Here is a 144179-nt window from a genome sequence, read left to right on the forward strand (position 1 = left end):
TGATTTAAGGTATTAATCTCATTTACAACTTATACATTTTAATACATATTATTGAGGATTTAGTTGCAGTATATTTTATACTGTTTCAGAATTAAAGAGGTTTTTATCATTAGATATAAACGCATAATCTGACAAATTCAGTTAACACAAACTGTAAAATATTCTAAGATATAATTGCTAGACTACTCTCTCGATTGTATTAAACAGTATCTTTCAGTGGGGATTTTTTGAAATTATTTTTATCTTAGATTAGATAACACTGTGCAATGTATACATAATGTCCCAGACAGAACTTTACAGACTGTCATTTAGACCCTTTCTCCATCCCTCCTAAACACATATTCTTACACAGAAAATGCTTTTGCTTTAAATCATTCATGGTGCAATTAAATCTTTATTAGTTAGTTAGTTCAGTTGCTCAGTCATATGCGACTCTTTGTGACCCTATGAATCGCAGAACACCAGGCCTCCCTGTCCATCACCAACTCCTGGAGTTCACTCAGACTCAAGTCCATCGAATCAGTGATGCCATCCAGCCGTCTCATCCTCGGTCGTCCCCTTCTCCTCCTGCCCCCAATCCCTCCCAGCATCAGAGTCTTTTCCAATGAGTCAGCTCTTCGCATGAGGTGGCCAAAGTACTGGAGTTTCAGGTTTAGCACCTATTGTATTTCTTTAAGATCACACAAAAGTTGTCATTTCTACATTTTTGAAGATTAAATCTTAAGGGAAATCAGAAAGGAATATCATATTTCTTGTAAATTTAAGTTTCTTTGAATTCATGTAATTCCAAGGGATTCTGATTTGCGTTTTTGCATAAGTTTAGGGGGTGACCTAATATCTAAAAATGGAACACTGAATATGCTTCTGCCCCAACATTCCCATTTGAACACTGGAAAATTATACCAGTCATAATAGTGAGTTTATCTATTCATTTTATAGATAATGATAGTGATCTCTTACAGGTTATTACAAAATACTGAGTATAGCCTCTGTGCTCTATAGTAGGTCCTTGCTGGATATCTATCTTATATATAGTAATGCATATAGTAGTCCCAAACACCTAATTTATCCCCCCCCCTGCTTCCCCTTTGGTAACCATATGTTTGTTTTATATGTCTGTTTATATTTCTGTTTTATATATAAGTTCATTTGTATCTATTAATATTTTTGATTTATATCTTACATATAAGCAATATAATATGATATTTGTCTTTTTCTGTCTAGCTAGCTTTGCTTAATATAGTAATCTCTAGGTCCATCTATGTTGCTGCCACTGACATTATTTCATTCTTTTATACGGATGAGTAATATTCCATTATTGTGTTAATGAATTGTTAATAAAATAAGAACACATAATTCTTAAACACTGTTGTTATTAATCTTTTGTTCCTTGGAGCCACTAGGAAATAATTTTTACTATGCAACATCTGAGAGGAAGAGTTTGACAAATTAGCTTTTTTGCTGCTAATATGTCACTATGCTCTGAAGCCATGTCCCTCCTCTATATTGACAGCAATGCAGCTTGCAAACTTTCAGACCATCTGAACAGTCTTCATTTGTTTTGAGGAAACAGGGCAAGATATGAAAGCAACCTGGATGGAATCCGAATGGGCTAGTGACCATTGGTGTTTCTCAGAAAGTGAAAATATTGGGTTTGAACTTGGTACAGTATCGGTTCTACACGCTGTGTATTATATGATAGTAATGCATATGTTACCTTTAATAATTGTGTTGCTCAGTGTGTTTGTTATACACAGGACCTTCTTTCTCAGGTATAAAGACAATGCAACAGTTATTTTCTCTCCTATGTGATAAATGGCCTGCATTCCTCTTTAACTAATATTGCTGCTGCTTTCCCACTGTCTCTACAAGGATGACCTGGGAAATCATTTGCATTTATAATGATTTGTGAAATCTTAGTGATAACCTCTGTATTTCTTGCCCTTACATTTTTTTTCCTCCACAAATAACTCATAGTCAATATATATTCTTCTATATTCTCATTAATGCTGCATATTTTATTCCTATAATTATATATATATATATATATAATTAATTAATGTGGATTCTCTTTTGGGTTATTAGAATCACAGAATGGCTGTAGAAAAAAAAATGGCCAAGCATTTAAAATCAAGCAGAATTGGTATCTCTCACATTAGCTGTCTGTGAAAATATTTTCCTCTGCCAGCACAGTGAATACCATGGCAAAGCACCTATTTTGTTCCCAGCACCTCACTTGTTCTGTGATGGTACTCTCCTCATTTGCATTTTAAGGGGTTATCTTAATACCTACTCCATATTCCAAGTTTACATTCTATAACACTTTATTTTGGGTAATCAGTTCAGTTCAGTTTAATTCAGTCACTCAGTCGCGTCCAACTCTTCGCGACCCCATGAACTGCAGCACGCCAGGCCTCCCTGTCCATCACCAACTCCCAGAGTTCACCCAAATCCATGTCCATTGAGTCAGTGATGCCATCCAACCATCTCATCCTCTGTCATCCCCTTCTCCTCCTGCACTCAATTTTTCCCAGCATCAGGATCTTTTCCAATGAGTCAGCGCATCAGGTGGCCAAAATATTGGAGTTTCAGCTTCAATATCAGTCCTTCCAATGAACACCCAAGACTGATCTCCTTTAGGATGGACTGGTTGGATCTCCTTGCAGTCCAAGGGACTCTCAAGAGTCTTCTCCAACACCACAGTTCAAAAGCATCAATCCTGCGCTCAGCTTTCTTCACAGTCCAACTCTCACATCCATACGTGACCACTGGAAAAACCATAGCCTTGACTAGACGGACCTTTGTTGGCAAAGTAATGTCTCTGCTTTTTAATATGCTGTCTGGGTTGGTCATCCCATATGTTAATGAAGGACCTCTTTTACTTATTCAGGTCCTGAACTAGCAGAGTCCTATTTTATTATGATAATCAGATTTTCATTCCTCTCAAAATTAAACAGATAACTAATTCCTTTTTTATAATTTTGAAGATATGCTATCTGAAAATATTTGGTTGCAGCAATGCAATTCTAAGAAATGGAAATTATTTTAAACTACTCTGTGTTCCACGTATGCTGAATACCTTCAATTTAGTGTTACAGAATCATTCCAAATGGATAGAACAGTGGACTCTAGATTGATCTCCAAGAATGGTTTTCAGAAAAAAAGCTATTGAATTGGCCCAATTGGCCCGACCAGAGTTCCTACTTTTTTCACAAAGAGGTAGGTGAAAATTGGTTATATTTGAAGTTCTTGATTCAAGAACAAACTACAAGTGCTGCCATCCAGGAATCAGGAAATTGTTGTTGCTATGGCTGCAGATACCTTTCAGTAGTCACAAAGCTAAGGTCTAGTCACCAGAATGCTGATGCAGAAAATCAGTGTCCACAACCTCACTTTTCAGAACCAAACTAAAGCAACAGTAAGATGACTTTTTCATTTCCACCCTCCAAATTTTGAACAATTGCAATGAATTTCAGATTAATTTTCACAAATTAATTTTCACTTAAAAACATGGTTGCAAAAAAAAAAAAAAGACAAACAAAAAAACCAAGCACCTGCAAATATTATGTTAGCTATTTAGGTTCTGATATAGAAAAGACACACTAGAAAAAGATTAAAGCAGCAGATGCTGATGAGCAGTTTACCATTTCCACTCCCACATCAGTTAAATTAAAAAGGCCAACTAAATGTGAGACACAGACAATGGGGAAGAAAAGCCTTTCTGTTTTCTATATTTCAGAACATCAAGTCAAAGAGTAAATACAATTATACTCTGTAGCAGTAGTAGTTGGAAGTGCGCAAGAGTAATAGATATATTCATACACAATGCCACAGAATAAGATGCAGTAAGTCAAACCAAGAGAAGACATCTTATTAGCCATCTCAGCACCAATGAGACAATGAAGCAATTCCTTACAATTCTGACACAAAATGACTTTGAAGCTATACCATTCAGCATCTATTTCCACCTGTTTATATACTGAAGAGTTTAGCAAATTAATTTATGTTACCTGAAAATGCTTATGAAATTGGATTCAATTAGACACTGTCTTGGTTGAACTAAAAAGAAACAGAAATCCTTATATACTAACATGCAATCGTCAGCCTTGTGGGTATCAGAAAGCAATTATGAATGAGGGCAAGTTCAGAATTAGTGTCTGTTTTCCAATTATGCACGTGGACATGGTAGTGACAGCAGGTCCTAGGGCTTGGCTCCTATGATTCAGAGGTCCCAGCGCGATCATATATTATTCAGGGTAGTGTTCTGAGTGTGGTGTGAGTTACAAGACCCTAACAGGTTACTTCTCTGTAATGCAAGAAGGTATTCTTAGAAGCAGTCCAAGAACCTGACTTCTCATGGCTTCAGTAAGTTTTTAAGAATTAAACTCTCTTTATTAACTCTTTTTCAAATTAAAATGGCATCATTTTCCTAACAACGAAACTGGAAGCAGCAGTCCTCAGGGATGTTCCTTGAATAGATTTATCTACATATTTATTTTAAATGTGTGTCATGTATTTGTTTGGAGATGTAGAATGCAAGTTACAAGATTTACAACTCTGAGAAAAACTATAAATTTAAAAACAAACTTTTGTTAATCCTCAATGTTTTATTATGTTACATTAACATTCTCTTGAATCAGTGTTTTGAAAACACACTATGAGAAAGGCAACATTAGGCTGTTTATTTTATGGAAAAAGCACTTAAGGGATTCGTGAACATCCGTCAGAATAAATCATGTGTTCCTTTCATTTAAACTTTTGAAATTGAATTTTATTGACAAATAGGTTGTTTGAATAATAAAATACCACTACCTGATTTAAATATTTACTTTGCTGCAGATTCATCCTATTAAATCTTTATTGGTTTCTAACTATCAAGAAATTAGGATAGAGTTAATATCTGACCTGAGGAAACAATATGCTCACACAAAATGAAATAAAATATTAATAAATTGAAATTAGAAACAGAAATTCAAGTCTTAGAAAATTGTCTCTCAATTCCACTGAGAAAAATTAACTCATAAGGAAATCAAAAGTCCTATTATGAAAGAATATTTAAAAATATTTTTTATAGCCAATAGGAGTCCTCCTCAAGGTCCAACAGTGTATTTATCCTCTATTATTGCTTTGGAAAGTTAAATAGTAAGAGGTGTTCTTTAGGGATATTTTATATACACTTATCATATCAAGCAATAATGGTGCCTCAGATACATATGGTTTTACTTTTATATTTTTATTTCATTAAAATCATATATTATAGTTTTATTTATGCTAACAATAAATCAAATCCCTTATGATTATACAGTGGAAGTGAGAAATAGATTTAAGGGACTAGGTCTGATAGACAGAGTGCCTGATGAACTATGGACGGAGGTTCGTGACATTGTACAGGAGACAGGGATCAAGACCATCCCCATGGAAAAGGAATCCAAAAAAGCAAAATGGCTATCTGAGGAGGCCTTACAAATAGCTTTGAAAAGAAGAGAGGTGAAAAGCAAAGGAGAAAAGGAAAGATATAAGCATCTGAATGCAGAGTTCCAAAGAATAGTAGGAGAGATAAGAAAGACTTCCTCAGCGAACAATGCAAAGAAATAGAGAAAAATAACAGAATGGGAAAGACTAGAGATCTCTTCAAGAAAATCAAAGATATCAAGGGAACATTTCATGCAAAGATGGGCTCGATAAAGGACAGAAATGGTATGGACCTAATAGCACCAGAAGATATTAAGAAGTGGCAAAAATACACAGAAGAACTGTACGAAAAAGATCTTCATGACCCAGATAATCACGAGAGTGTGATCACTCACATAGAGCCAGATGTCCTGGAATGTGAAATCAAGCGGGCCTTAGAAAGCACCACTACGAACAAAGCTAGTGGAGGTGATGGAATTCCAGTTGAGCTATTCAAGTCATGAAAGATGATGCTGTGAAAGTGCTGCACTCAATATGCCAGCAAATTTGGAAAACTCAGCAGTGGCCACAGGACTGAAAAAGGTCAGTTTTCATTCCAATCCCAAAGAAAGACAATGCCAAAGAATGCTCAAACTACCACATAATTGCACTCATCTCACATGCTAGTGAAGTAATGCTCAAAATTCTCTAAGCCAGGCTTCAACAGTGTGTGAACTGTGAACTTCCTGATGTTCAAGCTGGTCTTAGAAAAGGCAGAGGAACCAGAGATCAAACTGCCAACATCCGCTGGATCATGGATAAATGAAGAGAGTTCCAGAAAAACATCCATTTCTGCTTTATTGACTATGCCAAAGCCTTTGACTGTGTGGATCACAATAAACTGTGGAAAATTCTGAAAGAGATGGGAATACCAGACCACCTGACCTGCCTCTTGAGAAATCTGTATGCAAGTCAGGAAGCAACAGTTAGAACTGGACATGGAACAAGAGACTGGTTCCAAATAGGAAAAGGTGTACGTCAGGGCTGTATATTTTCACCCTGCTTATTTAACTTATCTGCAGAGTACATCATGAGAAACACTGGACTGGAAGAAACACAAGCTGGAATCAAGATTGCCAGGAGAAATATCAATAACCTCAGATATGCAGATGACACCACCCTTATGGCAGAAAGTGAAGAGGAGCTAAAAAGCCTCTTGATGAAAGTGAAAGAGGACAATGACAAAGTTGGCTTAAAGGTCAACATTCAGAAAATGAAGATCATGGCATCTGGTCCCATCACTTCATGGCAAATAGATGGGGAAACAGTGGAAACGGTGTCACGCTTTATTGTTTTGGGCTCCAAAATCACTGCAGATGGTGATTGCAGCCATGAAATTAAAAGATGCTTACTCCTTGGAAGGAAAGTTATGACCAACCTAGACAGCATATTCAAAAGCAGAGACATTACTTTGCCAACAAAGGTCCGTCTAGTCAAGGCTATGGTTTTTCCTGTGGTCATGTATGGATGTGAGAGTTGGACTGTGAAGAAAGCCAAGCACCAAAGAATTGATGCTTTTGAACTGTGGTGTTGGAGAAGCCTCTTGAGAGTCCCTTGGACTGCAAGGAGATCCAACCAGTCCATCCTAAAGGAGATCAGTCCTGGGTGTTCATTGGAAGGACTGATGCTGAAGCTGAAATTCCAATACTTTGGCCACCTCATGCAAAGAGTTGACTCATCGGAAAAGACTCTGGCGCTGGGAGTGATTGGGGACAGGAGGGAAAGGGGACGTCAGAGGATGAGATGGCTGGATGGCATCACCAACTCAATGGACATGAGTTTGTGTGAACTCTGGGAACTGATGATGGACAGGGAGGCCTGGTGTGTTGCCATTCATGGGGTTGCAAAGCGTCAGACACCTCTGAGCGACTGAACTGAACTGAACTGAATATATCAAAGGAAAATGAAATATAAATGAGAAAATAAGCTATTTCCAAACTTTTATTGTTTTGTGTTTATGGGACAATTTATAGATATGTCTCCTGTGGTGGATTAAGAATGACTACAAATTAGTTTATATTTCTCATATCAGAATGTGAATCTATGACCTTGCACTTTGAATCTGTGTGTTTATGGTGCTTTTTTTGACCAATGGCATTCATGAAATTGCAGAGTCATGTCTAACTCTTTGCAACCACATGGGCTGCATCCTGCCAGGCTCCTCTGTTCATGGGTTTTCCAGGTAGGAATACTGGAGTGGGTTGCCATGCCCTCCTCCAGGGGATCTGCCCAGCCCAGGCATCAAACCCAGGTCTCCTGCATGGCTGGTGGATTCTTTACCAACTGAGCCATTAGGGAAGCACTTTTGACCAATGGAATATGGCAAAAGTGATTCTATTTTCTATCCCAAGTCTTAGGAGGTTTTACCTATTCTCTGTTATATCACTAACTTGTCAGCCATGTGAGTAATCCATACTGCAGTATACTTTCCAAGCCCTTTGCATTATCTATCTATCTATCTATGTATCTATCTATCTATCTATCTATCTATATATGTCAAATTACCATTGTGCTTTTCTCAAACTGTATACACAGAATAGTACCTCACCCTTCATTGTTGTTTATTTGCTAAGTCATGTCTGACTCTTTGTCACCCCATATACTGTAGCACATCAAGCTTCCCTTTCCTTTACTATCTCCCAGAGTTAGCTCAAACTCATGTCCATTGAGTTGGTGATGCTATTCAATCATCTCATCCTCTGTTGCCTTCTTCTCTTACCCTCAATCTTTCCCAGAATCAGAGTCTTTTCCAGTGAATTGACTCTTCACATCAGGTGGCCAAAGAATCAGAGCTTCAGTATCAGTTCTTCTAATGAATATTCAAGATTGATTTCCTTTAGGATTGACTGCTTTGTTCTCTTTGCAGTCTAAGGGACAACACCACAATTCAAAAGCATCAGTTCTTCGGCCTTCAGTCTATTCTAACATCTGTTGTTGTGATGGTTGCACAACTCTGAGGATAAATTAAATATCCTCTAATTTCCATTTTTGAATAAATTGGAATATTATTCAAACATGAGGAAAAAGGAAATCTTGCCCTTTATGACTATATGTTTGGACCCTGAGGGATCTTGAAATTAGAAGAAGACAAATACTGCATGGTATCACTTATATGTGGAATCTAAAAAAACCCAAACTCGTAGAAACAGAGTAGAATAGTGGTTATCAGGGACTGAAAATGGGGTGTAAGGAGAGATTTTAGTCAATGGATACAAACTTCCACTGATAAAACAGATAATTTCTGGGGATGTGATATACAGCAAGGTGATTATAGTTGATGATACTGTTATATAATTGAAAGTTGCTAAGAGAGTAGATGTTAAATGTTATTAGCATACATAAAATATATTATGTGAGGTGATGGAGGTTTAGCTAATGGTATGTAGGTAATAGTTTTGCAAAATATGTGTATCAAATCAATATGTATACACATTAGGCATACACACTATATTATATGTCAAATATATATCAATAAAGCTGGGAAAAAAACAATGGTCTCGAAACAGTTTTCAGGAACACATCTGAGATCATTAATCAAACACACAGTTCAATCCAAACATTGATATTACGGGAGAATCAGTTACTCAGACAATATATAAAAGCATACTATGTCAAAGGCAGTAGAAAAAGCAAATACATGGATTAGAAAGAGAGAGTAAACAGTAAGCTCATTTGAGATGTGGAGCCTGGAGAAGTTCTCTGGAGTGCAGGAGAGTAGTCCCTGGCCATGTTTGATGGGATGCTATCTGGTAAGCCTAATGTAACCTCATTAACATTAACATGCTCCTTGGGAGTGGGAGAAAACTTTAGTAATATTAACTCTGGCTCTCTATGATGAGCCAAGTCTTTGTGGATTCTGAAGTCAATTTTACTTTAGGAGTCTTTTCTTGACAGGAAGAATATTGAAATTTTGAATGCAAAATGAAGTATAGACTGATCTTCCCCTGGCAGTGAAACATATTGTGCAGAGATATTTTCTATATTAATTGTTGTATCAAAGAAAATGATTTGCAAGAGCCTGACCATTTACTTGCTATTTAGAGAGGCCATGGGAAATTGATCATTACTCTTTATGTGTCTGTCAGATTATCTTAGAAATTATTATTTCTTTACTGTGTATGTGCTCAGTCATGTCCAACACTTTGTGACCTCATGGACTGTAGCCTACTAGGCTCTTCTGTCCATGGAATTTTCCAGGAAAGATTACTGGAGTGGGTTGCCATTTCCTACTCCAGGGGATCTTCCAGACCCAGGGATCAGACCTGCATCTCTTGTGTCTCTTGCATTGGCAGGTGGATTCTTTACCCCTAGTACCACCTGGGAAGCCCCATTTCTTTACTAGAGAACATTATTTGTATAACATTTCTCCAGTGTCTTTTAATCAATGTATATTATCATTGGGGCTGAATTTTTATGGTTGCTGTAATATTGAGGCCTTACAATACTCTAAATTATAAAATGGACCCTGTTAATTTTCACAAATAGTTTAAGAGAGCAGAACTTATTCTTAAAAAAAAAATGATGGAACCCATCTTGCAACCAGAGAAATTGGCTGTTCTGAGAACTAAAAGCACTGAAGTAAGTCTCTTATGCCCATATTTTAAGATTTTATCAAAAGAATTCACAAAAGATAAAATGAAAGAAAAAGAGGTAATTTTTAGGTAGCTTTGGGCTTTAAATGCAATCAAAGTAATTGTTGTAATGTGAAGACCAAGTGGGGCTTCCCAGGTGGCTCAGTGACAAAGAATTCACCTGTCAAACAAGAGACATGGGTTGACCCCTAGGTCGGAAAGAAACCTGAAGAAGGAAATGATAACCCACTCCAGTATTCTTGCCTGGGAAATCCCATGGACAGAGGAGCCTGGTCGGCTACGGTCCATGTGGTTATAAGAGTTGGACACAACTTAGCAATTACACAGCAGCAGCAGCAGCAAGACCATGTATTTTGTCTTATACTAGGAACTGTTTGTCTTATGCTAGGAACTGTTGCATTATACTAGGAACTGCTGTGTACTAGCAGTAGCAGCAAGACCATGTATTTTGTCTTATACTAGGAACTGTTGCATTGAGTATTATAACAATAATTATGCAAATTCACTAAGAAACAGCGAGCCTCTTCTTTATTGAGCACCTATCCTATAACAGGTACTTTTCCAGGGATTGCAGAAAAGAAAAATGAAAAGAAAATAGTCCTTTGTTTATGGAATTAATAAGCGGAGACAAACAATAAATAAACTCAGCATCTACTAAAGTCAATGGCTATATTTGCATTTCAGAAAAAGACAAAGCAGGAGAGAAGAGCAGAGGGATGTGCAGAAGAATAGTATATGAGTTACATTTTCAACAATGTGGACAGAAACAGTTTAATTGAGAACATATAATTTTCACAAGACTGGAAGAAGAGGGACTTAGTCTTGCAGACATTGAGAAAGGGATTCTTACTGCAGAGAGCAAGAATCGAGGTTCAAGTTTATCACAGTTCTAGTCTTGGTAAATCTTATCTTTAACTAGATGCTTTGTAAATGGCAAGAGCTGAACTTGCTCTCCCTCTTTAGGAGTTGTAATTGTTTCTTGTATACATTTTCTAAACTTCTTGAGGTCAGTGATATTTTAATTTCCCTGTCTTCAGCACCTTTCCATTTGGTATGGGTCCTATATAATTGCTGAATGTGTTGATATCTCAGCAGTTCCAATAACTGGAGGTCCTTGCTTTTCCATGTATTATCTCCTTTCAGTATGCTCAGAATTGTGAACTTGTATACTATAAATTGGTTTCCACCTATCCCTGATTATCCTATGTTGCTGAGTTAGTCATTAACACTTACACTTGAGGCTTAACATTTATAATATCTGTAAGTATATTAGGTGTTATACTAATTAGATATTTTTTACATTATTTAAATATTATCATACTTGGACAGTATATCCTGTCCTTATCCTGGTTTAAATTATTCCAAATTTATCACAAATAAAAAATCTTCTCAAATATGTTTCCCTGTGTATCATGTGTGTTTTACATTGATAAATTTCTATAAAGTTGAACTATCAAGCCGTCCTTCATATAATATCAGTTAGCAGTAAAAATTTTAGTTAATCTTCCTAAACTCTAGGCTTTAGAGTTTCCCTGTTCAGAGTAATATGTTTGATGTTTTCCTTGTATATAAGATAAGATCCAGAGTTCTGTATGAATTGAATACATAGTATTTAGGAAAACTTAAAAATGAATAGCTAAAAGAACAAAAATGACCATCACAATAAATAAACTTCTTTATAGAAATTTGAATAATAAGCTGTCTCATGAGCAGTGTTTCCTATCTCTAAAGTAAAAACTCAGAGAAATAAAACTTACCTCTGTCATTCCAACTATTTATTAAGGAGATTTCTGATGGAAGCTTGATAAGAACATCTTCCATAGAGATCTTTCTTAAATTTCCATTACTACTTCAAGTTATAAAAATGGAGCTCACATGAAAGTTTACTAAAGAATCATTAGGAAAAAGCCTCATTAGAATGGATACATATTCAGTGAGAGATGAGAGAAAGTGTACAATACAGAGAAGAGAGAAAGAGGGTGCTAATTAGTAAAAATATGAATGAAACTACTGTGATGGATAAACTAAGATTGTTTTCAGAAAGTAGTCAATAGTCTGTTTTTGTACACAATATTATGTATTCTCAGAATTAAGTCAGGAGTAGTAGAGACCACACGCAGGACAGATAGTTCTGGAACTAGGGTTTACAATTATTCTTGTAGAAGCTAGGAAACTGGGTTAGTTATTTTATTATAAATAGGAATTATATTGTTAGTAGTTATCTCTGGTTGAGGACTGCTTCTATAAGAAACTGATTTCTGAATTAATTATGTATTATATATTTCAATTTTATAACACATATGAGCTAAACATTATCTTCATTTTACAAATGTGATAAATGTGTTTGTGTGAATAAAGACTACTTTTCTCTCCTTTAACATATTCTTTGATGTTGATTTACTATTAGAAAACTACATTATTTAAAGTAAATGTACTGTTAAAGAAAATGGTAAATATTCATTTTGGAGTAATATAATAATTATATAATTAAATATATGTAAAAAACCACAAAGAATATGAGAAATAAATAGAATTAACTTTGTAAAGTTTTTGCATTGTATGTGAAGTGGATTAATATGAAATGTGAAAGAGTTAGACACGACTGAGCAACTGAACTGAACTGATATGTGTGCATATTATAATACATAAGTTAAACAAATACATCTACTGATGTACTAAAAAACAGAATGTCACCAGTATCTTCGTATATCCATATGAATATACAACCAGGACCCAGGAGAAAGGAGCTGTGACCCCACAAGAGATTGGCCCAGACTTGAGTGTCCAGGAGTCTCCAGGGAGACATCTGGCAGTGGCCTACTGCAAGCTGGGGGCACTGAGTACAACAGTGCCTGCACAGGATCTTTAAGAGATGGGAATACCAGACCACATGACCTGCCTCTTGAGGAATCTGTATGCAGGTCAGGAAGCAACAGTTAGAACTGGACATAGAACAACAGACTGGTTCCAAATAGGAAAAGGAGTACGTCAAGGCTGTATATTGTCACCCTGCTTATTTAACTTATATGCAGAGTACATCATGAGAAACACTGGGCTGGATGAAGCACAAATTGGAATCAAGATTGCTGGGAGAAATATCAATAACCTCAGATATGCAGATGACACCACCCTTATGGCAGAAAGCAAAGAACTAAAGAGTCTCTTGATGAAAGTGAAAGAGGAGAGTGAAAAAATTGGCTTAAAACTCAACATTCAGAAAACTAAGATCATGGTATCTGGTCCCATCACTTCATGGCAAATAGAAGGGGAAGCAATAGAAACAGTGTCAGACTTTATTTTATGGGGCTCCAAAATCAATGCAGATGGTGATTGCAGCCATGAAATTAAAAGATGCTTGCTCCTTGAAAGAAAAGTTATGACCAACCTAGACAGCATATTAAAAAGAAGAGACATTACTTTGCCAACAAAGGTATATCTAATCAAAGCTATGGTTTTTCCAGTGGTCATGTATAGATGTGAGAGTTGGACTATAAAGAAAGCTGAGTGCAGAAGGATTGATGCTTTTGAACTGTGGTGTTGAAGAAGACTCTTGAAAGCCCCTTGGACTGCAAGGAGATCCAACCAGTCCATCCTAAAGGAGATCAATCTTGAGTGATCATTGGAAGGACTGATGCTCAAGCTGAAGCTCCAATTCTTTGGCCACGTGATGTCAAGAACTGACTCATTGGAAGAGAACCTAATGCTCAGAAAGATCGAAGGTGGGAGGAGAAGGAAACAGCCGAGAATGAGATGATTTGATGGCATCACCAACTTGATGGGCATGAGTTTGAGTAAGCTCTGGGACCTGGTGATAGGCAGGGAAGCCTTTTTGCTGCAGTCCTTGAGATCACAAAGAGTTGGACAGGACTGAGTGACTGAACTGAACTGAATGCTTGGTACAAATATTTATGTTATCTCAGTTTATGTGTTTTTCTGTGTCATGTGATCATGTGTTGTGTGTTTTGTCATGTAGGTGCATTTGTATGGTATATTCTATATTTTATATTTTATAAAATTTATATTTTATATAGAATATAAAATTTTATATTTTATAAAATTTATATTTTATATAGAATATAAAATTCTATATTTTATATTTATATTCTTATGCTTTCTGAAAATCAAGTATTGCAATTCATCATGCTAACATGTACATTATATCCCATAAATATGAAAGTAAATATGGTGTTTTATAATGAGATATATTTACAAAATTGTGTTTCTTGAAGCAAGAATAGCTCATGAGATTTTCATAAGCATTATGTTTAGTAAACGTATTAAAAAACAATTACATGAACAGACTACACTCAAAATGCCTTCTTATATAATCTGGATATTTTTCTCATTTTCATTCTATTGCTGCTCTTAACTTTCAGCCAAAGATGATACCTTTGCTTAATGATAAGTAATTTGATCTGGCCTACCGAAACTATTTTTTATCTTTTCTTTAAAAATAACACGAATATTTTTTTTTTCTGAAGGGAAAGTCTCTTTCTAATTGAACCTGTGACCTTATTTTTCTCATTAGCAAGATGACAATTCTATTCTCAGTATTTTTACTATAGTAGTAAATATATTTTTATTTAGCCAATATACCAAATATTTATTTTTACTGTGTAAGAAAACTTGATATGAGTGCTACTATCTTAACAATTTTCAAATGCACAGTACAGAATTTTTAACTATAGACACCATATTGTACAGCAGATCTCTAAAATTTATTCATCTTGCATAACTAAAACTTTGTATCTCTATAATTTCTTATTTAATTTGTGCATACCAGCTGGAAAGGGCTCCTCTTAGTAATAGTTCCATGTTCCTCTGTCTTTAATCTTTGTAAATCAGTAAATCTTTACTTCTTAAAAGTAGTTCAAAACGCTCTACATGGAATAACTGAAACCTAGGGTGATGTTCACATGCTGACTTTAAATAAAGACCAAGACAATCTTGTGAATGTCACAAATTGCATAGAGTCTGAGATTTTTATGCTGTGTACTAGCCCAGTCATCTTCATGAAGGAAAACGGAAGTCACAGCCTCCTAATCAGAAACCAAGGACTTTAAGGCTCATTGTATACTAAACTGCATAAGCTTTGTTATTATACCAGTTTCCCTGGATCCCAAGACTCTGGGCCAGGGATGGGGATAAGGGGTCCAGAAGGGCCAAGGTCAGAGTGCTGTGCATGCACTTGTTTTACATCATAATTGAGGAATCCCAAGCTAAGGAATCCCCATGTTTTATGATGGACTGCAAACCTTCATAACACTTGCAACAGAGGGAAGTGTTGTCTTTACCATACTGGATAATAAACAGTTCTCTTTGCACCAGTGGAAACACTGTTTATACATTTATGAGTATTTACAATACAGACATTCTTCAAAAGGACAAAAAGATAATCTGGAACAAAATGGTGGTTAATGCCTTGCTTTCATGACATGAAGAAACACAGGAAACCAAAGAACTTTTTCCCAACAGTGTACATATTTTCTATCACAGCATGTTTTACACTGTAGTGTAATTGACTGTTCACTTGTCTTTCTTCTTAATACCAATGGCAGTGTGTTCCTTTATTGATTTTGAATCCTGAGCCTCTAGAACAGAGTTTTTAAAATCAATCATTACTACATTAATATATGTAATTTTATCTAGTAAAATTAAAATGTGGAATAAGCATACAGTAATTTTAGAATTCTAGTGGTAAATTAGCCTGGCTCTCTTTGCCGAGAGCTGGTTCTGTTCTGAACTTTGTTCTGAAGGTAAAACTACACACACACAAAAAAAATTTAGCTTGTTATACTGAAAGTTGTGAATATGAGAAAACTTGGATTTAGAAGCAGGAAAAGGTCATGTAGTCCTGAGAACATGTAAGAACTGTACATCCTGTGGCTTTTTTAGTTCTGAAGAAAGTGTTTTTTTCACAAAAGGTATTAATAGCTAGTTGAGTGTACTGCACTCTAATGGCAAGGAGAGACCAATTCATTTCCTGTGTTTCAAAAATAAGCGAGAGCCTACAAGTACTGCAAATACCTAAACCATACATACCCTCTCAGCTCTGGGAAGGAACAGAGCTCTTGTCTGACCTTAACCTATCTTTAAAGGTTTGTCTTCCACTAATCACCAAACTGGACTGCATGCATTACAAATGTAATATCCTACTTCCTTGGCCTGACTAAGGTCCTCTCTTCTCTCAACAAACCATCCTTTTAGCCTCCAACAGGCTACATACCGCTAAAGGCTTAGGAAGTGGTGATTTTTCTGAGTTCTAATTTCTCTAGAATTGTATATGAGCCCCTCTTGTGGAATAAATCATTCTTGTTTTGAATGATCAATATTTGTCTGTGTGACATATTCTTATATCGATATTATATAATAAGTTGCATATAGTAATATTTAAAAATGCATGGTGACATTTTCAGTACAGCTGTGTCCTACTCCAATGTATATTATTTCTTCCACCTAAAATCACATTAGAAATAAGTGTTCGACTGAAAGTTAACATTAAAAAATCTTTAACCCACTTGAAACATATTTAAAAAAATTTTTTAGTATATTAAATACCAGAATTTCTGGAAGCTAAATGATAAACACTGTAAATATAAATGGTGCTAATTTAGCTAAATTATTCTATAAACTTTTTGTCAATCCATTTAAAAGTAATATTTTTCTTTCTTAGCATTGCAGGTAGATTATTATTTATAAAATAATAATTATTTAAGAATTGTCACTGTACAGAAGACAGGAATCAAGGCCACCCCCCTTGAAGAAAAAGAAATGCAAAAAAGCAAAATGGCTGTCTGAGGAAGCCTTACAAATAGCTGGGAAAGAAGGGATGCAAAAAGCAAAGAAGAGAAGGAAAGATATACCTATTTGAATGCAGAGTTCCAAAGAATAGCAAGGAGAGATAAGAAAGCCTTCCTCAGCGATCAGTGCAAAGAAATAGAGGAAAACAACAGAATGAGAAAGACTAGAGATCTTCTCAAGAAAATGAGAGATACCAAGCAAACATTTCATGCAAAGATGGGCTCGATAAAGGACAGAAATGGTATGGACCTAACAGAACCAGAAGATATTAAGAAGAGGTGGCAAGAATACACGGAAGAACTGTACAAAAAAGATCTTAAAAACCCAGATAATCACGATTGCGTGATCACTCACTTAGAGCCAGACATCCTGGAATGTGAAGTCAAGTGGGCCTTTGGAAGCATGACTATGAACAAAGCTAGTGGAGGTGATGGAATTCCAGTTGAGCTATTTCAAATCGTGAAAGACGATGCTGTGAAAGTGCTGCACTCAATATGCCAGCAAATTTGGAAAACTCGGCAGTGGCTACAGGCCAGGTAAAGGTCAGTTTTCATTCCAATCCCAAAGAAAGGCGATGTCAAAAATGCTCAAACTACCACACAATTGCAGTCATCTCGCACACTAGTAAAGTAAAGCTTAAAATTCTCCAAGCCAGGCTTCAGCAATACATGAACCATGAACTTCCAGATGTTCAAGCTGGTTTTAGGAAAGGGAGAGGAATCAGAGATCAAATTGCCAACATCTGCTGGATCATGGAAAAAGCAAGAGAGTTCCAGAAAAACATCCATTTCTGCTTTATTGATTATGCCAAAGCCTTTGATTGTGTGGATCACAATAAACTGTGGAAAATTCTGAAAGAGATGGGATTACCAGAACACCTGACCTGCCTCTTGAGAAACCTATATGCAGGTCAGGAAGCAACAGTTAGAACTGGACATGGAACAACAGACTGGTTCCAAATAGGAAAAGGAGTACGTCAAGGCTGTATACTGTCACCCTGCTTATTTAACTTATATGCAGAGAACATAATGAGACACGCTGGGCCGGAGGAAGCACTAGCTGGAATCAAGATTGCCAGGAGAAATACCAATAACCTCAGATATGCAGATAACACCAATAATATTAATACTAACAAGTTAATGGGCCACAAATAAACTTTTGAAAGTGATGGATAAGTTTATAGCATAAGTTGTGGTGTTGATTTTTCAACTGTATATTATATCTAAACTCATCAAGCTGTATATATGAAATACGGACTGCTCTATATGTCATCATACCACAATAGTTTTTTTTAATGAATAAAATATAAAGGGTTTAATAGTATAAACATAAATTTCAAGAAGATCTATAAATCATGATTTTGGTTTCAGGGCAGTAATATATCCTAGTCCTAAGCCCAACAGGAGAGCTGGATGGCTCTTTGACTGTGGTGCTGTGTATCAGGAAGTGAAAAGTGATGTCGATCAATTGTGTCTGACTCTTTGTGACCCCATGGACTGTAGCCTGCCAAGCTCTTCTGTCCATGGGATTTTCCATGGAAGAATACTGGAGTGGGTTGCCATTTCCTTCTCCAGGGGATCTTCCCGACCCAGAGATCAAACCTGGGTCTCCTTCATTGCAGACAGATGCTTTACCATCTGAGCCACCAGGGAAACATTCATATCTGTGATGGAGCAACTGCTACAAGAGCAATATTCTCAGGAATCAACTAGCTTAGTCATTACATCCAAGGATTAGCAATAATATGTTTTATCCAGAGTCTTATGCCTCAACTTTAGGTTACCTCCTTATTCCCTGTCCTGGTGTCCTGGGAGAAAACCGAGATATATTGCTATGTGTTAATAAGCATGAAAGTTCTTCAAGCTTTCAGTGGCATTGATTTCATGTTCACTGCTGCTGCTGCTGCTAAGTCACTTCAGTCGTGTCTGACTCTTTGCGACCCAATGGACGGCAGCCTACCAGGCTCCTCCATCCATGGGATTTTCCAGGCAAGAGTACTGGAGTGGGTTGCCATTGCCTTCTCCATTCATGTTCTCTAACCCAATATAAATACCCAGTTAAGCTTCTAACATTCCCAGGATTCTTACTTTGGTTCCACATGGCAGTGCTCAGAGCTCCTGCCTCAGACCACTCCCTGAGGAGTTAGAAAGATGTGCAAAATACATCTGACCAGGGCTGGAATCGGGGCTGCATAAATTATGTTATGGCTTAAAGAGAATGTTAACATTTATGGGTGAAAGAGAATTGCAAAATTAGTCCTGTTGTTCTTTAAGTCAGGGACCTCAAACTGAAATGCAGGCAACAAACAAGGCAGATGGCAAAAATTAGTTCAGCAGGTAATTCTGCTTCTAAAGGAGGCAGAATCCTGGTAACTGAACAGTACAAGCCAGATGTAACCAGAAGAAATCAGGTTTACAGTTGCAAGATGGCTTTTTGTTTACTTGCTTGCTTTCTTCTGCTTGTTGAGATGCTTGAACTTGAGCCTCACCAATCAAAAAATGTTAACAGTAATTAACAATTCTCTCATGTTTATTAGGAGAGTGCTTATAAAACTTCAGTGAACATGTAAATTACCTAAGAATTTTGTTAAAATGCAGATTTTGATTCAGTGGATCTAGTGTGGTACTTAAAATTCTTTATTTCTAGCAAGTTCCAACATGATACTAGTGGACTACGCTTTGAGTAGTAAGGTACTAGTTCATCTAGAATTAACAAAACTATATAATAAGCTTTCAGTTTTAAAATGTAAACTGAAAAATGACTAAAGGAGTGTTTATTTGTTTGAAGATAAAAACCAAGAAGGAGACTGTTTCCTAGTAACTTGGCTAAGTAAGTTTAATCTTATTGAATATCTATTTATAAAGCATATAGTTGTAATATAGCAATGTAATTTTTTCTGATATGTCAATATCATTTTATGGTCAATATTCATATTTAGGTTTACATGGATTTTGGGAAACACACATATTGCTCAATACATGACTGGATGGTTGTTAAAAATACTCTTGATATGATATAAGTAAACCACAAAACCCTGAGTAATGTATTAAATTGGAGTGTATTTCAAATCACTAATCACACAAGTAATTGTTGATGAGGGAGGGAGTATTATTTCTACTACTCAAATATCTTATTTCCCAAGAGAGTTATTTGTAAGATATTTGAGCTTGGAAGGAAGCAATGAGACCATGGTCATTAAAATTCCTTGTTGCAAATAAAAATGGCTTGTGAGTACAGCACATTCTTTTTACATTTAACTCACATCCATGCTCCAGAGGCTCTTATATAATGTAATTTGGGAGTCTCGGCTGTCCTATTTAGGATGTCCACTGTTCAATTTTGTAAATCAGTGAGTTTTCTTAAATGGTGATTGCAATACTCTAGGTTAACATATGACTACAAAGTGATCATTTCTGCATTTTTTCATTTCTAAAATGAACCACTGGCCTCTATTTTTATAATTCTTAAACCTCCCTTACAGATTGTTCCATTGCTCTATGATTAGGCAAAGTTCAGAAATAAATGTTTTCTGCCTGAGTGACTACTGTTTAATTATACTTTAATGGCGCATTCCTTTCTTAGGAGATATATTCATTGCTAAATCCTCTATCTAACTTTCAGCTCTTAGGAAATTAACACCAAAGTATAAGTAGATAATGATTGTATGGAGTCCTAAGAGCTATTCCTTGGAAATAGGATTTCTTTGAAGATTAGAAAGCTTTCAATAGCCACAGGATTAAATCTTAGTGCTTGTCATCATTTTAGATGTTATGCCTAAAATGAGGTAAGGATATCAGAAAAAAGAATTAATCAAAGTAGGGATACATATTTAAGACCAAAAAGTGTTTGCTTTGAGAAAACTTGTCGCAAGAATTCTCCATTTGTGCCATTGTATTTCACTTGTGCCTTATTAAATGAAAATATATTTTAAAAATCACATAAGAATGAGATTAACATACCTATAATGTTTACATTTATTAAATTTAATGTATTATATATATATGTACATTATATAGGTTATTTACATTCATCTCAATCATAGGATAAAGATATATTACAGGGTAACAATAATATTAGATGGCATCTAGTACAAGATATGGAGAAGACAATGGCACCCCACTCCAGTACTCTTGCCTGGAAAATCCCATGGGTGGAGGAGCCTGGCAGGCTGCAGTCCATGGAGGTGCTAAGAGTTGGACACGACTGAGCGACTTCACTTTCACTTTTCACTTTCGTGCATTGGAGAAGGAAGTGGCAACCCACTCCAGTGTTCTTGCCTGGAGAATCCCAGGGACGGGGGAGCCTGGTGGGCTGCGGTCTGTGAGGTCGCACAGAGTTGGACACAACTGAAGCGACTTAGCAGCAGCAGCGGCAGCAGTACAAGATATATGTATTATTTAATTTTACAAGAGTGCAAAGTCAAATTTATGGCTTTACTTGCTGCATGATGAAAGCCTTTGAGGTATTTATGAGGAACAAAAAGTTTAAATATAAATACAGATGGCAGTGTGAAAATATGTAGCATTTATTTTGCAATTAACAACATTTATATTGCTTAAAATTGGCTCTAAGCAAGTCACCCAACATTTAATGTCTCAGTGTTTCAGTCTGAAAATAATAATAGGAGGCATCATTCCTTTGGATTGTTTAGAGAATTGAATAATGATACACAAAAAGAAACTTGCACCATATGTCATGAATTACTTATTGCCTCACATCAGTTTATTGAAGATTTTGTGACGCTAAAGTTTAATTCTACTCACTTGATTACTTTTCATGATGTCAAACAAAACTCCAAAGGTCACGATCCATGAGGTTACGCAATTACTTTCCCTTATTTTGTTCAGGAAACACAAAATTTGAATACAAAGAAATGTTCAAGTAAATCTGAAAATTCCCCTCTGCCTACCTTTTTTCAAAAGGTGGTAATTAAGGGTTCAGAAGTACAGTGGCATGGAGGAAGGATAAAAGTGGGACATGTAGAAGGCAACTTTTTTTGCTCAATTTCATTTTCAAAGATTCAAATCTTTCCAATTCTTTATCATGTTTTGTACCAACAGGTTAACACGTTTTACACTCCTGCAGAGAGTAGGAGGGATGGAGAATATATACCATTGTTTATTCCTCCAAATCCTCCCTCTGGGTCTAGCTCTTTAGTTCAGACTATCCTTTGACCCATGGTCAGTATACTGCCAATACAGTCTTCTGTACCTGACTCCCACCGTTTTTCTATAACTGCTCTCTTGCCTTGCTTTTCTGGACCTACCCATCATAATAATGTTCTATATGCCATAGTTCATTCGTTTCAAATACTTTGTGAATAGTACTTACATGCAATCCCTCTACAATAATAAAAACCAATAATATGATTAGTTTTTATGTTTGAGTTCCTGATTGATAGTAAACATTGGAGGTGGTAAATGCTATGGGAAAAAAAATATTGAAAAAATAAAGCTAATGTAGAGTACTGAGGCCAGGTTTCAAATTAAATTAGTAATTGAGATAAGTCTCATTGATAAAATGGTTTATAAGCAAAAATGTGAGGAACATGATGGAGTTAGTTATTTGGTTATTTTATGAAAGACTGTTTGGGGCAGAGTAAACACTTAGTGAAAGGGACCTGGTTAAAAGTTTAACTACCAGAGAAATCAGTAGTGTTTGGAGCAAGAATATAAGGTGAAAAGTGGAAGGCTATGAAGTCAGGGTGGTGTTAGAAAGTCAGGTTATTTATAACTATCTATCCTAATTTTACAATTTTGGTTTTTATTATGGAGAAAATTAGAGATGTATAGAATTTTGAGCTAATGAATAACATGAACTGGCTTTTGTATTTAAACGATCACTCTGACATTTTTGTTATGAACTTGCTGTTGGCTCATAACAATATTAAAGTAAAAGTGTGGTGATTCATTGGGAAGCTTAGTTCAGACTAATATCTTAAGCTAAATATGTATTTAAAGTATAGCCAATGGTATTTCCTGATAAGTTAAATATGAATGTGGTGGGTGGTTTAATCACTAAGTTGTGTCTGACTCCTGTGACCCCATGGACTGTAGCCCCCTGGGCCCCTCTGCTCATGAGATTTTCCAGACAAGAATACTGCAATGGGTTGTGATTTCCTTCTCCAGGGGATATTCCCAACCTAGGGAACAAAGCTCCTGTCTCCTGCAAGTGGATTCTTTACTGCTGAGCCACCAGGGAAGCCCTAGATATGAATGAGAATTTATTAAAAAATAAAGATTATTTCACTAAGATCCTGGGCAATTTCAGGTCTTACTCACTCTCAATATTTTGAACACACAGCAACATTAAAACTAAAGCCATATAGTGGAAATTGCGAATGGCAGGTAATCAATCATAAGGAGTGTATATGCTCAACTTGACAGGTAATCAATCATAAGGAGTGTATATGCTCAACTTGATCTCTTTGGCATGTGTCAGTATTAGAAGCATAGGGGAAGTATTTGTAGACATTCATGTAAAAATACATCTTTGCATCTATAAGCAGACTAAGAATGGGATTCAGCATACATTGTAGGATATGTGGCTCTGGTAATCATTGTTTATATTTGTAAATTGATTGTTCTGCATTTGAATTTAAAAAGATACAGGTCCATATTTTTCAATGTTGATCCAATTGAGAGTATACCAGATAATAAAAGGAGATTAAAAAGGATGATGTTAATTAAGTGTAATAGTAAGTATGGTCAACACTGGGGGCTTATGTGTTATAAACTGGTGTGGAAAAATAGTGCCTCAATAACATATCAGTTGTCTCAATCACAGGAAGTACTATGTATGTGACACACACACACACACAAACACACATATATACATGTGAATATTTATAACACATGCCAGTATGCAACACACTAGCATAACAATTTTTAATATTTTCTTATTTTTTATGGGCTATAGACTATGGGGTCAAAAAGAGTCAGACACGATTGAACAATTAACACACATACACATACACACACATAGATATAGAGGTAGCAATGTATAGAGAGAGGGATAGAGAGAGAGATATCTGAGGTACCAGAGAAAAATTTAGGTAAATAGAACAATTATTGTTTTAATACTTAGTGATGCTTTATAATGGGTATTTCATATATGGTTTATGTTTAATAAAATATCATATAAATAAAATGATGTTAAAACCTGTATAGCAGCTAATGGTTCTCTGCTGGTGTGAAAAAATAGCAGAGATAAAGTAAGTTAGGATGAGGTCCGATCTTAGAATCTTCAGTTTAGTCGCTTAGTCGTGTCCGACTCTTTGCATCCCCATGAATCACAGCACTCCAGGCCTCTCTTAGAGAATCTTATATAACACAGGTAGTGTAGCTTTAAAGCACAAGCATCACATTAGAGAAAGAAATCAAGGCTTTCATTTGAATTTCTCATTTATTATCTTTGTGAAATTGCTTCAGTTCTTCATGGTTAAATTGAAGACACACCTTAGCACATTGTGATCTAGAGGACTAAATTTGCTATTAAGTGTAAATGACTTTATAAAGTGTCTCACTTTTAGGATGCACCAAAATTGTTTATTTAGTTTTACTAATTTCATCATAAGTATCTTTTTTAACTTTCTATGGTCTTAAGCTCATAACTCTGGATATGTCTTTATAGAACAGGTGAAGAAAATTTTATGTAGAGATGTGGCAAAGTTAGATATATGTTTTAAATGTGAAGGATGATTTATAGGAAACGGGAATGCACATTTAGAGGCTATATCATGAGTTCAGGTGAGGATGGAAAGATATTTTCCAAAACTAGATAAACTTTTAAAATAAATGCATATTCTTGCATTTATGATTTTATAAATTTATGTATAGATCATTCATGGAAATTATTCATAATTATAATTTCAAAAAAGGGTATAAATTGTATGAAATTAAACTGACACATACAGAAAAATGTTGCTTCCTGGCCTTTAAGGACCCTATGGGAGAGATAATAGAGACAGACATGTAGACAGACAAACAGATTTGCACATGTATACCAATAATATATGCAAAAGTCAAAGGAGTCATATATTATCTCATATACATGTGTGGATGTGCCTCCTTTCTTATAAGCTTTATTGTATTTAGTTGGAGAGACATATACCTGGAAAAAAAAATCACTAGATTAAAAGATAGTTGGGTGACTGTGCAGCTGGCTGGCTAGATAGATAGAAATATAGAAACAGATATTTGTGTTTTCTCCAAGATATTTACAAGACAAATATCTTAGGTTTTTAGCTATAAATCAGGATCCTCACCAGAGTGCTTCATCATGTAATAATTTTAAAGCTCTTGTTGATATATTAATATTTGTCAATTATGATAATTTTTCCATTATGTTTCCATTTTTAAAAGTAAAGAGGAGATACCTTAAACACTGAAATTACTCTGATATTTTTAAGTTTTCGTTTTCTGTTTTAAAATTCACAAGTCTACTGGGCACATTCAAATTAAGCATTACACTTATATAATGGCATACATTTATATTTTAAATTTATATATATTTTATCTGCTTTATTTCAAAAATGTATCCAAACTTTAATCAAGAACATTTATTAATGTCTTTAAATATTCTACTATTATAAGATTATTTGTGTGTGCACCATATGGATATACAAGGCATTACTTAATAGCTAACAAATATCTATTATTTATTGTAGTCTCTGGAATGTACACTCAGTTTGTGATAGAATATATAACATACATAAAATATTTGTCATTACAAGTTAAACACATATTTGGTGCATGCTGTATAGTAAGCCTTGTGCTCACTGCTTTCAAGAATAGAATGTAACATAAAATATGGTATGTATCTGGAAAGATAAAACACACACATGCACAGAAAGAGGCCAAATGAGAGTGTATAAGTTTAATATAGTGAAGTAAGTAGATGAAAATCCCTTATCTTTTTTACTCAGAATGTTGAATTTACTTCAATGTATGTTTTCTGTACTATGAATAAGTCCTTATTCATAAGTGAACATTTTCAGTATATATTAGTTATGAGATCTGATGTATTCTATTAGTTCAGTTTGAAACTATTTATTGAACCACATAAGTTTCTATTGCTAGTTATTTCTAAAGCATGTCATATGCAGTTATATTTATATAGCAAGAAATATTAGAATCTTTTTAAAGTGAAAATGAAAACATTTTAAAAATATACATTCAACAAAGGCACACATATATAAACATAATCATTTAATAGCCATGTAATAACATAAAACTTATTTGTAATAGCAAAAATCATTTTTTAAATTATATTCACATTATTTAATTTATACCTTACTCTGTTTATTAAAGTTTTGGTAACTAATATGAGAGAAACAAGTTATACTTTAAAATAATATCAGATAATGTTATATTTTTATAGGTTTTTCATCTCACTGTGAAAATACATTACTGTATTGTTAACAAGAATCCATGCTATACCAGCTGTCTTACAGGGAATATTATAATTTGTGTCTGTTTTCTAACATCAAATAAGAAATGTAACAAGAATAAATAGGAAAAAATGAACAGGATGGTTATATCCCAGTCATGGCTGTCAGAAACTCAAATTTTACTTCTAATCTACCCAGTGTTGTATGAAGAGAACTAATGTTCAATCCTAATCATAATAGTGACAGCCATCCAGACTTCAAAGGTCTGTACACATACAAGATAAAGGGTAAATCAATCTTCATGCAATTTCATTTCTTAGATATTCTTGGGTAAGACAACAAATCATACTCTTGTCTTCACTTTGGTTCTTTTGTTTTTCTTCTGAATTTAGAAAGAGTCTGTAATTATAAAATAGTTTGAAATTTTATTGACATGAATGAGATGCCCATTTTTATATTGATTTGGTCATGTCAAAGGTCTCCGTTCACATAATTATACAGTTAAAATCTCATTTATTTATTTGGTAATGTAATTAGTATTTGCAAATGGAATTTACAGTATCTATTACTTTGTAACTCATAATGGTTACAGTTACTATTAAATGTGTTTTCAGGCACTATTTAGAAATAATTATAGTTAAAACATATTTCACTTTTTATTTGTACACTGTCTATAATTTGTGAAACAGTTCTTCAAATTAATTGAGACACATGATATTTTCTGCAACTGCACTGCTTTCAAATCAGCAGTTATAGTTATCCTTGAAATAATAATAAATCTTATGAATTAAAAATTCCAAAAATGAAATGGACCAGTATCAAAAAAGCCTGGTTTACAAAGAAATATGTTTCCTATTAGTAAAATATTATAAAACCACTGACTGATAAATAGACTTTCCAACTAAGATAGTGATGGAAATTCATTTCCATTAGTCATATTTACAAAATAATGGCTTGGAAAACTAGACATCCTCATACAGTCTTTAATGGAAGTATATAGATTGGTAAGAATGTTTAATTTTAATAGATGTGACTTGTGAAAAAATATATACAAATGAATTAGTTTAGATTTTTTACTTTAATAGCTTGAAAGGTAATGTTATTCACAATATAGGACAGTGAAAAATGAAATTGCTTTGAAAGGAATGAAGATTAATTATGAGCTCAGTTTAGTGTTGTGGATTTTTATGTGCTTAAGAGTCGTTAATGTCAAAGTATCTTTTAGACAATTGCATTTTTCTGAACCTTAAGAGAAATAACCACAGATTTAATTTTTATTTAGGGAATCATCAATACGACTGAAAACATTTGAATGGATGATATCAACCAGGTCATACACAGTAAGAGCGCCTTAGACGAAATAATGATAGTTTCCCTCACTTAAATGTTTGGTAAAAGAGGAGGAAGCAAAATGGAGAGGGAGAAACCCACGGATAAGTAGAGAATCCAAAAGAAGCTGTTTTTTGAAAAGCAAGTGTTAGACTATTTCAAGAAGTCCAAATCTGTTCAGCAGGATCAACATTTTCTCCAAAAAGAAGGTCAGGATTAAAAATAGAAACCTAGAATATGTGATGTGGAATGGCATTAATAAAAGCCATACAGGTTGTTTCAATATGTGGTAAGCTCAGAAGTCATTAATGAGTTCAGTTATATGTGGTATGTGAAGAAATGGAGATATCAAGATAAACAGTTCTTTTGATATATTTTGAAAGGAAAGAGGGGGACAGAACAATATATAAAGATGTTGGGAAGGTATCACAGCAGTTGAGAACAGTTTGTGTTTGTATATATGTCTACTGAAAGAGGCTGGATGAAAAAGAACAAGAGGAGAAGACGGCTGGAAATAAGAAAACATAACATATAAGATTGTGAGTGAATGAGATAAGACTATGTAGAAAGTGCAGTAGCTCTCTCCAGTATAAAAGAAGTGAAAAAGATGTGATGGACCCAGATGTCAGGTATTTGGAAGATAAAACAAGAGAGTCTGTCAACCCAGTGTTTTCTATTCCATTGTTTGTGTACAAGCTCAGTCGTTCAGTCATGTCCGACTCTGCAACCCCACGGATTGTAACCTGCCAGGTCCAGGCAAGAATACTGGAGTGGGTTGCTTTTTCCTACCCTAGGGGATCCTCCCAAAGTAGGAATTGAACCCACATCTCCTGCATCTCCTGGATAGGTAGGCAAGGCTCAGTGGCTCTACTACTGAGCCACCTTAGCCCATTCCATTGTGTAGTAAGAAGTAATGTCTTCTGTTAAGAATAAGAAAGAAGATAGAGTTGCCATGCATTGCAGAGACTGCAATTTATTTTAAAAACTATTGTATAAAGATGAGTAATGTAGGAAAGAGTTGTAGTGATTCAGGGCATTGTTCAGTAACCATTAATGGTTAAAATATTTGAATTTATGATGGAATGAACACATATAATCAGTGCCCCAAATCCTACATGGTTGGAGAAGGCAGTTAGTTTTATATAGGTTTATGTCTTGCACAAGCCACTTCCCTGGTGACTCAGCTGGTAAAGAATGTGCCTGCAACGTGGGAGACCTGGGTTTGATCCCTGGATCAAGGAAGATCCTCTGGAGAAGATAATGGCAACCCACTCCAGTATTCTTGCCTGCAGAATTCCATGGAGAGAGGAGCCTGCCAGGCTACAGTCCGTGGGATTGCAAAGAGTCAGACACAACTGAGTGACTCACTTTCACTTCACATGACTTGCACAAATATATGCTCTAAATGTAGAAGAATACTTCAAGTTTTAGGATGCTGTGGTAAGTGCATCCAAATATCTGGAATACAAGCTAAGAAGAGAAGTAAATGAAATTATGTGACATATAAATGCATAAGATGTGATTAATTTCTTCTATATAAAGTGACTGAGAAAATCTAAGCCTTCTTTTTAATGGCAAAGATAGTAGGAAAAGAGATTCTCTATTATTGTATTGTATATGTTTCAGTTCTCATTAATCTATTGGTATGTGTTGTATTACATGTATTTCAAGTTAATTATTAGTGACCTATAAGTTAAGCATTCATTGTGAACGCTGGTCTGTTAGATCCTCTCTTGATATTTACATGTGGACCTCATGCATTATTGATTGGTGGCTACTAATAGACATGAGAAATTGTATTTATGTATTTAATTATTATTGAAGATAGTTGATTTACAATGGTGCATTAGTTGCTGGTTTACAACAAAAGTGATTTATTATATATTAATGCATGTCATTGTTGTTGTTCTTCATTTACTAAGTTGTGACCAACTCTTTGCAACACCCTAGACTCTAGCACATCAGGATCCTCTGTCCACCACTATCTCCCAGAGTTTGCTCAAATTCATGTCCATTGAGATGGTAATATTATCTATCTTATCCTCTTCCTCGTCTCCTTTCACCGTCAATCTTTCCCAGCATCTGAGTTTTTTCCAGTGAGTCAGCTCTTCCCATCAGGTGGCCAAAGTATTGGAATTCAGTTTCAGAATCAGTAATTCCAATGTGTATTCAGGACTGGTTTCCTTTAGGACTGACTGGTTTGATCTCTTTGCAGTCCAAACCACTCATATTACATATGTATATGTATACATGTAATGTTGTTGTTCAGTTGCTCAGTTGTGGCCAACTCTTTGTGACCCCATGGACTGCAGCAGGCCAGGCCTCCCTGTTCTTTACCATCTCCCAAAGTTTCCCCAAGTTTATGTCCATTGCATTGATGATGTCATCTAGCCATCTCATCCTCTGACACCCTCTTCTCCTGCTCTCAATCTTTCGCAGCATCAGGGAGTTTTCCAGTGAATCAGCTGTTCATATCAAAACAGTTGGCTGTTTGTGACCAAAATACTGGAGCTTCAGCTTCAGCATCAGTCCTTCCAATGAGTATTCATGATTGATTTCCCTTAACATTGACTGGTTTAATCTCCTTGCTGTCCAAGGAACTCTCAGGAGTCTTCTCCAGCACCACAGTTTGAAGGCATCAATTCTTTGGCATTCAGCCTTCTTTGTGGTCCAGCTCTCACAATCATTTGTGACCACTGGGAAGACCATAGCCTTGACTATCCAGACCTTTATTGGCATAGTACATATGTATATACACATATTCTTTTTCATATTCTTCTCCATTATAGCTTATTACAGTATTTTGAGTGTAGTTCCTTGTGCTTTACAATAAGGCCTGTTTATCTGTTTTATATATAATATTTTATCTGTTTTTATATATAGTAGTTTACATTAGCTAATCTCAAACTCTTAATTTATCCATCCCTAACCCCCTTTCCCCTTTGATAACCATAAGTTTTTTCTATGTCTGGAGTCAGACATAAGAAATTTTAGAATTTTGTGGGATAATGCTGTGTATCTCATTTGTGGAATAATGCTAGACTAGTATCTTTCTTTTGGAGTCTAAGTATAAAAGTAAAATTGTTTTTTCTTAACCTATTTGAGGATCAACATAACTGGTAAACAAGTTAGTGAGCAGTTGACTCATTGGCTGTCAAATACTGGTGGGAAGGAAAATCTTGTTTTGAATTCTGTAATCTGAATCAGGTCTCAGAATTGCCACATGTATCTGGAGTAGACAGCCCTGACTGTTTCTGTCTTGTGTTTTGCAGAGGTAAGTTCAGTAAATCCTGAAACTTTCATAGAAATACTTATACAGACTTTAAAAAGAATGAAGTAGAAAAATATATATGACATGGAATACTGTGACATGCACCAACATCAAATTATATATGTAATATTGCTAACTGGAAGGAATGAATAATAGTATATATTACATGATTATAATTTTTTAAAAATGATACTAACAAAGGGAAAAAAGCAAGATCCAATAAAAAAAAAATAGAGTCCAATACGTAACTATGCTTCTACTCACTCAAGTTCAGAATTAGCTGAAAGATGGGCAAATTATTTAAACATTTGGGAAATCAAAATATCAACTTTACTATTGATAAAAAAATAATAATACCAAGCCAACAGTTTAACAAGGAGATCTGAGGAAAGAGGCAAAGATGGCTGATATTGTCTCAGGAAAAAAAAAGTTAAGTCAAAATGTACAATACATAGAAAAATTATAATTGTTTAATTAGCAATAATTATTTATAATTGTTTATATTAATTATAATTCCTTTTATTAGCAATAACTTCTTTTATCATAATATGAAACTACAAAAATGAAGTTCTGAAATGAATGCAATTATTTGCAGCATGTAGAGAGTTAATATTCAAAATGTTTAAATAATTCCTATAAATCAATATAGTATAAAATAAATTTAAAACAGTTTGCTTCAGTCACTGGAAGTAGACAATTCTGTTTTTTATTTTAATCTTAAAGTACTCCTTAATTCAGTGATTGTCAGATATTTTATACAGTCATATCTTTCAAATATGTTTTTTTAATAAGACATTTTTGTGCATCAGACCTCAGAAAAAGCTTTTCACCAATAGACTCTCACTAAAGCAACTTCTAAAAGATATAGTACTTCAGGAAAAAAAAGGCCTGAGCCAGGAAATGCATTATATTTTATAATTTCAAAAAATATAAAAGTGTAGTCTCTTGGCTGTTAGGCACTCTGATATTTTTTGATAAATGAACGATTCACTTTATATTTCTTTCTGCCATTAAATTTTTAATTTGATTATACTATATCTAAAATGAAGAATCCAAAATAGAAGTCAGCCTATTAAACAATGAGAACTTTCTCCAAAGCTGATCAATGGAACTTAGGTTCCTGTGTTTTGGTTTTTTTTTTTTTTAAGATTTAAATAGAATACATATTATATTTGGATATTGTTTATGGATTGATGTCTGTAAGTTATTTTAGCCTAAATGAAATACAGACATACCTTGTTTTATTACATTTCATTTATGCCTTTCTCAGATAATGTGCTTTTTACAAATTGAGGATTCATAGCAACTCTGTGTTGAGCAAGTCTGTCAGTGCGGTTTATTTATTTATTTTTTTCAAATAATATCTGCTCACTTTGTCTGTTTGTTGCATTTGGGCAATTCTCTCAGTATTTCAAACTTTTTTCTTTATTATTGAGCTGTGATCATTGATGTTACTAATGTGAAAAGATTATGGCTTACTGAAGGCTCAGGTGATGGTTAGCATTTGTCAGTATAAACTATTTATAAATTAAGGAATGTACATTTCTTAGAAATAATGCTATTGCACACGTAATGGACTACATCATAATGTAAACATAAATTTTATGTACACTGGTAAATCAAAAAATGTGTATGACTCCCTTTTTTGTGATATTCGCTCTATTACAGTGGTCTGGAACTGAATCTGCATATCTCTGAGGTATATCTCTACTTCAGTTTGCACTTGAGGAGATCTTTATTTATTTGCTTATTAATTTTATTTTTGGTTTGGTAAATAAAAGCATTGGTCATGAAAATGAACTATTTGTATTGTTTATTCTATCATTTTTGACAAAATATCTTTTACAGCAATCAATATGGTTGCTTGCTGGAAAAAATACTAGTAAGCATATCTTACCAGTAAAATATTGTTAAATGTACAGACTGTAATAAAAATATAGATTTATTCCTAGAAATAATGAGTTTAGCATCCAGCAGAGGAACAGAGTGTTAATTATGTAAGTTCATTAAATATTTCAATCTGTAGCATGAAAATGGTCCTTTAGCCCTTTGAAACCATCTATATTTTTTCAAAATAACATTTTTACTTTATGTAAAACAGTTATATATAGTAAACTTTATAATATACTTTAATTTCGGGGAAATAATAACAACTCATTATTTCTGAGAAGTCAGTGTTTACTCAAAGGAGGGTTTTGCGAAAACTAAGAAACATTTTGCTGACATAAAAATGGAAGACAAAGTTCTGCTTTCATAAAATCCATTTACTACATGTCCTCTATGTGAAAGAAGTTGAGAGAAACTATTGAGGGATTTCTGATACTGCTATAAAAACTGGACATATTTTGAGAAAAGCTTCATAACACCTGGGTATATCAAACATGTGAAACAGTTTTTATTCATAATACTCACTAGCATCAGATAGTTGTTGAGGTTGCTGAAGTTTTTAGATATTTAACTATAACTGGTAAGGCTCTCCATCTTCATAATGAAAGGAAGAACTTAGGATATGTGCAATGATTTATCAAAATATGGACTGATTGAGTAAATTCCAAACTCTATAATTATTTCTGGTATAATTCCCAGAATACATAAGAAATTTGCTCACTGAAATATTATGTCATCTTGTTTGAGGATTGGGCATTAGACTCATGAGGTAGCACTGGTGGAAGATGTCTGAAAATCATTTTCCAGTTTTTATTTGTTGTGCTTTTGTTGTTAGTGATGGTGATTTTCCAGTCTAATAACCACAGATATAACTAATCCATCTTCTTTTTTGTCAGTTGGTATGTTATATGTGAAGGATAACAGGGTTGCAGCCATCATGACACTGATTAGAAGATCAAACTGACAGCAATTAAGATCAGATTATTGATATCACTGATGTACTGCTATGGAAACCTGCCCTAACATAAGATGCTATATGTATGAGTGATATGCATTGTAAGTATTTAAAGTAGTTTAAATATATGCACACACGTGTATGTCTATGTGGTTTTTATATTCTTTGTTCCTTGCTGTCAACAGCATCTTAAATGACATGCTTGTTAAATAGCATTGTTAAATGTAATTCTCAAGAACACAATCTCTGAAGTCAGTTCATCTGAAGTCAATCCGTTCCGCACTGTTTCAAGCTGTGGGACAATTATCAAGTTGTCAATCTCTCTGGACCTAATATACAGTTCCTGTATGAAGAAGCTTGTCATAAAGATTAAATAAGACAACTAATGTCCATCCTTCAAAGACTGCTCACAGTTTTGGGGGCAGAGGATGCATGTTACCTCACAGTAGCATTGTTGCAGATGGATACCCTGTGACTCAAGCATTTGACGATAAGAGAACCTATCTACAAGTGTTACCTACATTTCCCTCACAATACAGATTCTTATAATTCTTGAAATTATCATAATTTTTATGAACTCTTATAATTCTTGAAACTTCTCAAATATTAATTATCAAGTTCTATTTTTTAAGATAGTACTAAACTATACATATTCGCTGATGTTTTTATGCTACTGTAACATTACTCGACTTGGTAGAATTTTTTCCAAAGGAACTCAAATGAAATTCCTGGAAACATTGTTCTTTAAACTTTTTCATTCACCAGTAAAAAGGAAAAGGTTGATTCTAGAACTGAGACAGGGAAAATAGAAGAGGAAATTAGAACAACTTATGGTGCTAGGAAAAAAAAAATAAAATGATTTAAAATATATATTCGAAGGACAAAGCAAACAGTTTAAAGGAACACATAGTGGCCGAGTCTGGGGTAATTTGAGGTGAGGGGGAAGCACTTATAATAGTATAGTGTAACGCATGAAGTTAAATAGGTATCAATAAATCCATAAAGATCTAAATAAACAACTGTGGGGATAATTAGTGGGAAAGGAAGACCTCTATTCTATAGGAGAGTTCTAAGAAACAAATGCAGAAGAAAGAACAGAAATAGAAGTCAACATTAGTCAAACAAGACAATAACAAATCAAGATTTCTGGGAGAAATATCAATAATCTCAGATATGCAGATGACACCACCCTTATAGCAGAAAGTGAAGAGGAACTAAAAAACCTCTTGATGAAAGTGAAAGAGGAGAGTGAAAAAGTTGGCTTAAAACTCAACATTCAGGAAACTAAGATCATGGCATCTGGTCCCATGAAAACTGGTCCCAGAAAACTAAGATTCATGGCAAATAGATGGGGAAACAATGGAAACAGTGAGAGACTTTATTTTCTTGGTTTCCAAAATCACTGTAGATGGTGACTGCAGCCATGAAATTAAAAGGTGCTTGCTCCTTGCAAGGAAAGTTATGTCCAACCTAGACAGCATATTAAAAAGCAGAGACATTACTTTGTCAACAGAGGTCCATCTAGTCAAAGCTATGGTTTTTCCAGTAGTCATGTATGAATGTGAGAGTTGGACTATAAAGAAAGCTGAGCACCAAAGAATTGATGCTTTTGAACTGTGGTGTTGGAGAAGACTCTTGAGAGTCCCTTGGACTGCAAGGAGATCCAACCAGTCCATCTGAAAAGAAATCAGTCCTGAATATTGGCAGGACTGATGCTGAAGCTGAAACTCCAATACTTTGTCCACCTGATGTGAAGAACTGACCCATTTGAAAAGACCCTGATGCTGGGAAATGTTGAAGGTGGGAGGAGAAGGGGACGACAGAGGATGAGATGGTTGGATGGCATCACTGACTCAAAGGATATGAGTTTGAGTAAACTCTGGGAGTTGGTGATAATGGGCGTGGAGGCCTGGTATGCTGCAGTCCATGGGGTTGCAAAGAGTGGGACATGGCTGAGTGGCTGAACTGAACTGAACTGAGGCAAGATTCATTAATCAATCCAAATTTAGTATGTGACACTATAATGAGAAATAGGATAGCTACATAATCTTAATGTATTTCTCACAAGATAATTACTAATTACAAAAGAAAAGCATAGCTTTACAGTGAAGCAGCATGACAGTACCTCAAATTAAGCGATAAAAGTTAGCATAACCAGTAAAATGACATTGATAGTGTGTACTTCCAAATGTGATACTTATAGAGAAGTACATTCCTTTGATCAGTATAGTTATTTTCTGAGTCTGTCATATCGGAGTGACACAAATTAGGTGGCTTAAAAGAAGAGAAATTTATTATCTCACAGTTATAGGGGCTAGGGTCTGAAATTAAGGTATCAGCAGAGCCATTTTTTATTCTGAAACTTGGGAAGCTTCAATAGGGAGGAATATTTCTTGACTCTTCCTAGCTTCAATTCTTGGTATTTGGGGGCTTTGCAAATGCTTCATTCCAGTCTCTGTTTTCATCATCAAATGGCATTCTCCCTGTGAATCTATATCTTCTCATTTTTCCTTCTTATAAGAGTAGAACTCTAATAAATTAACCAAAGGCTGCTCCCCAGTGGCTTAGATGGTAAAGAATCTGTCTGCAATGCCGGAGACCTGGGTTCAATCCCTGAGTTGGGAAAATTCCCCTGGAGAAGTGAATGACTAACCACTCTAGTATTCTTGCCTGGGGAATCCCATGGACAGAGAAGCCTGGTGGGTTACAGTCTTTGGGGTCGCAAAGAGTCAAGACATGACTTGAGTGGCTAACACTTTCATAATTTACCAGTATATGAGGATCATTTCGGAAAAGGCGATGGCAACCCACTACGGTACTCATGCCTGGAAAATCCCATGGATGGAGGAGCCTGGTGGGCTGCAGTCCATGGGGTCACTGGGAGTCGGACACAACTGAGCAAATTCACTTTCACTTTTCACTTTCATGCATTGAAGAAGGAAATGGTAACCCACTCCAGAGTTCTTGCCTGGAGAATCCCAGGGACAGGGGAGCCTGGTGGGCTGCCATCTGTGGGGTCGCACAGAGTTGGACATGACTGAAGCAACTTAGCAGCAGCAGCAGCAGAGGATCATTTATTCAAGAGAAATGGCTGAATACCAGAACAAATGGAGAAATGTGTCATGTTTTACCTTGTATTATTGCAGTCCCCCTTTACTCATTGTTACTGAGCCTTGAAAACCGTCAGCTTCCCAAGTACAGTAGCCATGAAAGCTAGAAACCTAGCAGCCATTAGATGGCAAAATGGGTTAGGGTTGTAAATTGTCAGAGTGTGCACATGGAGCTCCTTGATTGAGACTAGAACACTTCTTAGTCCAAGAAACTATGATCTCTATATGATCTTTAAGTGATGATTACAGTAATGAAGCAGAGGCTTCACTGGACAAATGATACATATTTTAGTGAATTAATGTAGTCTACAAAAGTCAAAAAACAACATCAGTGACTAAAACAACAAACAACATTGATGATACATCCTGAGTGGGGCGTTTGACTATAATACTTATCATATTATTTAAAATTTCCAGTTTAGAAACAAACAAAAACATCCAGACATGTGAAGATAAAGGAAAGGATGCCTCATATAATGGACAAAAATAATTGTCAGTAGACACTCTCCCAGAAAGAGCCCATGTGTTATTAGACAATGACTTCAAAGAACCAAATATAATTCTGGAATTGAAAAGTACAAGAACTGAAATTAAAAATTCACTAGAGGAACTCAGAAGCTGAAGAAGGTACTCAGTGCTAGCAGAAAAATTAGTTTTGAAAACTTGAATATAGGTCCACTGAAAGTATCCAGTCAGAGGAACAGAAAGAAAAATGAAAAAGAAAAATGATTAAAGCTTCTGAGATCTTTAGAACACCATCAACAGTACCAAAATGCACATAATGTAATTCATAGGAAGTGAGGAGAGAAATAAAAGAGTAGCAGGAATATTTGAAGATATAATAATTTAAAACTCAAATTTCATTAAGAACCGTAATTTATATATCTAAGGAGCTTAGCAAAAGAAGTATGATGCATATAAAGAGGTATGCTTATATTATTCATAATCAAACTCTTGAAAGACAAAGAGAGATTTTCAAAAGTAAAAACAGAGAAATTACTCAGAATGTACAAGGAGTCAAATGAGATAATCAGCTGATTTCATTTAAGAAACTAAAGAGGAAAAAATACAGTGAGGTGACATATTAAAAGTGCTTAAAAAAGATTATCAATCAATATCCAGTCTTTATAAGAAGCAGAGCTGGGATAATAAATTATCCTCATAGAAAATAATATGTTTGGACATATCATATACAAAATTAATTAGAATTTTATCATATGCCTAAAAGTAGGAACTAAAACTATAAAACTTTTTGAAGAAAATGTAGACGTAAGTCCTTGTGATATTGGATTGGGTAACTGAATCTTAGATATAGAAAAAAAAAGAACAAAAATTTTTGATATCATCAAAATTAATAATATTTTTGCTTCAAATGATACTTTTATGAAAATAAAGACAACCCATTCCATGGAAAAATAAATGTGATTTATCAGTTGTATAATATCAGAAATATTTATATTATCAGATCTGATACCTCATATTGGATATATTTGTGATATCAGATCTATTTATCAGGTATATATCGAACATCTAATAGAAAACTGATATCCAGTACACATCAAGAATTCTCGCAATTCAAAAATCTGAAGGCAGAACATCTGATTTTTTAAATGGTTGAGAATTTGAATAGACATTTCTTCGAAGAAATGCACAAGTATCAAAGAAGCACTAGAAAAGATGTTCAGCATCATTAGTTATCAGGAAAATGAAAAGTTAAAAACCATAAAAGATAATAATCTCACTAGATTGGCTAAAATTTTTTAATAAGACAAATACAAATTTTGTCTAGGATGTGGAAAATTTAAACCATTGTGCTTTGGGAACAAGGTTGTAAAATGATGTCACTCAATTGTGTCCAACTGTTTGAAACCTCAAGGACTACACAGTCCATGGAATTCTCCAGGCCAGAATACTGGAGTGGGTAGCCTTTCCCTTCACCAGGGGATCTTACCCTACCGAGGGATCAAATGCAGGTCTCCCACATTGCAGGTGGATTCTTTACCAGCTGAATCACAAGAGAAGCCCGTAAAATGATGTAGCCACTTTAAAAACAGTTGGCACTTTCTTACAATATTGAATGTCAGTTTATAATATGACCCAAAATTCCACTGCCACATAGATACACAAAAGTTAAAAATTAACTCTAAACAAAAATTTGTACACCTAAGCACATAGCAGCCTTATTCATAGCACAAGCATACTTTAATAGAGCCTCGCTTTATTGCATTTTGCAGATGTTGCATGTTTTTTAAATTGAAGGGTGTGGCAACCTTGCCTTGAGTAAGTCTATGGACACCATTTTCCAACAGCATTTTCCCCCTTGTTTATGTGTCACATTTTGGTAATTATTGAAATCTTTCAAACTTAATCATTGTTATTGTATTTGTTATGGAAATCTATGATCAGAGATCTTTAATGTTACTATTGTAATTGGGGTTTTTGTTTTGTATTTTTAAGTATACCATTTTTTAGACATAATGCTATTGTGTATTTAAAATATGGTAGTATGATGTAATCATAACTTGTGTAAGCACTTGGAAACCAAAAAAGATGTGTATGACTCACTTGATTGTGACATTTGCTTTATTATGGTGGTCTGGAAATAAACTGCAGTGTCTCTGAGATGTGCCTGTAGCCAGCAGAAACAATCCAAATACCCAGCAAAAGATGAATGGATAATCAAATTGTGTGTACCAATAAATGAAAAAGTATTTAAATTCTATAACATGAATACATTTTGAAAAAGTTATAAGGAAAATAATTCATTTACAAAAGCTTCATGTGCTGAATAAAAAAATATATGAAATTTAATTGAAATTTATATGATGTGTTGAAAGTAAGCACATCCATAATAACAAAGAGCAGAGTGGTGGTTGCCAGGGGCTACAGGCAGAGGACAACAAGGAGTAACTACAAAAATATATAGGATTTCTTTGATGGGTTATAGAAATGTTCGGAAATTATAGAGTGGGGATGATTGTACAACTCTATCAATAAAGTAAAAATAGCTGACTCATACAGAGAGAAAAACAAGTATCATATACTAACGCATGTACCTGAAATCTAGAAAAATAGTACTAATGAACCTAGTAGAGAAGAGACTTGTGGACACAGTGGGGGAAGGTGAGGTGGGATGAACTGAGAAAGTATCTCTGACATATATACACTATCTTGTGTGAAGCAGTTAGTGGGAAGTTGCTGTGTAACACAGGGAGCCCAGCCTGGCTCTCTGTAATGGCCTAGAGGGGTGGGATGGGGGAGGAAAGGAGACTCAATAGAGAGGCTGTGTGTGTGTGTGTGTGTGTGTGTGCGTGTGTGTGTGTAAAACTATGAGTGATTTACATTGTTGTATGGCAGAAACCAACTCAACAATGTACAGCAATTTTCCAACTAAAAAAGAAAAAAACAACTGACTCATAATCATTTAATTTTTTGGCATGCCAATCATATCTCAATAAATTTGTTGTTTAATTAATAAATTATGACTGGCATAATGTATTATCATAAACAGAAGTATATCAATATATATTTTTAGAGAAAAATAGTAATAGCTTAACATTAAGTCATTTAAATTTGTACATGTTCTTATCTAACTATGCATTTGCATATACATGTCTTGAAAATTTGTATTCAAAGAATAAAGGTCACTTTATTTTGTATATTTATTTATAGAGAGTTTGTTTCCTCCCAGAAATTTCTATTTATTATAAAACTGTATTATATACATGACTAGCATAAACAGTGCTCTTACATCTTTAAAATTCCTGTTGTATGACTTACAACATTATCCACTCAAAAGAAGTATAAGAATGTTGAATTAAAATGAAGCTGAGTATTGAGAGCTTTGGAAAATGTCAAGTTGTTTTGAAATAAGATGTCTTTCACTATACTGCTATGGAGCTTAGTAAAGTCACTGATGGCTTTGAAAGTCAAAATAAGTACCTAGATAGATAGATAGATACTTCATCTCTCAGTTATGTAGTTAAATTTTTTTTTTTGCTTTCTATTTATATCTGTACCCTATCCCTATCACAGTCTCTACACACACTTGCACAGAAGTGTATATGCATGTATGTGTGTGTATATGTATATATATATATATATGTGTGTGTGTGTGTATATATATATACATATAATTGTTGAACCTATTTACAGAGACCTTTGTTTTATTACTTCTATGTTCTCTGAAACTCTAAAAGTAACAGGATATTGTATGTAAGAAAGCTTAATATTCATGGAAAATCTAAGCACTTGTCAAATAAAGCAAATCTGAACTTAGGTAAGCAGACATTTTATTCAAAATTGAAGTAGGGAGAGGACTCAGATCTCATGATCCATAAGCATCTCTAAATCAAAGGAAAAGAGTTCTCTTTACTAAGGAGAGAAAAGCAAGAACATTGTGGAAAGTGGGGAATCAAAGTGGGCTGACCAGATAGGGGAAAAAGAAAAAAAAATTAGGGCTCTTTTACAGGAAATATGTCTGTCTGGCCAGCCCAATTTCAGAATGAACAATTAAGGTGGGAAGTTCTGCACTTTAGTTTAAACTTGGGACTATCCAAAGTTTAGGAGGCTATAAAGCAGATAGAAGTTTGATTAAATTTTGTCAAGCTAAATGAGAAGTAATTAGGTGGTGCTTGCCAATGAAGGAGACATTGAGAGGCAGGTTCAGTCGCTGTGTGGAGAAGATCCCCTGGAAGATGGCATGCAGTCCACTGCAGTCTTCTTGCCTGGAGACTCTCATGGACAGAAGCCTGGTGGGCTACAGTCCATAGAGTTGTAAAGAGTCAGACACAACTGAAGTGACTTAACACAACAACAATTAGGGATGATTACAATCACTTGGTCACTCTCAATAATGATCAAGAGTTAATTACAGAAGAGATACATAGAAAAATAAGTTAGATATCAACTATTTTCTGGGAAGTGTCTAAAATTACATTTATGTAATCGCACAAAAACTGAACTACTTCTCCCTGTAAATTCTGAAAAATATGATTTGCCTGTTTAGTTTTCCTACAGGTGATTTTATTAGTAGGGTCTTCAGTGACCCTATTTGCAAATAAATTCATATTCTGGGGTACTGGGGATTAGGTCTTAAATAATTTATCCCATTAGGCAACATAACTTAACCCATAACAGACATGTTTTATAACCTTTTAATTCCTTGGATGTCTCATCTTTAAATGGGATTATTATCAACGTGATGGATTAAATTACTCATTCAAAGCAAAATTATTGAATGAGCATTTGTTTTTGGTTAGCTCCTATAATTGTTATTATCATTATATATACATATGCATATATGACTTTAAAAGAAACATCCTCCTGGAGGGACAGAGATAAATAATCTAAAATTTTATTAAATATTAAGTGAGCTGGCCAAAAATATTGCTCACGTTTTAACGTTTTCTCTCAGGAAATGCAGTTGTCCATCCATCTGTCACTCAGTCATGTCCAACTCTTTGTGACCCTGTGGACTATGGCCTGCCAGGGTCCTCTGTCCATCAGGTTCTTCAGTGGAGAATACTGTAGTGGGTTCCCATTTCCTTCTTCAGTTCAGTCACTCAGTCGTGTCCGACTCTTTGCTACCCCTTGAATCACAGCACGCCAGGCCTCCCTGTCCAGCACCAACTCCTGGAGTTCACTCAGATTCACGTCCATCGAGTCCGTGATGCCATCCAGCCATTTCATCCTCTGTCGTCCCCTTCTCCTCCTGCCCCCAATCCCTCCCAGCATCAGAGTCTTTTCCAAAGAGTCAACTCTTCGCGTGAGTTGGCCAAAGTACTGGAGTTTCAGCTTTAGTATCAGTCCTTCCAAAGAAATCCCAGGGCTGATTTCCTTCAGAATGGACTGGTTGGATCTCCTTGCAGTCCAAGGGACTCTCAAGAGTCTTCTCCAACACCACAGTTCAAAAGCATCAATTCTTCAGCACTCAGCCTTCTCCATAGTCCAGCTCTCACATCCATACATGCCTTCCTAGAAGGAAATATATATAAAGGAATAATGCATATATGACTATATACTATGTATGATTATATATGAGTTCAGTTCAGTTCAGCCGCTCAGTTGTGCCTGACTCTTAGAGACCACATGGACCAGAGCATGCCAGGATTCCCTGTCTATTACCAACCCCCAGAGCTTACTCAAACTCATCCATTGAGTCAGTGGTGCCATCCAACTATATCATCCTCTGTTGTCCCCTTCTCCCACCTTCAATCTTTCCCAGCATCAGGATCTTTTCAAATGAGTCAGTTCCTCATATGAGATGGCCAAAGTATTGGAGTTTTAGCTTTAGCATCAGTCCTTCCAATGAATATTCAGGATTGATTTCCTTTAGGATGGACTGGTTGGATCTCCTTGCAGTCCAAGGGACTCTCAAGAGTCTTCTCCATCACCACTGTTCAAAAGCATCAGTTCTTCAGTGCTCAACTTTCTTTATAGTCCAACTCTCACATCCATACATGACTACAGGGAAAACCATAGCTTTGACTAGACAGAGCTTTGTTGGCAGGTCACCATCAGGTAGGATGATTATACACACACACACACACACACACACACACACACACACACACACACACACACACATATATATATATACACAGACATATAATTTCAATCAATAATATTTTCTCAATGTCACAATTTTTCATTGATTCAACATGCATATTTTCACTTACTTATGTAAACATTATGCATATACAAAATGAAACCCTGGTGTTAACAACCTAAGGAGAGCATAGGGATTTTGAATTTAATTCAAGTATTTGATAAATATGGATAGGAATTCTGAGAGCTTTGGAAAATATCAAGTTGTTATGCATTGATTAAAAATTGTTGACACAGTTCTTGACAAAACAAATATAATAGCACTTGTTAAAACATAAATTGTGTAATAAAATTAAGTAATGATTATCTAAGTGAAATCTGACTTTAACATTATTCAAGAACATTGTGAAAACAATTCTAGCATCACTGAATTTCAAAAAATACATGTTTTCCAACTAATCACTGTCATAATCCCTGTATCTCTTGTCCCAGGCCTCATTTTTCTATCCATTTTTTACAACTAATTTACCTGGTATTCCTGAAAGAGGAGCCCCTACTTTCCATATCAAGAACCCCTTCTAACAAAATGTATATATTATGATAGCACTCAGTAAATGTGTACCTTAAGTGCTCTGTGTCACGAGCATTTCAACTTGGTTTTAGTTCATACCATTATTCAATGCATTAAATCACTGTCCCCTAATGAAAGACAAATATGATTCACACATACCATGAAACTGAAATATCAAGATATCCAAAATAGAAATAATCATTCACTCACATTCCCAGGAGAAATAACTATGTACATTAAGATGGAATTTATAACCTGTATATTTTAAAAGGTTATGATTATAATTTAAATAATTATTTTGCATGACTCAAGTTTAAAAAATATGATTTTGCTAGATAAATTGTGTACAGAAAATGTCTACCTATTATAGATAGTATGTTTCATCAATATTTGGACAGTTATTGACATTTGAGTCTAATTTATGCCTTAGATGCTTTTGTTTAGTAGCACAGGAAAGACTATTATAACAAAGGTATTTGGATATTAAGAACCATACCTGCATTGAAGAATAAATCAATATTCTGTTTACTTAACATCCATTTAAGTAGGGATGAATAAATCTTATAGAGTATATAGATAGTCAAAATTACACATGAAACATTATAAGAGAAATATTTTCTCACAGAATCACTGATGTAAAGCTCAGATACAAGTGTCCTGATTTATGACTCTTTCTCTTTTCTTTTTTTCAGAATACTTGTTCTGAATTGTCTTTAACTATCTGGGTCATATGCCAAGCGAAGTACCATACTTAGCCCATGTTTAGGTTAATCTATCACTGCACAGATAATTTATCACATGAAGTATATTGTATTATGGAGAAAGAAATGGCAACCCACTCCAGTATTCTTGCCCTGGAGAATCCTATGGACAGAGGAACCTTGAGGGCTGCAGTCCATGGGGTTGCAAGAGTTGGGCACGACTGACTTTGACTTTGAATATATTATATTAACTATCAGTTTCTCCATGGGTTTAGCAAACTTTAAAGTCCAAAGATCAAAGAATCATATCTTATAGCATGGTTTTGTTTCCTTTTTTGTTATTATAACCATGAACATTATCACTAGGCATAGACTTAGAAATGTTTTCTGGTGTAACAAATTCGTTTTATATATTAAATGGATGCTGAGACATATCTAGTGATGTAACCATAAAAAATAAATGAGATTTGTATGGGTTATTCCTACTTCATTTCCTTTCAATTACCAGTTTGGCAAGTGTGAAAAACGGATGGGTTTTAGAGAATGACTCAAAATTATAATAACTTAATCAAGTAGAGACTCCAATGTTGACTGATCTTTTAGAAGTTATCTGTTTTGGAGTAAAGAAATATGATCACAAGAACTCAATATCTATATAGCTAAAAAAGACTTCCACAAATTGTTTCCATTTTTAATCTCAACTATAAGGATATATTTGAAGAGTATTAGTTTATTAATCTATACTAAATGTGAATTAGTCATTGGCATAAGTGAAAGTAAAGCTGTTAGTCGCTCAGTTGTGTTCAACTCTTTGAGACCCCATGGACTGTAGCTGCCAGGTTCCACTATCCATGGAATTCTCCAGGCGAGAATACTAGAGTGGGTACCCACTCCCTTCTCCAGGGGATCTTCCCAACCCAGGAACTGAACCCTGGTCTCCTGCATTGCAGGCAGATTCTTTACCATCTGAGCCACCAGGCAAGTCCCAGTCTTTGGCATAAAATAGAGGCAAAATATGAATAACATTATTTAAAATAAGGATAACCATTCTCTGCAGCAGTTTTCCCAATTTAAGATTGCATATTTTAAAAATTCAGTTTGTATTGATTCACTATTTATCCTATTATTTTTGTATTTTAGCCTTGTGTATGAGATTTCCTTTTTAATTATTGTTAAATTTTTACTCAATCAGATTATTAATTTATATCCATTCAAAATATATTTGCTGATTACCCATTATGTGCAAGTCACTGTTTTTATTGCTGGTGTTACATTAACCTGACTTACAGAACTTAAATTTTGTGCTAACAAAATAAAATAAAGAGGAAAAACTGAACAATACAATTTCATATAATGGTCAGTGCTGTGAAGAAAAGCAAATCAGAATGTGTAGTGAGTGATGTGTAGTAAAGGCCAGATGTTTCTGATAGAAATCACTAATATATTCTCCAAGGAGGTGACATTTAAACAAAAATTTAATCTCTGATTATCTACGGGGAAATCATTTCATGCTAGAAGGCAGCAAGTATTATACAATTTCTAGGGCATGAGTGAGCTTTGTATTTTCAAGTAAAAAATATAAATAGTGCGGCTTAGCTAATATCATGTAGGAGAGATCTGAAAAAGATAGGTAAAGAAGATTCAAGTAATTACTTTTAGGGTCTTTGTAAAGAAAACTATGTCTCCATGTGTATGTGGTTCTAGAAGATATTAATCTAATGTGGCAGGAAGACATTTGAGAATTTTGATCAAAAGAGTAGTATGATACACAGTATATGCTGCTGCTGCTGCTGCTGTTAAGTCGCCTCAGTCGTGTCCGACTCTGTGCGACCCCATAGACGGCAGCCCACCAGGCTCCCCCGTCCCTGGGATTCTCCAAGCAAGAACACTAGCGTGGGTTGCCACATCCTTCTCCAATGCATGAAAGTGAAAAGTGAAAGTGAAGTCACTCAGCCATGTCAGGCTCTTTGCAACCCCATGGACTGCAGCCCACCAGGCTCCTCTGCCCATGGGATTTTCCAGGCAAGAGTACTGGAGTGGGATGCCATTGCCTTAGCATCATCCAAATTGATTTAGAAAACAGACTGTAAGGAAGGTAAAATGGCACCAGTTATATGAGTGATACAAAGAATCGGAATGAAAGGTAAATCAACTTTTCCAGGTCAGGGATGCTGATGTCTTGCAGTTAAGTTTATTATTAGAAGTGGTCATAAGTTGTTAAATTGAGGACATAATGTTTAATAGGTGATGAGATATAAACTGTGAAGTGAAAAAAATCAAAGATGAACTAAGGGTTTAAATTTGATCATCAAAACAAATGATTAAAAAATGATTAAGATGAGAAAACTTAGAGAAAGATTTGGGAGTAGAAATATCATGCATTCTATCTTGGATGTGTCAATTGTATGATGCTTGTTAAACAGCCAGATGGAGATGTTTATCATTATATAACTAAAAAAAGAATTCTAGACTTCAAGAAGATGTTAGCTGCTACTTATGTAGACTTGAAAGTCATTTGTACCTAGTTGGTATTGAAAGCCTTGGGGTTGAATGAGATCACAGAGCTTTGCAACAAGCAGCCATGCGAACTCTTTCCTTTGTTCATTGGATATCATTGCCTGCCAGTAATTAATTCCCTGATGCTTTATATCCTTGCTATCAAGTTCCTTCTTCTGTCAAGCTTTGTGAAAATTTTATTTGGTTATCCATGGATGATACTGCTCTCATTCAGGCTTTCCAAAAAGGTGTTTGCATTTACTCATATCTCATATGTACCAAGGTTCTACACAGATATATGCTTTCATTTATCTGGGATAAATGTTCAAGAGGGTAGTTAGTGGGTGTTATGGTAAATCTCCTTTTAGTTTTAAAAGGAACTGCCAATTTTTTTTTTTTACTTTATTTTACTTTACAATACTGTATTGGTTTTGCCATACATTGACATGAATCCACCACAGGTGTACATGCGTTCCCAAACATAAACACCCCTCCCACCTCCCTCCCCATAACATCTCTCTGGGTCATCCCCATGCACCAGCCCCAAGCATGCTGCATCCTACGTCAGACATAGACTGGCGATTCAATTCTTACATGATAGTATACATGTTAGAATGCCATTCTCCCAAATTATCCCACTCTCTCCCTCTCCCTCTGAGTCCAAAAAGTCCGTTATACACATCTGTGTCTTTTTTTCCTCTCTTGCATACAGGGTCGTCATTGCCATCTTTCTAAATTCCATATATATGAGTTAGTATACTGTATTGGTGTTTTTCTTTCTGGCTTACTTCACTCTGTATAATCGGCTCCAGTTTCATCCATCTCATCAGAACTGATTCAAATGCATTCTTTTTAACGGCTGAGTAATACTCCATTGTGTATATGTACCACAGCTTTTTTATCCATGCATCTGCTGATGGACATCTAGGTTGTTTCCATGTCCTGGCTATTCTAAACAGTGCTGCGATGAACATTGGAGTACATGTATCTCTTTCAATTCTGGTTTCCTCGGTGTGTATGCCCAGCAGTGGGATTGCTGGGTCATAAGGTAGTTCTATTTGCAATTTTTTAAGGAATCTCCACACTGTTCTCCATAGTGGCTGTACTAGTTTGCATTCCCACCAACAGTGTAGGAGGGTTCCCTTTTCTCCACATCCTCTCCAGCATTTATTGCTTGCAGATTTTTGGATCGCAGCCATTCTGACTGGTGTGAAGTGGTACCTCATTGTGGTTTTGATTTGCATTTCTCTGATAATGAGTGATGTTGAGCGTCTTTTCATGTGTTTGTTAGCCATCCGTATGTCTTCTTTGGAGAAATGTCTATTTAGTTCTAGAATGGTGAACTATGTTGCATTCTAATCATCAGTGTTTGAGAGATACAGTTTCTCCACTTTCTTATCAGCATTTAGTGATATCACTGTTTAAGTGCTCTTATAGGTATATAGTGATATTTTGTTATGATTTTATTAATATTTCTATATGGCTAATAATGGTGACTATTTTATGTGCATGTCAGATGAACATATTTAGTGCTCTTCTATAAAATGCCTATGTGTCTTCTGACCATATTCTGATTGAATTGTTATTGATTTATGTCCAAATGTGAGAGTTCTTTTTATATGCTAGATACTAGTGTTCTATGGTCTGAATATTTATGTGTTCCTAAGATCATGGCATCTGGTCCCATCACTTCATGGGAAAATAGATGGGGAAACAGTGGAAACAATGTCAGATTTTATTTTTTGGGGCTCCAAAATCACTGCAGATGGTGATTGCGGCCATGAAATTAAAAGACACTTACTCCTTGGAAGAAAAGTTATGACCAACCTAGATAGTATATTCAAAAGCAGAGACATTACTTTGCCAACAAATGTCCATCTAGTCAGGGCTATGGTTTTTCCAGTGGTCATGTATGGATGTGAGAGTTGGACTGTGAAGAAAGCTGAGCACCGAAGAAATGATGCATTTGAACTGTGGTGTTGGATCTTGGACTTCAAGGAGATCCAACCAGTCCATTCTGAAGGAGATCAGCCCTGGGATTTCTTTGGAAGGACTGATACTAAAGCTGAAACTCCAGTACTTTGTCCACCTCATGCAAAGAGTTGACTCATTGGAAAAGACTCTGATGCTGGGAGGGATTGAGGGCTAGAGCAGAAGGGGACGACAGAGGATGAGATGGCTGGATGGCATCACCGACTCGATGGACATGAGTTTGAGTGAACTCCAGGATTTGGTGATGGACAGGGAGGCCTGGCGTGCTGCAATTCATGGGGTCGCAAAGAGCTGGACACGACTGAGTGACTGAACTGAACTGAACTGAACTGTAGATGTATATGTTAAATCCTAATCTCAAGATGACAGTATTAGGACAGGGGCCTCTTGCAAGTGATTGGGCTTCCCTTGTGGCTCAACTGGTAAATAATCCACCTGCAATGCAGGAGACCTTTGTTCAATTCCTGGGTTAGGATGGTCCCCTGAAGAAGGGAAAGGCTACTCACTCCAGTATTCCAGCCTGGAGAATTCCATGAACTGTATAGTCCATGAGGTCACAAAGAGTCGGACATGACTGAGTGACTTTCACTCAGGTCATGAGGACCTAATTGAAAGAGTATTTTTAATACAAAATAGTCCTGTTAGAGAGTTTTTCTCTGCTGGAACATAGGCAGTACTAAGAGCCTCTTCTGTTTACATCACTTGGTAAATTAATCAGAGTACTATTCCCAAGTATTCAATAATATGGGTCCAGACTCCAGAGATATCCACAAACAATGTACTTCCTCCTTATTTGGAAAAAGTTCAGTAATCTGTCCAATACTACAAAGGAGTTATGTAACACTTCCCAAATCACTGTGCTGCTAAAAACCTCACTGTTGTTACAGTAGTTATTGAGTCTTCCTAGGGGTTCTGTTCCAACCACTAGGGTCATGCGTCTTACTGGGCCCTTCCATCATACCTGACAGTTCGTTCTTATCCAGATAGATTAATATTATATTATCAATTTAATGGATCAATTAAATATTTAGGAGAATGAACAAAACTCCAAATCTCTCTGGACCATGCTATTCCAGAAAGCAAAAATATCAGAATTTTCTTAGGGCAAAAGTGTAAATCTGTATTCCTGTTTATCCCCCAAAATGCTTTGAATAATAGAAATGAAAAGTAACAGGTTGCCCTGGTCAATGGCCATTTACTGTTTTTCTAATATCATCTCGATCTACTATGGATACCAGTGAGCTATTCTTTGAACACTGGAGTATCCATTTAGTTTTTATAGGGGTGAGAATTATGAATTAAATAGAAATATAATAGGGAGCACCATACTCTTTGGAAGGAAAGTTATGACCAACCTAGATAGCATATTCAAAAGCAGAGACATTACTTTGCCAAAAAAGGTCTGTCTAGTTAAGGCTATGGTTTTCCAGTGGTCATGTATGGATGTGAGAGTTGGACTGTGAAGAAAGCTAAGTGCCAAAGAATTAATGCTTTTAAACTGTGGTGTTGGAGAAGACTCTTGAGAGTCCCTTTGACTGCAAGGAAGTCCAACCAGTCCATTCTAAAGGAGATCAGCCCTGGGTGTTCATTGGAAGGACTAATGTTGAAGCTGAAACTCCAATATTTTGGCCACCTGATGTGAAGAGTTGACTCATTGGAAAAGACTCTGATTCTGGGAGGGATTGGAGGCAGGAGGAGAAGGGGATGACAGAGGATGAGATGGCTTCATGACATCGCCGACTCAATGCACATGAGTTAGGGTAAACTCTGGGAGTTGGTGATGGACAGGGAGGCCTGGCATGCTGCGGTTCATGGTATCACAAAGAGTCGGACATGACTGAGTGACTGAACTGAACTGATACAGCTTTAGGTGTGGCACAAACCTCTCCATCCCCATTAGGGTATATTATTATCCCCTTGGATAGGCTCAGAGTTAATTCCAAAATATTCTACTTGGCATTTGTCATTTCAATAACTATTAACCCACAGACCAAGGATTCAATGTGGGAATTCTGTCAAGCAAAAAATATGCTCATTACAGTAATATCACTTCCTCATTTCTCAGAAGAAAGTTTTCCCTTCTCCCACCATCATCCAGGACAGTCCTAGTATTTCTACTCTATTTAGCACAGGTCATCTCTTTCAGAAAGCTTCTAAGTGCCATTTTCACTGTGAGTTAGCACTAACCTCTAGGTTTTTGCATATGTGTTGGTAATTATTTCATGGGAGGAGTCACTTATATCAATAAATTATTCCTTATCTAATCTTATGGTCCACCCCAACTCACCCAAAGGATCAAATGTTACACATTATCTCCCAGATTCAAAGAGTGTGCTGGCTGATTTTTATAGCCTCATCAGGATAGAGGTATTTTTCTTCTTAAATAGGTCTTATAGTTCTTTTGTCACTTTTTGTTACCCTTCTTATTTAACTTATATGCAGAGTACATCATGTGAAATGCCAGGTTGGATGAGGCACAATGTGGAATCAAGATTTGCCTGGAGAAATATCAATAACCTCAGATATGCAGATGATACCACCATTATGGAAGAAAGTGAAGAGGAATTAAGGAGCCTCTTGATGAAGGCAAAAGAGGAGAGTGAAAAAGATGACTTAAAACTCAGCTTTCAGAAAACTAAGATCATGGCATCTGGTCCCATCACTTCATGGCAAGTAGATGGGGAAACAATGGAAACAGTGACAGACTTTATTTTCTTGGGCTCAAAAGTCACTGCAGATGGTGACTGTAGCCATGAAATTAAAAGACACTTGCTCATTGGAAGAAGAGTTATGACCAACCTAGACCACATATTAAAAAGCAGAGACATTACTTTATTGACAAAGATCCATCTAGTCAAGGCTATGGTTTTCCAGTAGTCATGTATGGATGTGAGAGTTGGACCGTAAAGAAAGCTGAGCACCAGAGATTTGATGCTTTTGAACTGTGGTGTTGGAGAAGACCCTTGAGAATCCCATGAAATACAAAAGATCAAACCAGTCAATCCTAAAGGAAATCAGTCCTGAATATTCATTGGAAGGACTGATGCTGAAGCTGAAGCTCCAATACTTTGACCACCTGATGAGGAGAACCATCTCATTAAAAAAGACCCTGATCCTGGGAAAGATTGAAGGTGGGAGAAGGGGACAACAGAGGATGAGATGGTTGGATGGCATCATTGACTCAATGGACGTGGGTTTAAACAAGCTCTGGAGATTGTAATAGACAGGGAAGCCTAATGTGCTGCAGTCCATGGGATCACAAAGAGTCAGACATGACTGAGCAACTGAACAGCAACAGCACCAACAGGCTGCTTGGCCAATAAAAAAAGGACTTCAAGGCAGCAGTTCAATGGATCAGGTTGGCTAAACTCTCAGCATTTGAAAAGGCAAATTAGGCTACTTTTTGGAGGAACAGTAATTACGACAGAGATATTTAACATAGTAAGTCCACATTTTGATAAAGGGCGTCAACTATTTTCTTGACTAATGCATGTAGCAAGTACTCAGCAGTCACAGAGTTCATTGCAAGAAAGGCAAATCTTGATTAAAATCAATCAGGTAAGGCTGTTCACCAAAAAGAATTTCAAGCTTTTGTGTATTCACAGATCATATAGTTAAAGGAAAAATCAATCTTAGAATTAATATATTAGCACCTTAATATGTCCAAGTTGTACTATAAAGAAAGCTGAGCACCAAAAAATTGATGCTTTTGAACTGTGGCATTGGAGAAGACTCTTGAGAGTCCATTGGACTGCAAGGAGATCCACTCAGTCCATCCTAAAGCAAATCAGTTCTGAATATTCATTGGAAGGACTGATGCTGAAACTGAAGCTCCAATATTTTGGCCACCTGATGCAAAGAACTGATTCATTTGAAAAGACCCTCATGCTGGGAGAGATTGAAAGTGGGACAAGAAGGGGATGACAGAGGATTAGATGGTGGGATGGCATCACCGACTCAATGGATATGAGTTTGAGTAAACTCTGGGAGTTGGTGATGGACAGGGAGGCCTGGCGTGTTGCAGTTCATGGGCTCGCAAAGAACTGGACATGACTGAGTGACTGGATTAAACTGAACCTTAGTATGATTGATACTACTAGTATTTAATCCAGGGAGAAGATGAATTCAAAGTGGCTAAGATAAAAGACAGTTGTTTTTTTCATGCCAGTTTAGTAGCCATTTATGTGCTGAACAGAAACAGCAACTTGAAAAATCTTATGTCCTTCATTAAGTTAATGGGTAAATATATTGACCCAGTTTATATTTCAGAACATGGTGAGCATGATAATTCCCAATATAAGAACACATATGGACACTTACATATATAAAATAACTGGATAAATTGATCCTACTTTAAAAATCAGTTCATATTATGATCATCAATATAAAATAAATATACAAAGTAGTGCCTTTTGTAGCCTATGATATTAAAGAAGCATATTTCTATCTCTGTGTTGCAAATGATAGAACTTAAAATCAGACAGAACTTAACCCAATATTTGTAGTGAACAAATTTTTTTAAAAAACTCAAATATTAAACTAAGAAAAGGTACAGTATTTTTAGCTAGTTGAAGTCAATCCCACATTGAAAAAAAATTGCACTGAAAATAGAACAGAGCTATGCTAAGCTGTGAAAACTGAAGCACATGCCTGCCTTGTTTTTTTCAATTGGCTTATTTCCAGGTTTCTAGTAAATCACTAAACTTTTAGCTGATTTATATCTGATTCTCTTGGTAAGAAGGAGATAAAACTACAGTTTTATATAGTTACATATTTTTTCATAATTTATGAATTATATCTGTTAATGTCATAAAACAATTAGACTCTCATTCAATTCTTTAGTTCTACTGAGTGAGCACTTGACATATGTATACATACATACATATATATATATATATGTATATGTATATACACACACTGCCTATTCAAATTGCTTATGACTATACAGTGGAGGTGAGAAAGAAATAGATTTAAGGGACTAGATCTTATAGGTGGAGTGCCTGATGAACTATGGATGGAGGTTTGTGACACTGTACAAGATACAGGAATCAAGACCATCCCCAAGAGAAAGAAATGCAAAAAAGCAAAATGGCTGTCTGAGGAGCCCATACAAATATCTGTGAAAAGAAAGGGAAGTGAAAAGCAAAGGAGAGAAGGAAAGATATACCCATTTGAATGCAGAATTCTAAAGAATAGCAAGGAGAGATAAAGCCTTCCTCAGCGATTAAGCCTTCCTCAGCGATCAATGTTTTCTCAGAGGAAAACAATAGAATGGAAAAGACTAGAGATCTCTTCAAGAAAATTACAGATACCAAGGGAACATTTCATGCAAAGATGGGTTTAATAAAGGATAGAAATGATAAGGACCTAACAGAAGCAGAAGATATTAAGAAGAGGTGGCTAGAATACACAGAAGAACTGTACAAAAAAAGATCTTAAAAACCCAGATAATCAGGATGGCATGATCATTCACCTAGAGCCAGACATCCTGGAATGTGAAGTCAAGTGGGCCTTAGAAAGCATCACTATGAACAAAGCTAGTGGAGGTGATGAAATTCCAGTTGAGCTATTTCAAATCCTGAATGATGATGCTGTTAAAGTGCTGCACTCAGTATGCCAGAAAATTTTCAGCAGTGGCCACAGGACTGGAAAAGGTCAGTTTTCATTCCAATCCCAAAGAAAGGCAATGCCAAAGAATGCTCAAACTACCACACAATTGGACTCATTTCACACACTAGTAAAATGATGCTTAAAATTCTCCAAGCCAGGCTTCAGCAATACATGAATGGTGAACTTCCAGACATTCAAGCTGGTTTTAGAAAAGGCAGAGGAACCAGAGATCAAATTGCCACATCTGCAGGATCATCAAAAAAGCAAGAGAGTTAAAAAAACACACCTATTTCTGCTTTATTGACTATGCCAAAGCCTTTGATTGTGTGGATCACAATAAACCATGGAAAATTCTGAAAGAGATGGGAATACCAGACCATCTGACCTACCTCTTGAGAAACCAATATGCAGGTCAGGAAGCAACAATTAGAACTGAACATGGAACAGCAGACTGGTTCCAAATAGGAAAAGGAATACATCAAGCCTATATATTGTCACCCTGCTTATATATCTAATATGCAGAGTACATCATGAGAAATCCTGGGCTGGATGAAGCACAAGCTGAATCAAGATTGTCAGGAGAAATATCAATAACCTCAGATATGCAGATGACACCACCCTTATGGCAGAAGGTGAAGAACTAAAGAGCCTCTTGATGAAAGTGAAAGAGGAGAGTGAAAATGCTGGCCTAAAGCTCAGTATTCAGAAAATTAAGATCTTGGCATCCGGTCCCATCACTTCATGGGAAATAGATGGGGAAACAATGGAAACAGTGTCAGACTTTATTTTTGGGGTGCTCCAAAATCCTGCAGATGGTGATTGCAGCCATGAAATTAAAAGACGCTTATTCCTTGAAAGGAAAGTTATGACCAACCTAGACAGCATATTAAAAGCAGAGACATAACTTTGTCAACAAAGGTCCCTCTAGTCAAGGTTATGATTTTTCCAGTGGTCATTTATGGATGTGAGAGTTGGACAACAAAGAAAGCTGAGTGCCAGAGATTTGATGCTTTTGAACTGTGGTGTTGGAGAAGACTCTTGAAAGCCCCTTGGACTGCAAGGAGACCCAGCCAGTTCATCCTAAGGGAGATCAGTCCCGGGTGTTCTTTGGAAGGACTGATGTTGAAGCTGAAACTCCAATACTTTGACCACCTGATGCAAAGAGCTGACTCATTTGAAAAGACCTGATGCTGGGAAAGATTGAGGCAGGAGGAGAAGGGGATGACAGAGGATAAGATGGTTGGGAAAGGTTGAGACAGGAGGAGAAGGGGACAACAGAAGATAAGAACACCTGCTCAATGGACCTCGGTTTGGGTGGACTCTGGGAGTTGGTGATGGACAGGGAGGCCTGGCGTGCTGCGGTTCATGGGGTTGCAAAGAGTCGGACACAACTGAGCGACTGAACTAAACTGATGCTGCCTTGTATTATTTCACACAGATGATACTTATCCTTCCAACCACATCCTACGCTTTTGAGAATAAAAATCTAATCTTCATTAAATCATAAACCTACAGCAAATAAGTGTTCATTCACCACATGCTCTAAGTCAGGCTCTGAATCAGTTTATAGGGATGCAAGCCTCAACAGAGATATAAACTCTACCCTTGTAGAGACCTCATAGAAAAGATCGATATAAACAAAGAAGTGTAATGCAATATAGTATATATTATTGCAGAGCTGTGGTGGTGTGAGAGGGGAACCAGGTAAAATAAGGCGATATGATATTTTCGAGGAATCCTCAAAGATACATTGGGATATATCAGTTAAACAATAAATGCCTTGACTGGCCATCATTTGAAAAGCTTACAAACAATAAATGCTGGACAGGATATGGAGAAATGGGAACCCTCTTGAACTACTGGTGGGAACATAAACTGATAAAGCCACTGTGGAGAACTGTGTTGTTGTTGTTGTTGTTGTTCCAGTCATTCAGTCATGTTTGACTCTTTGTGACCCTGTGAACTACAGCATGCCAGGTTTCTTGTCCATCACCAACTCCTGGAACTTGCTCAAACTCATGTCCATCAAGTCAGTGATGCCATCCAACCATCTTATCCTCTGTCATCCCCTTCTCCTCCTACCTTCAGTTTTTCCCAGCATCATGGTCTTTTCTAATGAGTAGGTTTTTCTCATCAGGTGGCCAAAGTATTGGAGCTTTAGTTTCCATTATCAGTCCTTCCAGTGAATATTCAGGATTGATTTCTTTTAGGATATACTGGTTTCATCTCCTTGCAGACCAAGGGACTCTCAAGAGTCCTCTCCAACACCACAGTTCAAAAGCATCAAATCTCCGGCACTCAGCTTTCTTTGTGGTCCAACTTTCACATCTATCCATGACTACTGGAAAACCCATAGCTTTAACAAGATGGACCTTTGTCAATAAAGCAATGTTTCTGCTTTTTTAATATGTGGTCTAGATTTGTCATAGCTTTTCTTCCAAGGAGAAAGCATCTTTTAATTTCATGGCTGCAGTCACCATCTGCAGTGATTTTTGAGCCCAAGAAAATAAAGTTTGTCACTGTTTCCATTCTTTCCCCAACTATTTGCCATGAGGTGATGGGCCTGGATGCCATGATCTTAGTTTTCTGAATGTTGAGTTTTAAGCCAGATTTATGGAGATTCCTTAAAAACCTAGGAATGGAAATACCATATGACCCAACAATCCCACTACTGGACATACCCTGAGAAAACCATAATTGGGAGAGAGATGTATCGAAATATCCATTCCAGCACTTTGTACAGTAGCTAGGACATGCAAGCAACCTAGATGTCCATTAACAGATGAATGCGTACAGCAATTATGGTGCATATATGCAATGGAATATTCCTCAGCCGTAAAAAAGAAACCCATTTGCTTAGTTCTCATGGTGGATGAACCTAGAGCCTATTAGACAGACTGAAGTAAGTCAGAAAGAGAAAGACAAATGCATATTGAGTCTAGAAAGATGGGACTGATGACCCTATTTGCAGGGCAGCAGTGGAACTGCAGATGTGTAGAACAGACACAGTGAGTGTAGGAGTGGATAGCACAAATTGAAGGAATAGCATAGAAACATATACACTGCCATATGTAAAATAGATAGCAAGTGGAAATTTGCTGTGTGACAGAGGGAGCTCAACCCAGTGCTCTGTGACATCCTAGACGCTAAGATGGGGTCAGATGGGAGAGGGGTTCAAAAGGGGAGGGCATACGTATACCTGTGACTGATTCACATTGATGTATGGCAGAAGCCAAGACAATATTGTAGAGTAATTACCTTTCAATGAAAAAAAAAATGCCTACAACTTTTTGTTATCCTTTGTAATACTCAACACAGATTTATTCATAAGTCCTCACAAAACACACACCGATAGGCAAAATATTTTTGTTATAAAGTCATGGCGAGAAAGAGTCCTCAGAAATTCCCAGAGTTCTTGCCAGTATTTTTATAATATTGCAAAGTTATATGTCACTGATAAGCATATATATAAGCATGCTGCTGCTGCTACTGCTGCTAAGTCGCTTGAGTCATGTCCGACTCTGTGCGACCCCATAGATGGCAGCCCACTAGGTTTCTCTGTCCCTGGGATTCTCCAGGCAAGAACACTGGAGTGGGTTGCCATTTCCTTCTCCAATGCATGAAAGTGAAAAGTGAAAGTGAAGTCGCTCAATGGTGCCCTGAGTCTTAGCGACCCCATGGACTGCAGCCCACCAGGCTCCTCCATCCGTGGGGTTTACCAGGCAAGAGTACTGGAATGGGTTGCCATTGTATAGCCACTTATATATTTTCCTAGTCATATATTACCTTTTACCTGTCTTCTGTTAGATAGTAATAGTGCATGAGTAAGATATAAAATGAATTAAAATGCAAAAGATAATTTCATGTTTTTCTAAAAAGTTTTAAAAGATTTTTTGTTAAGCATTCATTTGGCTGAATAGCCAGAGTTTATGAAGATTTACGTTGGCCAAAGAAGAGAAAATAGATTTATATTTCTTCTACATAGGATGGATTCCTCATACATTTGTCAAATGCATTAGCTTTTTTTTTTTTTTTTTTTAATGAACAACCAATGCCTACATGGCAGGTTAAAACTAAAAGGTTTGGAAATAGCTTTCAAGTGTTTTCTAGTTATAATTACTTAACTTTTAAAAAGTTGACTTATTCTTCTTTTATGTTTTTAATTTAAGACATTACTAGAAGTTTTATTTCTGAGTGATTATGCATCCTATCTGTTTATTGTTCCTGGAAAAGTTTTAGTGCTTTCATGATTATAATTTTTTCATTCTCAAATAAATTTGAGATTTATTTAAATGTGAGATTTTTTCATCAACTTAAATGAATAGCTGAAAATCTGATGCCATTATTTGGATTGCCATTCATTAATTCTAGCAAAATAGTCTCTTGAAATACATTACTCTTTTAGCAAATATTAAATCATTTGTATTTTAATTGATCTTTAAAAAAGCTTCTTGAAAAATCTTATATTCTTGACTGGAAATATATTTCCAAAGTCATCAAAATATAGATAATCAGGCATCAATTTGTGTTACATATTTCTAATTTTTTGTTTTATTTTTATGAATAATTAAAATAGCTACTTGATATAGTTGATATTTTATGTTCAAAACTTTACTGGTGTTATTCTTACTCCTATGTTATACCAAAATTTTATATCTGTTTCCCATCAACCATTTAGTGAGACAGGATTTAAATGGTCTGACACTGAAGAAAAGGACACACATATATACACACATACCAAAAAAAAAAAAAAAAAACAAACAAAACGGAGCATTGAATTGATGCAAGGAGGTTGGGGTGATGTTGTTGGAGCAAGGTGAAGATATATTCTAATAGTTTGGAATGCAAGAGCAAGCAAAAGCAAGGAATAGGGAGAACATGATGCTGGGAAAGATTGACGGCAACAAGAGAAGCAGGCTACAGAGGATGCGAGAGTTGGACAGCATCACTGATTCAATAGACATGAATTTGAACAAAATCTGGGAGATAGTGAAGGGCTGAGGAGCCTGGTATACTGCAGTCTGTGGGGTCACAAAGAATTGAACAACAAAAACAGCAAACATATTGGAGAGGTTTTGTGAAGAAGTGTTAGTTTTGGAGTCAGACATATGAAGTTTGAAACCTGAGCTGTAAGAGTCTATGCACAAAGATATATAAATAACCCATGATTTCTTATCAAAAATTATAACAGTTAATATTGAATGAAATAATGTCTGAATTATACCTTGCACAGTGTTTGATGAAAACTAAGTCCTCAATACATGTTAGTTATATTTATTTCTTCACAATGGATGGTACTGCAAACTGCAATAGTACAAGTATTTTAATGTTAAAAAAGGAAAAACAGGATTGCTAAGATGAAGAGAACACATGAGTATTATAGAACAGGAGTTTTCAAGATTTAAGAGTATAAATTTGAAAATCATTGTGTTGCTTACCTAAATGGCCCAGACCCAGAGATTTGGCTTCATTTAGTCTGAAGCACTGCATGTGTCTGTGCCCAGGTGCTCATTTGCTCAGCCATGTCCAACTCTTTTGCAACCCCATGCACTGTGGCCCACCAGGCTACTCTGTCCATGGGATTTCCCAGGCAAGGATACTGGAGTGGGTTACCATTTCCTTCTCCAGGGGATAAAACAGTGCATAGGCATCTGCATTTTTATTAGGCCAAGTGATTTTTTTGCATATTTGGGCAAGAAAATCAATTGGGTAAATAGGAAGAGTAAATTTCAAGTTCTGTGGCCATTAAGCTTATGATTCCTTGAAAGATCAAAGCTTCATCCTTAGTGAAGGAAGTGCTTATTCTGTACAACAATATAATATTTAACTTGGTATCAATATTTCTCAATGTCTCTAAAACTTTAGTAATGGATTCATTTAAAAGAAACATAGTGTGAGAGGCTATCATCTCCTTCCAAGGTAGGTTATCAGTGACCAGATTTGTCCTCATGTATGGAACAACCAAAAAACAACAGACTTTATGTCTATACCTACATCATCTATATAATCTGTATCTTTAGCTATGTATATCATCTTTAAGTACACACACAATGGTTTTGTTTTCAAAACCGCAGACAACAGTGGCTAATGTTTTTCGACAAATGAAAAAAAAAAATACCTTTTCTCACTAGCTACCTTGAGAGAGTTCCCAGGCCAAAGCAGGGGAAAGGCAAAGCAAGACATGATTCCAAGAAGCACATGAATTGAGAATACAGAGTTGAGAGTTCAGAGAGAAAAATGTGGCTGGAGATTACAACACAGATTTCTGAGAGAGCAGATATTCACAAAGAGCTCTGTGTATCTGAATAGAGTCTGAATACTGATCAATACTAGTGTTTGAGAAGACTAAAAAAAATGCAAAAAAGTTGAAGAACAATGCCCAGTTTCTCACACAAGGCTGAGAAAGTGCTTATTCGACCAGCCAAACCAGGCAACTTAATAATTTATATGATAATAGGTAGAATTCTCAGAAAAATCTAACCTCAGAAGTTGCAAATAACATATTCTAAACAGAGAATTATTACGAACACACCTAGAAAATTATAAGCTTATAATGAACCTGAACATTCGAACTCTCAATAAACTGTATCTTGGAACAAGTCTCACAAATATATATGGGAAATTTATACTCAGATTTTAACAAAGTGAAATCGCAATTCTTCAGTTCAGTTCAGTTCAGTCACTCAGTCGTGTACGGCTCTTTGCGACCCCATGAATCGCAGCACGCCAGGCCTCCCTGTCCATCACCAGTTCCCAGAGTTCACTCAAACTCAAGTCCATTGAGTCAGTGATGCCATCCAGCCATCTCATCCTCTGTCGTCCCCTTCTCCGCCTGCCCCCAATCCCTCCCAGCATCAGAGTCTTTTCCAATGAATCAACTCTTCGCATGAGGTGGCCAAAGTACTGGAGCTTCAGCTTTAGTATCATTCCTTCCAAATAAATCCCAGGGCTGATCTCCTTCAGAATGGACTGGTTGGATCTCTTGCAGTCCAAGGGACTCTCAAGAGTCTTCTCCAACACCACAGTTCAAAAGCATCAATTCTTCAGCGCTCAGCCTTCTTCACAGTCCAACTCTCACATCCATACATGACCACAGGAAAAACCATAGCCTTGACTAGACGGACTTTAGTCAGCAAAGTAATGTCTCTGCTCTTGAACATGCTATCTAGGTTCGTCATAACTTTCCTTCCAAGGAGTAAGCGTCTTTTAATTTCATGGCTGCAATCAACATCTGCAGTGATTTTGGAGCCCCCCAAAAATAAAGTCTGACACTGTTTCCACTGTTTCCCCATCTATTTCCCATGAAGTGATGTGACTGAATGCCATGATCTTCGTTTTCTGAATGTTGAGCTTTAGGCCAACTTTTTCACTCAATTGCTGAGTGTCCAATTCTTTGCAACCCCACGGACTGCAGTATGCCAGGGTTTCTTGCCCATCACCAACTCCTCGAGCTTGCTCTAACTCATGTCCATAGAATCACAGTACTGCCATTCAACCATCATATTCTCTGTCGTTCCCTTCTCCTCCCACCTTGAATCTTTCCTAGCATCAGGGTCTTTTCTCATGGGTCAGTTCTTCCCACCAGGTGGCCAAAGTATTGGAGCTTCAACTTCAGCATCAGTCCTTCCAATGAATATTCAGAACTGATTTCTTTAGGATTAACTGTTTTGATCTTCTTACAGTCCAAGGGATTCTCAAGAGTCTTCTCCAATGTCACAGTTCAAAACCATCAGTCTTTCAGCACTCAGCTTTCTTTTTGGTCCAACTCTCACATCCATATATGATTATTGGAAAAGTCATAGATGCTATTATATGGACCTTTGTCGGCAAATTGATATCTTTGCTTTTTAATATGTAGCCTAAATTTGTCATAGTCTTCCTTCCAAGGAGCAAACATCTTCTAATTTGATGGCTACAGTCACCATCTGCAGTGATTTTGGAGCCCAAGAAAATAATCTGTCACTGTTGCCATTGTTTCCCCATCTATTTGCCATGAGCCAATGTTACCAGATGCCATGATCTTCATTTTTTTTGTTTGTTTGTTTTGAATGTTGAGTTTTAAGCTAGCTTTTTCACTATTTTCTTTCACTTTCATCAAGAGGCTCTTTAGTTCTTCTTTGCCTTCTCCATAAGGGTGGTGTCATCTGCATATCTGAAGTTATTGATATTTCTCCTGGAAATCTTGATTCTATCTTGTGCTACATCCAGTCTGGCATTTTGCATGATGTATCAAGATATTTATAAGAAAGGGATAGATATTCTGGTTACTAAAAAAAAATTGCCAACTGTAGATACCTGGTAGTGCACAGAGAGGTAATTTTTAAAGAAAACTAAATAAACAGTTATAATAATAGTTTTGTCACGTTTCACAGGATATTTTAATCCTAAATCTGGAATAAGATGCAATTTTAGAGTCAAAACTATAATTGTATCTCTTTGAATACTAATTCAGTGTGTTGGCCACTGGCCAATTAATGATTACATCCAATGTTTAAAGTAAGGGCTTTGTGCACTCACTGATTAGTTTTTTAAAATGAGTTATATTAAGTTGAACATGTGATAAATTGTGAAAAATATGTAAGTTGATACTGATGTTAATCCCAAGTGCTAAGTACCTTGAACCACATGAGGAAAACATTTTGACTAAAATACTAAAGAATTTGTAATAATTCATTCAATTGACATAGAACATTCTGGTTTTGAGTCAGAAGTCAACATAAAAATGGTGCTTAAAGGAAGTTAGCTATCCTAATATAGATAACATTGAGAAAGAAACATCCATTAGTCCAGTTACATGTTTACTGTAAATGTAAACATCCATTTACAGTTCAGTCCAGTAAAGCTTACTTCTTTCTTCTTCATTCTAATGAACTAATTCTTTCCATAAAAGTAAAAAAAAAAAAAATTACGTAGGATAGATACATGTTCTTCCTGCTGGATCCAAAGTTTTTTGAACAGCAGGGAAGCAGTGCACTTTTTAGAGGACCCTGATAATTGGCTCATGTAGTGATTTATTCAGTGGATATGCATGCTGTGAAATCCTTATTCTTGGAGTAACAGCAGGAAAACCAGGACTCCAGGTATCTTGTATGTCAATAAGATTGAATATTTGCAAAGCTCAAAAAAATCTACAGGGGCTATAAGAAGTTTGTATGTATGTATGTATGTTTATGTTTATTTTACTAAGAATCTTCAAACACATATACACAGCAAGGTTCATAGACTTAAAATTGATTTTTAAATATATATTACTTTTTGGATTACTCTATACCTTATTATGACTAACTTGCAACTGCTGAGAGAGCAGTATTTACCAGACCAATGTGATTTTCCCAGTTGCAATATAATGTTGATCTCATTTGAACTGACTACTAATCCATCTAACTCAGTATGCTGACTTTGTAAAATGATCATTATTTCACATTACCAATGAACTTTAAAATGTACTAAAAGGCAGTCTTTTGAAGGGTGTTAGTTTTGAAAATTATTTGTGGCATTAACTTATAGACAGCAGTATATTCAAATGTGTTTAGGATCAAACCGCATATTCCATAAAACAATGGATAATATTGTTGATTTTAAGTTACAATTCCAAAATATTATTTTAGTATTCTTATCTATGGTTCATTGAAAACCTTTGATAGAAGCTTCTTAAAATTCATCGGTCTACGTATATTGCTCATCAGTCACAGTTCTTTAATATTAAAATCTATTCTACGTACAAAAAATGATTATAGTTAAAAAAATACATTCTAAGTGCTGTCTTAAAGTAGCAACTTGTAAGGGTCATACTAGAACCCTGTTAAATGTTTGTTGGAATTATCATCTCAAAATATTATAGTAAATTATGCAAATATCTCCAAATATTTTGAAAAATGTTTTCATAAAAGGAAGACTTCAAAACTGAAAAAAAAAAAGAAATCTGTTTAAGACTGTATTCAAGTTTGAGGGTTGAGTTGGATTTATATTGCTGGAGAAGAAAAAGAGGTTTTGTTTTGTTTTGTTTTGTTTTGTTTTTTAATAGATGCAATATTACCAGGACTGGGAAATTGTAAGGTCTATTGTGGTGAATATTGGTTAAAAAAAAAAAAAGGTGAAATGGAGAGCACGTATAGAAGTAGATATGGGATATAAGACAAATAATAAATGACCAACATGTTCAAAGAGCAAATTATTCATTTTTATGGCTGTTAGTATTTGACAATTTAAAGTGGAAAAATAAAATAATTAGAGCTCTAGCAGCACAACAGACTGAAAAATGAACTGAAGGATGAGTAAAGGCAGCTATTTATAACACAAAACTTCCTTTTACCTAGAATTTCTAATTCATTTGCATTGATTTTGTGAGACATATATGTAGATATAGTGCTCTTTGGAGTTTTTTCAAGAATTCTGAAGCTTTTTGTGCATTATCAGGTTAAGCAATTTTTTAATGCATCTATAATTTTGGGTTTCAGAATTCCCTTATGTACATGAAGAGAAACAAGGAAGAATCCTTTTGCTTTGGAGTAGAACCAGAACTATCCAAATGAACCTATGGCTTTTACCTGACCATATGAAATTGCCACTTTTCTATTGCATTCCAATGAAAGAAATAGTGATATTCCACTAGAGCTGAGTAGACTTAGTACCCAGATTTTACTTTCTAAATATTTCTTATGAAAAGGAACAAGAAGACCTTGGGGAATTAGTAATTTCATAGTTGAAGCAGAGAAAATGAAAGGTGAACCAGCAACTTCTTGTGCAGAAAAAAAGAAAATTATATATGTGTGGATGTTTGTGTGTATAATACGTAACTTTATATATATTATACTCTCATCAGTTCAGTCAGTTCGGTCACTCAGTCATGTCCGACTCTTTGTGACCCCATGATTGCAGCACACCAGGCTTCCCTGTCCATCACCAACTCCTGGAGTTCACTCAAACTCATTTCCATCGAGTCGGTGATGCTATCCAACCATCTCATCCTCTGCCGTCCCCTTCTCCTCCTGCCCCCAATCCCTCCCAGCATCAGAGTCTTTTCCAATGAGTCAACTCTTCACATGAGGTGGCCAAAGTATTGGAGTTTTAGGTTTAGCATCAGTCCCTCCAAAGAAATCCCTGGACTGATCTCCTTCAGAATGGACTGGTTGGATCTTCATACAGTCCAAGGGACTCTCAAGAGTCTTCTCCAACACCACAGTTCAAAAGCATCAATTCTTTGGCACTCTACCTTCTTCACAGTCCAACTCTCACATCCATACATCACCACTGGAAAAACCATAGCCTTGACTAGACAGACCTTTGTTGGCAAAGTAATGTCTCTGCTTTTGAATATGCTATCTAGGTTGGTCATAACTTTCCTTCCAAGGAGTAAGTGTCTTTTAATTTCATTTCTGCAATCACCATCTGCAGTGATTTTGGAGCCCCCAAAAATAAAGTCTGGCACTGTTTTCCCATCTATTTCCCATGAAGTGATGGGACTGGATGCAATGATCTTAGTTTTCTGAATGTTGTGCTTTAAGCCAACTTTTTCACTCTCCTCTTTCACTTTCATCAAGAGGCTTTTTAGTTCCTCTTCACTCTCTGCCATAAGGGTGGTGTCATCTGCATATCTGAGGTTATTGATATTTCTCCTGGCAATCTTGATTCCAGCTTATGCTTCTTCCAGCCCAGTGTTTCTCATGATGTACGCTGCATATAAGTTAAATAAGCAAGGTGACAATATACAGCCCTGACGTACTCCTTTTCCTATTTGGTACTCATATTCCCAAATTATAAGCCCTTTAATTAAATGATCATAAAGCTGAAAAAGAAAAAAGGTAATCTGTCTATAAAACATGGTTGGTTTACTCAGTGTATCATGATAGGATAGAATTTGGAAGTTAGAAAATATTTTGACCTTCTCACAACTTAGACTTTTAAGTTATATGTCTTAGACATTGGGTTATATGTCTTAATACTTAGTCAATGTTTCATGTTCCTCCATATCTGCACTCAGCAGCATGGAAACTGACCAGAATTTATCTATGTCTATTGATCACAATCATCCTGTTAACACATCCTAGAGATTATATATTAATTCAAGTGATATGTAATATTTTGTAATTTTTAATTTGCCTTCTCTGTTAAAGTCACTGGATCTATGGAATATTGCAAGAAAAAATCATACTTAAGTCCACATAGCCTAATATACAGACAGATGTTAAATACAAAATAATAGTTTCAAAAGAAAATAATCTGAAGGGCATCCCAGAACAGAAGATAAAAGGGACCATAACAAGCTAAATTATTCTGCAACTACTTTTATGGTTTTTAATTGTGTTTTCTATTGTGTGCCAATGGAAGACAGTATATTCGATTGGGAGGAAAGCTAATTGGGAGGAATAATGGGAAGATTGTTGTTATTGTATTGCTTTGGAATCTGTTTAATATTCAATATTGTTCCCTTATGTTTGAACCAGACATTCTTTTCCTTCTATTCCACAGGCTATTCTATGTGCCAATAACATCTAAAGTTCAGAAAATTAAATGATCTTATTTAAGTTTTATTATTCCAGAAACAATGACTAACTGCTGTTGTGGCATGTGTTTCCATGTTATTCTATCTTAGATAAACCTAGCTAAATAAATAAATTAAGAAATTTGCTCAGGTTGAAATAAACAAAGGAACAGCAGGGGCATATGGAGAAATAAATGATATCTCCGTATTGCATGACTACCATATTGTAAACATGGATTAACTTAATTCTTTCTGAATATTGAAAGGTCTAACCTAGAGATGGGATAAGACAGGGATAAGTTTTAGATAAATTATGTTATTTTTAATTTATTGTTTTATTAAAGGATAATTACTTTACAAAATTTTATTTTTTTCTGTCAAACGTCAACATAAATCAGCCATAAGTATACATAAATCCCCTCCTTTTTGAACCTCCCTCCCATCTCCCACCCCATCCCACCCCTCTAGATTGATACAGAGTCCCTATTTGAAGAAAAATTATGTTTTGATTCTCAGATGGTATAAATTTATTTTTCTTTGTAGACATGTCTCTTTATCTCTTCAAGCACAAATGGTTGTTTTCAAGGATACTGACTATTAACAAGTCCATCTCAGGTTTGAAAAAGAAAAAGAGGATTATTAGACTACACAGAACTTCTGGCTATTCTAAAAAGATGGGCTAGATTGTTTGTTTTTCAGTAAACCATTTTCATTTCATCATGGAAATGTGTCAAAACAATTGAAATTGAAAAATTTGCCAATTGAAAGATGTAACTTTAGAATGTTAAGAGTATAACTGTGTCAATAAAAAAGTATCCTAATCACTGTGTCCTTCTTAAAAAGCCCTGCCCTCAAAGGAAACTAGTTTACAAAAGGCCACAGTCCATGGAGTCTCAAGTCAGGCACGACTTAGCGAGTAAACCACTACCACCAATCTGATGAAGTGTTATCAGAGCCTAACTAAAGTAAACACCCAACTTCAGTCCATATTAACCATCCTGTCCTACCTAGAGAAGTGTAAAACTGAGAAACACGTGTAGAGTTCACAACCCAGAGACATAAACTCATTAATATGGTTAATCATAGGGCAATAGTATATTTTGTTTCTCCACACCCCTCCCCACCATAGTACTAAAGGTCTATATGCAGCAATCCTTTTAGCCCAATACATCATGCCTAGCTACCAAGAAAAATTACAAGGCTTACTAAAAGGTAAAAAACACAATTTTAAGACATAGATCAAGCATTAGGACTACATGACAGAGATGTTGAGATGATCAAACCTAGAATTTTAGCACCTGTAATTAATGCTATAATTAATGCACCTATAATTAAAGGCTCTAATGTATAAAGATGATAGCATGAAAGAATCAATGGGCAGGTAGGGAAACAGATGAAAATCCTAAGAAAGAAGTAAGAAGAAATGCTAGAGATAAACAATACTTTAGTAGAAATGAAGAATGCCTGTCATAGACTCAACAACACATTCGATACAGCTGAGGGAAAAAAAATCTCATCTATAAATATCTGATCAGTAAAATCCTCAAATACGAAAAGCAGAAGATTAAAAAATACAAAACAATATACAACAACTATGGGACAACTACAAAAGTTGCAACAAATACATTATGGGGATATTGGAGAAGAGATAAAGGACAAAAAATAACATTTGAAACAATTAATTTTCCCAGGTTAATGTCAGACACCAAACAGATCAAGAAAGTTCAAAGAACACCAACCATACATGACAGATTTTAAAATATTTTGAACTAAATCAAAATAAAAGCAGCTTATCAAAATTTGCAGGATGAAGTAAAAATAGCACTTAGAGAAGAATTTATAGCGAGCCAGAGACTGAGAGAAAATAGTTGTTAAAGACACATTTGATTAAAAAAAATTGTCTCAAAAATATACAAAGTCTTAAAGCTTAGCAGTAAGATAACAAAAATTTGATTAAAATTCGGCCAAAGACCTTGACAGACACCTGACCAATGAAGATAAACATACGGTAAATAGGCACATGAAAAAGTACTCAAGACCACATGTTATCAAGGAAATGTCAACTAAAACAAAATTAAAATAGATACCACTACACGCTTATCAGAATGACTAATAACCCAAATGCCAACAACACCAAATGCTGATGAGGATGTGGAACAACAGGAGCTCATTCTTGGCTAGTGTGGTATAGCCACTCTGGAAGCCCACTTGGGAGTTCCTTACAAAACTAAGAGCCACGAGCCAGCAGTTGCACCCCTTGGTATTTGTTCAAAGAAGTTAAAACTTACGAACATTTGCACATGGATCTTTGTAGAAGCTTTATTCATAAGTAGCCAGGCTTATAAACAACCAAGATGTTCTTCAATGGGTGAACAGATAAATAAATTATCTGGTATGTCCACATAATATCATTCATCTGTGAAAAGAAACAAACTGTCAAGCCATGAATAGACATGGAGGAGCTTTAAATGACTAATGCTAAGGGAAAGATCCAACCAGTCCATTCTAAAGGAGATCAGCCCTGGGTGTTCTTTGGAAGGAATGATGCTAAAGCTGAAACTCCAGTACTTTGGCCACCTCATGTGAAGAGTTGACTCATTGGAAAAGACTCTGATGCTGGGAGGGATTGGGGGCAGGAGGAGAAGGGGACAACAGAGGATGAGATGGCTGGATGGCATCACTGACTCAATGGACGTGAGTTTGAGTGAACTCCGGGAGTTGGAGATGGACAGGGAGACCTGGCGTGAGCGACTGAGCGACTAAACTGAACTGAACTGAAGGGAAAGAAGCCAATCTGAAGAAACTACATTGTGTGTGATTCTGACCAGTATGCTGCTGCTGCTGCTAAGTCGCTTCAGTCGTGTCCGACTCTGTGCGACCCCATAGATGGCAGCCCACCAGGCTCCCCCGTCCCTGGGATTCTCCAGGCAAGAATACTGGAGTGAGTTGCCATTTCCTTCTCCAATGCATGAAAGTGAAAAGTGAAAGTGAAGTCACTCAGTCGTGCCTGACTCTTAGCGACCCCATGGACCGCAGCCCACGAGGCTCCTCCGTCCGTAACTGTATGACATTCTGGAAAAGGCAAAACTATCGAGACAGTAAAAAGATCAGGAATTAACAGAGGTTTGGAAGGAGAGAGGATAGACAGACAGCAGAGGATTTTTAGGTCTGTGAAAGTCTTCTATATGCTGCCATAAGGATGGGCACATAGTGTTACATTTTTGTCCAGATCCATAGAGTGCACACTGGCCGATGTAAACCATAAGGTAAATAATGGACTTTGAGTGACAGTGATGAGGTAGTGTAGGTTCATCAGTTATAACATTTTGATGTAATTCTGGTTGGAGGATATAGAAAATGGGGGAGGACAGCCATGTGTAGGGGCTCGGCCTGTATGACAAATTTCTGTACTTTCACTTCAATTTTCCTATGAGCCTAAAAATTATCTAAAATAGTGTTATTTTTAAAAGTATCCTAATTATTAAAAATCCATTTCATTACTCATTTCTTAAATGACTTTACTAAATACTCAGTCTTTTTTGTACTTACATAATTATGATAGGGTTCTTCAGGGCATGACACAGTTTAAATTGCTTTCAATTTATTAAGGCCAATTAATGAACATAGAAGGAAAGCAATTAATCATAATTAGGCTGTTAGCAGTTCTGACAAACAGTATAATTTATCTCAAAGTATCAAATGAAGAAAAAAAGGGAAAAGGGGAAAAGAAAATAATTTAAGACTAATTAATGATGATGAGGATAACTTGTTAGTATAGTATATCAGCTAGGATATAATTTCTGTACATAATAGAGAACAAAATTTGACAATTGCTTGAGCAGAATTGAAGTTTATTTTTTCCAATATAATATCTTAGATAATCTGTAGTAGCCTTGTTAGGGTTTGTAAGAGACATCTGTACCAAAATGTAATCTATTACCCTGTTTCCTTCTGTCTTGTTGCTGCAGTTTTTAGTGTGATGACTAATTAGCATTTTGCAAAATGGGATTATGTTGACCACATTCCTGGCAAGTGAAAGTGAAAGTCACTCAGTCTTGTGCGACTCTTTGTGAACCCATGGACTATACAGTCAATGAAATTCTCCAGGCCAGAATACTGGAGTGGTCAGCTGTTCCCTTCTGCAGGGGATCTTCCCAACCCAGGGATTGAACCCAGGTCTCCTGCATTGCAGGTGGATTCTTTACCAACGAGCCACAAAGGAAGCTCAAGAATACTGGAGTGAGTAGCCTATCTCTTCTCCAGCTGATCTTCCCGACCCAGAAATTGAACTGGGGTCTCCAGCATAGCAGGTCTATTCTTTACCAACTGAGCTATCAGGGAAGCAAGGCATGCTCCTGGCAACTGGATAAAAAAATAAGTGTAGACTCATGTTCAATTTCCTTGATGGAAACATCATAGAATTATATATATTGTCTTTACTCAAATCTGCAGTTAACAAATTAAGTAAATAAAATTTCAGAATGTTCAGCTAACTTTGATAAACAACAAATATGTTAATATAAATATATCCCAAACATTACTGGAACATATTCATATTAAAATACCATGATTTTATATACATATATAACATTTATTCAAAATTATTTTTTAATTTATTTTACTGAAGTATGGCTGATTTACAATGTCATGTTAATTTCTACTGTACAACAAAGCAATTATATATATATTCTTTTTCATATTGATTTACATTAAGATTTGTCAGAGAATATTAAATACAGATGTCTGTGCTATATAGTAGGAACTTACTGTTTATCCATTCTATATATAACAGTTTGTATCTGCTAATTCCAAATCACAGTATATCCCTTCCCCACCCCCAACCTCTGCAAACTATCCAAAATTTTTGCATCTTACCCTACCACTGTAATCACATTCCATCCCATTAATCAGAATTTAGTTTTTTAAAAAAAATCCAGTTTTAAGGAGAACTAACAAATATAAAGAATTCCAGATGGTCTTGTACCACCTAAATATCAGGGTTCTAAATTATGAATATTGGCAACCCAACTACAGTCTCTACAATTGTTATATTCTAGGGATGGTGTCATCAGTAGCAAATTCAATCTTTATGTAACTGACATGAAATAATTAGTGATAAAGAACTCAACTCTAAATACAACTATTCTTATTGTGGGTTAAAAATCCCACTTGCCTCAGAACTTACAAGGTTTTATCCCCTTTCTCTCCATGTAATCCAAATGTATTAGTATATTGTGAGATCCTCCAAGTTGACAGGCAGTGATGTTGTGAATCAGTTCTAAGGGTTTATGAGTTTATCTATTTTATTCATGATTACACTGGGCAAGTCTGAATGCACATATCAGATAAGATATTGTAGTTTCCACTTATACTAACTAAAAATTATAGTTTGTGATTCAACTTTGATAAATACTCTGTGAGGAACCACAAAGGCATCACAAAGGCATCCACTCAAACAGAGATTATAAAATCAGTTTTAACCATGCTTATCAGAGGCTTAGTCATAGAAACTATGACACTCAAGTACTTCTAACCAAAGTTAGCCATGATAGCCCAGCTTCCTTGTAGGACACCAGACTTTATTTTTCCAACTCCTTTTTCTCCTTCTGTGATCATCTCTGCTCCTCCTTCTTCTTATAGTAGTGATAGATATGATTAATTTTATATTTTTAAGGTATATCTGACATGCTATAAATACTACATAATTAAATTTGTGTTATTATTGGTTTCTGGCAACAAATATTTTGAATTCCAGTCTTGTCTTATATTTATATTAACTTTCTAAACTACTTGTATTAGTATGTATGCATATGTTTAAGATATGGATTTATTTTAAGAATATTGAATGTCACAAAGGGAAAAGTCCTGGATAACACCAAAATAAATCCTCCTTTTTATTAAGATTATTCTATTGATCACCATTCTAGTTATAGTTCATATAATTATCTATTAGGCAATCCTGTCTTTTCCATTTATCAAAAATTACTTGAAAGATACACTATACTTATTCATTGTTAGATTTATTGATCAATAATACTTATCTAAATTGATAAACTGACACGTCTACAGTTTGTACCTTTTTATAACAAGGAAGTGTATAGCATGTTCCATGTTTTCTATCTATAAAATAATTTGTTTTCCATAATAAATAAAAAATAGGAAGTTAAAATAGGAAGTATGATTTTTGTGTTTGCCTGATGGGCTAAAGCTGTACGAATGTCAAGGTCTACATTCAGATTTGACCTCAACATTCTTAGTCATGTCAAGATTACCTTAGAGGGAAAAAATTAAAAACATATCAAAACATCATCTTGAGGTAAATATAAATACAGTCTTATGTATTTAAATAATGTCAGTCTTTAATTATATTTCAAATATTTGATTAATTTTGTTATTTTTAATGTGCATTGAAACAGACATAGGTATGATGTAGAAAAAATTGTTTCAGTTCAGTTCAGTCCAGTCACTCAGTCGAATCATTGAGAGTACTGATAAAATTTTTATGGCAACATTTATTTATCTCATTAAATAAACTTCCATTGCCTTTAATAAAATTTAATAAATTTTAATGGAGGAGGGCAGGGTAACTTTTTTCATTAATACAAATTTACTAAGATTAAATAGTTATTAAATAACAATAAGGAAAATGTAGTCTAAACTGAGCAGTCACATTAGATTATTGTCTTATTCTGACAACTGAATTCTTAAAACAATATTTAGTTCAGTTTAGCTTAATTTATTATGACTTAAAGAAGTTTACAATAAGTAGAAATATATACCTGTTCTCTGCTTGAGATTAACAAGTGAAAGAGAGATTTTAGTCAGTGAGATGCAATGACAGATCACAGAATAATTAAAAGAGAAAGTACAGAATACCTTAATTAGGTAAATATGACCTAAATTGTATTAATATTTGGGAAATACAACTATTAAGAGTAAATGTTTATAAGCGATGTTAATTACATTTCTCAGATTGTTCTAGAGGCTTTACATCACAAATAGAAAACCGGGGAAACTTCTTAAGTATTAAAAACGGAATTCTGGAGTATAATTGGTGAGAATATCATACCAGGAAAATATAAACTCTGGTAAAGCTCACAGAAAAAGTGATGTAATGCATTAATATGCATTGTTTTCAAGTCCATGGACACATCTTTGTATTTTTATACATGAAGTGAGCCAGAGGAAAAGTATGTGTCTTGAATATGAAGATGCACCTGGCATAATAACACTTTTTTCATTAGCAGCATCTTCAGCTTGTAAAGAAAAAGCAACACTTCACGGATATGATTCATGGGAATTATTTGAGTATTGACGTTTCTGAACATGCTGGAGAGGATGTGAGTGAGAGAATCTTGTTGCAAAAATGTATGTATATTTATAGATCAAAGCTAAGTCAAAAGCAACAATATTAATTCCATGATTCCCATGGGGATATTCTCCTAGTTTTCTTTTGTAAGCCAATTTTTTTAGTCTGAATCCAGACCCCAACCAAGTATATATAAAATTGCTCCCAGAAACCTATACCTTATGACTAACAAGGTTTTGAATTCTGTTTTATATTAGCTTCATGGTATTTGTAATTCATTTATATGCTCTCACAAGTATTTATTAGTAGACTGTTTCTACTGTTATTTTCTGTTAGAGATTTAGTGATTTTCTAAGTTCAGCTTGAGCATGGCATGCAAAAGAAATGATTTTATTCAGAAAATGTCTAAAAAGAAAAATGAAAATCTATGAGAAAATGTACAACTTGTCACTATTTCACCATATGTTAAGGGCATGAAGGTAAGAGAGAGAGACAGTAGAGACAGAATATTTTTGATAATATGAAAAATTTTTAATGGAAGTCTAAGTTAAATACATTGGTAAAATGTCAGGACACTGGGGTGTTGAAGAAATTGAGAAAGCTTGTTAAGCAGTAAAACAGATCCTAAGGAAATTTCTGTACCAGGTGCAAAATTATCAGTATTAAACTGAATGAATCAGAGAAGGCGATGGCACCCCACTCCAGTACTCTTGCCTGGAAAATCCCATGGACGGAGGAGCCTGGTGGGCTGCCGTCCATGGGGTCGCGAAGAGTCAGACACTGAGGGACTTCACTTTCAGTTTTCACTTTAATGCATTGGAGAAGGAAATGGCAACCCACTCTACTGTTCTTGCGTGGAGAATCCCAGGGATGGGGGAGCCTGGTGGGCTGCCGTCTATGGGGTCGCACAAAGTCGGACACGACTGAAGCGACTTAGCAGCAGCAGTAGCAAACTGAATGAAAAAACACAGTAGGTTCCTCTTTTCTTATTTAGATATTGCCAGATAACATAAGAAATACCAATTAAATAACTAAGAAATTCTTAAAACTCAAATGGAGCATCTAATTTGCATATAAATACAAGTGAGATATCCCTTGCATCTAAGGTTATGTCAATCTATGGGAGATTAATTCTTTCTCACCATAATTTATTTCCACTATTTATTCAAGCCACTTATATTATTCAAGCCATTTATATCAGACCCACATATTTTGCACCATCCAGTATAAGCCTTCAAAGTACAAAGACAAGAACTATACCAATAAATTTACTGCTTGAATAGTCTCTTGCTTATATCTATTCAAGCAGATCTGCACTGAAGCCTAGAAATGGTGGCTTCAGTTTGAAAGTTTTGTTTCCTTTAATTGTAAATCTCTCAAGGAGGATAAATTGAACTAAAAGTAGTTTGTTTTTAACTTGAACACTAACCTTCAAATGTATTTTCATACATGTTTTTTATAGGAATCTGTGTCATAATATCATACAGTGGGCTATTGAATTCAAGTGATAAAATTTAATATCTCAATGTGCCTATAAATCAATATACAAATTTAGAATAAGCAGACTGTATAAATTTCTTATAGCAGCTGTAGCAAATTACTAGCTTTGAAACAACACATATATTCTCTTACAGTTCTGGAGGTCAGAACTATTCCTTCTATACTGCAACAGAAAATCAGTTTCTGTATCATTTCTAGTGTCTAGAGGCCATCTGCCTTCCTTGGCTTATAGCCTCATCCTCATTCTTCAAAGCCAGTAGTATATCGTCTTCCAACCACTCTCTTTCTCTCTCCTTCTATTATTAAATAACTTTTGCTCTGTCTTTTGTTCCTTTGTTTCCCTCTAACACCTCTATGATCTCATTGAGCCCACTCAGGTAATCCAGGGTAATTTCCCCATTGTTGTGGTTGTTGTTATTGTTTAGTTGCTAAATTGTCCAGCTCTTTCGTGACCCCATAGACTATAGTACACCAGACTCCTCTGTCCATGGGATTTCCTAGTCCACAATACTGGGGTGGATTGCCATTTCCTTTTCTGGGGATCTTCCTGATCCAGGGATCCAACCCAGGTCCTGCACTGGCAGGCTGATTATCACTGAGCCACCAGGGAAGTCATATTTCCGCATGGAAAACCCTTAATTTAATCATACCTGCAAAGTCTCATTTTCCATATAAAATGACATATTCACAGGTCCTTGAGTTTAAGGTTTGGACTTCTTAAGGAAGCTATTATTCTATCCAGTATGCAAACTATATGTTTAGTGGATGTTCTTATAAGAGTGTAATTGTCCTTGTTGTGTGTCTGTGTTTTAGTTCAGTTCAGGCTTGTATCCGATTCTGTGATCCCATGGATTGTAGCCTGCCAAACTTCTCTGTCCAGGGAACTTTTCCAGACAAGAACATTGGAGTAGGTTGCAATTTCCAACTCCAGGTGATCTTCCTGACCCAGGGATCAAACCCATGTCTCTTATGTCTCCTGCATTGGCAGGTGGATTCTTTACTACTAGCAGCACTAAGCTTACTAAATATTTAAATGTTCCAGGTAACAAAATATTTCATGTGCTTAAACTGGGAATAGTTTGTCATTGCTCATAATGATCTAGAGACCAAGAGCTTTTATATGTATTTAGAATGAACAGTTTGCTTAAGTGACAGTGAGTAATTTAGCTATAAACATCTACTTCCATATTTTTGAAACTGCCATAATAATATTAAGTGAAACACATGAACTGCCAGTATTAAATAACTTTTTATTTAGGGAATTACAGTTTCATATGATTAAAAAGAAGATATCTTTGCACTTGTGATTACTACATAAGAAACTATATAAAGTAAGATTAGCAACATGCTTGAAAAAGTGATATATGTGCATTGTAGTTACTGCAATTTCATATAAAACTGACACATTTATTACGTGCAGGAAGACTTCTAATTCTTGAGCACAGAAGAGATACTAAGTTCATAGAGAACAGCTTAGTTTGGAGAGAAACAAGATACAGAATGAATCCTAGACGGTGTAGTTGATAGGAAAATGACCCCAAAGAGAGGACAAATACATAGGGCAGTAGAGGAAGGAAAGCATGATTATTTACAAATCTGTATTACACTTTTTGAAAATATTTCTCTTGCTTTAATTTTAAGATATAATTTTCATGAACCAGATAATTGGGAAAAAAAAAGTTCCAAGATAATTATGACCAGATGGACCATATAGTCCACTAAATAAATAGCCTGGCACAGAAAACGTAACCTCTCTACTTTGCTTATAACCTTGCCAGAATCTTTGTTATGTGCAAATGTTGAAGGTTGAAAACATTTCTCTGGATTACTAAGATGGTAAGTGAAAGCTCATTAATGCTTTCTGTACTTAGAGAAAGGTTGCTTTCAGATGTCAACTCTAAAATTTGTGATAACTGAGATTTCCCTGGCAGTCCAGTGGGTAAGACTTCATCTTCTAATACAGAGGGTGTGGATTTGATACTGGTCAAGGAGCTAAGATCCCATATGTTGTTTTTGTTCTGTCGTCCAGTCATGTATGACTCTTTGTGACCCGCTGGACTGCAGCATGCCAGTTCTCCCTGACCCTCACCATCTCCTGTAGTTGCCCAAGTTCATGTCCACTGCATCAGTGATGTCATCCAGCCATCTCATCCTCTGACACTCTCTTCTCCTTCTGCCTTCAATTTTTTCCAGCATCAGGGTCTTTTCCAGTGAGTCAGCTGTTCACATCAGGTGACCAAAATATTGGAACCTCACTTCAGCTTTAGCATCAATCCTTCCAATGAGTATTCAGTGTTTATTTTTTCTAAGATTGACTGATTTGACTCCTTGCTGTTCAAAGAACTCTCAAGAGTCTTCTCCAGCACCACAGTTTGAAGGCATCAATACTTCAGCACTCTGCTTTCTTTATGGTTCAGCTCTCACAGCCATATGTGACTACTGGAAAGACCATAGCCTTGACTATCCAGACCTTTTTGGCAAGCGATGTTTTGCTTTTTTGCTTTTCAACACGCTTTCATTTTTTTTTTCTTTTTGTCATTGATTTCCTGCCAGGAAGCAATCATTTAATTTCATGGCTGAAGCCACCATCTGTAGTGATTTTAGAGCCCAAGAGGAGGAAATCCATCTCTGATTTCACCTTTTCCCCTTCTATTTGCCATGAAATGATGGGGCTGGATGCAATGATCTTAGGTTTTTTTTGTTGTTGTTTTTTAATGTTTAGCTTTAAGCTGGCTTTTACACTCTCCTCCTTCACCCTCATTAAGATATTCTTTAGTTGCTAAGGAACTAAAGATCTCATAAGCCTAGTGGCCAAAAAGCTAAAACATAAAACAGAAACAATATTGTAACAAATTTAATGAAGATTTTAAAAATGGATAACATCGAAAAGAAATCTTTAAAATAAATAAAATCTGTGATAATTATTCAAGTCTGGGAAGTGGACTGCTGCTGCTGATGCTAAGTCGCGTCAGTCGTGTCCAACTCTGTGCTACCCTATAGACAGAAGCCCACCAGGCTCCTCTGTCCCTGGGATTCTCCAAGCAAGAGGAACTGGACTATCTCCTAACAATTGTTTATATATTTTGTTTCCCCAATATCTTAACTAAGAAGGAGGGTTAGTTTTATTATTTCTAGTGGTACCTGTTCTTTAAAATATAGATATCAGTTTCAGATGGATATTGGTGGTGATTTGCAGTGAAGTTTCATTGGTAATCATTTTCTTGATCTGAAACTGTTTAAGCATTACTGAAGCCCATTTTCATCTAAAAGACATATTTACTTATATATATATACATATATATATAGCTTTTATTTAGCTGAAATTTAATAAATAGAATTCAGTCCTTTTAATTGGAAGGTGAAAATAGAGGAGAAAATTATAACAGTAATAGTGCTAACATTGAGTACTTATCTTGTATCATTCAAATTTTCATATTTCTACATAGGTTACTTCATTTATTTTTTATTACAACTTATGAGGTGGATGCACAGTTTTCTCAATTTACAGATAAAAATCAAGACATGGAGAAATAAACTAACTTAGCCAGTATCATACAAGTTTCTGGCCTCAAACCCCAGTAGGGTGGAAACATGAAGCTTTTGGGAAAACTGAGAAAGGAGTCAGAGTGAAGCCAGAATATAGGTTATCACTAATTGCATAAGATGGGCTTCTGAGGTGGTTCAGTGTTAAATAATCTAGCTGCTAGCACAAAAGATGCAAGAGACCTGGGGTCCAATCCCTGGGTCAGGAAGATGCCCTAGAGAAGTGAATGGCAACTTCTCCAGTATTCTTGCCTGTAGAATCCCATGGACAGAGGATTCTGGCAAGCTATAGTCCAGGGGGTCACAAAGAGTTAGATATGACTGAACTTGAAGGCATAATATAGGTGAGTTGGATGATAAAATATAAATTCAGAAAAAAAGTGACCAACTCACAAGAGTTCTTTTTCCCTTTTGTTTTTCCTCTACTCTACACTCTGTGAGAACGCAAGCCTGTATAAATGTATCTAGTCTTTTATACCAATATTTTTCTAGGATGGGCTTCTCTGGACTTCAAGATGTTGATGTATATTCAGATACTCAGATTTGGAACCACTTTCTCCAATTAGCTTATGAAGGGTGGCAGAATACACCATCCAATAATGTGACATTTTGACATAATACTATTTTGAGCTGAAGGTACTTGAGAAATAGCAGATGCTAGAAGATCATTCTAATCTCCTTTTTTCTTTGTGAAAAGGGTAGATGAAAAGGTCCCCTCCCTGTACCAAGAAAAGAGAAACTTTCTTCAACAGGAAGTCAGACTCAAGAAAAAATTCTGTACAGAGATATTGCTAAAATAATTATTCTCTTCCTTCAATTTCCCCACATAGTTTAGTTACATCTCCACAATTCTCTCTTTGTTATAAAACTTAAATTAGTATACTTTTCTCTTGTTAACCTGTCTTATGTCATCTTAATTACTGGTCCTATCCAAACACCCAAAGAGGTGGTAGTAAAATTTCACCTCCTCTACATCTATTAATAAAAAGAAGATATTTACATTAACCTGATGTGCTATCTTTCTACTCTTTATGAGTACTAAGGGGAATAAAGGAGACTTAGTTCTTGAAACTCTAGAGTACAATATTTTTGGCATGGTAATATAAATTCCTATTTTGGGAATTTTGGGGAAGAGTAACATTTGTAAGAATTTGTAATATATTATGTAATCCCTATGATTTCATTCCTTTAACTATTAACCTTCTTAAGACAAAAAATATAGAAGGCATTTAGACAAAATAATGGAATATATGAATATATATTTATGTAGACACAATTATAACACAATCATGTAGACACAAGCTAAATGCAAGGGCAAAATGAAAGATATACCCATATGAATGCAGAGTTCCAAAAAATACCAAGGAGAGATGAGAAAACTTTCCTCACTGATCAATGCAAAGAATTAGAGGAAAACAGCAAAATGGGAAAGACTAAAGATCACTTCAAAAAATTAGAGACACCAAAGGAACATTCCATGCAAAGATGGCCACAATAAAAGACAGAAATAGTATGGACTTAACAGAAGCAAAAGATATTAAGGAGGCAAGAATACACAGAAGAACTGTACCAAAAAGATCTTAATGACCCAGATAACCACAGTGGTGTGATCAGTCAACTAGAGCCAGACATCCTGGAATGCAAAGGCAAGTGGGCCTTAGGAAGCATCTCTATGAACAAAGCTAGTAGAAGTGATAGAATTCCAGTTGAGCTATTTCAAGTCCTAAAAGATGATGTTGTGAAAGTGCTACACTCAATATGCCAACAAATTTGGAAAACTCAGCAGTGGCCACAGGATTGGAAAAGGTCAGTTTGCATTCCAATCTCAAAGAAAGGAAATGCCAAGGAATGTTCAAACTACCACACAGTTGCACTCATTACACACACTAGTAAAGTAATGCTCAAAATTCTCCAAGTCAGTCTTCAACAGCATGTGAACTAAGAACTTCCAGATATTCAAGCAGGATTTCGAAAAGGCAGAGGAACCAGGGATCAAATTGCCAACATCCACTGGGCCATAGAAAAATCAAGACAGTCCCAGAAAAACATCTACTTCTGCTTTATTTATTTACTATGCCAAAGCCTTTGACTGTGTGGATCACAACAAACTGGAAAATTCTTCAAGAGATGGGAATATCAGACCTCCTTACCTGCCTCCTGAGAAATTTGTATGCAGGTCAAGAAGCAACAGTTAGAACCAGACATGGAACGATGGACTGGTTGCAAATCAGGAAAGGACATCAAGGCTGCCTATTGTCACCCTGCTTATTTAACTTATATGAAGTACATGTCATACAAAATGCTGGACTGAATGAAGCACATGCTGTAATTAAGATTGTCAGGAGAAATATCAGCAACCTCAGATACACAGATAACATCACCCTTATGGCAGAAAGTGAAGAACAAAGAGCCTCTTGATGAAAGTGAAAGAGGAGAGTGAAAAAGCTGGCTTAAAACTCAACATTCAAAAAAATGAAGATCATGGCATCTGGTCCCATCACTTCATGGCAAATAGATGGGGAAACAATGGAAACTGTGTCAGACTTTATTTTCTTGGGCTCCAAAATCACTGCTTATGGTGACTGCAGTCATGAAATTAAAAGGTGCTTTCTCCTTGGAATAAAAGCTATGACCAACAGAGACAGCAGAGACATTACTTTGCCAACAGAGGTCTGTCTACTTAAAGCTATGATTTTTCCAGTAGTCATGTATACATGTGGGAGTTAGACCATAAAGAAAGCTGAGCACCAATGAATTGATGCTTTTGAACTGTGGCTTAGGAGAAGACTTTGAGAGTCCCTTGGACTAAAAGGAGACCAAAACAGTCAATCCTAAAGGAAATCAATGCTTAATATTCATTGGAAGGACTGATGCTGAAGCTGAAACTCCAATATTTAGGCCTCCTGATGTACAGAACTGACTCATTGGAAAAGACCCAGATACTGAAAAAGACTGAAAGCAGGAGGAGAAGGGGATGCCAGAGGATGAGATGGTGGGATGGCATAATCAATAGACATGAGTATGAGCAAGTTCTGAGAGTTGGTGATGGACAGGGAAGCCTGGCATGCTACAGTCCATGGGGTTGCAAAGAGTCAGACGTGACTGAGTAACTGAACTGAACTGAACTGAGGATAAGGTCTTTGATTAGTGTCCTTGTAGAAGTCACTTAAACTATATGAGCACCAAATGACATCATCTGTAAAATGAAACTCTTAAATCTGATGACTTTTAATTGTCAGGTGACTTTAAATTGAAAAAGACAAATTATATATATATATATATAAAAAAAGGTTAAATACTTCAAACACCTGGCTGAGGAGAGATTTCTTCCTGAAGAGACAAGAGTTGAATGACAATTTGTGTGATACTGGGGATCTTTGAGGTCCCCATCAAACCAGAGAGGAGAGATCATTCAACTAGATCATTCAGTTGAAACCACAGAAAGGCTATTCTTTACCTCATCCTTTTGGAGCTCAAAATCATTTCTTGGAAGAGTGTTCTGAATATTTTAAAGATTAATTCAGTGGCTCAGATGGTAAAGCATCCCCTTGCAATGTGAGAGACCTGGGTTCGATCCCTGGTTTGGGAAGATCCCCTAGAGAATGAAATGGCAATCCACTCCAGTACTCTTGCCTGGAAAATCCCATGGATGAAGGAACCTGGAAGGTTACAGTCCATGTGGTCACAAGAGTTGGGCATGACCTAGCGACTTCATTTTCAGTTTCTTTCACTCTTTTATCAGCTGGACTGTGATTGATTCACTTTTCACTCAGTAAGATAGCTAAAATAATAAATTTCTTCAGGCTTTAGAACATTTATATTCATGCATCTGCAGCTGAAGTTTGTCTAACTTAAACAAACTGCTTTTACAAATATGAACATTTGATTTTAAATGTATACTAAGTGTGTTCTGTTCCTGAAAGTTATCAATTTAAAAGTTTACAGATTTAGAGTCATTATTCTAAACATTTAACTTAATTTTAAATCATAGCTTAAAATCTCATAAGCTTAAATAGTTTTTAAATATAAAAAGGGTTTTATATATAAAAAAGGTAAGTTTCTGATAGGTATTGGAAAGGCTTTATTTATTTATTCATCTTTAAGAAGCTGAAGAGAACAATTAGGCTTCAAGTTGAAATACACACACATACATGTATACACATACACATAAATGTGGTCATAATCATTAATATTCAAATTTCATCTGTTCATATGACCTAATAAGTCCAGGTGTCAGTTTCCAAATGCTAAGCCACAGCATTCCTTAGAGAGAATTATTAATTGCAAGGTTTTTTTGTTTGTTTGTTATTTACCGGAGTCCAGCCCCAGTTGGATCCAGGGTATCCGAAGCATGGACGGCAAGGTGAGAGAGGTATATAGATATAGATTTATAGACTTAGAGATATGCATAGAGATAAGAAAACAGTTAAGAAAATAGAGGAGAGAAAGAGGCTGATATTCCTTGGTTTACACAAAAAGCTAATAAAGTCTCAAGACAAGAGACTTGCTCTGTTCACGTAGGCCACCGGCACCCACTTGAATAGCGGAGGGTGCCCCACCTCGGGCTCCCTCTCACGTGGGTCTTAGAAGCCTGGGCAGAAATGTAAATGCAGAGAGCCTCTGTGTTCCAAGGGATCAGGCTGAAAGAGAGAGGGAGGGAGAGGGAGAAAGACAGAAAGAATTGACACGAGGGAAGCCAAGCTTGTATAAAAAAACCCATAACTTTATTTTCAAAAGGTGCTTATATACCTTAAGTTTTACATAATGCAAAATGCAGAGTCAAGCAGGGGCAGCAGTCCTGACCCTTATTGATATCAGGCTTTCTTTCTGCATATCTTTCTGTATACCAAAGGTCTCAGGTGATTTACATTATCTTCTGGCCAGGAGGCCTGTTAACATTTTATGGCTCTTTTCCTTGATGAATGTTAATCAATCAAAAAATTCATTTTCCCTTGAAGTGTTTTTTCTTTAATCTGCATCACCCTCAAAGTACTAAATAAAGTTACATCCTTCTAGAACAAAGGTGCAGTGGGTTACAACAAAGTACTTAACTCAAAGATCTATGTTGCTACTTGTTTTTTTCTATATACCAACTATATTAATTAATGCACTCCCAGGTACACAACAAATAAAGGATATGAAAACTTGGCAGCAAGTATTGGCTCAACAATGAAACCCTTAACCAGTTCTATTCTAATGATTTTTAATTCCTCAAAAGGCTCTACATTCCTAGAATTTTTTAAGCTTCCTGTGCCTCTCGAGGTTGTAAGGCTGTAAACAATCATATGTGTAGTTGTAAAAAGTCTGGATAAACCTGTCAGGCAAGTTAGAAAGCTATCAAAGGGGTTTGAATTGAAACACTCCAATTACGCTCAGGAGACTTATTAACTAGAGCTCTAAGTTAATTTTCTTTAGAGAAATGTGGTCAGGGATAACGCCCCATTAATGTCAGAGGTGTTGGTGAGAGACATGAAATAATAAAACAGACAGATTCTGGTTTCGGGGTAGATGCTCAGGCAGAGGACCCCTTGAGACCTGATCCGCCTTGCCCTGTAAGGCTCTTCCACATGACCTTGTCATGGGTGGGATCTCCTGTGCTGGCTCCCAGCAGTTATTTTTCCTGAAGAGTGATTTAAGCATGTTTATTAAAGAAAGTAATCTGGCTGAAGATTAAAGATCTATCTTCACTCTTCCAGTTCTTTCATCTCAAAATTCACATTACTTTAATGTTTTTCATCTCCTTTTTTCATTACCATAGATTATATAGTAGTCTACTGCAAATTTTAAAAAAATATTATTTTATAATGATTCATAGTATTTTACCTATTTTTAATATTTTATATTATAATGTTTAATATGTTTGAAATGTAAATATGTTCAATTTAATTGTTTTAAATTCATGAGGATCCAGAAAATTATAATATACACATTAGGTTTAAAAAACACAAATTCATTACATTTCAGTAGACCAGAAGTTCAAAATTAGTTTCCCTGGACTAAAATTGATTCCTTTCGGAGGTTCTGAGCAATGATCCATTTCCTTTTAGCTGACTGTATTCTCTGACTTGAGGACAATCTCTCTTTCTTCATAGTGTTACTGATCCAAGTTTGTTTGCTTAATACACAGTGAGCCGAAGGCTGACACATTAAGGTTTGTAGCAGAGAAATATTTTATTCACAAGGCAACCAAGAGAAGAGACAGGAGAACAAGTTTCAGATCTGCCTCCATGAAGGAAAGGGGCTCAGAAGATGTATGGGATAAAACCAAGATGAGGAACATAGGGAAGGGTTATTAGACAAAGAAAATAAAAGGTTATACCATCATTGTTCTACAGAGAGGAAACTGAACTATAGGATTCTTCATGGGATGCAATGTTCAGAAATTAGCAGCTTTAGCATGCACTGAGGATGGAGATTTTGGCCCTCTGATGTTTTAAAAGCAGCCTCTGGCATGTGCCCAGTGGGAGGGCAGTGTCCTTAACCTGTCTTAACTGGCTTGAGCTCAGACTCAGCAGAGCTGATTCCAAGTTCCTGGAAAACAGCTTAGGCAGCCATCTTATTGTTTAAGCTAAGTGAAACTTGGAACACATGCACACTTTTGTAAAAACAAGGTGAGCTTGAACAGTGAAGGCAGGTTACAGGTGTAATGGATGCTGTTCAGCCACTCAGTCATGTGTGACTTTTTGCAACCCCATGGGTTACAACATGCAAGGCTTCCCTGTCTTTATTTTGAATGTTGAGTTTCAAATCAGCTTTTTTCCTCTCCTCGCTCACCTTTATCAAGAGGTTCTAAGTTCCTTTTTGCTTTCTGCCATAAGGTTGGTTTCATCTGAACATCAGAGGTTATGTATTTCCCCAGAAATCCTGATTCCAGCTTGTGCTTCATCTAGCCCTGCATTTCAAATGATGTACTTTGCATATAACTGGAGAAGGAAATGGCAAACCACTTCAGTATTCTTGCCTTGAGAACCCCACGAACAGTATGAAAAGGCACAAAGATAAGACAATGAAAGATGAACTCCCTAGGTCGGTATGTGCCCAATATGCTACTGGAGATCAGTGGAAAAAAACAAACTCAAGAAACAATGATGAGATGGAAGCAAAGAAAAAACAACACCCAGTTGTGGATGGGACTGGTGATGGAAATACAGTCTGATACTGTAAAGAGCAGTATAGAGTTTCCATTGTATAGAAACCTAGAATGTTGGGTCCATGAATCAAGGCAAATTAGAAGTGGTCACACAGGAGATGGCAAGAGTGAACATCAACATTTTAGGAGTCAGCGAACTAAAATGGACTGGAATGGGTGAATTTAACTCAAATGACCATTATATCTACTACTGTGGGCAAGAATCCCTTAGAAGAAATGGAGTAGCCATCATAGTCAACAAAAGAGTCTGAAATGCAGTACTAGGATGCAATCTCAAAAATGACAGAATGAGCTGTTTGTTTCCAAGGCAAACCATTCAATATCACAGTAATCCAACCAGTAATGCTGAAGAAGCTGAAGTTAAACGGTTCTATGAAGACCTACAAGACCTTCCATAACCAACACCCAATAAAGATGTCCCTTTTGTTATGGTGAACTGGAATGCAAAAGTAAAGGTCAAGAAATACCTGGAATAAGAGGCAAATCTGCCTAGCAGTACAGAATGAAGCAGGGCAAAGGCTAATGGAATTTTGCCAAGAGAATTCACTGGTCATAGAAAACACCCTTTTCTAAAAACACAAGAGAAGACTCTACACATGGACATCATCAGATGGTGAATACTGCAATCAGATTGATTATATTCTTTGCAGCCAAAGATGGAGAAGGTCTATACAGTCATCAAAAACAAGACTGGTAGCAGACTGTGGCTCAGAAAATAAATTACGTATTGCCAAATTCAAACTTAAGTTGAATAAAGAAGGGAAAACCACTAGACCATTCAGTTCAGTTCAGTCGCTCAGTCATGTCCGACTCTTTGTGACCCAATAAACTGTAGCACACCAGGCTTCCTTGTCCATTCAGGTATGACCTAAATAAAATCCGTTACAATTATACAATGGAAGTGAGAAATAGATTCAACGGATTAGATATTATAGACAGAGTGCTAGAAGAACTATGGACAGAAGTGCATGACATTGTACAGGAGGCAGGGATCAAGACCATCCCCAAGAAAAGGAAGTGCAAACAGTCAAAATGGTTGTCTGAGGAGGCCTTACAAATAACTATGAAAAGAACAGAAGTGAAAGGCAAAGGAGAAAAGGAAAGATATACCCATTTGAATGCAGAATTCCAAAGAATATCAAGGAGAGATAAGAAAGTCTTCCTCAGTGATCAATGCAAAGAAATAGAGGAAAACAATAGAATGGGAAAGACTAGAGATCTCTTCAAGAAAATTACAGATACCTAGGGAACATTTCATGCAAAGATGGGAACAATAAAAGACAAAAATGGTAAGGACCTAACAGAAACAAAAGATATTAAGAAGAGGTGGCAAGAATACACAGAAGAACTATACAAAAAAGAACTTAATGACCCAGATAATCACAGTAGTGTGATCACTCACCTAGAGCCAGACATCCTGGAATGTGAAGTCAAGTGGGCATTAGGAAGCATGACTACGAACAAAGCTAGGGGAAAGGAATACATCAAGGCTGTATATTGTCACCTTGCTTATTTAACTTATATGCAGAGCATATCATGAGAAGTGCTGGGCTGGCTGAAGCTCAAAGTGGAATCAAAGATAGCTAGGAGAAATATCAATAACCTCCGATATGCAGATAACACCACCCTTATGGCAGAAAGTGAAGAAGAACTAAAGAGCTTCTTGATGAAAGTGAAAGATGAGAGTGATAAAATTGGCTTAAAACTCAACATTCAGAAAATGAAGATCATGGCATCTGGTCCCATCACTTCATGGCAAATGGATGGAGAAACAATGGAAACAGTGACAGACTTTATTTTGGGGGGTTCCAAAATCACTGCAGATGGTGACTGAAGCCATGAAATTAAAAGGTGCTTGCTCCTTGGAAGAAAAGTTATGACCAACCTAGATAGCATATTAAAAAGCACACATATTACTTTGCTAACTAAGGTCCACCTAGTCAAATCTATGGTTTTTCCAGTGATCATGTATGGATGTGAGATTTGGACTGTATAAAAGCTGAGTGCCAAAGAATTGGTGCTTTTGAACTGTGGTGTTGGAGAAGACTCTTGAGAGTCCCTTGGACTGCAAGGAGATCCAACCAGTCCATCCTAAAGGAGTACAATCTTGAGTGTACATTGGAAGGACTGATGCTGAAGCTAAAGCTCCAATTCTTTGGCCACCTGATGTGAACAACTGACTTATTGGAAGAGACCCTGTTGCTGGAAAGAATGAAGGCGGGAGGAGAAGGGGATGACAGAGGATGAGATGGTTGGATTGCATCACTGACTCAATGGACATGAGTTTAAGTAAACTCCAGGAGTTGGTGATGGACAGGGAGGCCTGGTGTGCTGCAGTCCATGGGGTTGCAAAGAGTCGGACAAGACTGAGTGATGGAACTGAACTGTATTTTGCATAAAAGTTAAATAAGCAGTGTGACAATATACAGCCTTTTCATACCCCTTTCCCCTTTTGGAACCAGTCTGTTGTTCCATGTCCAGTTCTAACTGTTGTTTCTTGACCTGCAATCAGATTTCTCTGGAGGAAGGTCAGGTGGATGGTATTCCCATCTCTTTTAGAATTTTCCACAATTTGTTGATCCACACAGCCAAAGGCTTTAGTGGAGCCAAGAAAGCAGGAGTAGATATTTCCTGGAATTCTCTTGCTTTTTGTGTGATCTGACAGATATTGGCAAGTTGATTTCTTGTTCCTCTGCCTTTTCTAAATCCAGCTTGGACATCTGGAAGTTCTCGGTTCATATATTGTTGAAGCCTTGCTCGGAGGATTTTGAGCATTGCTTTGCTAGCATGGTAATGAGTACAATTGTGTGGTAATTTCAACATTCTTTTACATTGCCTTTCTTTGGGATTGGAATGAAAATAATTTTTCCAGTCCTGTGGCCACTGCTGAGTTTTCCAAATTTGTGGTCATATTGATTGAGTGCAGTTACTTTAACAGCATCATCTTTTAGGGTTTGAAATTTCTCTGCCGGAATTCCATCATCTCCACTAGCTTTGTTCATAGTGATGCTTGACTCTTTGTAATCCCCTAGACTATAGCCCACCAGGCTCCTCTGACCATGTAATTCTCCTGGCAAGAATACTGGAGTGGGTTTCCATTCCATTCTCCAGGGGATCTTCTCAACCCAGGGATCAAACCCAGGTCTCCCACATTGCAGGCAGATTCTTTACCATCTGAGCCACCAAGTGTATTTGCAAATCAGATGTAATGAATATAACTAATAATTACTTTTGGTTTCAATAGTCTGTTACTCCAGTCTCTGCTTCTAACATCTAATCACATTCTTCTCTTCTGTACTTGCACCTCCTTCTGACTCCCTCTGACTTTTTAAGGACACTTGTGAACATATTTAGTACTAACAGCTAATGTAGGTTAGTACTCTATCTCAACACTCTTAAAGCATATTCTTTTTGAGCTTGAGAGAAGGATTACCACTATCATGATTACTTAACGCGGGCTTGATCAATGCTAAAGGTTGTGGTTAGTACTGTAATACTTAATGGTCCTGGTCAATGCTGTAAGGAAAGAAAAAGGAATATAGTAATTTTTTAGCATGAGGAAGGAAGAGGTAATTGGATGTTATTTAAAGAGTGTCTGTAAAACCAGATACAGAATCAATGTTTTTAAAATTCATAGCAGTTCAATAGGATAGCACCTCCAAGATCAACTTAAAATTGATTATTATTTTATGTTGTCATGAAAATCCCAATATGATTTCTAAACATTAGATGCTGTGGTGACTTTGTATTCTACCAGCCTACCAAAGTTGGAATGATACTTTGAAAAATTCCTCTTTAGGTTCAAAATATGGTCAGCTATGACAGAAATTGTGCTGATAAAGAATCTGCCTGCCAATGCAGGAAACACAGGTTCAATTCCTGATCAGGAATGTTCCTCTGGAGTAAGAAATGACAACCTGCTCCAGTATTTTTATCTGGAAAATCCCATGGACAGAGGATCCTAGTGGGCTACAGTCTGTTGGGTCACAAAGATTTGAACATGACTGAATAAGCATACACATGATAGAAATTAGTGTTAGATTTGGAAGGTTGAAATAAAACAAAAACCATTTTTATGCTCTAAAATTTGGTGTCAGTTTTATTATTTTAAATTAAGGTGTGGACATTGTATTTTTAGATACAATGCTATTGCATACATAACATACCACAGCATCAGTTCAGTTCAGTCGCTCAATTGTGTCCAACTCTTTGCGACCCCATGAATTGCAGCACGCCAGGCCTCCCTGTCCGTCACCAGCTCCCAGAGTTCACTCAGACTCATGTCCATCCAGGCAGTGATGCCATCCAGCCATCTCATCCTCTGTCATCCCCTTCTCCTCCTGCCCCCAATCCCTCCCAGCATCAGGGTCTTTTCCAATGAGTCAACTCTTCGCATGTGGTGGCCAAAGTACTGGAGTTTCAGCTTTAGCATTAGTCCTTCCAAAGAAATCCCAGGGTTGATCTCCTTCAGAATGGACTGGTTGGATCTCCTTGCAGTCCAAGGGACTCTCAAGAGTCTTCTCCAACACCACAGTTCAAAAGCATCAATTCTTCAGCACTCAGCCTTCTTCACAGTCCAACTCTCACATCCATACATGACCACAGGAAAAACCATAGCCTTGACTAGACGGACCTTAGTTGGCAAAGTAATGTCGCTGCTTTTGAATATGCTGTCTAGGTTGGTCATAACTTTTCTTCCAAGGAGTAAGCGTCTTTTAATTTCATGGCTGCAGTCACCATTTGCAGTGATTTTGGAACCCCAAAAAAATAAAGTCTGACACTGTTTCCAATGTTTCCCCATCTATTTCCCAGAAAGAGATGGGACCGGATGCCATGATCTTCGTTTTCTGAATGTTGAGCTTTAAGCCAACTTTTTCACTCTCCTCTTTCACTTTCATCAAGAGGCTTTTTAGTTCCTCTTCACTTTCTGCCATAAGGGTGGTGTCATCTGCATATCTGAGAATATCTGCGTATTTCTCCTGGCAATCTTGATTCCAGCTTGAGTTTCTTCCAGTCCAGCATTTCTCATGATGTACTCTGCATACTGGGAAACCAAAAATTCTTATGACTTTCTTTATTTCTATATTTGCTTTATTGTGTGGGTCTAGAACCAAACCTGCAATATTTCCAAGATATGCCTATATACATGTTCTGTTTTTCAATTAGTTTTCTAATTTAATCCTTTTAGAAAAAATTCCATTTGTCTATATATTTAGAAACTTCTTGAAGGCTCCCAGGCAGCATTAGTGGTAAAGAATCCCCTTGTCAATGCAGAAGACATAAGAGATACAGGTTTGATCCCTGGGTCAGGAAGATCCCCTGGAGAAGGAAATGGCAACTCACTCCAGTATTCCTGCCAGGAGAATTCCACAGATAGTCTGGCAGGCTATAGTCCATGGGGTCGCAAGGAGTTGCACATGACTGAAGTGAGTTAGCACTCAGACTTAGAAACTTTATAAACATTACTTAAAATATATGTGGAAGAATTACAAGTCACAATAGCAAGATCAGTTATAACATAAAATGTAAAAGTAGTTAATATTTTCACTAGATATTAAGACATTTCACAGAACTATAGAAGTGAAAATGTGTTATCATTTATGGATCATGGTAAAGTTTTGATTGCAAAGTTGAAGTGGAAGTGATGTAGATACTATATCTCATCAGCGTCACATGAGGGCTGCGTAACTGCATCTTTATAAAAATAATGTAGTCAAATATGTGGTAATGATTTAGTCAACACAACATTGACAATCACACTTAAATAAATATTTGGGGTTGAATTATTATTTTTTTTTACATATAACAGTTTTCCATTGGTGTTGTTGCAAACCATCATCCATATATAAGTCACAAATTTAATGTCTCATAGTCCTGCAGAAGTTGGATATGGGTCATAGTGGGCTAAAATTATTATCTTGTCATACCTTCTTCCTTTTTGGAGGATCCAGGGTCCTTGCCTTTCTAGATTCTAGAGCTCACCCACATGCCTACATCTTCATCAACATTGTATCTCTCTGGCATGATTCTGTGACTCTGAACTCAGCCAGAGAATATTCTCCTATCTTAATAACATATTTGCCTAGATTTACTAATAACTCATTTGGATAATCCAGAATAGATTTCCCACCTTAGTGTTCATAATTTAATTTCATTTGCAGCCCCTTTCACCACATGAGGTAGCATATTCTCAGGTTCCAGAGATAAGGATGTGGACATTTGGGGGAACTGGATTCTACCTATCACCATGTGTGGTTAATGAAAATAACAAAATGAAGATGGAGTATGAAAGGAAAATCAATCTTAGAAAGTTACCTATTGCAATGCAGGGATCTTCAGCGTTTTTAGACCTATGGATTTTCTCCCACTGCAGCAGTTCATGAAGCCTCTTGACTCTTCCCAATATGTGAACGTCAAGTCTGATCATGCTCTGATCAGAATTCTTGTGCCTGATGACATCCAAAATTTTACTCTATATTTCCTGTATTTATCACCATGGTAACATATCCAGAAATCTCAGGGCCTATTTGAGACTGATGATGAAAAGTTTAAATTACAGTTCTATTACAGTTTATGTGATTTTGTTTTCTTTAGAAGCACCTTACTTCTTGCATATGGACAAGACAGATGGTTGTCTTTAAATAGAGTTGATATAAACTTAGATGATAAAAGTGTAATATTTTTTTCAGAGAACCAGCATATTCAGAGTATATCAATAAAATGAGACATGAAGAAAATAGAGGAAAAATAAAGTTGATAATGAACAGGATGTGAGTGTATTAGAGGAGAGAAAATCTGATGAAGAAAAGAGCAAAGGGAGAAGGTACTTGGATAAGCAAGTTAAGAGGTTGCAGTTGAAAAGTTTGTTTTGAGTTTTTTCTTGAAGAGATGACTCACTTTAGATGATGAAAAATTCAAGTTTATACTAGATAGGGGTTGTGAAAGTAGAGTAGTAGGGATGGAATGTGGTGGATGGGCTATTCACATGAATGTTTAAATGATATATGTTAGTGAGAAGAGTTTAATATGGTAGTGAAAGGTGTTATAGGAGTTTAAGCTGTTAAAGGATGATACAGAGTTAAGAGAAGGTAAATTAATAATCTGCATATGAAAGCCACGGGAACTCAATAGATATAAAATGACACTTGGAGGAGCTGCCACTTTTACCACATGATAGAAAAAAATGTTATTTTGAAAATTGTGTTTGGAAGCAAGGATGATACCAAGGCCATCTTTTTTCACAGCCTAAGTTAAATATGTAGCATGAAAGGAAAATAATACAGTAAGAAAAATAAAAACCACAGATGATGGTAATCTTTTAATAAAAATAAAGATTAACATTCAGAAGAACATTTGCTGATCATAAATTGAAGTTTTAAAATACATTCTAGAAAAGTTAGTCAGTTGAATGAAGACAACTTTTAAATACAGTTGCCCATGGATATTGGTGGGGTATTATTTCCCAAGTACTCTGCATACAGAAAAATCTGAGAATATTCAAGTCTCTTATGTAAATGTACTCACATCCTCCTATATATTTTATTAAAATAGTCTCTAGATTAGTTATCATACCTAACACAGTGTAATGCTATGTAAATAGTTGTAAGTACAATGTAACTGTTATATAACTATTTGCCAACATTTAGAAAATTCAGGTTTTGTTTTTTGGAACTTTCTGGAATTTTTAAAAATAATTTTTTATCCAAATTTTAGATGAATCATCAGATACAGAACCTACAAGCACAGATCCTGGTAGTGAGTTATTTAAACTAAATACCCAACATATCAGTATGGTATAGGCACCAAATAATCAGAACAGACACTGACTAGAAATAACCAATAGAGACATACCCATTTTTAGCAGCTGAACACAATATTAGGGTTCTGGTCTGAAGAAGATAGATAGAAAACTTGTATTTAAAGCAGTGTCTTAAATAAAAAAGAGTGCCAGCCATGAATGTCGTGGTAGAAAAGGAAACACATAGGTTTAGGGCTGTGGGGTTTGTATTAACTATCATTGTTTGGTGTTGATGGCTGTGATGATTGCTGCCATTCTGTCAATGGTATGTATATTTTAGAATCAGGTGATTTTGACTCTTGAGGAGTGTCTGCAAGCAATTCTAAGTAAACCCACCCAGACAGCTTTTGGGAAAACTATATACACAGATATAGAAAGGAAATTCTGAAAGACTCATGATTGGTGGAAAGGGATAGCTACTTCCCTGATCAAGTAAGGAGAAGATGATCCCATCTGAAAAATCAGGTATTCTCTCAAATTGTGCCTTGTGTGTGTGTGTATGTGTGTGCCTGAGAGAGAGCGAGTTTAAGCGCATCAGTTGGACAGCCCTGTCTTTCGTATGTGTGTTTATTGACATTGATTCTGTAATCTCATATTTTCCCTTTGTACTCTTGGAATCAGCTATGAGGGCCTCCTGGCTATTTGTACTACTTTGTTCAGAAAATGATATTCACTGCAAAGGCCAAGTGCTTAGAAGACACTATTTTCAGAAAAATGCTTCTGGATGTTTCTGTGTTTCTATTCTGTTTCCTGAAGAAAACAGCAGGAATTTTCACCCTCAGGACAGTTCCTATTCTCTACATTTTGCACTGTTTTTAAATAGCATATTTGAAGCATACTTTCTCATAGACGAGTGCCCACTGGGAGCATAGCAAATGTAATTTGACCTATTATCTTGGATTTACTTCTGTTTCATGGCCTTCACTGCTTGTGTCAGTGCCTGTACTTGCTCTGAAGGCAAAGTGAATCTAAGAAAAATTGGAAGCCAAGAATTGATTTACCGTTCAGGGCAGCCCTCTGAGGAGATAACCTTTACTAGATTCATTTTTTACAACTGGTATGTGCCAAAATTAGGCAGATATCATATGTTTTGTTAACAAAAGGGGAAGGGAAATATCCTTGAAAAATTTTAAAGCATAGTGTGACAGTTTTTTCAGGTTCATGGCCAATAGTTAATAAGGGTTAAGAACTCCAGTACTGTGGTGTTGGACGACTTCAGATAAATGATTTCTAATCTGTGTAGGGCAATTGGCACTATTCCTCAGTTATTTTCCCCCTTCATGTATCTCAATGATGTTTGCACATCTCCATTCTGCTGATATTAGAACTTCCCTGGGCAACCATATCTTCCTTTAAAAAAAACTGAAGTTGTTGGGCCAGAATTGCATCATTTTTAATATTTCTGACCTAAAAAAAAACTATAAACATGCAAACTCAGATCAAACATGCACCTGCACACTTCTGAGCACTCTGTCTTCTTCCAACTCCTCCACTGGTTGTCCTAGTACATACTATCCATATCTATTTCTTTTTTTTTTTTTTTACTTTTTTCAGTACAGTGGATCTATTGTTGCTTCACTGTTTAAGTCAGTCTAGAAAGATGCTCTGGCCTTTTATTTTATTTTTACAGGAAAACCACATATCCCTCTATCCTTGCACCCTGCAATAGCTTCCAATGAAATAGAAGGTGCCATTTTATTATCTACCCCTCAGCTCTTAACATACTTCAATCTGAGCTCTTCCTTCATCTTCACAATGAAGTCATGGTTATTTTAGTGATTTGTCATTTCATTAGATACCCTCTCAATTTTTTTCTTACAGGAAAATCTAGAAGATATTTTATGTTATTCATTGCAGCCTCTTTCTTGGATTTTCTAGACATTTCAATTTTTTTGAAACATTTTATTGATCCTATTTCTGCTTTTTATACTTTTCTTCTAGATCTCTTTCCAGAACCTTATTTAGCATCATTCTTTAATTGTCACCCCTTCAATTTTTTCTCTCTAAAGTGCTACTCTCTATTTTCCGTACATTTTCCCTAAGAAATTTATTCTTATGGCTTCAACTGATACTTCTCTTTAAGTATTGACAAATCCTTAGATCCAGCTCAGATTTGCATGCTTTGCAAGGAACGTTTTTGGGTCTTCAGGCAACTTTTCAGATGGTCTCCATATGGATGTCTTGTATAAAAATAGAATCTAATTATCTATCTCTAAAGTATTTTAAATTTTTATTTTATTATTTTGTTGCAGGAAGAGGGGCCCTCCCAAGGCCTGAGTATGGACTCTTGTCTAACACTTGGAAATAAATTGTTTGAAGAGATACACGTGCTGATACATCAAAAGATTTTATTGGGAAGAGGATCCAGGGAGAGAATGGCAGGGTAAGGGAGCCTGGGTGAACTTTACCATGTGGCTCACAGTCTCAGGTTTTAACATAATGCAGCTAATTTCTGGATTGTCCTGGTCAGTTATCTTGCTCGGCCCATAGTCTCACTCAGGGTCCTTCCTGGTGGCACACACATCTCTCAGCCAAGATAGAGTCCAACAAGATGGGCTCTGAGAGGATGGTTGACTCCCCTCTCTTTTGGACCCCTCCTGAATTGCCCAGGTTAGCTTTCCATAGCAGCTTTTTTTTTTTTTTTTCCCGATGTTCCTAATGAAAGTGTGTTATTGCTAAGTCATGTCTGACTCTTTGCAACCCCATGGGCTTTAGCCCCATGTATGGATGTAGGAGTTGGACAATAAAGAAAGCTGAAGAATTTATGCTTTTGAACTGTGGCATTGGAGAAGACTCTTGAGAGTCCCTTGGACAACTAGGAGATCAAACAGTCAATCCTAAAGGAAATCAGTCCTGAATATTCATTGGAAGGACTGATGCTGAAGCTGAAGTTCCAATACTCTGGACACTTCATGCGAAGAGCTGACTCATTAGCAAAGACCCTGACGCTGGGAAAGATTGAAAGCTGGAGGAGAAAGGGATGACAGAGGACAAGATGGTTGGATGGCAGCACCAACTCAATGGACATGAGTTTGAGCAAGCGCCAGGAGACAGTGAAGGACAGGGAAGCCTGGCATGCTGCAATCTATGGGGTCACAAAGAGACAGGATTGAACAACTGAATGACATGGATTGTAGCCTGCAGGGTTTCTCTGTCCATGGGATTTCCCAGGCAAGAGTATTGTAATGAATTGCCATTCCCTTCCCCAGGGGATCTTCCTGACCCAGGGATCAAACCCAGGTCTCCTGCTGATTTTTTTTTACCATCTGTGCCATTCCCTTTTCTTTATCCAGATCTCTTCTTGTGAGACACATCCAGACTTCTTACTGTGAGACAGATCAGGCAAGCAGGCCAGGCCAAAGTGGGTGGTTTCAGTCAAAAGTTCCCTAAAATTTTATTATTAATATTTATTTTTATTGTTTTGTGTATACACACACACACACACACACACATATATATATGTATATATGTCTCCACTTCAACATACTTTTAGAAAATCACTTTTAGTATTCCTCTCCTGCATTCCATTTCCAATAATACCTGTCAGACAAGGACCAGCAAACATACAGATCCCTAAGACAGTTTTCAAAAATATGCTTCAGACTCATAGCCCAGTTTCATGCTGTATAGCCTCATATGTATTTGCCACAGACATTTTATTTTATTTTATTTTATTTTTAATTTTAGTTTTTTATTTTTTAAATTTTAAAATCTTTAATTCTTACATGCATTCCCAAACATGAACCCCCCTCCCACCTCCCTCCCCATAACATCTTTCTGGGTCATCCCCATGCACCAGCCCCAAGCATGCTGCATCCTGCGTCAGACATAGACTGGCGATTCAATTCACTTGATAGTATACATGTTAGAATGTCATTCTCCCAAATCATCCCACCCTCTCCCTCTCCCTCTGAGTCCAAAAGTCCGTTATACACATCTGTGTCTCTTTCCCTGTCTTGCATACAGGGTCGTCATTGCCATCTTCCTAAATTCCATATATATGTGTTAGTATACTGTATTGGTGTTTTTCTTTCTGGCTTACTTCACTCTGTATAATCGGCTCCAGTTTCATCCATCTCATCAGAACTGATTCAAATGAATTCTTTTTAACTGCTGAGTAATACTCCATTGTGTATATGTACCAAAGCTTTCTTATCCATTCATCTGCTGATGGACATCTAGGTTGTTTCCATGTCCTGGCTATTATAAACAGTGCTACGATGAACATTGGGGTACATGTGTCTCTTTCAATTCTGGTTTCCTCGGTGTGTATGCCCAGAAGTGGGATTGCTGGGTCATAAGGTAGTTCTATTTGCAATTTTTTAAGGAATCTCCACACTGTTCTCCATAATGGCTGTACTAGTTTGCATTCCCACCAACAGTGTAGGAGGGTTCCCTTTTCTCCACACCCTCTCCAGCATTTATTGCTTGCAGATTTTTGGATCGCAGCCATTCTGACTGGTGTGAAGTGGTACCTCATTGTGGTTTTGATTTGCATTTCTCTAATAATGAGTGATGTTGAGCATCTTTTCATGTGTTTGTTAGCCATCCGTATGTCTTCTTTGGAGAAATGTCTATTTAGTTCTTTGGCCCATTTTTTGATTGGGTCGTTTATTTTTCTGGAATTGAGCTGCATAAGTTGCTTGTATATTTTTGAGATTAGTTGTTTGTCAGTTGCTTCATTTGCTATTATTTTCTCCCATTCAGAAGGCTGTCTTTTCACCTTGCTTATATTTTCCTTTGTTGTGCAGAAGCTTTTAATTTTAATTAGATCCCATTTGTTTATTTTTGCTTTTATTTCCAGAATACAAAAAACCTCGAATAGCCAAAGCAATCTTGAGAAAGAAGAATGGAACTGGAGGAATCAACTTGCCTGACTTCAGGCTCTACTACAAAGCCACAGTCATCAAGACAGTATGGTACTGGCACAAAGACAGACATATAGATCAATGGAACAAAATAGAAAGCCCAGAGATAAATCCACACACATATGGACACCTTATCTTTGACAGAGGAGGCAAGAATATACAATGGAGTAAAGACAATCTCTTTAACAAGTGGTGCTGGGAAAACTGGGCAACCACTTGTAAAAGAATGAAACTAGATCACTTTCTAACACCGCACACAAAAATAAACTCAAAATGGATTAAAGATCTAAATGTAAGATCAGAAACTATAAAACTCCTAGAGGAGAACATAGGCAAAACACTCTCAGACATAAATCACAGCAGGATGCCACAGACATTTTAGATTCTACATACGCCTGTCCCAAATCCATTCCTTCAATGTCAGTATTTTTCATCTTCTGCTTTCATGATCTTTTAAAATCCCAAGTCAGAAATTTATTATTTCCTTTACCTTCCTATTTTAAAACCTTGGACACATAGTCAATTAATGTTTTGCTTATTTTGCTTCTTTGTTGCATAATAGATTTATCCTTTTTGTCTTTGTCTTCACTACTTTTGATAGTTAATCTTATGTGTCATGGAATGTCGACTAACAAAACATTCTTCCTTAATAATTGTTTAACTTCCTAACTTGTCTCTTTTCCTTCAGTTTTTCCCCATTGGGGCAATTCATCTTGTTGCTGGTAAAGTCTCTGTCTTAAACATAATCTGATCAATGAATTCTCAACAGGGAGCTTTGCAGTAGCTTTTCCTTCCCTTTGTGATAAAATACATTCTTCTTAGTATTGTTAGATAGTTAGAATAGGAAAAAGGAGTCCAAAATAGCAGTGGTCAAAAGATAAGAAAGGGAAAAGCCCCTGAAAATAGAACAAAGGAAAGTCTGAGGACCGGAGTTAAGGACCTCAAATAAACCAAACAGCCCTTCTGACTAGTCCAGTTTACATAGGGCAAACCCAAGGGGAGGAGAAAAAACATACAAAAAGAGGAGCCAAAGAGCGGTGGTCTCTCTCCTCTTCGTGTCTTTTGGGATGGCATGCTGTCACGCCTCAAGGATGTATTTTCCTTTATTTTCTAAATAAAACTGAGCTATAACATGGAGCTGTAACACTCACTGGTCCATCTGAGGGCTATAAAACTGGTCCATTGCTTCAAATTTTTGTTGTGATGAGACAGAACAGAAGAAATTACACACTCTCCAACAGTATGTTGGACTTGCCTGTCTCACATCCCTAGTACCTTGCACATTTGTCTCTGCTGACTACATATCTAACCATGATGTAGCAGAGTTTACATAATTTGCTTTACAAGCATGTTATACTATCTGTTATTTTGCTCCATCCATCTGGAATTTTTTTCCTGTCCTGTCCTGCCTTTGCCTCACTCTACTACTTTCTTATTCTCCAGCTACAGGGATCCAAATTATCCAAGGGTTTCTTACTTGAATTCCTACTGTGTATAGAAGCAAAATGAATCATGACAAGCATCATTAAATGACAAATTATTAAATTAGTCTTCTTAAGTCTTTTTTAAAAGTCTGAATTCTGTTCCTTATTTTTAGTATCAATCTATTTGTGAATCAGTTTCTCGCAGATTTGTGAAATCTGCAATAAATATGCAGCATATATTAATTGCAAAGTAAAACTGAAAATATAGCCAAAATAATTTCAATAAGCATATGATAAAGATCTTGGAGAAATGCTAAAAATCACAGTAAAAGAAAGACAAAAAGTTTGGAGAAAATGACAGTTAGATGCATGAAAGGAAACAATAAAATGATTCTGTAGACAGTTGAGGACTCCCTTGATTATTTTTGAAAACAATACTTAGCTTTATGATGAAAAAATTCAGACCTAAATGTGAGACTTGATGACATGGTTTTATATTGTAGTATTTCTGATGTAAGAATCAATACATATAAAAATATAACTTATATTTTATTAATGTAAATAAATACAAATGCAGGATGAATTATTACAATAATTTTTAACTTTAATGTTCACAATAAATGTTAAAATATTTCTTTACTATTTGCAATGAACTTTTGATCCTCATTTCTGTTAGTTTACTTTAGTCTTTTTTCTTAAGTAGTGAGGTTTGATATATTCTCAAGTTGGATTTCATGTATATTCCTCAATAAATGTACTTTTTAGGTGAGATAATATTTCTGCATTTATGTATTTGCTTCCCCCACCCCCAAACACATACCCCATATGTGTAAACTTTTAGAGGACTATTTGATATTACATTTTAAATGCTTCTTTATAAACCGAGTGTCAAATAGAAGACCAGGGATAACAAGTATCCAGATAATATCCATTGAGTAGAATTCAAGAAAATATGTACACAGAGTAATCAAGTTCAATATTTGAAATTATTTTTGATAGAGAAGAAAAAGTCACAAAGAAAATATTATGCTCATTTATCACTCAGGGAAAACAACTACCTCAGGAGAAACACAGTAAATGGTAAATACCAAAGAGAAAGAAGGAAGGAAAGAAACAAATTATGTTTCCAACAGAAGACACACAGAAGAGTCTTCAGCTGTTGGTGAGCATCATGTTTTGATAATAAAGGGATGTGATGGATTCTACTTATAGAAATCACATGCATTGCTGATTCACACTAAGTATACACATTCATAGAAATGTGTATGATTTCAGACTTACTGTCCTCACAAAATGGCTATCCTTTTGGGAAAAAAAAAAAAAAAAAACACATGAAATAAAATGCCTGCATTAAATATTTTGATTAAGGAGCTGAAACTATTTCCAAAATGATGATACAGGAAATCAGGCAGAAATCAAATACTTCTTATTAACACATGGAAAAAATATGTGGGTATGTTTCAAATTTCACAATGAGACAGGAGAAAAAAATCACAAATTTTTAATAAAAATTCAAAATATCAACATAATAGTCAAATGTTTTTTACGTATTAAACAATATGTTATTAAAGCCTGCATTTAAAAAAATAGCAGACTATAAAGCAAATCAAAACTACAATGAGGTATCACCTCGCACCATCAAAATGGCCATCATTAAAAAAATCTACAAATAATAAATGCTGGAGAGGATGTTGAGGGAAGGACGCCCTCTTGCACTGTTGGAAGGAACGTAAATTGATATAGCCACTATGGAGAACAGTATGAAAAACTAGGAATAGAGCTACCATATAATTTAGCAATCTCATTGTTGGGCATATATCCTGACAGCATCTTAATTCAAAAAGATAGGTACCTCAATGTTCATTCCATCAGTATTTACAGTAGCCAGGACATAGAAGCAGCCTAAATATCCATATATAAATGAATGGATGAAGAAGATATGGTACACATATACAATAAAATATGACTCAGTCATTAAAAGAAATGAAATTGGGTCATTTGTAGAGCCGTGGATGGACCTAGAGACTGTCATACAGAATGAAGTGAGAAAGAGAAAAATAGATACCATATAACACATATATGTGGAATCTAGAAAAATGGGGCAGATGAACCTTTTTGTAGGGCAGGAATAGAGATGCTGACGTAGAGAGCAGACATGGATACCAGGAAGGGAAAGAGGGAGTAGGATGAACTGGGAGATTGGCATTGACACATATACACTACCATGTGTGAAATAGATAGCTTGTGGGAACTTGCAGTATAGCACCGGGAGCTCAGCTCAGCGTTCTCTGGTGACCTATATGGGTGGGATTATAACCTGGAAAGATTAATTTTGAACTCATGCTGGATCTGCTTCTGTGAGTTTAACCTTCATCTTGCAGCTCTCCTTAAGGTAGGCATACATAATGGCCTGCCTCAGGAAAATGATCTTGAGCCCATCTGCCTATGGAGGACTGTAGGAAATGAAACTAACACATCCCCCTGCCTGAGGCTTGTGACTCTAGGGGATATTTGCAAGGATTGAATAGTCTCTTTACTTTGTTTCCTCACCTTCTTCCACCTCTGATCCATAAAAGAACCTGGCATCCGGGCCCTGGCAAGATGGTTTTTCTGAGGCACTACCCTGCCATCATCTCAGTCTGCCAGCTCTCAAATAAAGTCCCTTCCTTGCCCCAACACCTTGTCTTGGATTTAGCTACCAGTCGTTTGGCAAGCAGAGAGAGCTTGGACTTGGTAACAGGATGAAGGTGTGGGGTGAGAGGGAGGTCTAAGAGGAAAATGATATATCATGTATACATATAGCTGATTTACTTCATTTTATACCAGAAGCTAACACAATACTGTAAATCAAGTATAACATAGTTTGAAAAAAAAATATTGAGGGTCTGGAGTTTTTTTTTTTCTTTTTTTTTTTTAATGTTGAATCATGAATATAAAGGGCTTCCCTGGTATTTCAGATGATAAAGAATCTACCTGGGGACTTCCTTCGTGGTCCACTGGTTAAGATTCTGTCTGCACTTCCACTGCAGGGGTCACAGATTCTGTCTCTGCTTGGGAAACTTAAGATCCCACATGCTGCACAGTGTGGACAAAAGAAAATTAAACAAATAATAAAAAATAAATACATCTCTCTTAAAAAAAAAAAAAAAAAAGAATCTTCCTGCAATGCAGGAGACCCAGGTTTGACCCCTTGGTCCAGAAGATCCTCTGGGAAAGGGAATGCCAACGCACTCCATTATTCTTGCCTGGAGAATCTCATGGACAGAGGAGCCTGGTGGGCAACAGTGGTCACAAACAGTCAGACACGACTAAGCGACTATCACACAAGAACGTAAAGAATACCTCAATCGCTTTGTGTTACTATTTCTATTATAGTTACTTTTTTTTTTCATTAAAAGCATGGAAACTCCTTGCTGACATATGATTTAAGAATTTTATAGTGGCAGATCAGTGAATCATATGTACAATAAAAATAATTATGCCAATAATTCTTCAAATTGCAGTAGTTACCTAGAGAGAGAAGTACAATTTCTGGTATATTTCCTTTGTGCTGTGCTCAGTCACTCAGTCATGTCTCTATTATCCATGGATATTTTTTCTGCCAGTACTAAGTGAAGTAGGGGAAAGTTAGACCATGAGAATCAGTAGTTCGATTTTCCATACTGTTGTCACTTCTCTCTCCCTCTCTCCTTCCTCTCCTGATCTTCCTCTTCTCTCCCCTTCTTCCCTTGTTCCTTTCTCCTCTCCTCTCTCCTGGCTCACTCCTAAAAAGAGCTTTAACCATTTTTGTGTGTGCTACAATAGACATTTTTGGCAATATGGTGAAGCCTATGGATTCTTTTCAAACTAGTGTTTTTAAACAAATAACAAAAATAAATGGGATTATAAAGGGATCCACTTCTGTTAGCAAGTTATTAAAATTTTGATATATGGAAATTTGTGTGCCTCTGAATTAACCATTTAGTAACATATAATATCATGTTAATAAAGCACCATAATTTCAAATAAGTGATGAACATAAACAACTGTTAGGGTAATATGCAAGTATAATGGGATACATAAATATCTGTGGCAACTCTTTCTAAAAACGTCTTAGCAACTACTCTTATAATGTGCTTCATGATCAAGATTCATAATTGAAAGAAAAATTAAATTTCATTGAGAAGGTGATAAAATCTTTAAATAAAATTTAAGATATAATTTTTTTACCATTAAAATTCATGATGTCTGTACATTCTATCCAAGAATCTCTTGGATGTGGTTGGGCCATTCTGGTAGCCAAAAGAGAATTAAATCTTGTGTATAGAGGAACCACATGCTTTTGCTCTGTTCTCTTTTTGGTTTGGAAATAGCCTTTGTGTAAAACTTACTGGTCTTGAGTAAAGGCATGTAATTTGAGGATTTAAAATTTAATTACCTTCTAGATATTTGCATTTTATTTTGTTTTTAACACTTAATATTTGACTTTTATAGTCCAGATATCTTCTCAATGTACAAATAATTAAAACTAACTCATGACACTGAAACTTTTTTCTTCAAGCTTTAATAAACATTCTCAATAAAACATTAACATTCACATCATCAAACCAGAAAAATAAAATATCTTAATTCTTACTCCTCCTTAAATTTGTCATGAATAAAAGAAGTAATTCTCAGTTACATAGAAAAACATCATGAGAAGGTAGATCTACCTTATTTTTTAAATTTCCTCAGTTATTATTCATAAATCAGGATACAGATACAAATTCCAACATCTGGTAGCTTTTCTTTAATACAAGATTTCATTTTCTGTACTTAAAATAGAAGTAAGCAATTCATTTCCATCATACATTATCTAGTTAACAGTTCATAGTATCTGACAACTTCAGAAAAAATGGTAAAGAATAAAAATTACTAGATATATGTCATTGCCAGCATAAACCAATTCAGTTAAACCCCAACACTGAGCCTTCCTTGAGCAGTTGAAATGATTTCTCTCCAAGTTGTACTTGATCATTCTGGGTCATGTTTATCTCCATCACTGAAGAAATTTATTGCACTACTGAGCCTTGCCCTAGATTTATGGTTAAAAGAAGTTTAAGCATCACATTTGTTAGTGTCTAGGTTTGTAACTGTTGCAAGTTACTTAACCTCTTTTCTTCATTTAATTGATTAATGTAAGTCAGAGGGTTGTATTCTCTTGATAACTAATTCAGATTTGTGGGGTGACCAGGAGAGTTAATTTTAATCACAGACTATACTTTTATATAGTTGGTTATAAAATAAAGTTAAATGTATATAGTTCAGGGTAAAGTCATGCTATTCAAGGTTTTCTTCTGTGCTTTGATTTGTGTGTGTGAATGTCTATATATAAAATGTATGTGTATATATATATATATATGCATGTATATGTTACATCCAGTACAGTCTCATAATATATCTATATTTGTCTTCAGATTCTTAATTTTTCTAATTCTTAATTGTGGAATATTAAAGGTCAAAAACTAATTTCTTTTATTCTCAAGCTACTTTCCTAAACCATGAAAGCCAGTCTAGTGGTTGGGGTGGGAAGTGTCATACAGTGAAAAAAATGAATGAGGATGAAAAGTTTAATGACGGAACTAAAGTTAATAGAGCAAAATCTTCTTCCATCAATATGTCAGAGTGATCTGTAAACCCTAAAATTATGATAACACACAAAGCATTTAAGGAGTACTGCACACAAATAAAGTTCTAGTATTAATGGAAGTCTATACTATTTTTTAAACCATAAAATGTCTAATTATTAACACTTCATTGGAAATGCTTCTCAGTTACTCTTACAATTTAAAAGCCAGAAAGAAAAATACCAATACAGTATACGAACACATATATATGGAATTTAAAAAGATGATAATGATAACCCTATATGTGAGACAGCAAAAGAGACACAGATGTATAGAACAGTCTTCTGGACTCTGTGGGAGAGGGTGAGGATGGGATGATTTGGGAGAATGGCATTGAAACATGTATAATATCATATATGAAACGAATTGCCAGTCCAGGTTTGATGCATGATACAGGATGCTTGGGGCTGTTGCACTGGAATGACCTAGAGGGATGGTATGGAGAGGGAGGAGGGAAGGGGTTTCAGGATGGGGAACATGTGTACACCCATGGCAGATTCATGTTGATGCATGGCAAAACCAATACAATATTGTAAAGTAATTAGCCTCCAATTAAAATAAATACATTTATATTAAAAAAATAAAAAATAAAAATAAAATAAAAATTTAGTTCTTTACAGATAAAAACTGGTTTATTTAATACTATGGCATGACATTTATGGATTTTATTTTATCTCCATAATCAATTAAATTATATTCTAAATACATATACAAAATTAGATCAATCAAGTGACATTGAAAAACTATTTCCAAGAACAAAGATGAGGTTTCCAAGTCATTACATTCATGATTATTGCTAGTGATATTTGGTAACAGTGTCATTTTATTTAAATGTACAAGATGTTAACTAAACGATGAAAACTTGATCAATTGGAAAAATATAAAACAAAAAAAATGTAAATACATTAGGACAATAATAATAATATTATACTCATGTGAAGTAGTAAAAACAAAAACATAAGCAGAGTAATTGCATTCAGATCAATCCCATTTTAATCACAACTCAAAGTGTCTGCTTTATGACACTGTAGTTTCAGATTCTTGTATGGGGAGTTTCCCTAAGCTATCATTTTATTACACTGTAGATGTATATTTAGGTTGGGAAAATTTTCACATTATTGCTGACCACTTAAAAACCTCTATATGAAAATATTTGTAAAATGCTTCATTATTTTAATGGAAATTGGAAAATGTCCTAGACATCTGCTCTTTAACTTAGTCTCTGGCAGCTGTCCCAGGTGGTGCTAGTGGTAAAGAACCTGCCTGCCAGTACAAGGGACATAAGAGACATGGATTTGATCCCTGGGTCAGGCAGATCCCCAGGAGAGGGGCATGGCAACCCACTCCAGTATTCTTGCCTGGAGAATCCCATGGACAGAGGAGCCACTAGGCTACAGTCCATGGGGTCACAAAGAGTCAGACACGACTAAAGCAACTTCCCACACATGCAGTGGCAGCTAATTTATTTCTAAGGGAAAAAAATCAGAACATTTGAGTTGTGATTCTACCTTTCTTTGATGTAAAATGGGGCATAATAAACAGATGGGTACCTTCTGCAAATATAGTGTTCCACCCTTATTATGATGTCCATGATTGTCTTGTCACCAACCCCCTTTCTCCACGGCTAGTTTACAGTTATAGTTATGTCTGTTTTTTAGAGTTGTCACAGTGTAACATTTCTATGGAAGAGTACCCTGATGTCCGTGGGAGAATAAGTTTGGAAACTTAAGTAAAATTTATATACAATAATTTATATTCCAAAAACTGTATGATCCTGATGCATCACATTTTATGGGGAAACCATGTCATGGAGAATTACTTAAACTTTTTTAACAATAGCATATCACTATATCTCATCATTAGCTATACTCCCAAATTGTTTTAAAAAATTAAACAGTATATTTATAAAATATCTAACATAGTAACTGTTATTTCCTCCATGAGTAACATATATATGTACATAGCTTTTTTTTTCCTTATCCATTATTTTCTGTTGCTTTTCAGTTACAGTGCTTTGGAATGAAAAAGTATTGTTTTTAAAAGTCCAAAGGTAACAAAGAGAAACCAATGTTTATGAGCACTTTCTCTGCCTTTGGCACTGGTCCTTATATCAACATGATCAAAAAGTTTTTTTTTTTTTTTTAATTTCCCTCTGTGTGCTATGATGTGCTTAGTCATGTCCATCTCTGCAATCCTTTGGACTGTAGCACACCAGGCTCCTCTGTCCATGGGATTTTTCAGGTAAGAATACTGGAGCGGGTCACCGTTTCCTCCTCCAGGGGATCTTCCTGACCCAGGGATCAGATCTGCATCTCCTGTATCTCCTGCACTGCAGGTGGATTCTTTCCCCACTGAGCCATCAGGGAAGCCCCATTTCCCTCTGTACCCATACCAATTCTGAGCCTCCTCCAGTCTTTAGAAAGTAGGGATCAAGTCTGCCTAAGTTGCTCATTTTAAAACTTCAGAGTTATCTCTGATTTGTCTTTCCTTCTTTAAGTGTTTCCCCTACTAATTTTTCAACAATAACTCTTAAATAAATTCAGTTTATCCTTCATCTACACTATAATAATGCAAAACAAATCAAGAATATCTTTTGCCTGAATATATCACTTCATATAACAAGAGATTTGTATATGCCAATTATACTTCAATAAACCAGCTTAAAAACCTCAGTATTTCTCACTGAAATTCAAACTTAATTATAGTGAATAACAAGACCTACAAGATCTGGGTCCTGTTTTATCATTTTATTCCCTATTACTCTCCCTATCGTGAATAGGTGTTTGTATTTGTTTGTGTGTGTGTGTGCTCTGTTTCATGATGATGTTCAACTCTTTTTAATATTTTCTTTTTTATTCAGACCTTGATTTTATGGTTTTCAGCCAGGGATAACTTCTCCCTAATCCTTTAATGTCTAATCATTCAGATATTTTTATTAGTTTAAATATATACATACACTTTCATGATGTACACAAATATTAATGGCAGCATTATTTGCAATTGTATACATTTGAGTAGAATGTGTATAGTCATAAGATAAAAAAACTATGACAATAAAATAAGTGAAAATACTGCTACTTGACATAGATGAAACTCAGCAAGTTAATGACTGAAGGAAGGTAGATACCTATTCTGTTATTCTGTTTATATAAAGCTCAAAACTTGTAAACAAGAATTAGAATTTAATATTGTGTCTGTAAGAGAAGAATAGGACATAGGGATAGGGAAGGTGCTAAAGAGGCCTCTGTGGTATGCAGGTGATATTCTATTTTTTGATCCTGTGTAGTGTTTACAATGATAGGTTCACTTAGAAATAATTCACTGAGATCATTAGTGTGATTTTTCTTTATGAAGGTTATGCTGCAATTTAAAAGGTTTTATAAAATGACTAGTGTTCAGGTTAGTTAGCAAAGAGAATGAGGCTGTCAAGCTTGATTAAGAATATACATGGTTTTGTAATTAGTTGATAGCTAAAAAATCCATGTAAAGGATATTAAGAAAATATGTTTTCAGTGAAAGCTGGAATGAAATTGTGAAGAACACTTAAATTTTAAATAAGGACATAATTTAATCCTATATTTAATGAAGAACTATTGAACTTTTTATTCCATTTTGCTAGGTGAAGAATGTTATCTTAAGCCATAAATTATTCCCTCCTAGAAAAAATGGTTATGGAATTCAGAAATGAGATTGGTAAATTAACGATTATTTTAAACGACAGTTACCAGTCTTGGTTTCCATTTGCACAGGTGTCTCTGCATCCTCTCTTCAGGCCAGGAAGTGAAGTGAAGTGAAGTCGCTCAGTCGTGTCCGACTCTTTGTGACCCCACGGACTGTAGCCTACCAGGCTCCTCTGTCCATGGGATTTTCCAGGCAATAGTACTGGAGTGGATTGCCACTTTCTTCTCCAGGGGATTTTCCTGACCCAGGGATCGAACCCAGGTCTTCCACATTGTAGACAGACGCTTTACCATCTGAGCCACCAGGGAAACATCTAATTGCTGTCTGCACTGGAAGCCAATCTGAAAAGAGCTTTCAACTACTGCTGTAAAATTAAGAAATATGCCCAGCCCTGCATTCAGTCAACAATCTGACTTTTCCCCTTGTCACTCATGGTAAGTTCCTTAGTTTTTCCATTGCAGGGAATGAAATCTGGGATACCACTAATTAGGTTTTGATATAGACATCTGTACTCATCAAGCTCAACCTCTTATTTAATACAGATAATGATTCTCTGGATATCTTAGAGGAATATCATACTCTTAGATTCTTGGGGTTTTCCTCCCACCTCATTTGTCCTATCTTCTTTAGCCAGTATCTTATCATGAAGCTCAGGATGATCCATTCCTGAGTTTTCCTTTCTTTTCTCTTCACACTTTGTGAGTCATCCCTTCTATTCCTGGTTTCATATACAAATCCATGCTGATCATCTCCCTGGCTTCTGGCTGGTGTTTCCACACTTTTATAATTATCATCATAGGCCATAAATACCTTTAATTTAGCCTTGTTGAAATTTGATTAATACCATATGCCTCATGTCAATAGCAGAAAACTTGACAGGACACAGATGCTTTTGAGAATTCAAAGCACATAACAATTAGCACTGTTTTGATAGAAAAGGAAGCATATTAATAAATATTTACATACCAAATACTGGCCTGGAGAATTCCATGGACTATGTAGTCCATGGGGCCGAAAAGTGTCTGACATGACTGAGTGACTTTCTCTTTCACTTACCAGGTACCATATAATTTAATTCAATTTATATTTAAATTCATTTTTTGTCTGTCTTGACATTTAATCATCTATTTAAGAAACAGCAAAAACACTTTCCTATGATATCAAAATGTTGTTTGCTTGGTTCACTGTTAATTTATTATCCTGTAACAATAGATGTTAACTTAGACTTCATTTAAAGTCGTATCTATTTTTCCTACAGATGGTCCATTCTATTCACCAACATCATGATAGCTTATTCACTGTAACCTTAAGAATCTATTATTAATATACTCAACAAATTGTAATTTTATATCGATAACATTGCTAAAATATTTTACATTTTAAAATCTCAGACAAAATGCAGTGGCCTAGCTCATTCAATTTTCTACATAAGGACAAACATATATGTATGTTTTTCATGCATACATATATGCTTCACGTATGTGTATGTATATAGATACGCCTATAGACATGTGTATATCTATATATTGAATATTTTATATACTTAATATTTTTATTTAGATTTCCCCTAGTCCTATTAAAGTCAGTCTATTAAAATGAAATGTTATATTGTTTCCAAAAACTGTTTCTTAGCAATTCTCTCCCATTTTAGTAAACTGCCTTGGCATTTGTCTAGTTAATTAAGTTACAGACCTAATAGTCACTCATAGTTTTTCCATGTTTCACTTCCTCATTTGTTATATTAATTCCATTAGCAATTCTTCTTGCCCAACTCATTTTTATTTAACCCTCTCTATAATGCTGCAATTAAACTAATCAAAACCACTATACTTCTCCAAAACTGCTTTTATTCGTGTTCCACCTAGCATTATCCATCAGCAAGAAATTATCTTAAAAGTATTTATATTCAATAACATCACTATCTCTTTTAAGTCTTATGATAGTTTTTGTTGTACTTTGTGTAAGTACTAAACTGCCTACCTTAGTCTACAATTTTCTGTGTGATCTTAATTCAAGTGCTTTTCCAAAATCAACATTTGCACCCTTCCAGTTGGTAAACTGTGTCGTCAAAATGGCATAATTCTATACTCTGAGCAACTTTTGAAAATGCCCTTTACAATTTGTGAACTCACTATTCTGTCTTAGAAATGTTATTTTACAATGCTCTGAGCATAAGCATAGCTGACTCCTAATTTTATAGTTGTCGGTCCCTGTATTGTTTTCTGACAGTTTGGCTCTTTAAAACTACAGAACTATAGAGAAGCTGGTGTGCTGCGGTCCATGGGGTTGCAAAGAGCTGGACACAAATGAACGACTAAATAATACAACAGTCTAATTAGGTCTTTTATTTGTCGTCTAACATCATGCATTTCCCTTTATAGATACTAACAACCTAATTTTCTTTTTCTTTTTTATGCTTCTTTCTTTAGTTTTCTTTTAGTAATTTCTAAAATTTAAACTCTTATAGAGCAAGTAGCATTTTCTATCTTGTTTCATAGTCTTTTGCTAGTACCTAGGTAAGGTACTAAGGTATAGTAGTAAAGGAAACCAGAATATGTTACCCTAAAATATGCCTCTTTGACTTAAAAAAAAATACTTTGAGCTGAATTCAGTTAAGAAGAAACAAATGCAGGGAAAACACTTCACGCCCTCTCCTTTTTTGCCTAAGGTGGGGGACTTTTTCTAGAGACAGACTCTTACTAGCCCCAGAGATACCATTGAGGAAGCTACCAAAAAATCTTACTCCATTAATTTCCTTCCATATTTGTATGCTTTCAGAGATTGCCACACTTGGAGCCTGTTTTCCTTTATCCTTTTATTTCTCTACAAATTTATCGTTCTTTGTTGAAGATGCTGTATAAAATGGACTTATAAAACACCGTTCTTCATTTGCCTTTTATGTTGCCTCTGCATGATGTATACGGCACATGTGAATATATTGATTTTATCTTGCTGATCTTTTTGCGAGAGTACCAGTTGAAAACCTAAGATGGCTAGATGTAAAGTTTACCTCTCCTATAGTAGTTGCAATAATTTCCTATATCTGATGCTAAAAAAAAAATATGATACAGTTCGTGACTTAAAATAGCGCAAATTTATTGCCTTATAGTTCTGGAAGTCAAGAGTTTAAAATGGGTCTAAAAAGGTAAAATGAAGGTGTTCACATTCAGAGTTGCCTCTTCCAGTGGGTCTGGAAAAATCCACTTCACAGACTATTCCAGCTTCAAGAGGCTGCTTGGTTCAGGGCCCCATTCCTTCATCTATAAAGCCAGCAATGTTGAATTTTCATCACAATACTGTCTCTCTAGTTCTTGCTCTTGCCTCTCTCTTCCTTTTATAAGAATGCTTGTTATCATATTAGACCCAGCTGGAAGCGTGCTTGCTAAGTCACTTGAGTCATATCCCACTCTTTGTGACCCTGTGGATTGTAATCCACTAGTCTCCTCTGTTCATGGAATTCCCCAAGAAATTTCCAACCTATTCCAACCCACTGGAGTGGGTTGCCATGCCCTCCTCTAGGAGCTGGATAATCCACAATAATCTCCCTATTTCGAGGTCAACAAATTAGAAACTTTAATTTTATCTGGACCTTAACAATCCATTGTCATGTAACTTTAAAAAATCACATGTATTGAAAGGTATGACATAAAATATTGGGAAGCCCATTAGTGTGCCTTCTACAGTAGGTATTTATAAATTTATTGTTTTCTTTTCAATGGGTAGACAGGTAACCTTGGATTATTCTTAAACATGTATTCACAATTGATAAAATCTGATTTTTACTTTCACATTTTTTAGTAACAATATTCTCCTCAGAATAAACAAACAAAAAAGAATGGAATTATTATAACTATATAAAGCATCATAGTGCTATGAAATGTTTGGGTCTTGGGAAAAAAAAAAGTAACTGAAATTTTTGTCTCCAGAAATCATTCAAGTGATTTGTAAAAGAAGGGGTTATTCATATAACCTCTCTAATTCTATTTCTTAGTACACAACATAAGATAATTATTCTTAATACTTCAGTCTTCTTATGAGAAGCATTTCATGGTGCAGGTGTCAATAAATAGTACTAGCAGTTATTATCATTACAGAATACCTGCCTGCAGAACTGTTTTCGGTCATTAGATTTACAGTAGTTAGGATTGTTTAAATGTTTCCACTCAAAGCAACTGTTTTCAAACAGTCAATGATATGGCATGTTGTGTCTCTCAAAAGTCAAGTATAGGACAGGTCACTATGCCAGTCCTCCAAACCCATTCTTTCCTCTCAGATGTTGATTTCTTTTCCTTTAAACATCTGCTCTGAAATAATTTACCACTTCAGTTCTAACTTCCAGCATTTGTGACTCATTCTGCTTTTCTTAATCACTTCCAAAAAAGTGGTCTTAATCTGCCTCACTTGCTTGGGGAGAGGAAGTAGAACACATTCATTCCCTTTGATCACAATTTAAAACTGAATGCTGTTTTATTCCAAAAGTGCATCAAATTATGTTTTTAGGAATGATATTCAAATGGCAAATTAAAAATCGTATTTTTATATCTCCTCTGATAAGAGTGTATTAAAAGTTAAAGACTTTAACGAGACAAATGTTCTGATAGTTTCTATTATCCAATCCATTCTTTGTTAGCCTTTTCATGTGGATGGTGAAACATAAGCATCATCAAAATTGATTTCATGTATGGTGCAAGCACTTTAAAAGGATTTATATGTAGGTTTGTGTTTTCACTACTTTTATATGTGAAGTTCATTTCCCTTTACTCAACTCATCATGTTGGATATTTTGAAGGCTTTTCTTTCAATTGTATTTTAAAGTTTTTTTCATATCTAAGTAATAAATGCATGTTTTTTATTTAAGTAGAGTTGACTTGCAATATTGTATTTGTTTCAGGTATATAACGTGGTGATTCAGTATTTTTAGAGATTGCATTCCATACAGTTATAAAATATTGACTGTAATCCCTATGCTGTACATTACATCCTTGTAATTTATTTTATACCTAGTTTGTACCCTGTACCTGTTTTACTCATCACCCAACCCTATATACACTGGTAACCACTAATTTGCTCTCTGTATCTGTGGGATTGTTTCTCTTTTGTTTTATACATTCCTTTGTCTCATTTTTAAAATTCTACATAAAAGTGAAAACATGCAGTATATGTTTTTTTCTTTCTTTTTTATTTATTGGCATAAAAAAAGACACATAGATCAACAGATCAAAATAGAGAGTCTAGGAATTAAACTATGTGTGCGTGCACGCAAAGTTGCTTAAGTCATGTTCTACTCTTTGTGATCACATGGACTGTAGCCCATAAGGCTCCTCTGTCCATGGGATTCTCCAGGCAAGAATACTGGAGTGAGTTGCCATGGCCCCCTCCAGGGGATCTCCCTGACCCAGGGATGAAATCCATGTCTCTTATGTCTCCTACATTGCAGGCAGATTCTTTACCATCTGAGCCACCAGGGAAGCCCTACACTGAAATAATTGAAACTATGCAAGAGATATTCCAATATTTTCCTCACCTGCCCTTGAAACGTTTTGAAAAACTAAGGTAACTAAAATTTTGTAACATGAATGATTACATGAATGTAGCTGTTGACATATTTAAAATATTGACATAAGAATATATTTTGATGCTAGAAGTTTTAATGCTCTTTAAATACTGTTTATTCATGAAGATGCCACAGTGTATATTGGGATGGGTGAAAAAAAAAAAGATTCTCTTTTATTTTACACTAGTAGAGAGTAATTTCAAAAGAGGAATTGGAACAGATCTAGCATGATGCCTCAATCTTAAGTGAATTTTAGGTACTTCATTTTTCAAGAAATCTAGGGGATTCAGAATATATATTCCATCATATTATTCATGCTGCACACATCTGGTAAAGTCTTGGTGTATGTAGAGAGACAACCATATCCCAGTTTGAAGAAACAGTTTTAGAATATGGAGAAATCCTAGAGTTTTGTGGATGAATGATTTCTTGACTCAGGCTATTCAGTAGGAGGCAATACAAGGAGCAGAATGAAAGTAAAAGATAGTTTGAATCTTTGTCTTTGGGAAAATTTACCTGAGGTTGATTTAAGCAATTTTGGAGAAATGTCTATTCAGTTCCTTAGCCCATTGTTTAACTGAGTTGTTTTTTTGCTATTGAATGAATTGTAAAAGTTCCCTATATAGTTTGTGTATTAATCCTTTACCACACTGAAATTCTTCACAAAATGTCAAAGGAGCTTTCTAATAAAACGTATGCGTGAGATACCATGAAGTGAATAGGAATAAATAGCATTGAGATGTTCAATAGCTAATAAAATATAGAAAACAGTAGTGATGCATCCAAATTCAGACAGAATTTTCAATGATAATCTGTTATAAAATTTCCCACCTATCATAATAGAAAGTTAACTGGTAATTTCTAAAACTAATGAATCAAAAGAAAGGAGATTATGCATAGTGTTTGAAGGTGTGTGCTGACATCCAGGGTGTTTCTTCTTTTTATATTCTGTATTGAATCCACTGATCCATAGACCATAGATCTGTTTGCCTGAGTTTTACCTTTGTTTTATCCTCAGATTTTTTCCAGAGATAATATGCATCCGAAATATTTAGTTTTCTGTGACTTTGCTTGTTTAAATATTTTTCCCCACACCATTGGAAAATTATGATAAAATTGTGATAGGGAAAGTGACTTCTTTTTTAAAAAATTATTTTTAGCTCCATTTGACTAATTTAACTCTGGTTATATAACTGTTTAATAAAATACAAATAATTTAAATTGTTTTCCAGTACTAGAAAAATAGATATACTAAGAGAATAATTGGGAGATTTGACTGATATTAACCTATGAGTGCACATAAATAGTTATAAAAAATTGAGATAAGATGCATTGTTTTAAATATAATTGCATAACAAAAATTTTCCTCTTATGTTTACTCAAGGATGGACTTAACAGTAAAAAAGGTTAGGATAGATAAAATAACTACTTTGAAAGAATCTTATAAAGGGGAATTGACCATAACAATGCAGGTTTTTATTGCAACAGTATCACAAGTAAGATATAATTGCAAGACAAAAATGTAAAGTCAGGACTACTAGCTTTATTTTTTTCAGTAAATTCTTTGTAACTATCTAACATAAAGTTCACATGACACAATATCAGAAATTACATGAATCCATATACTGTTACGAGTATTCTGCATCATAGACAATTTAATCCTAGTTAAAAAAATATTCTGAACAGATTATCTGAAAATGTTTCTCGTAGCTTGTTTACCAAGTCTATGTGTGTGTGTTAGTGATTCCACTGCTTAAAATGGCCCTCAAGAGTACTGCCTAGTGTTCCTAAATGTAACAAGACTGTAAGGTACCTTATGAGAAAATAAATCTGATTAGTTGTGGTTATACCAGTTTCATTCAGGCATAAGTTATAGAGGTATTAGATGTGAGTTTAGTGTTAATTAATCAACAATATGTAGTGAATAAATTGTCTTTTAAAAGAAACACATGCAAAGCAAGGTTGTATACTTGATGAAAATATTGAGACCAGAGGCTCCTAGGAAGATAACCCTGTATCTATTGTAAAGCAATGTTTTAATATTCTTTAATTCAATGTTCTTGACAACTTTATGGAAAATAACTGCTATGAGTAATGAGAACTGACTGTATGTAAATATTCATGTAATACACCCATGTATTTGTACCTATAGGTATATATACATATATGTGTAGTGTGTGCATGTGTGATTTTTTAAGCCAAAGAGAGAAGCATGATTATAATATATATATATTTTAAAACATAGTATTCAAAGATTTTTTTCCAGAGATGACTCCAGGAATCTCTCATATTTTGTAAACTGGTTTCCTATGCGACTTTGTCACTTCTTCCATCAGCAAATGAAGTCTACCCCTCTTCATCTTGGATATGATTTTAAGACCTGTTTTTACCAAAATAATGTACCAGAAATAGCCTTGTCCACTTGGAAAGCAACAAAGGCCTTATAACTTCCATTTTTGCCCTCCTAAATTCTTAAGCCACTGTATAAATGTTTATACATACTACTGAAGAGACTCTGGAGTTTGAAATATCATGAAGGAAAAAGCACACTTTAGTATTGAAAAAAAAGAAAAGCCAAAACAGTAGTGAGAGCTCAGAGTTCCACCCAGACCTACTGTGTCAATAGGTTATATTAGATCTCATAACCCCAGTTGAACTGCCCAAGCCAATTCTTTATAAACCACAGACAAGTTTTCTCTGCTGAGCCCTGCCCCAATTTTTTGCCAAAGGAATTATTTTCTTAAAAAAAAAAAAAAAGGTTTTTTTTTTTTTTTTGAGACATTTCATTTTTGGATGATTTGTTACACGTAATGGGTAACACACAGGAAGAGATTATCTGTTAAAATAGAATTCTACAAAAAATATATTCTTACCTAATAATCTATTATTTATACATATATATTCCAAAACACAATACTAAATTCCATATTAAAAAAAAAAAAAAACTTAGTTGCCTACTTACTATATTTTGTTAAAGAAAATCTTGGGCTCAATTTTGTACTGTATAACAGTAATGGGAAAACAGTGCAGACATTTCAGTATGAACATGGTGCTAACAGAAAAGTTTTATTAGTTACTCATTCTTTTAGAAAATGTCCTCAAGTATTAATGCAAACCACTGTCTTCACTATAGATTATACAGAGTTAAATCTTTCATCTTCCTTGAATTTTTGGAGTTACAGAAAATATTGCATACTAGCATAAGGAATAGCTGTATGTTTCCTAATGAGTGCAGTGAACAAACCAATTTGTCAAAATTGGACATTATACGTAGTTATAAAACCACTGTGTGTTTACTGTTTAGGAAAGGATAGGACAGCAACCGCATATATGTGCTGTGCTGTGTTTAGTCTCTCAGTTGTGTCCGACTCTTTATGATCCCATGGACTGTAGCCTGCCAAGCTCCTCTGTCCATGTGATTCTCCAGGCAAGAATACTGGAGTGGGTTGTCATTTCCTTCTCCAAGGGATCTTCCCAACCCAGGGATCAAACCCAAGTCTCCCACATTGCAAGTGATAGCATGGAGTCCCAAACCCACCCTTTTTTTTTTTTTTTTTGAATAAAGAGAGAAAAATTATGGCAAATCCAAAAAGCATAAAGTCATATATGCATATAAATGAGATTTATAATCTGAGTTACAGAAAAAAATAACACAGACACACATTTAAATAAATAGTTGCTAATAATTTTCCAGTCAATCCTAAAGGAAACCAGTCCTGAACGTTCATTGGAAGGACTGATGCTGAAGTGGAAACACCAATACTTTGGCCACCTGATGTGAAGAACTGATACAATGGAAAAGACCTTGATGCTGGGAAAGATTGAAGGTGGAAGGAGGAGGGGATGACAGAGGATGAAATGGTTGGATGGCATCACTGACTCAATGGAGTAAGCTCCAGGAGTTGGTGATGGACAGGGAAGCCTGGCTTGCTGCAGTCCATGGGGTTGCAGAGTCGAACAAGACTAAGTGACTGAACTGAACTGATTGAATAACTTTCCAAAACAGAAAATATCACACCACAGATTCAAGAGGCACTATAAATCTAGGAAAAGTAAATAGAAAAGCCAAAGATACCAAGATAAATCAAGGTAAAGCTGTTAAATGCCAAAAATAAAGTATACAGAGAAAAAGAGTTTCTTCAAATGAAGAAAAATAAGATTGGTTGCTTAATTTTCAAGAAAAATAATGGAAGCCAGAAGACAAAGAAATTACATTATTAAAGAACTGAAAGAAAATGAGCTTTGAGATGAAATGATTTACTCCTTTATATATCCTTCAAAGAAGTGAAGTAAGTCACACAGAGGAAGAGAAATATCATACCACTCATATGTGGAATCAAATTTAAAATGATATAAATAAACTTATTTGGGCTTCCCAGCTAGCTCAATGGTAAAGATTCCACCTGCCAATGCAAGAGACTCAGGAGACCTGGGTCTGATTCCTGGGCTGGGAAGATCCCCTAGAGGAGGAAATGGCAACCCACTCCAGTATCCTTGCTGGGTGAAACCCATGGACAGAGGAGTCTGGCAAGCTACAGTCCATGGGGTTGCAAAGATGTGGACAGGATTGAGCAACTGAGCATGCAAATGGACTTATTTACAAAATTGAAATAAATTCACAAATTTAGAAAACAAGCTTATAGTTACCAAAGGGTAAACGTGGAGTAGGAGGGATAAAATAGGAGTCTGGGATCAACATATACACATTACTATATATAAAACAGATAACCAACAAAGACCTACCATATAGTATAGGGAACCCTACTCAATATTGTTTAATAATCTATATAGGGCAAGAATCTGAAAAAGAATAAATATACATATAACTGAATCAATACTGTGCATATATACTGTGCACCTGAAGCTAACACAGCATTGCAAATCAACTATATTCCAAGAAAAATTAAAAAAAAAAAAACACAGACATTTCAAAATCACAAACATATTGTTGGAAGGCATACATTAAAAGTAAAATTAGAAAACATTCTTTGCACAGAATAACTGACCCAGATGAAAACACAGAAATACAAGGTGAAGGAAATATTATGGGATTAAGTACATTTTTATGTACCTTTAAAATTGCTATAATATTCTGAAATATAAGTACATGAAAGAATATCAAAAACTATGAAAGAACAGAAGTTAACATATCTTAATGTTGTTGTATTTTTCTGAAAAGCATAAATGTATTACTTTTAATAAACCTTTAATAAAACTATGATAAATTTTATAATCCATAGAATTTTTATTTGATGAATTGTAAAAAGAATGCATAATTAACAAAAAGGGAAATGGAGTAATAAAAATACCTTATTAAAGGAAAATAATAATTAAGAGAACAAAAACAAAATACAGAGAAACAGATCAAAACAAGTAAAAAAGGAAAACACTCTACAATGTACCATGGTAGATGTGAACCTCAACTATTTGTAATTACACTTGAAAAAGAATGGATCATATAGTGTCATTTTAAAAAATTGCCAGATTAGATGAAAACAAAATGCTACATGAAATAGATATTTTCAATAGAAACCCTGAATAACAAAAACAGAAAAAAATTATGTCATAGAAACACAGAGGCAAAGAGAGTTACTTCAAAATGATAAAACGGTCATTTAATAAAAGACATGAGTTTTAGAATTATATTACCTGATAATATAATATCCACATATGTAGAATATATAAAGAAATATAACAATATATAATGAAATACAGGTTTCCCCCACTATCCTAAAGTAGAGAAATCCTCTAAACACTTTCATAAACCAAAATGGTATAAAACAAAGAAGCAATTAATTTTTAATAAAGGCAAAAAAAATCCTCTTTTTTTTTTTTTTTTGCCACACCACAGAGCATATAGATATACAGATTCTTAGTTCCCCAGCCAGGGATGGAACTCTCATCCTCTGTTTGGAAGCCTGAAGTCTTAAACACTAGAAGGCCAGAGAAGCCCCAGATTTCTCTTGGCTAGTGCAAAAAGATATATTTTCTTTTGGCTAGTGAAAACAGGGCTTCCCTGGTAGCTCAGATGGTAAAGCATCTGACTGCAATGTAGGGGACCAGGTTTGATCCCTGGGTTGGGAAGATCTCCTGGAGAAGAAAATGGCAACCCACTCCAGTATTATTGTCTGGAGAATCCCCTGAACAGTCCAAGGGATCACAAAGAGTTGGACACGACTGAGCGACTAAGCATGCAGTGAAAACAGGCACTAGTCAAGCTCTTGCAAAAGAGCTTTTGGCTGACAGGGAGAAGGATGGTGGGAATGAATAGATAGGGAGTTTCAGATGGACATGTACACATGGCTGTTTTTAAAATTTTTATAGTCTACAAAGTTCTACTGTATAGCATGTGAAACTCTGCTCAATGATATGTGGCAGCCAGGAGTGGAGGGGAATTTGGATGAGAATGGGTACTTGTATATGTATGACTGAGTCTTCTCTTGTTCACCTGAAGCTATCAAAATGTTGTTTGCTAAATGGCTATAACTCAATACAAAATAAAAGGCTAAAAAAAGTGAAAATATGCAAACCAAACTTTTTAAAAGTAGAGGATACCTATAAAATGAGAACTAGACAAATCCAAATTGAGATAGGAAACATTTATCAATATATCTTTTAATAAATCCAATAACAATTTGGCAAAAAAATTAGACAATGAGAAACATCACTAATCCAAGTGGTAAAATTTTGCAAGTCTTAAAAAACCAACTTGAAAAACCCCTTGCAAATCTGAAAAAAAAATTATGAAAGCAACCGCAGATTACCATTATGAAGATAACAAAGGGAACAACATTATAAATACATCACTAAAATGAAAAAGAAAATTAAATGCATGATCCTACTTAGGAAATAACTCAAAGTCTTCACTTTTGAATGAATACAAAATGTAAAGTTTATAAGTTATTTCATGGAATATATAAAATAAAAATTGCAAATGTGTTTTAAGAGGCCATCATTCACTTTTTGCCAAACACAAAAACTAGTATATATATGAAAGTGACAAAAGTGAAAGAGGAGAGTGAAAAGTTGGCTTAAAACAACATTCAAAAAACTAAGGTCATGGCAACTGGCCCCATCACTTCATGGCAAATAGATTGGGAAACAATGGAAACAGTAACAGACTATTTTCTTGGGCTCCAAAATCACTGTTGATGGTGACTGTAGCCATGAAATTGAAAGACACTTGCTCCTTAGAAGAAAAGCTATGATCAACCTGGAAAGCATATTAAAAAGAAGAGACATTTCTTTACCAACAAAGGTCTTTCTAGTCAAAGCTATGGTTTTTCCAGTACTTATGTATGGATGTGAAAGTTGGACTATAAAGAAAGCTGAGTGCTGAAGGACTGATGCTTTTGAACTGTGGTGTTCGAGAAGACTCTTGAGAGTCCTTTGGCCTGCAAGGAGATCCAACCAGTCCATCCTAAAGCAAAGCAGTCCTGAATATTCATTGGAAGGACTGATGCTAAAGCTGAAACTCCAATACTTTGGTCACCTGCTGCAAAGAACCTACTCATTTGAAGAGCCAGATGCTGGGAAAGATTGAAGGCGGGAGAAGGGGATGACAGGATGAGATGTTTGTATGGTATCACCAACGAGATGGGCATGAGCTTGAGTAGGCTACAGGAGTTGGTGATGGACAAGGAAGCCTGGCATGCTGCAGTCCATGGCGTTGCAAAGAGTCGGACACAATTGAGCGACTGAACTCAACTAACCGAACTGAACTGAACTGATATATATATGTAGGCTTCCCAGGTGGCGCTAGTGGTAAAGAACTCACCTGCAAATGCAGGAGATGTAAGAGAGCTGGGTTTGATCCCTGGGTCAGGAAGATCCCCTGGAGGAAGGCATGGCAGCTGTCTCTAGTATTCTTGCCTAGAGAATCCCATGGACAGAAGAGCCTGGTGGGCTACAGTCCATGGGGTTGCAAAACGTCAGACATGACTGAAATGACTTAGCATGCACATATATCTCCATCTCTTTCTATATATACATACTTATATATATGGAGAAGGAAGGCTTCCCTGGTAGCTCAGCTGATAATGAATCCTCCTGCAATGCAGGACACTCTGGTTTGATTCCTGGGTGGGGAAGATGCCCTGAAGAAGGGAATAGCTACTCACTACAGTATTCTTGCCTGGAGAATCCTATGGATAGAGGAGCCTGGCAGGCTACAGTCCATGGGGTTGCAAAAAGTCAGACACAACTGAAACAACTTAGCATATATGCATATATATATTTAAATGATAGTGCATTGTGCTCAATTTTATGGTTGATTTTAGGAATGAAAGTTTGTTTATCATCCAAAAATCAAAAATATTATTTTAATTTTGCATTAATATGATGGGAAGAAAATAGTATTTGATGCTGAGAGCATTTTGTAAGATACTCTACTGTTGCACATTAAAGTTTTCATTTTCCCAAAAGAATGTAAAAACACACCTTTAATCTGGTGAAGGATGCCTATAAAAAATTAGAACAAATATCATATGCTTTAGTGAAGCAAAAAGAAATTCCCTTTTAGTTCAGAAACTTGGCATGATGCCCACTTCTTTTTAACACTTTATTACAGATCCAAGGCAATGTGAGAAAATGAGCAAAAGTAATGAGATGCATGAATATTGGAAAGGAAATAATAAAGCTGTAAGTCTTCATATATCTTGATTTTATATACAGAATATCTGAAAAGATTGCAGATGAACTATAGGACCAATATATTAATTTAGCACAAAGATTAAATTATAGATTGGTATTCAAACTTAATTTGCATTATTATGTAATAATCACAGTGATAGCATTAAAGGCTATATCAAAAACATGAACTACTCAACAATAAATCAGCTAACAAATCATATTCATATTACTCCAAATTGTCAGTTCTCCCTGGAGCAATTTATAGATTTCATCTTATGCTAATAAAAATCCCATTTTTTTTGTGAAAATGAAAGCCTGATTTTAACATATGTACAGAAATACAAAGAACCAATAATATCCAAACAACTTAAAAAAAAAAAAAAGAACTATATAAAATATGTGTACTCCTATTTATTGCACCAGGGAGGCCTGAAGTGCTGCAGCTCATGTGGTCACAAAGAGTTGGATGCAAATTAGTGACTGAACAAAAGCAATATATTGTTCTATGTATCAAATGCAACAATAAATGAGAGAGAGTGGTGTTGTAAACAGGAAACAGGTAAATCACCACTGGAACAAAGCAACCTCATTCACTTGGACTATTAATTACATGTATGATAATATGGTACATAGGAAAAGGTATGATAGTTTCAATGAATGGTCATGATGCAGTAAAATGAACTTATAGGAAGATTTTTATGATGTTGAACATCCTTTTATACACTTAAACATTTTTGGCCTCTTGTATGTTTTCTTTGGAGAGATATATATTCAAGTCCTTTACTTGTTGTATAATTGTAGTTTGGGGGTTTTTTTTGCTGATGAACTATAGGAGATTTTTTATATATTTCAGATATTAGTTCCTTATCAGATATATGTTTTGTAAATATGTCTTCCTATTCCTTGGATTGCTTTTCACTTTTAAGATGTGGTAACATCTCATGGTTAATGCAAATTAACCATTTTAAAGATGTAACAATTAGATGTAGTTAGCTAGACTACACAAAAAGCCCCTATCAAAATGAAATTTGCATGAAGGCCTAGAACTTTTTATTGGTTTAAATGGATAAGATCCAATTATTTCCAGTTCAAAGCACATCCAATCCTTAGGTACTATTAAAAAGATACAGATTTACAAGATTTGGATGGCTTTCAATTATTGTTCAATAAACAGTAGAAATAGGCACTGGACAATAAATCATAAATCTCCCTGACTTTCTTGTGAAATTTTCTCAACATGTTAACTAACCTAATGAATACTTTTGAATTATGGCTTAAGCTCTGTGACAATGTGGCCCCAAGTTGAGTAGTATTTTTTCTTCAAGAATATTCATGATGATGAAAAAGTCATAGAACATAGCTATGCTTAAGATATGGGGAATTTAGAAGTCCAGATCACCATCATAGAAACAATGTTTTAAAAATTAATTTTTAAATCCCCCTTGATCCCACAAGGAGAGGTATAACTTCAAAACTCAGGTTAATTTTTATGTGGGCAAATTCTCTGAATTGTTTTAGATAAATTCAAAGTAGTAATTAATAGGCAAAGAATTTTTAACAGAAATCACATTTGTAAGGTAAAATGAATCATATAACAAACATATATACTGGCCTGCTTATCCTTTTGAATTTTCTAAACAACTACAGAGAATTGAAAGTCCTCATTAATCCCATTCATTGCAAGAGTCCTTCATTTTCTGGTATACAAAATCTGTGAGATGGCCCTTCTTAAGTCAGTCTCACTTTGTCTTCGTTTCTATTTCCCCACTGAATTCCAGGCATTTAATTATGGAGAAATTATAATATTACTAAAGTGGATAAGAATGAAAGAATTATACTCTGTTTTAGCAGGTAAAGATAAAGCTATGTTTTGAAATATATGTGGCTTAAATTATAATTAAAGAACAATATTAACATTTATTTTTCAAGAAAAACAAGTGAAAAGAAGAAAGAAAAACTTAAGAAGGGTGCCTAATGACAAGAATTTTCATGCTTTCACATAAAGACAAGAGCAGATCAGAGTTAATGACCCCAAACCAAGATCAAACAAGTCTGGGATAAGATTGAATCTGATAGTAAAATAAATTGTTGAAAGAAGGTAATTAAGTAAGCAGACAAAATTCTTAGACTTAGTCTGGAATAAATTGAGCTTAAAAAATTTTTTTGAACTTATTACTTTCAAATAACTAAGCTAAAGCAGAACACTTCTGTAAGAATATAAATTGATCATTCTGAAAGATTGATAGTAATGGCATCTTTGATATGCATGTATTGGTATAGTTAGTACATAAATATTTATTAAATTAATTATTAATGATGCATTTAATATTTCCTAAACTGGTTATAAGTTAAAGAATTTAATAAAACATTGTAGCATGTTAAAGTGTAAAGAATAAAATTGATCAGTAACACTCTATTTTTAAATAAATATCTTTTGAATCATATTTCTTTTTCTGATTACAAAGCAGAAAGATAAGTTTCTTTGTTTCTTTTTTTGCTTTATTTAATTTTTGTTTGTTTTTGGTGTTAGTGTATCTAATGTCCTAGGGAAAATAAGAATTTGTCATTTGAAAAAATAAAAATACCATGGCTTTTACTCACAGAAGGTCCCCAGGTAATCATTCCTGCACAATACTATTTCTTCAAGGTAGCAAGAGTACTGTAATTGATGATTTGAATATGAAATTATTATGTACTAATAACAGTGCATGGCCTATTACCATGTGATATCTCCTGCTGCTTTATAATTAGCTCTGTGCATTGTTTGGACAAGTGACTATGTACTTCATGGACTGTTCACCAGACAGAACATAACAGCTCCTTGGGAGCCAATTAGCTGGGCCTGTCAAAGCCAATTTCAGCACTTTTAGTTTGTGGATTATAAGCCGAAAAGCCATAATTGTGACAAACATATAGAGTAGTCAATGTGCTAAAAAGTAATATCCGCTTTGACAATACAAACTTTTCTCTATTTATGTCTATTCTTTATTATAACAAAGAATCAGTGCTTAGAATTGTCTAGGATTCTTAAGTTGCTGAAGTGTTCAGCTCCAAAATTCTTGCCTGGAATAGTCAATGGTCAGAGGAGTCTGACAGATCCCAGTCCATGGGGCTGCAAAGAGTTCGACACAACTGAGCACACACACAACTTTTGGGTGGGAAAAATTGAAGAAAAAATTCCAATGAATTCACTCTTGCATTTCCTAGACAATAACTTAAAAAAAAAACAGAATATAGTAGTATAAATAGAATACATTTTTAATGCACTAAGGTTAGCTATAAACAAAAGAGAAAAAAAAAGTATGTGTCAGTCCTACAAATTTTATTATGTTGGTAAAATTGTTTGGAATTAGGTGAATATAAATTAGGAAAGCTTGCTCATTACTCATTAAATGTGGCACAGACATAAACACACACACACACACACAGACTCTAATGCACATGCACAGATAGAAAATTTAAATAGTTCTTGTTAAGGATATCATATTTGGTATTTATGATTTTATTGGTAAGGTCTGTCAAACACCAAAAAGGGAGACAATATCATTGTCACAGAAACATTCATATATATCTTTGATGCTAACATCAGAACCCAAAGTTGACAATGTCATTATTGGAAAAGAAGATGACATCTCAGTATTTCTCATGAACAGACATGCAATAATTATTAACAAAATATTATCAAATTAAATTTTAAGAAATCCAGATATTGCACAATTTTGTCACCTAGAAAATTTCCTTTGTGCCTCCCTGTTTCACACCAGTCTTCCTGCTGGATAATAGTCACTTTCTAATTTCTATCACTACCAATTAGATTTCACTAGTCTTGAAATTCATTTAATAGAATAGTACAGTATGCACTATTTTGCGTCTTTTACTCAACACTGTTTTGTAAGGTCATGTGTTGCGTGAACCTGGATTTGTGAACCTTCTGAAGCAGAGAAGCTGTGCCCTGATTTCCGACCTTTAGAACTGTGACATAAGAAATTTAGGCTATTTAAAATTCTGTTTGTGGTAATTTGTTATGCAGCATAGACTACTAATATAATAATAAGCATTCATTTTATAATCAAAATGCATATAAAATATGACTTTTTAAAATTAATCATTTATTGTTATTTTTCCTTGCCGAAACATTTTTTAGGTAAGATGTTTTGAGTTCCAAGAAATAGAAGTGTGATTCATATTGAATCTGACAATGAGGAATTCCATTGCCCCACCGCACTGAAAGTACAGTGGTAGTTTGAAATCTGTGCCCAACATGATCACTGCAGCTTTCTTAGCTCTACTTTCTTAGCATGAATTCTTCCCCTTATGGTTTATGCATGAGCAGCCAGCATCCCAAGACTTCTGATTCATCTAAAGTGTTAATTTGGCTTTCCATACTGAAGCCACTGATAAACCTCTCCTTTCTTTCACTGAATCAAAAGAGTAAGGCAGATGGGATGACCGTGATTGTTGACAGCTCATTGGTACCCACTTCTGGAGCTGATGGTCATTTCCCCAGATATATTTATTACTACCCAATAGGAAAGGCTGAAATGGATTTTGGGGTTATACACAATATCCCCTACAAATATTCCCCAACAGTGCAGCATATACTACAGGGTAAAGGTCAAATACTGAGCATACCATTCATGGCCATTCACAATATAACCCCTACTTGGCCCTTCCTCATCTTTCTCATATCAATTCCCTTCTCTTATTTCTTCCGCATGATTTTCTTCCATTGCTCTCATACTAATTTGCCATGCAGAGCATCTATGTTGTCCTGTGCTGAACAGTACAGGCCCCCAAAGCCTTCTCTAGACACCATTTGCATGTCTGCTACCTGATCACCTCTTAAAAAGATATGAATGGCTTTATTGAAATGCTCATATTGAATGAATAGATCATCCACAGGAAATCATTTTTAAAATGCTTTTCCACATTTACTTTAAAAATGTCTATATTTTTCTTTTGTACTTATCTTCAAATTTAGATTTTAATATTTTTAACATTACATATTTATTTTAAAACATGATTTAGACTGAGAAATTTTGAGAAGATAATACTAAGAGATTCCATATATAGTTTCCCATATTATTATTTTTATTTATTGTTATATTTTATTAATTTTTTTACTATGGTAAATATAAAATATACCATCTTAATTGTTTTAAAGTGTATAGTTTAGTACTGTTAATAATATTCACATTATAAATAGGTCTCTAGAATTATTTTAGATTATCTAGATTATTTAATAATTCTAGATTATTTCAGAATTATCACAGGTCTCTAGAATTATTTCACCTAGCAGAACTGAAATTCCATAATCAATGAACAACGATTTCCCTTTCCCATTTTCTTCTATCCCCAGGCTGTGGCAACCACAATCCTACTTTCTGTCTCTATGAGTTTCAGCAATTTAGATAATATAGGTGTAATAATACAGTATTCATCTTTCTGTGACTGGTTCATTTCAGTTAGCCGAATATCCTCAAGGTCATCCACATTACTGCAGGGGCAGGATTTCGTGGTTTTTGGTTTTTTTGTTTTTTAAGGCTGAATAACATTCCATTGTGTGTGTGTGCATGTGTGTGTGTGTGTGTGTACACATGTGTCACATTATTTTAATCCACTCATCTGTGGATGGATGTTTAGTCTAATTTCATGTCTTGGATTTTGTGATCTTGTTTTCAGTTCCTTTGGATGTATATAGGGAAATGGGATTGCTGGACAGTTTTATTTTCAAGTTTTTGATGAACCTCCATACTGTTTTTCATTGCATATTCAAAACGTCGCATTTCCACCAACAGGGTATATACCTGGTTCCAGTTTCTCCACATGCTTAGGGAATAAAAAGGATAATAAGTATTTGTAAGCATGTTGAGAAACTGGAACCAAGTATATTCCCTGTTGATGGAAATGTGACGTTTTGAATATGCAATGAAAAACAGTATGGAGGTTCATCAAAAACTTGAAAATAAAACTGTCCAGCAATCCCATTTCCCTATATACATCCAGAGGAACTGAAAACAAGATCATGAAGAGGTATGTGCACTCCCATGTTCGTTGCAGCATTTATTCACAAAATCCAAGACATGAAATTAGACTAAACATCCATCCACAGATGAGTGGATTAAAATAATGTGACACATGTGTACACACACACACACACACACACACACACACACACAAGAAGTCCAAGCTGGAATCAAGATTGCTGGGAGAAATATCAATAACCTCAGATATGCAGATGACACCACTCTTATGGCAGAAAGTGAAGAGAACTAAAAAGCCTCTTGATGTAAATGAAAGAGGAGAGTGGAAAAACTGGCTTAAAGCTCAACATTCAGAAAACGAAGATCATGACATCCGGTCCCATCACTTCATGGGAAATAGATGGGAAACAGTGGAAACAGTATCAGATTTTATTTTTCTGGGCTCCAAAATCACTGCAGATGGTGATTGCAGCCATGAAATTAAAAGCACTTACTCCTTGAAATGAAAGTTATGACCGACCTAGACAGCATGTTAAAAAGCAGAGGCATTACTTTGCCAACAAAGGTCTGTCTAGTCAAGGCTATGGTTTTTCCAGCGGTCAGGTATGGATGTGAGAATTGGACTATAGAAAAAGTTGAGCGCCAAAGAATCGATGCTTCTGAACTGTGGTGTTGGAGAAGACTCTTGAGAGTCCCTTGGACTGCAAGGAGATCCAACCAGTCCATTCTAAAGGAAATCAGTCCTGGGTGTTCATTGGAAGGACAGATGCTGAAGCTGAAACTCTAATACTTTGGCCACCTCATGCAAAGAGCTAACTCATTAGAAAAGACCCTGTTGCTGGGAGGGATTGGGGGCAGGAGGAGAAGGGGACGACAGAGGATGAGATGGCTGGATGGCATCACTGACTCAATGGACATGAGTTTTAGTGAACTCTGGGAGTTGGTGATGGACAGGGAGGGCTGGCGTGCTGCAATTCATGGGGTCACAAAGAGTCAGACACGATTGAGCGACTGAACTAAACTGAACTGATTTTTCATGGTGTGTCTTCTTTGGAAAAATGACAAATCCTTTGCCTATTTTTAATTGGGTTTATTATTATTACTATTATTATTATTGTTGCTGAGTTGTAAGAGTTTACCTATTTTTATATCTACTGTATATCTTTCCTATTGTTTATCTGTTATAAGATATACAATTTGAAAATATTTTCTTCCGTTTCATAAATTACCTTTCAATCTATTGACTGTTTCTTTAATGCTAAGAGTTTTCAAGCTTGATATATTTCATTTGTCTGTTTTTGCTTCTGTTCCCTGTATTTTTGGTAAAATTATGGGAGACAAAGGATACAAAATTCACATTTTTGTAAGGCTTTTCCATTTTGTCCAAAGAAATATAATATTTTTTGAAGGTATGTTGTAGAACAGTAAAACACATTGAAAATCTAATGTAATCTAGGGTAACCACAAGAAAAATAAGAATCAAACAATGAAGAAGAACTGAGAAATCAATTGTATAGATATAGTAAAATACAAAACTATTCTTTTTAAAGTTAATCCAAAAGGAGACAGGAAAATAAAATATTTTTAAGAGAACATAGTAAAATAATGACACTGAGCTTATGTGCTCAGTCGCTCAGTCATGTTTGACTCTTTGCAACCACATGGACTACAAGGAGCTCACTAGTCTCCTATGTCCACATAATTTTCCAGGCAAGAATATTGGAGCAAAATGCCATTTCCTACTCCAGGGGATCTTCCCTACCCAGGGATCTAAACTGCATCTCTCGCATCTCCTGCATTGGCAGGCAGATTCTTTACCACTGGGTCACCTGGGAAGCCATGCTTGAGTGTAAATGCATTCAAAATTAAAGTTAATATAAATGATACAAATAGCCTAAATAAACAGATTGTCAGACTGGATTGAAAGAGAAGTTAAACTATTATATGGTATCTACACCATTTAAATATACAGATGTAGATTAAGCAGTTGAAAATATGTCCTGTGCAACACTAATAAAAAGAAGGTTTTAAAATTATATTAATATCAGACAAAGTCGAACTCAAAGAATAATACCAAAGATAAAGAGGGACAGTGCACTGTAATAAAAGATCGATGTTATCAAGAAAACACTGTGCTACAATTATTATGTACCCAATTGCAGTCTCAAAACATAGAATAAAATCTGGTATATCTGGAGAAACCATAGATAAATGCTCACATATTGTTGAATATTTCACCATTACACTGTTTTTATTAAAACAATTAGACAACAAAACCAGTAAGCATTTAGAATACTAGCACAAATTATCAATTGGTTTAACCTAACTGACATTTTAAAAATTCTATTCAACAGTATAGGAATGCACAGTCCATTCAAATCCACATAAGACATACCAAGACAAAACATATTCTAATCAATGAAACAAGTTTCCATGAATTTAAAATAATTTACCACCTAGAGATATCTATCCCAACCACAGTAAAGTCAGAGACTAGATAAAAGCAAAACAGCTGAGTACATTTCAAGTGTGTGGAAATTTAATTATACAACTGTGTATAAAAACACATAGATTAAAGGTAAAATGACAGTTCGTAGAGGGAATATTTATTATGCAGGACCTGTAGTAATATTTCAACAGTTTTATGTAAAGTTAAGTTATAATATCAGCTTTGATAACAAAATTCTGAAAGAAAAATTAAGGATGCTTTTTAAAATTATATGCAATGATAGAATAAGGAATCCTAGACTGAAGAGTCAAGAAAGTTTGAAACATGAACAGAGACACCTCTTGGATTAGAAATTCTAAGTCAGGCAGTATTTTTAAAGTATTTTTATTTTGAGTGACAAATGAAGTGTTTTAATATTGTAAAAGCTGATGCAAAGTACCAGTGAATGATACACTTTTTTTGCCTGTGGCCTTTAAAAGTTTGATTATCTTGAGCTGTTGTTATACAGCCTTGCAATTTGCTAGTTATTTTATCTATTTAGAAGAATTGTAATATGTCAATTGAGCTCTATATGAGCAAATATATTAGACCTTGAATTAGTGATATAGTCATTAGAATTTGCTATTTATTCAGTTTTATTAAATATATCTTACTTATTTTATTGATCAGGTTTATTTAATTTCAATAGTTCTTTTTTCTCTCTCTCTCTTTTTTTGTTTGTGAGTGCTTATGAAAAAATGTGGTTTTAGAGTCTGTTATTTAACCAGGAAGATGTATCAGGAATCCACTAGTAGATTAAGATTGTGGTGCCAGGTCTTCTCTATTTAGGTTTACTTATTAAGTGCTATATTCTATTAGAGGTTGAAGTCGTTAAGAACTATCACTGACAAAGACATATGAGTAAAACAATAAAAATGAGATAATTAAAGGTTATTTGATATACAACTCACTGTAGAAAGATTTGTTTTTTTTTTTCCAGATTTCCTTGAACACTTTTACAATATTTTTAAAATATCAGTGACTTGGTTGTCAGATATCTTAGATCTGTGGCTAATGGAAAATTGCAAAATATTGGGAAAGAGTGCAGATAAAATGTTTCATCCAATGAAGACAAATATTTAGATTATTCTCAATACAGAAATGGAATTAACTTTAAATTTTAAATAATTATTGAGTTATTTATATTCCCCCTCCAATTTTGTTGTTTTGAAAATAGAGCTGGGCATATTTTTGATGGTCTTTCTTAAAAGAAATGAGATTATTTTATTGTCTTTACTAGATTTGAAAGATATCTATCACAGTGACTCTGTAACTGTCTCTGTCATACTCATAACTGATACAAAAGTGTTCTGATAGAATCTGAACAGTCAATCAACTATGTGCACCTGACTCGTGATTCTTAAAATTACCACTTATGACAGAATGACTTCTCTTGGTGCCAGCCTCTTATAGAGCCGTAAAGCTTCCTCAGTGATCAATGCAAAGAAAAAAAGAAAACAATAGAATGGGAAAGACTAGAGATCTCTTCAAGAAAATTAGGGATACCAAGGGAAATTTTCATGCAAAGATGGGCACAATAAAGGACAGAAATAGTATGGATCTAACAGAAACAGAAGATATTAAGAAGAGGTGGCAAGAATACAAAGAAGAAATATACCAAAAATATTCACAACCCAGATAATCATGATATGATCACTCACCTAGAGCCAGACATCCTGGAATGTGAAGTCAAGTAGACCTTAGGAACTATCACTATGAAAAAAGCTAGAGGAGGTGATGGAATTCCAGTTGAGCTATTTCAAATCCTAAAAGATGATGCTGTGAAAGTGTTGCACTCAATATGCCAGCAAATTTGGAAAAGTCAGCAGTGGCCACAGTGCTGGAAAAGGTCAGATTTCATTTCATCCCAAAGAAAGGCAATGCCAAAAAATGTTCAAACTACCACACAATTGCACTCATTGCACACACTAACAAAGTAATGCTCAGAATTCTCCAAGCTAGGAGAATTCTGTACGTGAACTGTGAATTACCAGATGCGCAAGCTGGATTTAGAAAAAGCAAAGGAACCAGAGATCAAATTGCCAACATCCGTTGGATCATCAAAAAAGCAACAGTGTTCCAGAAAAACGTCAACTTCTATTATATTGATTATGCCAAAGCCTTTGACTGTGTGGATCACAACAAACTGTGGAAAATTCTTCAAGCGATGGGAATACCAAACCACCTGATCTCCCTCCTGAGAAATCTGTATGCAGGTAAAGAAATAGCAGTTAGAACTGGACATGAAAAAACAGACTGGTTCCAAATCGGACAAGGAGTACATCAAGGCATATATTGTCACCCTGCTTTTTTAGCTTATAGGCAGAATACATCATGAGAAATGCTTGGCTGTATGAAGCACAAGCTGGAATCAAGATTGCTGGGAGAAATATCAATAGCCTCAGATATGCAGATGACATCAAACTTATGGCAGAAAGTGAAGAAGAACTAAACAGACTTTTGAAGAAAGTGAAAGAGAAGAGTGAAAAAGTTGACTTAAAACTCAACATTCTGAAAGTAAGATGATGACATCTGGTCCCATCACTTCTTGGCAAATAGATGGGGAAACAGTGCAAACAGTGACTGACTATTTTGGGGGGCTCCAAAACCACTGCAGATGGTGATTGCAGCCATGAAATTAAAAAAAAGACTCGTGCTTCTTGGAAGAAAAGTTATGACCAACCTAGACAGAGTATTAAAAAGCAGAGACATTACTTTGCCAACAAATGTTCATCTAATCAAAGCTATGGTTTTTCCAGTAGTCATGTATGGATGTTGGAGTTGGACTATAAAGAAAGCTGAGTGCAAAAGAATAGATGCTTTTGAACTGTGGTGTTGAAGAAGACTCTTGAGAGTCCCTTGGACTGCAAGGAGATCCAACCAGGCCATCGTAAAGGAAATTAGTCCTGAATATCCATTGGAAGGATTGATGCTGAAGCTGAAACTCCAGTACTTTGGCCACCTGATGGAAGAACTGACTCATTTGAAAAGACCCCGATGCTGGGAAAGATTGAAGGTGGGATGAGAAGGGGACAACAGAGGATGTGATGGCTGGATGGCATCACTGACTCAGTGGACATGATTGGAGTAAACTTCTGGAGTTGGTGTTGAACAGGGAGGCTTGGTTTGCTGTCCGTGGTGCCCATGGGGTCTCAAAGAGTTGGGACACAACTGAGCGACTGAACTGAACAGACCATGAGCTTTTCATCTATAACTTATTACCAATTGCTCACAGGAAACAACTACAAGAATGCAATTTCATTGTTTCTCTCTTTAGGCTGCTTGACATCAACAGGCTTCCTAATATACCAGTAATCACTACGACAAACAGCTCAAATTTAAAACCTTTCCAGTGGCTTCAGGTGACTAAAACAGGCATGAAAATATGAGGAATATACAAGCACATACATACACACAGATACACACACACACATACACCACAAGTCCATTAGAGTTGGTTCTAAAGCGATGGTACACAGAGAACGAGCTGAGATATTCAGATATAGACATTATTTCAAAGAGAAAGTGAAAGTCGCTCAGTCATGTCCAACATGGACTGTCTAGTCCATGGAATTCTCCAGGCCTGAATACTGGACTGGGTAGCCTTTCCCTTCTCCAGGGAATCTTCCCAACCCAGAGATTGAATCCAGGTTTCCCACCTTGCAGGCGGATTCTTTACAAGCTGAGGCACCAGGGAGGCATAAGAATACTTGAATGGATAGTCTATCCCTTCTCCAGCAGATCTTCCCAACCCAGGAATTGAATCGGAGTCTCCTGCATTGCAGGCAGATACTTTACCAGCTGAGCTACCAGGGAAGCTCTTAAAGAGAAAACTAATAAAATAAAAATATTTCCTATAACATTTTGAACCATATTCTAGGGATATCATAGAAGAGATGGTCACCTCCCTAGTAGGATGAGTGGATTGTCATGACAGAATCATGGCAATATCAACCTTGGAAGAGGAAGAAACCGATCTGAGCTAGTAATTAGTCTGTTGGGGGAAGTCTTGTACTTGCCAAAAATGAAGTGGATTCACATTGTGAAGCTTGTTATGTTTTGTTTAATCATACATTACACAATTTTCTTGAATTATATAAACATCTGCAACTTATAATTCTGTCTCCAACTAAAAACACATTAAAAGATTATCTAACCCTAGATTCTGTCCTGAAGAACCTTCTCCATATTTAGCTTATTTTCAAGTAGTGTTATAAGAAAATCAAGAAAAACAATACACATGCATACAAAAGTATTTTAATCAATTTATAAAACATCAGTATGCTGAACTCCTGCAAAAAAAACAGTGCTTTTCTGCTCCTTTTACAAAAGCACACCTCAATGAGTATCATAATTTCAAAAAGTTGTAAAAATAATCTTCAATTTTTTGTTTTAATATTCTAACATATTTTCTCCTTAGTAGGAGAGTATGTCTGTGTATATCTGAGTATGCACTTATATATGATATGCTTTCCCCAAGAGATGAGATAAATGAAAGTAAGAATGGTTAAGACTATATAAGATGAATCTTCTAAAGGTAAACTTTAAAATTATTTCTTCATTAAATGTCATGTCATAAACTGCGCCTCACTAAAAGTTCTTGAATTTACAAAGTGAATATATTTCAGCATAAAATATATAGTTTTATTATATTAGTCAGAAATACCATTGAAACCTGTACCAAATAAAATAAATGTTGATTCTCTGTATTGGATGAAAATGCATCCCTAAGAAAAATCTAGTAGCTTAGCTACTAATTACTATGCATTTAGATTTTTGCATGTGTCTTAGAAATAATAAGATACTAAAATAACAAAACTGTAGCCCTTATTCTGATGAAAAATAGGAAGGTTACAGAGTTAAGATATTTAGAATTAAGACTGACTTCACCCATACATACAGAAATAACACATGCAATTTTAGCCTTTCATGATCCTAAAAGCCTTTTCAAACAATTCTTAGGTCTCCTGCATTGGCAGTCTGTCTCTACCACTAGTGCCACCTGGGAAGCCATCTTTTAAAAGATACATGGTGATTACCATATTCTGGTATCTCGTCACAAATTAATAAGCCTAGAATATCATTAGGATAACTTTCTCAATGAGAACTTTGTATTTTTTTAACCAGAGGTCACTTTATTAAAATTTCAAAATACCTATTTTGTTTACTGGAATATCACTGCCACATTTTCCAGTGAAACTATGAATTCCTTGGGAGTAAGCTCAGTGCTACTTGCTGCTTATATCTTTCATCTTGCCAAGTGCTCATTAAATGAGTTAAAATTTAAAAAAAAAAAAACTCACTTCTAAGAAGTGTTACATTAAAAAGTGTGAAAGATGTCATATCTAGAAAACTTAAATTACTTACATCTCCCAGAACATATCATGCACTTGCACAATGCTTTGTTTGTATCCATGCTGTTTTCCTTCTTGCAATGTCCTTTAATATTACCTTTTATTCCCATCTTCAGAATATATCACCTCCAGGAACTAGCCAAATATGACCTTTCCTTTGAGGTTGTTTCTGACTTGTCCAGGAAGAATGAACTTTTTCTACCTCTTCAAGTGCTTTGTACATATTCTGCCTATAATATCACCACTAGAGAAAGTGAAAGTATTAGTTACTCAGCTGTGTCCAACTCTGCAACCCCGTGGACTGTAGCCCACCAGCTCCTCTATCCATGGAATTCTCCACGCAAGATACTGGAGTGGGTTGCTATTCCCTTCTCCAGAATCTTCTCAACCCAGTGATGCTTAAATGTGATTGTGATTGTGTGTATGTGTGTGTCTGTGTGTGTGTGTCTGTGTGTGTGTGTGTCTGTCTGTGTGTGAGAGAGAGAGAGAGACATCCATTGAAATAAAGTAAAATGTACCTGCTTTGACATAAAATATTTTGCATAACACTAAAAAAAACACAAATAAAAATGTAAAAGCTGACTTTGTGAATTGACTGTTCCAAAGTCCTTCATAGTCTTTCTCTCTTGACTTCATCTAACATGGATATTGAACAAATGGACTTACTTCTCAGAATACCTTGTAGCTATGGCTTGTCTTTTGGCCTAATTGTAGCTGATAAAATTAAAAGTGAAGTCATTCTTAATTTCCAAGAAAGTTTATTAAAGGGAGAAGCTTACTGTCAGGACTCCTTCAACACTTCAATGTTACTGGTACATCCTTGCACTTCTACTTTTCAAATGTGGATATAATAACTGAATTGAAAGCCACCATGTCAGAGCCAAGAGAACAGAAACATGTGTCAGGAGAGTTAACAAGGAAAACAGGAAAATGAGGTATTCATAAAATCTTTGAGCAGTCAACAGCCCTAAAAACGTTATTTCTGGACTTAAAACAGAACTAACAAAAGCCTCTATGAGTTAGAAGAATTTGAATAAGGTATATTTTACTTGCAGCTGAAGGTACTACTTCCTGCTTAATAATATAGACTATGTGTCTCAGCAATCTCAACAATGACAAAGAAAGAAATAAGAAAGAAATAGTAACAGGAATTTTTGTGATTTTTTTCACATTCTCCTAATTTTTGTGAGGATATATGATGAATGTATACAGAGAAATACTACAGCAGCAATAAAATAAACACTTGAAGTGGAGATTTTAAATGGGTTTAGAATTTGAGGATATCTACTATAGATTTTGAAGAGACAGTTGTTAAAAAATGGAAGATTGATTATATGGGAGGGCTTCCGTGGTGGCTCAGATGGTAAAGAATCCACCTGCAATGTGGGATTCCAGGGTTTGATCCATGGGTTGGGAAGATCCCCAGGAGAAGGGAATGGCAACCCACTCCAGTATTCCTGCTGGGCTAAACCCATGGACAGAGGAGCCTGGCAGGCTACAGTCCATGGGGTTGCAAAGAGCTAGACATGACTGAGTGACTTTCAATTTTCTTCACTTCACTTCAATTATATGGGAAATGTATGTACATTGTTATTCATAAATCAGTTATCTAGTTATTATGCATTTATGACAAAATTTAAAAAATGCGCCAGCCAGTTTAAACAAGAAGAGAGGCTTTATTTAAGACTATTGCAGTAAGAAAAAGGGATTGAACATAACTCCAATGAAACAAACAGAAATATAATTTTTAAGTACTGGAGTCAACTAGTGTAAATATACCAGAGAATGTTAGGGGTGAGGTTGGTCAGAGAAATTAGGTTGTGTGTGTTTGCTAATTATCATAGAAACCAAGAGATTAGAACATAATTTTTCCCAGTTATTACATTGTAAAGGGATGGCTCCCAAGTCCTTGAAAAAGATATTTTAGGGTTGTAAAACACTGGCAGGAGCTTGAGAGAAAATTTACTTGTCAAAGGGACAGAGAAAGAAATTATAATTGCCAATTTTTTAGGGTAAATAAGAAAAGGTGGGCAGGAGTCTAGAGTCTATAAAAAACTGTAGTGTAAATGTTTATGCTCAGAGGAGTATTGAGCTTTCTTGACCAAATTTCATTTATAATTTGTAGATAGCTCACAGTTTTACCATCTGCTAATATGTTCCAAATGAAATGGGGAAGAATAAGGACTCTTCCAAAGGCTCAAGAGACAATTTTCTATGACAGTTAACCTGGGGTATCCTCTAACGCACATTAATGAAGTCTCCTTTATGTACAGTTGGGAAGGTACTCTGGAGGAGGAAATGGCAACCCACTCCAGTATTTTTGCCTAGAGAATTCCATGGACAGAGGAGCCTGGCAGGCTACAGTCCATGGGATCGCAAAAAGTCAGACACAACTGAGCGACTAATATAATATATTCTCATTTAATTATGGCCAGTGTATGCTTCATATCAGAAATACAGTATACAGGTTACTGAAATGAATTCAGGTCTTCTCACCCGCAGGAGAGCAAAACTGACCCACTGACACCAGTTTGTGATGAAGGAAAGTATAGCTTTTATTTTCAGTGTGTCAAGCAAGGAGAATGAACAGCTCACGATCAAAAGACTCAAACTTCCTGATGGCTTTCAGGGAAGGGTTTTTAAAGGTAGCAATAGGGGTGAAGAGTTTGAGGGTACACAACTTTCTTCAGATTGATAAGTGGTAGGTTAACAGGGTAGTGTTTTAGTCATTTTAATCATTAAGCTTCTGGTTTCAGCCAGTCTAGGATCTTTGTGCTTGTGGTTGCCATGTAGTCACCATCCTCCCCACCTGAGAAGGGATCTTAGTTTCTACATACAGCTCAGTACAGATATATATTGTTATGTCTATCTCCTAAGGAGGAATTCAGTTCAGCTCAGTTCAGTCGCTCAGTTCTGTCTGACTCTTTGAGACCCCATGGACTGCCTGTCCATCATGAACTCCCGGAGCTTGCCCAAACTCATGTCCATCGAGTCTGTGATGCCATCCAACCATGTTATACTCTATTCTCCCCTTCTCCTCCTGCCTTCAATTTTTTCCAGCATCAGGGTATTTTCTAATGAGTCAGTTCCTCACATCAGATGGCCAAAATGTTGGAGCTTCAGCTACAGCATCAGTCTTTCTCATGCATATTCAGGACTGATTTCATTTAGGATTGACTCGTTTGATATCCTTGCAGTCCAAGGGACTCTCAAGAGTCTTCTCCAACACCACAGCTCAAAAGCATCAATTCTTTGGTGCTCAGTTTTCTTTATAGTCCAACTCTCGCATCCATACATGACTACTGGAAAAACCATAGCATCGACTATATGTAACTTTGTTTGCAAAGTAATGTCTCTTTTATTATCATTACCTTCCCTAGGTTGGTCATAGACAAATTCTCTTGAGCAAGCATCTTTTAATTTCATGGCTGCAGTCACCATCTGCAGTGATTTTTTTAACCCAAGAAAATAAAGTTTTCCCAATTTCCAGTTTCCCTTTCTACTTGCCATGCAGTGATAGGACCTGATGCCAGGATGTTTGTTCCTTTGAATGTTAAGTTTTAAGCCAGCTTTTTCACTCTTCTCTTTCACTTTCATCAAGATGCTCTTTAGGCCCTCTTTGCTTTTTGCCATAAGAGGTTAACCTCCGCATATCCGATGTGATTGATATTTCTCTAGCAGTCTTGATTCGAGCTTGTGCTTCATCCAGTCCAGCATTTCTCATGATGTACTCTGCATGTTATGACCAAGCTAGATAGCATATTGAAAAGCAGAGACATTACTTTGCCAACAAAGGTCCGTCTAGTCAAGGCTATTGTTTTTCCTGTGGTCATGTATGGATTGTGAGAGTTGGACTGTGAAGAAAGCTGAGTGCCAAAGAATTGATGGTTTTGAACTGTGGTGTTGGAGAAGACTGGAGAGTCCCTTGGACTGCAAGGAGATCCAACCAGTCCATCCTAAAGGAGATCAGCCCTGGGTGTTCTTTGGAAGAAATGATGCTAAAGCTGAAACTCCAGTACTTTGGCCACCTCATGGGAAGAGCTGACTCATTGGAAAAGACTCTGATGCTGGGAGGGATTGGGGGCAGGAGGAGAAGGGGATGACAGAGGATGAGATGGCTGGATGGCATCACTGACTCGATGGACATGCGTCTGAGTTAACTCTGGGAGATGGTGATGGACAGGGAGGCCTGGCGTGCTACGATTCATGGGGTCACAAAGAGTCGGACACAACTGAGCAACTGAACTGACTGACTGATTGACTCTGCATGTAAGCTAAATAAGCAGGGTGAGAATATGCATTCTTTTTTTTGTTTTGTTTTACTTTACAATACTGTATTGGTTTTGCCATACATTGACATGAATCCGCCACAGGTGTGCATCAGTTCCCAATCCTGAACCCCCCTCCCACCACCCTCCCCATATCATCTCTCTGGGTCATCCCAGTGCACCAGCCCCAAGCATCCTGTATCCTGTATCGAACCTAGACTGGTGATTCATTTCTTACATGATAGTATACATTCTTGACGTACTACTTGCCCAATTTACAACCAGTCTGTTGTTCCATGTCCAATTGTAACTGTTGCTTCTTGACCTGCATACCAGTTTCTCAGGAGGCAGGCAGGGTGGTCTGGTACTCCATCTCTTTAAGAATTTTCCACAGTTTGTTGGGATCCACACAGTCAAAGTCTTTAGAGTAGTCAATGAAGCAGTAGTAGTGTAGTAGTGTTAGTCGCTCAGTCATGCCTGACCCTTTGCAACACCATGCAGTTCATCCAGAGCCTGCCAGGCTCTTCTGTCCATGGAATTCTCCAGGCAACTATACTGGAGCGGGTTGCCATTTCTTCCTCCAGGGTATCTTCCTAACCCAGGGATTGAACCTGGGTCTGCTGCATTGCAAGGATATTCTTTACGATCTGTGCCACCAGAGGAGCCCCCAATGAAACAGAAGTAGATGTTTTTCTGGAATTCTCTTGCCTTTTTCTATGATGCAATGGATGCTGGCAATTTGATCTCTGTTTCCTCTGCCTTTTTGAAATCCAGCTTGAACGTCTTGAAACTCTCAGTTCATGTACTTTTGAAGCCTAGCTTGGAGAATTTTGAGCATTATTTTGCTAGTGTGTGAGATGAGTTCAATTGTGTGGTAGTTTGAATGTTCTTTGGCATTGCCTTTCTTTGGGATTGGAATGAGACTCTTATCAGTGAACTTTTTTTATTTTTCAAGCTGTCTTACTTGTTTTTCCTTTGTTTCTGCATTCCACTACTACTCTAAACTAATAACTGCTTGGGTGTGCTCTTTGAAACTCAGGGAAGGCCTAGGAGACTAAATTATTTGTTCCTGCAAACAAGAAATGGGGGATGAACAGGGATCTTCTCCCCAGGAATGCTTCACAGGTTTCAGTTTCATATGGATTTCAGCCTTACCATTTGTTATTTTGAGCAGATCTGGGGAATAAACATGTGTTTTTACAAAAAGATATCTGAGTATCTTTCCTCTCACGATAGTTGGTACTTAAAGTTTCATTTTTAGGCTTTTGTTTTATATTGTATACTTGATGCAAATACTCATATTGTTTAGGAAAATATAGACCATGTAAGTATGTATCTCTGAAAAAGGGAAAGAAGTACAAGTTTGTACAAGATGGAGGACCAAAGAAGAGAATTCAAATACCAAATGATGTTGATGCTGATTACAGTAAAATTAAACTTTATGAGCTTCCCCTTCTATCATAACTTTTTAAATTATTTCACCCTTGCATAGCCAAGCTTTGAAATAGTTCCATTCCATCTCAAGTCCTACAACATTAGGCTGAAATCATCTGAATTTCTGTCAGACTTGGCAGTTAGGCCTCTGGAACCAAATGACACATAGATTCTCCAGATGTCCCATCTTCTGTGTGTTGAAGGTGTCTTGAAGGTGATAACAATTTTACACTAAATTTATCTCACTGCATTAATGCTTTTGACCCTGGTAACCATGGTTTATTATTTTGCTCAATTTGTTTGAAGTCAGAGAGATAGTATAAATCTTTCAGTTGCCAGGAATACAATGCAACTACTCATA

Source organism: Ovis aries, chromosome 10 (assembly GCF_016772045.2).
Source record: "Ovis aries strain OAR_USU_Benz2616 breed Rambouillet chromosome 10, ARS-UI_Ramb_v3.0, whole genome shotgun sequence".
Taxonomy (NCBI): Eukaryota; Metazoa; Chordata; class Mammalia; order Artiodactyla; family Bovidae; genus Ovis; species Ovis aries.